General features: G+C 48.9%; 1 protein-coding gene across 4 annotated transcripts; it reads left to right on the forward strand.

The window, feature by feature from the left end:
* The first annotated feature begins 7,646 nt into the window (after nt 1–7,646).
* DSTYK (dual serine/threonine and tyrosine protein kinase) lies at nt 7,647–80,181 on the forward strand. 4 transcript variants are annotated; one of them, XM_032972447.2, is made up of 14 exons: nt 7,647–7,842; nt 29,957–30,121; nt 31,183–31,631; nt 35,566–36,271; nt 38,588–38,823; nt 40,180–40,263; nt 41,318–41,494; nt 42,158–42,287; nt 64,143–64,302; nt 65,880–66,012; nt 70,218–70,331; nt 71,092–71,230; nt 76,295–76,429; nt 77,149–80,181. In XM_032972447.2, exons 1-14 carry the CDS (start codon nt 7,674–7,676, stop codon nt 77,295–77,297), a joined length of 2,946 nt encoding a protein of 981 aa, XP_032828338.2. In that variant the 5' UTR covers nt 7,647–7,673; the 3' UTR covers nt 77,298–80,181. The 4 variants fall into 4 exon arrangements, with proteins under 4 accessions (XP_032828338.2, XP_032828339.2, XP_032828336.2 ...); XM_032972448.2 differs by having other exon boundaries at nt 71,092–71,206; XM_032972445.2 differs by lacking the exon at nt 77,149–80,181 and having other exon boundaries at nt 76,295–77,120.
* The last annotated feature ends 63,998 nt before the right edge of the window (nt 80,182–144,179 follow it).

Consider the following 144,179-nt stretch of genomic DNA (forward strand, 5'->3'; position numbering starts at 1 on the left):
CCAAATATACAGCAGCAGCAGGCGTCAGGGTCGGGATTGAGCCCACGACCTCCTGCACACCAGGCGAGGTAGTTAACATCTCCTAGCCACCGTGATGATGAGAGAGAGAGAGAGGCGCAGACTCCAAATATACAGCAGCAGGCGTCAGGGTCGGGATCTAACCCACGACCTCCTGTATAACGGGCGAGGTAGTTAACATCTCCTAGCCACCGTGATGATGATGAGAGAGAGAGACACGCAAACTCCAAATATACAGCAGTCGTCAGGGTCGGGATCTAACCCACGACCTCCTCTATACCGGGCGAGGTAGTTAACATCTCCTAGCCACCGTAATGATGATGAGAGAGAGAGACACACACACAAACTCCAAATATACAGAAGCAGCAGGTGTCAGGGTAGGGATCTAACCCACGACCTCCTGTTTACCGGGCGAGGTAGTTAACATCTCCCCACCCTGGCATCGCACAGCCATACACGACGCTGCCCCTGACGCGGTTATCTGCTGGCTTGACCACCTGAATGTGAATTTGGAGTTGATGCTCTGCATCTACATCAGCAGCAGCCGTATGAAAGACGAAGAAGTGGGTTGGTGATTGTGGTGACTGTGGAGCGGTAGTGTAGCGGTTAGCGCGCTGCGTTACGAACCCGGCAAACCGAGTTCGATTGCCGCCCATTGACCAACACCAGTCACGATTATCTGACCCGGCCATGGACCTCCCCTAGGTCGACTCAGCCTCAAATGAGCAGCCGGTGCGGTGTGTAAAAATAATCGCCACTGGGGAGACAAAGGCGGCCGGGCGTGGCGCTGGCGACCAAACGCCCCCCCCCCGTGTGCCGTGCCGGCCTTCATAGGTGCTCGCTAACAGCACTTGCTCCAACAGTCTGTTGCAGGCTATGCGGGGAGTCTTTGTCTTTGGTGGCGACCGTCTCCGTATTGGACGTCAAATAGCAGCCACTAGGTGGAGACGCTGATTCGGGTGTCGAGTTTGGAGTGCAGTGTCCCACAACCCAGGCTCACCACGCCTCTTGTTGCTTTGTTTGAGTGTTCAGGTCCACACGGCATGCAGACGTTTAGATTCGTTTGTGATTTGTTTGTGTTTCTCCCTTGTGATGGGACTTTGTAGGATGAACGCTGAGATTTATAAGGGGCACGGGGAGACCAGTAAGGTCTGAATTGGTCTGCGATAAGGTAGGGGGGCACTGATAAGGGGTTGACAGGTTTGTTAAAGTCTCCCATAGACTCCAATGTTAAAGTCTCCCATAGACTCCAATGTTAAAGTCTCCCAAAGACTCCAATGTTAAAGTTTCTCATAGACTTTCAATGTTAAAGTCTCCCATAGACTCCAATGTTAAAGTCTCCCATAGACTCCAATGTTAAAGTCTCCCATAGACTCCAATGTTGAAGTCTCCCAAAGACTGCGATGTTAAAGTCTCCCAATAAACTCCAATGTTAAAGTCTCCCATAGACTCCAATGTTAAAGTTTCTCATAGACTCCAACGTTAAAGTCTCCCATAGACTCCAATGTTAAAGTCTCCCATAGACTCCAATGTTTAAGTCTCCCATAGACTCTAATGTTGAAGTCTCCCATAGACTCCAATGTTAAAGTTTCTCATAGACTTCCAATGTTAAAGTCTCCCATAGACTCCAATGTTAAAGTCTCCCATAGACTCCAATATTGAAGTCTCCCATAGACTCCAATGTTAAAATTTCTCATAGACTTCCAATGTTAAAGTCTCCCATAGACTCCATGTTAAAGTCACCCATAGACTCCAATGTTAAAGTCTCCCATATACTCCAATGTTAAAGTCACCCATAGACTCCAATGTTAAAGTCTCCCATAGACTCCAATGTGAAAGTCTCCCATAGACTTCAATGTTATAGTCTCCCATAGACTACAATATGAAAGTCTCCCTTAGACTCTAATGTTAAAGTCTCCCATAGACTTCCAATGTTAAAGTCTCCCATAGACTCCAATATGAAAGTCTCCCTTAGACTCCAATGTTAAAGTCTCCCTTAGACTCCAATATGAAAGTCTCCCATAGACTTCCAATGTTAAAGTCTCCCATAGACATCAATGTTATAGTCTCCCATAGACCCAATGTTAAAGTCTCCCATAGACTCCAATATGAAAGTCTCCCATAGACTCCAATGTTAAAGTCTCCCATAGACTTCCAATGTTAAAGTCTCCCATAGACTCCAATGTGAAAGTCTCCCATAGACCAATATTTTATTTGTGCAATTTGCAGAAGCCAAACGTTACTGCTGCTCTAATTGAATGAAAATGAAACGTGGAACGGTTAATTAAATGATTTTCATTAAAAAACTTAAAAAATATAACCTAATTTTAAACAAGTGTTTGTGTTGTTTTACACCGTTGTTTGAAAACATATCTTAATATAGTGATTGCCAAGGGGGTGGTGGGGGGGGGGGTAACGTGGTAATGTCCCAAGGGGATAAGGCGAGGTGATTTAAAAATGTGTGAAATTGCATCGTGCACGTGAGAGTCATTTGGTAGAACAATCACGCGTGAATCTGCCGATATTAAATAACTTCGATAAAACATGTTTTAATCCATGTGGTAACCTAGAACTATGCATGTAAAAAGACGATTGGTTAAGGGCGCTTTATACATTTTAATTTGTATTTATAAAATCATTGATTGTAAGCAATGTTGGTTTCCAAGAGCAATCAGCGAGCATCATCGCATGCAGAGCGTCCTTTCAATATGTTTCATTATTCGCTCGCAGCTACTTAGCCAGTTACGGACACCTCACAAAATGTGCAATTGGTTAAAATATGTACGTTCATTATTCATACATTTATTTCTCAGAACCTTGTTGGGTCAGGCAAAGGGGGTACTCGGTTGAAACGAAATTCAACAAGGGGAGTAACAGAAGCCAAAATGAAGATCGAGAACCACTGATCTGGACAATATGGTTATTGACAGTGAACGTGGAACGTCGGACCAACAGCTGACCCCATGTTTCCTGGCCCTGCCATTGGCAGCGGGTGCAAAAGCACGCACACTTAATAAAACGATGACCGTTGTTCGGACGCCGCGTTTAAATAAAATTAAATCTCCAGTAGTAGTAGTCGTGGTGGTGGTGCGACTGTGGGCATCCAGAACAGACCGTACGCACGCATGATGACGCAATGCCCCGACCCGCAAATACAAAATGAAGACGTCACAGCGATGATATGACGACTCCGCTGGCTCCTGACGCGGGTTGTCCAGCTCGACCACGTGAATGTGAAATTGTAGTTGTCGCTCTGCATCTACATCAGCAGCCGTACTAAAGAAGAAGTATAAGAAGAAGAGTAAAATAAATAAATGCCCACTCAACACCTTCGTCAATAAACCACCGTGGCCTTAAACGGAAAAAAATGTTTGCGTCAAAGTTTATTTGGGGGGGGGGGGGTGGGAGAGATTTTCTGTTGCGGTGAGACCCACGTTTTTTCTAATTTCCGTGACACAATGTTCGCATGACGCCCGTCAAATATCCCGGTTGAGGCCAGCCTGCATGCATGCGTACGGTCAGAAAGAGTTTTAATTTGAAATCCACGTTGGGTCAGTTATGTTGAGTGAGGAAGTTACGTCGAGATGTTGGCCTGGGCGCAATGCGTTCGCCTCCTGTCGCAGGGGTTTCGCGGGTTACAATCCGGCAGGCGGCCCTGGTTAATAATGGGCTCCACGGTGACTAGGAGATGTTAACTCCCTCGCCTGGTATGCAGGAGGTCGTGGGTTGAATCCCAACCCTGACGCCTGCTGCTGTATATTTGCAGTTTGCGTGTCTCTATCTCTCATCATCATCACGGTGGCTAGGAGATGTTAACTCCTTCGACTGGCATACAGGATGTCGTGCGTTCGATCCCGACTCTGACTCCTGTATATTTGGAGTTTGCGTCTCTCTCTCTCTCTCTCTCCCCACGCGGCCGCGTGGATTTTTCTCTGGGTCCTCCAGTTTTTCCTCTTCACATTTAGAAACATGCCTTGAGAGTATTTGGCTGCTTCACAGTTCCACATAATAAGCATGCAAACAAACCTCCTCTGGTAATATAGGCATTGTCTTCGTTTGCATGTTTTTTCCCCACAAGTACGTGTGGTTAATGCAGACATAATGCCTTGCAAGCAAGGGCGGAGCCACACGGGGGGCTGGGGGGGGCTTAGCCCCCCCTGAAAATTTGGTAAAGTCGGTAATCGGGATAACCGGATATCCGGCTGCTGCAAAATGCTGCAGGCTGCCACCTTGTGTGCTGCCCTGCAGGCTGCCACCTTGTGCTGCCCTGCAGGCTGCCACCTCGTGCTGCCCTGCAGGCTGCTACCTTGTGGTCTGCCCTGCAGGCTACTACCTCGTGCTGCCTTGCAGGCTGCTACCTTGTGTACTGCCCTGCAGGCTGCTTGAGCGGCAGCCTTTCGAACTTATCGAACTAATTAGCCACATCAGCGGCTCCGACCTATCAATAAAGTCCGCGTTCAAACTCAATAAAATTTGTTTTATACATTTGTGGCGCACATTGGAAAACATTACATTGGATATCTCAGAATATTGAAGTCAGCCCCTCCAAAGTCAAAATCCTGGCTCTGCCCCTGCTTGCAAGAGGTATCTATTTGGTGTTTGAACATCTTAACGCCTCCTGTTTGATTTCCAGAAAGGGTAAAAACCTATTCTTGTTTTTCATACTTTGATACTGGCAAACTAAAATAATCTGCCATACATTGCTCACCCACTGGCAGACCTAATTCCCGCTTGCACGGGTCAGGTACCTCGTGCTACACAGGGACAGTGCCCTTCCAAATATTTGAGGTGAGATGTGTGATGTAAAGCGCTCTGAAAGAGACGGCCCAGATCAATTGGGTGATACAAAAATGTGCATGGTAGTCCAAAGCCAAAATGTCCCCCGTACAGCCTCAATAGACTGTTGGGGCAAGTGCTGTTAGCAAGCACCTATGAAGGCCGGCACAGCACATGAGGGGGTGGGTGGCCAGCACCACGCCCGGCCGCCTTTGTCTCCCCAACGGCGATGTTTACACACCGCACCAGGTACTCATTTGAGGCTGAGTTGACATAGGGGAGGCCCAGTACCAGTTCAGATAATCGTCACTGGCGTTGGCCATGAGCGGGAATCGAACCCGGGTCGCCGGGTTCATCACGCAGAGCGCTAACCGCTACACCACCGCTCCACACCATCACATAGCCACACAGACAGTCACACAGCCACGCATACAGCAACATGAACATATACATAGACACTCACACAGACAGTCACACAGCCACGCGTACAGCACCATGGACAGATTCATCTTCTTTGGTTCTTTCGGTAAAGTCACAACACAAGCGGCCTTCATCAGCTGATGAAGGCCGCTTGTGTTGTGGCCGAAACGTCGTGAGAATTTTATTGTGTTATTTTATTTGATCAATTTATTATTTTATTCTCATTCTACGTGACTTTACCGAAAGAATCAAAGATGAATCCTTGCAGTCACGAAAGCTTTAAATCGAAATGGACAGATTCTTAGACACTCACACAGTCACACAGCCACGCGTACAGCAACATGAACATATACATAGACACTCACACAGACACACAGCCACACGTACAGCAACATGGAAAGATTAATAAACAATCACACAGACAGTCACACAGCCACGCATACAGCAACATGAACATATACATAGACAATCACACAGTCACACAGCCATGCGTACAGCACCATGGACAGATTCATAGACAATCACACAGACAGTCACACAGCCACGCGTACAGCAACATGAACATATACATAGACACTCACACAGACAGTCACACAGCCAGTCACACAGCCACGCGTACAGCAACATGAACATATACATAGACACTCACACAGACACACAGCCACGCTTACAGCAACATGGACAGATTCATAAACAATCACACAGACAGTCACACAGCCACGCGTACAGCAACATGAACATATACATAGACACTCACACAGTCACACAGCCATGCGTACAGCACCATAAACATGCATAGACACTCACACAGCCACGCGTACAGCAACATGGACAGATTCATAGAATACTCTTGGGTTCTTTCGGTAAAGTCACGTAGGTGAAAAATATATATAAAAATGTATTAAATAAAAAATATTTAATAAAACTATAAATACATTTATTTCATTTTTTTTATTTTATATTGCTTTTTATTTTTTATTTTTCACCTACGTGACTTTACCGAAAGAACCAAAGAGTATGGATCCTTGCAGTCACGAAAACTTCAAATCTAGAAAGATACATAAACAATCACACAGACAGCCACAGCCAAATCGAGAGACACGTGGACAGCCAAAGACACGAACACAGCCACACAGGTGCACAACACACACGTGTGGGGCTTTGCGTCAACACCTGGCCCAGATGTCTGGTGACCCTCAATTAATTTACCCCTAACAATTTGTGTTCCTTTTGCATATTAATTTCTGTTTTAAATAAACTTTACTTTAAAAAAAGATTACGTTTTAGACCAGCGGTTTCTGAACCTTTAGTGCAGCCTGCACCCCTTTGGTCCTTAGAAGGGACATCTCGCACCCCCAGGGATTGCGTGCATCCCAGGTTGTAGAATCACTGGCTTAGAGAATTAAATGCGGGATGGGCGGTCACAGGACATCTGGACCATCATGTACAAAAAGCCTAAATAATTTAACCCAAGCCCACAAACCTCGCCCCCCCCCATCCCCCAGTTGACCCGCAGCCCCCCCCCCCCCCCCCACCAAGGTCATCTCGCCCCGCCAACTTCATCCCGTTGCGGTTTTCCAGGGCTCGCCAAGATGGGCCAAGCCCCAACATGCCAGGTCGAGCCTCACCCAGTGTGGCCCGAAGGTGAAAACAAATATATAGCAGACGGGACGGTTCGGGCAATGGCCCTTCTTTGGCGCATCAAGATAGGACACGTTGAAGTTGTTTTGTTTATTATCACGTGAATATTTAGCTATTATTCGCTATCTAGTAACGCATAAAACATCAAATAATTCAAACGTATGACTAAATTAACTCAATTGTATTCAGAGACACCATTGTCCAATCTCCCCCGCCCCTTTCCCCATTGTCCTATCCCCGATTGACCCCGCCTCTCTCCCCATTGCCCCACCCCTTTTCCCCATTGTGACAAGAGCTTTACAGCTCATCGGATTCCTCATGTAGTCAATTCTAATTCTGAGTCAAAGTGCTTGCGCCCCTCCCCCGATTGCCCCGCCCCCCTAATTGCCCCTCCCCCTTATTACTCCTCCCCCACCACCTCCCTCCATTTCCCCTCCCCCCTCATTGCCCCGCCCTCTACCCCATTCCTCACCTCCCCCCCATTTCCCCGCCCCTCCCCTATTGCCCCACCCCCCCTTATTGCCCCACCCCCCCTCATTGCCCCACCTCCCCACTCATTTATGACCCCGCCCCCTCCACCCATTGCCCCGCCCCCTCATTGCCTCACCTTCCCCCCAGTGCCACGCCCAATCATTACACCACCCCCTCCCACATTACCCCGCCCCCCTTCCACCCATTGCCCCGCCCCCTCATTGCCTCACCTTCCCCCCCCAGTGCCACGCCCAATCATTACCCCACCCCCTCCCACATTACCCCGCCCCCCTTCCACCCATTGCCCCACCCCCTCCACAGCTGCCCCCTCCCCTCCCCAGTTCATCATGGCGGACGCGTCGACTCGCTGGTTCGTCGCGTCGCCCGCGCTGCTCGCCAAGGAGCTGGCGCGCACGTTCCGCGCCTTCGGCCGCCTCAAGCAGCACTTCCAGAACAACCTCCAGGAGACGGAGGAGTACTTCGCCGAGCTGCAGGACTGCGGCCACTACGACGAAGGCGAGCGCCATTTGTTTGCCCATTTTATGCTTTGCTTCGAACGGCGGGATGGGGGGGGGCGGGGCCGGGTCGGCGCGGACCCGCCCCGCCTTGAGATTCCCCAGTGCGGATAGGCGCGCGATGACCGCGGCGGCGCACGCTATTGGCCGACCGCGGCGTCACGAGGGCTGCCGGGGCTAATGGCGCGCGCGCGTTCTGCGGGGGGGGTTGGGGGGGGGGGTCGCGCGCTTATGCGAGCTGGGAAATATGAACGGCACCTGCGATTGTAAACAAACTCCACGTTATATATTCTTAGCTCTTTCGGTAAAGTCACGTTGAAGAGAAATAATATTTTATCGAAGGGAAATAATATTTTATTGTTTCCCTTCAACGTGACTTTACCGAAAGAGCCAAGAACATGAATTACTGCAGTCACGAAAGCTTGAAATCAAAATTTAAACTCCACGTTAGTTTATTAACGTGGAGTCTCAGCAGCAGCGGCGGCGGTGGTGGTGGTAGTGATGTTCAGTCGGGCGTTTCGCGATCAGTGTCATCCGTAATATAGGTTGTTCAGTTCAGGTTTTGCCACGTAAACAGACTGTGACCCATTCGTTACGATGCACAGCGACGCACAACAACAACAATAACAACAACAACCACCAGCCGCGTGTTGGGAGAGCAAATTTACAATCTCGAGCACGAACGGTGGAGGAGGTGTGGAGGAGGGTGGAGGGTACGCTCTATCAGCTGCTGGATGACGACCTCGCCGTGCCATCCATGGCCCTCTCTGCTTTGCGCGATGTCACCCACGTGCTGTGTGTTTCCTGCGAGGGTCCTCGTTGCCCGCGTTACGATTCATCGATTGGGGGCGCTTGGTTCCGTCCGTGGGTTTCGCTTGGCGCGCGGTCGAATCGACATTTGTCGATGGGTGTGAAGAAGAAGAAGAATACGGCAAAGACGACTAGATGCGACTCCCATCCCCTTGTAAATTTTACGCAAAAAATTACGAAAGGAAACTAGTTACTAGGTAAGCACCCACCCCCACCCCCCACTGAGCTTATGTTGTAGCTATTTTTCAGAAGGCGGACCTGGATATCACAAATGATAGCTCAACGAAGTTGGCGGTTTATTATTATCATCATCATCATCACGTGAAAATGTATAGCAGCCAAATTACTCTGAACGCGTGATAATGTGGAGGGGGCGGGGGGTGGGGAATCGACGGACCCAGAGGAAAATCCACGCGACCACGACGAGAGAGAGACACGCAAACTCCAAATATACAGCAGCAGGCATCGTCAGGGTCGGGATGGATCCCACGACCTCCTGTGTACCAGGCGAGGTAGTTAACATCTCCTAGCCATCGTGATGAGAGATAGAGACACGCAAACTCCAAATATACAGCAGCAGGCATCGTCAGGGTCGGGATGGATCCCACGACCTCCTGTGTACCAGGCGAGGTAGTTAACATCTCCTAGCCACCGTGATATGGGAGAGACACGCAAACTCCAAATATACAGCAGGCGTCAGGGTCGGGATGGATCCCACGACCTCCTGTATACCAGGCGAGGTAGTTAACATCTCCTAGCCACCGTGATGAGAGATAGAGACACGCAAACTCCAAATATACAGCAGCAGGCATCGTCAGGGTCGGGATGGATCCCACGACCTCCTGTGTACCAGGCGAGGTAGTTAACATCTCCTAGCCATCGTGATGAGAGATAGAGACACTCAAACTCCAAATATACAGCAGCAGGCATCGTCAGGGTCGGGATGGATCCCACGACCTCCTGTAGACCAGGCGAGGTAGTTAACATCTCCTAGCCACCGTGATGATGATGAGAGAGAGACACGCAAACTCCAAATATACAGCAGCAGGCATCGTCAGGGTCGGGATGGATCCCACGACCTCCTGTAGACCAGGCGAGGTAGTTAACATCTCCTAGCCACCGTGATGATGATGAGAGAGAGACACGCAAACTCCAAATATATAGCAGCAGGCATCGTCAGGGTCGGGATGGATCCCACGACCTCCTGTAGACCAGGCGAGGTAGTTAACATCTCCTAGCCACCGTGATGATGATGAGAGAGAGACACGCAAACTCCAAATATACAGCAGCAGGCATCGTCAGGGTCGGGATGGATCCCACGACCTCCTGTGTACCAGGCGAGGTAGTTAACATCTCCTAGCCATCGTGATGAGAGATAGAGACACGCAAACTCCAAATATACAGCAGCAGTGGTCAGGGTCGGGATGGATCCCACGACCTCCTGTATACCAGGCGAGGTAGTTAACATCTCCTAGCCATCGTGATGATGATGAGAGAGAGACACGCAAACTCCAAATATACAGCAGCAGGCATCGTCAGGGTCGGGATGGATCCCACGACCTCCTGTGCACCAGGCGAGGTAGTTAACATCTCCTAGCCATCGTGATGAGAGATAGAGACACGCAAACTCCAAATATACAGCAGCAGTGGTCAGGGTCGGGATGGATCCCACGACCTCCTGTATACCAGGCGAGGTAGTTAACATCTCCTAGCCATCGTGATGATGATGAGAGAGAGACACGCAAACTCCAAATATACAGCAGCAGGCATCGTCAGGGTCGGGATGGATCCCACGACCTCCTGTGCACCAGGCGAGGTAGTTAACATCTCCTAGCCATCGTGATGAGAGATAGAGACACGCAAACTCCAAATATACAGCAGCAGGCATCGTCAGGGTCGGGATGGATCCCACGACCTCCTGTGTACCAGGCGAGGTAGTTAACATCTCCTAGCCACCGTGATGATGAGAGAGAGAGACACGCAAACTCCAAATATACAGCAACAGGCATCGTCAGGGTCGGGATGGATCCCACGACCTCCTGTGTACCAGGCGAGGTAGTTAACATCTCCTAGCCACCGTGATGATGAGAGAGAGACACGCAAACTCCAAATATACAGCAGGCATCGTCAGGGTCGGGATGGATCCCACGACCTCCTGTGTACCAGGCGAGGTAGTTAACATCTCCTAGCCACCGTGATATGAGAGAGACACGCAAACTCCAAATATACAGCAGGCGTCAGGGTCGGGATGGAACCCACGACCTCCTGTATACCAGGCGAGGTAGTTAACATCTCCTAGCCACCGTGATGAGAGATAGAGACACGCAAACTCCAAATATATAGCAGGCGTCAGGGTCGGGATGGAACCCACGACCTCCTGCATACCAGGCGAGGTAGTTAACATCTCTTAGCCACCGTGATGAGAGATAGACACGCAAACACCAAGTATACACCAGGCGTCAGGGTCGGGATGGAACCCACGACCTCCTGTACACCAGGCGAGGTAGTTAACATCTCGCCGCCGCGGCACCCCCATGCATGGTGTCATCATAACCAGCAGCCATTGTTGGCTGAGGGATCCTCCGTTCCCACGCCGTGCCAGTTGCGACGGTCGGTGAAGACTGGCGAGCGCTAGACGTGGGAGCATAGAGGTGGCGTGCAACAATTGTTTTTTGTTGTTGTTGCTGCTGCATTGCACTTGCATGGCTGCTCACGCACCACGTTAGCCTGCAACGCCACTGTGACAACCTGCTTGTAGCGCTACGCTGCGCTACGAACCCGGCCACCCGAGTTCGATTCCCCCATCTCGCGGCCAACACCGGTGGCGATTGTCTGAACCGGTCCTGGGCCTCCTCCCCTAGGTCGACTAGGCCTCAAATGAGTACCTGGTGCGGTGTGTAGTAAACATCGCCACTGGGGACACAAAGGCGCCCGGGCGTGGTGGTGGCCACCCATCCCCGTTCGCGTAGCGTTCGGGCCTTCATAGGTGCTCGCTAAAAGCACTTGCCCCAACAGCCTGTTAAGGCTACCCGGGGGATCTTTGTCTCCCGACGGAGCACCATGCAGGCTCAAAACTGCTTAGCTTGCGACACCATCTCGATGGGGTCGGGTGGCACTGTAGGTGATTTGGTCACCCGCAGTCAGTCAACCCCATGGCACCTGCTGAGTCTGACCTGTGACCTTCCCGCCGGCGGGCGTTGGACGCTTCAGCTGCCCTTAAAGTGCACATGGCCTGGCACAAGCGCCGTGGTGACGTCTCCGCCACTTAGTGGCGAATTGCGGTTGTTGTTTTGGTCATTTCTTGTATCGGGAAAACAGACACGATCCTTGTGGCTTGATTCATGTTGCTGTCATCGCTGTCATGCCATGGTTGGTTGAGGTGACACAAGTCTGTTGACAGAGGACTGACCCCCTCCGTTGATTCTGGTCATTGCCAAATCCGTCGTCAGTCTTGAGACTCGGCAAGATCACCGCCACTGTCGTGTTATTATTCACCGGCATGAGACTTCCCTGAAATATGTTCTCATCGTTTGTGGATTTCTTAGCACGGTGTTTAATATTTCACCAGGCTCGTGTGCCGTGTGTGTTTTGTGTTAATGATTTGCGTCCCAGGTCTCCTTTACAATCCCAGACTGTGAAAAGGGACTTTCACCCACTTAAACCGTTTTCTCCGGATTAAATGGCGCTCTGGAAAGTAATCCGCAGCCAGAACTTGTACTTGATGTTAATAAAGTTAGACGATTCTGGTCTCCCACGCAGACACATCTTGTAAGACGCACTCCCCAACTTTTTATTTACATTACAGGGGAAAAGAGTGCATGATGGTGCACAGAATCATGGCGCTTAATTGTACTGTACAATTATGTACCTGGGGTTGTGGCAGTGGTGCGGTGAGTGGTTAGCACGCAGTTCTGTAAACTTCAGAGTGGAAGTGGATGCTAACGGAACGAAGTTAACAATTATGAACAGAAGAATGAGGAGCTAAACTTCAGAGATGTGCCAAAGCAAAATAAAAGTAAATGTATTATCTATCTCGCGGGGAAATCTACAGAAGCATCACAGACTCAAGGTGAGAAGTGAGATAAAATAATTGACGAAAGGTCTTGCAATGGAACCGGGTTGTCATCGGGAAGAGGCAGTGTAAGACTGCTGAAGTTTACTTGGAAGTGGATTCAAAGAAGCGTATCTTAATATAATCGAAGGTAAACAACTTCCTAACAGGTGCCACAGTGTAATTTTCCAAGACATAATTTAAAATTTAACAATTATCATGATATCAGTTTCTCATAACTTTGTAATTGACTTAACATTTGTATTAGGTCTTAATTGATTGTTCACGCTTACAGTGGCTTTCAGACAGCATACATTATAAAAAATTTCGTCTCCCCCCTCCTCTTTTCAGAATATAGATGGACTAGTCCTAAATAAACTGCCAAATCGCTGCGCGTGGCGCTAACGTTTTTATAAATAAGTAAATGCGCCGTTTAAAAATAAATTTATGCAAACCAACACACCTGAAGACGACCGTTTGAGTTATGGTCGAAACGTCGTGAGAATTTTTTATTGTTTTATATATATATTATTATTTTGTTGTTTCCCTTCAACGTGACTTTACCGAAAAAACTAAGAATATGCTTTTAATTTGTTTACTTGCACAATTAACACACGTACACACACGCTATATATGCCCCCACAACATGCATTATACATACAATAACACCATAGCACCAAAAATACAGTAAAACCTTGGATTGCGAGCATAATTCGTTCCGGAAACGTGTTTGTAATCCAAAGCACTCGTATATCAAAGCACTCGTATATCAGTTGTGATCACGTGACGCTCGGTAGACAAAGCGTATACGTTACTACTCGTATTGCAAGACCTCGCTCGTTTATCAAATTAATAATTATTTAAAAAATGTGCTCGTCTTGCAAAACACTCGCAAACCAAGTTACTCGCAATCAAAGCTTATCCTGTATACGTATGCAGCTAAGCTAGCCACAGGTTTGTTGATATTTTCTTTTCCATTCATGTTAATTACCATAATGTAGCGGCTAACCGGACTGTTCTGATAGCACGACCACGGCTCTCCCCTCCGTATTAGTGTGGCTAGTGGAGCTCTCACTGGATTGCTATATCACAGCAGCCTTTATCACGAAGGAGAAAGTGAAAAAAACGGCAAAGTAGAAATGAACAATACCAATGCACCTGGCGGTGATGATCTTAATGGTGATGATGAGGAAATCGGTATCGAACAGACCAAGCAATTGGGAGAATTAGGACGAGAAAAGTTATAATAGTTTCGTGCAGTGAAATTGAAAAAGAAGGCACATTTCAAAGCGAGATCGGAAAAGTTAGCCTTCGTTAGACCCGTACAAAGGAAGCAGGGTAATTGCGTGTGGCGATCACAGGACAGCGAGTCTCATGAGTCACGCAGCGGAGATAATGTAAAAAATTATTGGCAAACGATGACATTTTTATTTTGTAATTTATAAGCCCCTTTGTCAGTCTACTGCTGGACAAATGCCTTGGCCATGCCACGTCGGTCATGGGGGAGGGGGGGGGGAAGGGGGTTTTTTTGACCAAACTGCAAGACATCGCTCGCCACTTGATGTTAGCCATCGCCGGGAAGTCATAGCACAGGAGGACGTTATATACCCAGGCGGCTCTTCACTGCTCTCTCACTCGAGTAGTCGGTGCTCCGAGGCCAAGTGAAATGAAAGGCACTTGGTGATTTGTTAATGGGATAACCTGGGTGGTCGATTTGGACTGTCGGGGCCAGGCCAGGTCTCTGCATACACCCCACCGGTGCAGCGGTCAGTTTGTCCTTACGACTAAACCTCGCCGGGTCTTCGGAGGCTAAACAGGTCGGCGCCCGGTTCATGCTCGCTTGGGTGGCCACCGGGGCATTGTCCGGTGTCGTCGGTGTGCGAGGCCGTGAGGTGTGGCCAAAAAGTTGGCGGGTGCCAAGGTTGTCACCCCTTTGTACGTAATTTACACTTCGTGGGTTTTCACTAGGTTCTCCCAGATTCCTCTCGCACGGAGCCAAACTCTTCAATGTCGAACTGGTTTTACTTTAAAATGTAGCAGAAACCTCCTGACTTAAGTTTCGAGGCACATGGAGGCGTTTCAGTTATAAAGCACCTTGGGTAAAGGCACTTTATAAATTACGAGCTTTACTACCCGGCTTCGCCCGAGACTTTAATTCTTGTCTTGGATTAATACACGGCCTACGCGGAGGGTTGGGGGGGAATGCGTGACGTCAGCAGGCACACTGCGTAATGCTGCCGAATGTAGGTGACATCACAGATGTGACGTCACCGCTCACTTGCCTTACAAAATATATCCATGATTGCGCCCCCCCCCAAAAAATATATATACAAAGTCTATTTTATAGTTCTTGCATTGTGTACAGTCTGGAAGCTACCTACATGCCAAATTTCAAGTTTGTTGCATGTCGGGAAGTATGCTAAACATTTCGAACAGACACACATATTCACAAATTTCCCTTTCATATATATAGATAAGATTTCCTCCCCTTGGGCAATGAATCATTTATTTATTTATTTACGGATCTGATGTGTACAGCGCCTTGAGTACATTGTAGCATGGCGCTTTATCAATATAACGTATTGTTATTATTAGTTGTGGAGGTCTGCCATTGGGTGATCTTAGGTCTCCGTTCAGTGGCAACAAACAAAGCCATCCGTGGCCATGCCGGTCACAATTATGTGGAGATGTGTCTTGAGCAGAGCCGTGTTATTTCTTCTCAGCTGTCTTTAGTTGAGTGTTGTTATTCCTGGATTTGGTCTCACTCCTGTGGCCTCCGTCTTCCTGGCTGTCCTCTCTCCCCACTCATTCCTAAACCCGGGCCATATTCTCCACGTCCACTCCAGAGGCCTTTAAACCCTTCACAACCCTGGTTCACCACTTCCAACCAAATCCTTCTTAGGCCAGCTTCTCGGTACTCTGTCCTGGTACTTTCACGTCCTTTGCGTTTCTTCTTCCAATGTAGTTTTCCTCTATTCTTATCGCGTGTCCCCCTGGCCAGCTGAGTGGACTTCCTTTCTGCTTTCCGACATGGGCACCACTAACCTCTAACCCTAACCAATAAGCTTCCCTGGCCACCTGAATAGATGTTTCTCTCTGCTTGTCTGTGGTGGCCACCATGAACCTCGAGCCGTAACCCTGATCGACATATCTTAGCCATCCTGAGTCAATTCTTTTACTCAGTTGTCTGAGATGGGTACTGACCCTCTGGTTCGTTCCTCATCTTCTCGGTGCGGTGGTCGTAAGCAATAAAATAAAGAAATCTACTTTGCATCGGTCACTTCCTCAATTCCACGATCCACACATCTGGGAGAGGCATTCAGAAAATGTGGTGACCATTAGGTCCTGGTGGCATGAGGTTGCTTCGCTTGGTGGTGAAGGCTCAGTGGTCATTGCACGTGTTTTCGGTATTTTCAAATTATATTTATCCATGGTCATGAGCCACCCACCGCTGGGTGTAGACCTCGCCGAACCCATCGGCGGCTGTGTTGCCCATGCCGATTTCGTCACTGTATTTCCGCAGTCGACATCCTCTTGTGTGCGCTCGTTCCCTTCGCCGCCACGCTGTCGTTATTTTCGACCACCGGCCACCATCGTTTCTCGTGACCACCTCCACTGACCATGCCGGTCGGTAGGAAGGGGAAGGGGGGGGAGGGGGAGGGGGGGCTTGAAGGCGGGCAGCATATACGCGGGAGCATAGGGGTACAGTTTAGCGCGTAGGATTTTCGCGACCAATATTATTCATAATAAGGTTTGTTTTGGTTTAGATCGCGTGAAGTATAAATGTGTCGTAACCCTCCACCACCCGACACAGCCAGTAAGGTTTGTCACGTAAACAATGCGCCAATGAGTTACAACTTCAGCCCACCGGTGTGTTGGAGAGTAAATCCACAACATTTACAATTTGAGTACGACATTTCGCTGGTAATTACATCTAGCACCATCGGGCGAATTGACAAAATGGCAAAAAAAAACCCACCTTTATTATGAGCATAGAAGTACAGTACAACAATGTTTTTCTGCACTGTCCTCTGCTGTTCGCCAACGCAGCCCCACACACAGTGCTTAGCCTATAAGACCTGTTCTGTATGGTGGTCACCCATCAGAAGCTCTGTCCAGGCTCAACCCTAATTAGCTTCTGAGATGCACAAGTGGAAAATTAAAAACTTTGCAGTAGTGTGCAACTGTGATCATCCACAACAGACCATAGAACATATAGTGACGCAATGCCCGATCCACAAATACTTAAACTATTTTAAATTTGACCAGGTAAGGCCCACTGAGCTACAGTGAGGGAAAAAAAGTATTTGATCCCCTGCTGATTTTGTACGTTTGCCCACTGACAAATAAATGATCAGTCTATAATTTTAATGGTAGGTTTATTTGAACAGTGAGAGACAGAATAACAACAAAAAAATTCAGAAAAACGCATGTCAAAAATGTTATAAATTTATTTGCATTTTAATGAGGGAAATAAGCATTTGACCCCCTCTCAATCAGAAAGATTTCTGGCTCATGTGTATTTTATACAGGTAACGAGCTGAGATTAGGAGCACACTCTTAAAGGGAGTGCTCCTAATCTCAGCTTGTTACCTGTATAAAAGACACCTGTCCACAGAAGCAATCAATCAGATTCCAAACTTTCCACCATGGCCAAGACCAAAGAACTCTCCAAGGATGTCAGGGACAAGATTGTAGACCTACACAAGGCTGGAAAGAGCTACACGACCATTGCCAAGCAGCTAAGGTGAGAAGGTGACAACAGTTGGTGCGATTATTCGCAAATGGAAGAAACACAAAAGAACTGTCAATCTCCCTTGGCCTGGGGCTCCATGCAAGACCTCACCTCGTGGAGTTGCAATGATCATGAGAACGGTGAGGAATCAGCCCAGAACTACACGGGAGGATCTTGCCAATGATCTCAACGCAGCTGGAACCATAGTCACCAAGAAAACAATTGGTAACACACTACGCCGTGAAGGACTGAAATCCTGCAGCACCCGCAAGGTCCCCCTGCTCAAGAAAGCACATATACATGCCCGTCTGAAGTTTGCCAATGAACATTGAATGATTCAGAGGACAACTGGTTGAAAGTGTTGTGGTCAGATGAGACCAAAATGGAGCTCTTTGGCATCAACTCAACTCGCCGTGTTTTGAGGAGGAGGAATGCTGCCTATGACCCCAAGAACACCATCCTCACCGTCAAACATGGAGGTGGAAACATTATGCTTTGGGGGAGTTTTTCTGCTAAGGGGACAGGACAACATTACTGCATCAAAGGGACGATGGACAGGGCCATGTACCGTCAAATCTTGGGTGAGAACCTCCTTCCCTCAGCCAGGGCATTGAAAATGGGTCATGGATGGGTATTCCAGCATGACAATGACCAAAAACACACGGCCAAGGCAACAAAGGAGTGGCTCAAGAAGAAGCACATTAAGGTCCTGGAGTGGCCTAGCCAGTCTCCAGACCTTAATCTCATAGAAAATCTGTGGAGGGAGCTGAAGGTTCGAGTTGCCAAACGTCAGCCTCGAAACCTTAATGATTTGGAGAATATCTGCAAAGAGGAGTGGGACAACATTCCTCCTGAGATGTGTGCAAACCTGGTGGCCAACTACAAGAAACGTCTGACCTCTGTGATTGCCAACAAGGGTTTTGCCACCAAGTACTAAGTCATGTTTTGCAGAGGGGTCAAATACATATTCTCTTATTAAAATGCAAATCAATTTATAACATTTTTGACGTGCGTTTTTCCGGATGTTTTTGTTGTTATTCTGTCTCTCACTGTTCAAATAAACCTACCATTAAAATGATAGACTGATCATATCTTTGTCAGTGGGGCAAACGTCCAAAATCAGCAGGGCATCAAATACTTATTTCCCTCACTGTATATAGCTTGTTTTCAGAAGCGCCCTGGCCACAAATGACAACTCAACAAAGTGGATTGTCACGTGGAAATTTGTCGCAGCCAAATACTCTAAAACACGTGATGTTGGTTCTAAATTTGAAGATCAAAACCTGAAGGACTCGGAGAAAAATCCACGCGGCCATGGGGAGAACATGCAAACGTACAAATACAGAGCAGGCGTCATGGTCGAGATCGAACCCAAGACCTCCTGTATACCAGGCGAGGTAGTTAACATCTCACCACTGTGGCACTCCAAACACTCTGCTGCTCCTGACGCGGTTGTCTCGTTTGACCTCCTTAACGTGAAATTGTAGTTGCTCTGCATCGACCTCGGCTGGACTAAAGAAGAAGCAGCTTCTGAGATTTGAAAACATTGGCCACTTTCTGGGCACTTTGGTCATAGGCCACATGGATGGTACGAATCCAATTTTATATCCGAACGTGATAAATGTTGATGATATTTTCGGAGAAGGTAAAGGTACGGCCCTGCAATTTCTTGCTCACTGCAGGTGGAAGGATCTCCACTAGAGGGAGCCCCAGAGGGCCCTTCTAGAATGTTGTTGGCACACTCTTGGACACTGGCAAGACGTGTTAATAACAAAGAGGCTGCAGTACATACACGCTGCCCCACAACGCGCATGCTGCCAATCAAAGCAACTGTATTACACCGATTCTAATACTGCCCGGTGGACAGATTCGTGAGGATTCAAGAAACTTTGCACCATTATTCAACCGGGACACGGAATCAAACCAGCAACCTCTTGAGTTGCAGGCCCGGTGTGACTGAACGCACGACACCGCGGCGGCAGCAACATTTAATCCGCGTTAAATTGGATTGCTTTTAATTGGGGGGGGGGGGGTGGTGAACAGGAGGTTTTTTCCGTAGTTGCCTGCCAGCGAGCGGCCGTTCTCACCCTGTTTCAGCGCTTGAAGTTGCCCGCACTCGTTGCACGATGCCGGAAACACGGGCGCTTGGAATCGCTCGGCGGCAAGGCCACTGGAAGGCGGCAAGACCAATCTAACATTGCCCGAGGACTCCTCCACTCTGGCAATGAAATACTTTAGTGGGTTTTTTTTAAATTTCGTTGTTATTTCATATTTATGGGAATGAGGGAGTGGAGCCGGGGCTGGGGCTATTGCAGAACTGAAATTGAAGTTGGATGCAAGCCTGAACAACACGAGTTTTAGTGACTCAAGCGGCGTGGGTGTGGCACCCAAGCCGACTAAAATTGTGAACCAGCCTGTCACTATGGCTAGGAGCTATATAAGCGAGAGTGGCACTGCTTGTTGGTCACGATGGGGGGGGGGGTCATGGTTTGCCAACGTTAATGCTGAAATATTTCTGGCAAACGAGAGAAGAAGAACACACAAGAGATTGAATTATAACGAGGCGTCCGCGCAGGAGGGCGTGGGTCATTTCACCCTCCGCTCTTCACCCGCGTCATGCTTGCAAATTGGATTTTCCTCGTCTCTCGAGCCTTCACCTGGCTTGTGAACGGAATGAACTTCAGGATTTTTTTGGTGAAGTTGCTTGAGGCTTCGCCGTTTGTTGGTGCATTCGGTATTTGCGGCGAATTCTTTAAGAATCCTAAATGCGCTCCCGTGCGACTCGCTAGGGCAACCTGCAGTGACCGACAGGTTTTTGAATGCAGTGGCTGTCAAGGCGTTTCTCATCGAATTGTCATTCAGTCACGGTTATAGTGTTATTGTTCACGTGCTTGCTTTCAGTTTGATCCACCTCATGGTAAGTGCGTCCTTCCTGCCACAGCAAGGTGAAGCTGTTATTTGTTATAACCTCGCCTTTAGTTTTTGTTGGTTAAAATAGCAATCGTTTAAAATTGTGACTTTGTAAAAAAAAAAAGACACTTGCCAGCGACGCAAATTTCCGTATCAATTGGTCAGGACCTTCCGTTTGATATACGCTTGATTTGTAGGGTGCCGCGGTGGTGAGATATCAACTTCCTTGCCTGGTATGCAGGAGGTCGTGGGCTCAATCCCGACCCTGATGCCTGTATATTTGGAGTTTGCGTGTTCTCCCCGTGGTCGCGTGGATATTTCTCCAGTTCCTCCGCTGTTTCCCTCCACTTTTTAGAATGAATGTGCGTGTAGAGTATTTGGCAGCTATAAATTTCCACGTGATGATGAGCCACTTTCGTTGAGCTGTCATTTGTGACCAGGTCATCTATTTAAAAGAGCTATACAGCTCAGTGGGGCCTCACCTGGTAAAATAAAACGGTTTAAAATATTAATTGTTTATATTTAGTCTGACAAAGCAGATGAAGAAATAGTTAAGATCGCTGGCGAAATATTTAGGTATTTCCCTGCAAGAGAAACTAAAAACTTTGAGCTGCCTTAACAAATAGTGAAGTGAACGTTATCGCATGTTGCAAGTGTTCTGAAGAGGCTGTGTGCTTTTAAGTCGGCCAGCCCTATGCATGGTGGTATGGCTCCAAATATTTATCTACGTTCTATTCACTGCTGGATGAAGGCCTCCCCCGTTCCATGTCAGGGAATGTATGTTTTTTTTTTGTTACACCATACTTCACCACGCTGGTCAGTGCGGGTTGGGGAAAAGGGATGATGCCCAGGGCCATATCAGATCTCCAAAGTTGTTCGTTGAGAGTGCAGTGCACTAACCTCTGTGCCCGCTACCCCCCCCCGCACCTCCTTCACGCTAATAAACATTAATTTTGCAGTGTTCATGCGAGCCAACGTGAGACAAATAGACTGCGGGCATTGATGGGTAGAGACAGAGGGGGGAAAGGAGAGCGGGTGCAGTGCGCGTGCTCGTTAGGTCTCCCAGAAGTGTTCTCAAGTTGGTCTCGTGACGATGAAATTCCGTCTTTAAGATCCCGCCGAAGCTTTATTACAGTGGTCCGCACAGGACGCATATTGTGCGCGCTGGTTTTAAGTGGCTTAAAGCGAGCGATGAATGCAGGGTGCATACGCCTTTCGGGCACGTACGCTCATGCTTGCATGCAAATGGTGTCAAATCTTGCGGGAAATCCTGGTCGGGGCATCGTCCGCAGCGGAGCTAAAACGTTTATGTGATTATTTTATATTTTTTTATCGCGGCTCTTGAGCACAAGGCCCAAAGTGCCCAAGCGGCCTGTTACACACAGCACCGCTTCTTGTAATGGATAACAGTCGGTGCGTTTCTTGGGTTGAGCAAGGTCTTTATGACCTTGGGAAAAGAGACGAAGGGAGGGAATTCCAAAGTCGGTCAATGCAAGGGAGAAACAGAAGGGGAAATGTTGTGACCTACAGTGCGTGAGTGAGTTGTTGTTGTTGTGACATGCAGTGTGGTGAGTGAGTGTGTTGTTGTAGCTTGCGGTGTGGTGAGTGAGTGTGTTGTTGTAGCTTGCGGTGTGGTGAGTGAGTGTGTTGTTGTAACTTGCGGTGTGGTGAGTTAGTGAGTGTTGTTGTTGTGACCTGCAGTGTGGTGAGTGAGTGTTGTTGTTGTGACCTGCAGTGTGGTGAGTTAGTGAGTGTTGTTGTGACCTGCGGTGTAGTGAGTGAGTGACTGTTTGCGTGACCTGTGGTGTGGTGAGTGAGTGAGTGTGTTGTTGTGACCTGCAGTGTGGTGAGTGAGTGTGTTGTTGTGACCTGCAGTGTGGTGAGTGAGTTACTATGTTGTGACCTGCGGTGTGGTGAGTGAGTGACTGTGTTGTTTTGACCTGCGGTGTGGTGAGTGAGTTGTTGTGACGTGCGGTGTGGTGCGTGAGTGACTGTGTTGTCGTTACCTGCGGTGTGGTGAGTGAGTGACTGTGTTGTTGTCACCTGCGGTGTGGTGAGTGAGTGACTGTGTTGTTGTGACCTGCGGTGTGGTGAGTGAGTTGTTGTGACGTGCGGTGTGGTGAGTGAGTGACTGTGTGGTTGTGACCTGCGGTGTGGTGAGTGAGTGACTGTGTTGTTGTGACGTGCGGTGTGGTGAGTGAGTGACTGTATTGTTGTGACCTGCGGTGTGGTGAGTGAGTGACTGTGTGGTTGTGACCTGCAGTGTGGTGAGTGAGTGACTGTGTTGTCGTCACCTGCAGTGTGGTGAGTGAGTGACTGTGTTGTCGTGACCTGCGCTATGGTGAGCGACTGTGTTATTGTGACCTGCTGTGTGGTGAGTGGTGTGTTGTTGTGACCTGCGGTGTGGTGAGTGACTGTGTTGTTGTGACCTGCAGTGTGGTGAGTTAGTGTGTTGTTGTGACCTGCAATGTGGTGAGTGAGTGACTGTGTTGTTGTGACCTGCGGTGTGGTGAGTGAGTGACTTTGTTGTCGTGACCTGTGGTGTGGTGAGTGAGTGGGTCTGATGTTGTGACCTGCGGTGTGGTGAGTGAGTGTGTTGATGTGATCTGCGGTGTGGTGAGTGGGTGAGCGTGTTGTTGTGTCCAGCGGTGTGGTGAGTAACTGTGTTGTTGTGAACTGCGGTGTGGTGAGTGAGTGACTGTTGTTGTGACCTACAATGTGGTGAGTGAGTGAGTGTTGTTGTCACCTGCGGTGTGGTGAGTGAGTGACTGTGTTGTCGTGACCTGCAGTGTGGTGAGTGAGTGACTGTGTTGTTGTCACCTGCGGTGTGGTGAGTGAGTGACTGTGTTGTTGTGACCTGCAGTGTGGTGAGTGAGTGACTGTGTTGTCGTGACCTGCAGTGTGGTGAGTGAGTGACTGTGTTGTTGTGACCTGCGCTGTGGTGAGCGACTGTGTTGTTTGACCTGCGGTGTGGTGATTGAGTGTGTTGTTGTGACCTGCAGTGTGGTGAGTGACTGTGTTGTTGTGACCTGCAGTGTGGTGAGTGACTGTGTTGTTGTGACCTGCGGTATGGTGAGTGACTGTGTTATTGTGACCTGCAGTGTGGTGAGTTAGTGTGTTGTTGTGACCTGCGATGTGGTGAGTGAGTGACTGTTGTTGTGGCCTGCGGTGTGGTGAGTGAGTGACTGTGTTGTCGTGACCTGTGGTGAGTGAGTGGGTCTGTTGTTGTAACCTGCAGTGTGGTGAGTGAGTGTGTTGTTGTGACCTGCGGTGTGGTGAGTGTGTTGTTGTGATCTGCGGTGTGGTGAGTGACTGTGTTGGTTTGACCTGCAGTGTGGTGAGTGAGTGTGTTGATGTGATCTACGGTGTGGTGAGTGGGCGAGTGTGTTGTTGTGTCCAGCGGTGTGGTGAGTAACTGTGTTGTTGTGACCTGCGGTGTGGTGAGTGAGTGACTGTGTTGTTGTGACCTGCGGTGTGGTGTGTGACTGTGTTGTCGTGACCTGCAGTGTGGTGAGTGTGTTGTTGTGACCTGCGGTGTGGTGAGTGACTGTGTTGTTGTGAACTGCGGTGTGGTGAGTGAGTGACTGTGTTGTGTGTGGCCTTCGGTGTGGTGAGTGAGTGAGTTAGTTTAATGCGGTGTGGACAAAACAAATCCTCAATCCGGGAGGAGGAATCAAGGAGCAACATTTTCGGGAACAGGAACCATGGCAGTAGCGATAGTAAAGTGAACAGTGAGCTAACTATACCACTGCTGGATAAATGACTCGCTGTGCTATCGAGGGTTGCTTGACCATACTTCACCGTGCTGGTCACTGCGTGTGGGTGAAAGGGGTGCCTGGGACCGTTTCATATGTCACTCCTGGGCCACTGGGTTTGTATCGCAGTGCACACACACCACGGTGCCTTTGTTTCAGCCCAAACTGAAAAGGTTGTACGGATCTATCGCTGAATGAGTATGTAGGGTATTTCATGAGATGCAGTTAGGAACTCGAGTTTTTGTTAATGGAAAAGTGAGTGCCTTGGTTTGCTAAATATATTTTACGAGCCTTTTGCCCATCCAAGAGAGGGTGTATTGTAGTAAATCTGAAACTTGCAAGCGAAAATCAGACCGCGACGTGATATATTCATTGCATGAATGCGTGTGCAATTTGTAAGGGCGCGGTGACACAGACCTATTTCATTTGAAGGTTATAATCCCTTGTTCATCGTGACGTCCTTTTTACTTTGATGTCTCAACAGCGTTACGGAGATCACGTGACGTGAGGGTTCTGCCTTTGTAGTGAGGGTTGTGAGTTGACGCCGAGGAGGGGAGAGGAGGCGCCTCGCCCCCCCATGTGGAGTGACGCTAGCCATTAATTATTATTAATGAGGGGGGTTGTCCATTTGGAGGACGTCACCTTGTAATGATTATTAATGAGGGGGGCTGTTTGATGTGGAGTGACGTCACCTCATGATTATTAATGAGGAGGGGTGGGGGTGTGCCCATTTGGAGGACGTCACCTGCTCATGAATATGAATGCGTGGGGCTGGTCGATGTGGAGTGACGTCACGAGCGTTAAGGACAGACATTCCTGGGCGATTATAGTAGGTATAAGGCAGTGGGGGGGGGGGGGGCGGGGGGGGTGTAGGAGGGGGCATGCAAAATTAATCTCATGGTACAATGTCGAGAGCGCCATTGGGACTTTGGTAACCCACGTTATCATCAGACCTCCTTTGCCAGTACCAAAATATAATAATAGGGGTTTTCCCCTTTTTTCTGGCAACAAAACTTAAACTTTTTTTACAAGGAATCATGTGTGCATTAACCACAATACTTGTGGTCAAAATGCAAACAAAAAACACACTGATAATGTATGCGTTGTCCTTGAATCTGATTGGTCCGCATCAGAGACGGCTTTCTTTTGAGCCTCGTCTCAATTGGTGCTAGACCAGAGGACACCAAAAGGCGTTATATTTATATTTGGTATCACCCAGGCTAGCTTCGTCCGGAGACACTTCGTGTCTTATCATCTGCATGCAGATATCTGCACAACGACTTTAACTATTCCCTTCGTTCGCTTGAATGGGCCAGCTTTCAACAAGAGCCTGCTTTCGCAAACGATTAACCTTGCGTGTTTTGTAAATAAATAAAAAAAATCTGGTGCACCGTTGAATTGGGGTTAAAAAAAAAATATATTCGATATTTTTGTAACATTTTAAAAACTGCTTCTAAAGCGGACTCGCGAGTAGGTGACAAAAACAAACTACAGCAGCCGCACGGTTGCAATGGTCAGCGACGTTGGGCCCGCCCCCGTCGCGATCACGGGAAGAGTGACGTTGCTTCTCGTGCGGCACCGACACAGGCGTGCTAATGAAACCCTACGCTCTTTGTTTGATTTGGATTTTTTTTTGCCGGAGTCCTGCGACCGACGATTTTGTGTGCAAGTGAAAATCGTGCGAGCGCCCGCAGTGGACTCGCCCCTTGTTCGGGTCTTTCCAAGGGTTTTTTTGCTCGCCCGGGTCAATAGTTGACCAGATTTACAACACTAACTTGTGAAAAAGTTGTAAAGCCCTTTGGACGGGGAAAAAATAAAAACGACTGCCTTATGAAGTCCTGTCCACGCACAGCATATTGTCACTTATCGTCACACATTCCTCACTTGTCCCGGGAATGTGTCGTCCTGGCAATGATGAGTTTGGCGATGCTCTGTAGACATCTTTGCAAGTGTTTTAATTAACAACAACAAAAAGTGAAAAATTAGTGTGCACTGTTGTGTAACGTTTTATGGTTAAGAACGTAAATAATCAGACTTTCTATCTTCTGGGCTTTTGCGTGGTTTGGCAGGAGTTAATTCAGAAGTTATTCCATGACTTCTGGCGACGTTTTGCGGCGTGGGGCGGACGGCACTACGACCGCGAGAGTTTCCACATGGACATTTCTGAATCTCCTGACACAATGATGCTGGTCGTCTGTCCGTCATGCTTGGGAATTACCAGACTCAATATCGAATAGAAATTATAATTTACAGCCCATTGGCAATTAACCACCGCAGGAGGGACTTTCCACACACTTGCAGGCGATGAAGGTTGTTTGGCTGTACGTCACCATACTGCTGTGCTTTTCAGAAGCGCTTCTGCGGCCGTCTGGAATGCTCTTCCTTCTGACATTAGTAAGCCACTGAAGCTATTCACTTTTAAATCTAGATTGAAAACTAATTTCTTTAGAATTGTCTCTTGTCTTTAGTTTGTTGTCCTCACCCCACACCTCCGATTAGCACAGTTGGCTACATACGGTGTGAAAGACGTTCAAAATACATACATGCTCATTGCAGGTTGGTGAATGGGGGGTCTGGGGGGGGGGTGGCTCAGAACCGTATCAGTTATTACTCACCACTGGTTGGGAATCAAACTCAGGTTTAATTGCGCTTGCCGCCCTCGCCAACGTTATCCAGGAGCGTTTTTGTTCAAACGGAAACATTCTGTGGCCCGGTCTCACTCGTTGTGGTCTCATTTAACAGAGTCAGGCTAAATGAATTCTGCTGTAAGGGGTAGTTGGCACGACCACTCGGTCTAAAAACCATGCAGCGTGAGCAAACAAATGAATTTGCGAGCTAACGGATTAATTTGATGGAAATGAAACGGGAAGAAATCTTGTGGATTCTCAATGCGAGTTTATCCGCAACAACAACAAAAAGATGTTTATCTCCCGTGAAAATGATCCCCGAGGCAAACGCTAGTTACCAGCAGGACCCCCTGACTTGTTTTCTAAATTGCCGTTCGCTCCGCTGGAATGCCTCGATTGCGGTTTGGCTTTTTTCACCGTGGCCTTAATCCAGGCGGAGCCAATCGGTTTTCTGCCTCGACGTTGGACCAGAAAACAACCAGAGAGGGCGAGCAGTTTTCCAGGCGATTGGCAGAAAACTTGCTCTTTGGTTCTTTCGGTAAAGTCGCGTGGTTAGAAATAAAATCAAACAAATCACGACGTTTCGATCGCAACACAAGCGGTCGTCATCAGGCAAATGGAGTCGGCCTCTAAAGGCAATCTGTTTATAAGGGTTTGTTTTTTTTCTGCGTCACAAACCTTGCTAATTGGCTGTGTCGGGTGTTGGCGGGTTTAACGACCACATTTATAGTCACGCGATCTAACCAAAGAATACAACTATTATGGACGCATGCCCATGAAAACAGATGCGCCTGTTTTCATGGGCAGGGTCTCAACTGCGCTCGGTTCAAGCGGACGAGAATTCCAGACCCCAGGAGCAGAAAGCCGTGGCGGGAGCGACAACCTCCCATGGCGAGTCGACCGGCAGGTCGCGCGGATTAGAGCAACGCTCATCCCTGCCAAACGTGGAAGAGTCGCAGCAGGGCGGCGGTGGGTGGCGTTGGCGGCGGGCCGGGCACGCCTGTGAATCCAGCAGCGTGGAGGCGAGGGTTGGTGGATCACGCAGATGTCGTGAAACCCCCTTCCCGTGGACGTCGGGGTGCCCATGTCCTAGCTCGCCAGGAGAAGGCGGTGCAAGCATGCTGCACGGGGTCGGGTGGTTCCCCCCGTACGCCCGTGTGGATCTTCTTCGGGTACTCTGGTTTACCTCCCGCGTACAAACCGTCATTAATTGGCTGAAAACATCTCCATACGTTGGGGACTGCAGAGCTGGGGTAACTGGTGGCGCCGACTCACCGCCCGGCTGCGTTCCCACTTCTCCCGTGGTTCCTCCCCGTGCCCCTTGAGTCGTGCTCTCTCTCTCTGAGGGTAGAGCGAACGCTGCGTGTGCGTTACAAGTTTCAATTATTATGCATAGTGGGCCCAAAATTGCGTTGAGATGGGCTCTCTTCAGCCCGCTCTAGTTGTGAGGCCCCTTTCCGCCACCTTTAGAACTGCTCTTTGTGTTTAGTTTGTTGTCCTTCCCCCCGCACCTCCGATTAGCACGCTTGGCTACGTACGGTGCGAAACACGTTCAACGTGCAATGCAGGTAGCTGCAGGGCTGCACGTGCACCATTTGTTGAAATTATACTGAGATGTGTGTTAATATGTGGATTGCCAATAGTATCTGAAAATCCTGTTCGGCCCTTAGTAAGGAAAAGCGTTTGGCTGGTGACATGGCTGAGTGGATAGCACGTTCTCCACTTATCATTATTACAGTCACCCTGTTATTGTTGTGGATCTGATAACCGTGATCGCCGTCAGCTTCACTCGCAACGGGACGTTAAAGAACCCCCTGATGCCATTCGCAACAGTTGGCCATTTGCACCTCCGATTAGCACGGTCGGCTACGTATGGCGCGAAAGAAGTTCTACATACACACATACGTACGTGTGCGTCAGTATCCAAATGGCACGGATTACACGTGCCAATCATAGCCCCCTACCGACTGGCAGACTAATTAAATGCCCTCGGTCACTCTCGCAAAGTGATATCAACCCTGGTCTCTTTGAGCTCTCGCCTTGGTTATCGAAACTGGAAGGTTTTCCCCGCCCCGTGGTTTGGGGCTATCGGACGGAGCGAGCCTCTGTCGTTCTGCTCTTTGTCTTTTTTTTGGTCGCGCATCATCCCCCGTTGCCTCGACCCCGCCGTCGACAAATTGGCGGTGCTCACAAAGCCACCTTGTGTACTCCCGCCGGTTTGCATGGCCGCCGAGAAAAAAAAAAATCCGACGATGAAGTTGTGCCATTCCGCAGAGTCGCGTTTTTCTCGGGAGCCTGGTTACAGTTTAAGAGGGTTTTTTGATAAAATGATTCGAATGTTGTATTCTCCGGATTATGACGCACTTGTTTTTCCCCGTATCTTAAGGCAAAAGAAGGTTGGGGGGGGAGGGGGGCATGCATCGTTGTCAACTAACAGCACTGACGATGTTACAGCAGACAGTAACTTTTTTTTTATATTTGCTAACGTAGGACACGCACACATCGGATCCATACATTCATATAGGGCTCATAGACTTACATCAGACCCATAGACTTACATAGGACCCATACCTTAACATAGAACCCAAAGACTTATGCAGGAGCCATACACTAACATAAGACGCATGGACTTACATAGAATTCATGCACAAACATTGGACCCATAGACTTACAAAGAACCTCATTGGAAGCATGAACGTCAACACAGAAATGGTCAGCCATCGTGATGATGATGTCGTTCATCCACTGCTGTGGCTGTGTGTGGTCACTGCAGTCCAGTGCATCACCTGGAGTTTGGCGATAATGACAATGATGATGTCAGTGGTGATAATCCTGCCTCGTCGTGGTCGTCTGTGTCTGTGTGTGTTGTCACCGTTGGCCAGTGCATCATCTACAGCTTGGAGATGATGATGATGATGACGACGACGACATTAATACATTCTCTTCACCGGTAGTCCTGGTGGTGCTGTGCGTCTTTTGTCACCGCAGGCCAATGCATCACCTAGAGCTTGGATATGACGACGACGGCTATCATGACGACGACGATGACGACGACGTTGATCCGGCGACCTCTCTCCGCCGCCGCTCGTGCTGGCGGGATGCGCGTGTTGTCCGCGTCGACCAGTGCGCCGTCTCGAGCTCGAGACGACGGCGACGACGACGACTACGCCGCCGACGACGTTAATCCATCTCGTGTCCGCGTGACTCCCTCCCCCTCCCCCCCGCAGACCAGCGAAGCTGCATCTCTTTCCCGGCGCACGAGCTCGCCTACCTCCACTCGGTGGCCGACTGCGCGCCGTGCCTCCTCATCGCCGGCACCAGCGACGGCGCCAAGCTGCGCGCGCTCGAGTGCATCCTCGGGGAGCGCGTGCTGCCCGACCTTCCCTCGGATGGTACGGCCCCGCTCTCGTCACTTGCGGTCAGACGACTAAAGGGGTTGACCTGACCGTAAACTCAATCTCCCTGTAAAAGGGAATGAATCCGCTTGTGCTGTGCTGCCACGTATTGGCAAGCCGAGAGATTAATTGTGAGCCGTTTGAAAGTATTTATAAACTGGAAGCTATTTGCAGTTGTTGCCAAGTAAGGCCCCACTGAGCTATGTAGGTCTTTTCAAAAGCGATCTGGCCACGAATGCTAGCCCAATTAAGTGGCTTGTCATCATCACGTGCAAATTTATTCGCAGCCAAATACTCTAAACACGTGATGTTGATTATAAATGTGGAGGGAAAAGCAGGAGGACCCGGAGAAAGATCCACGCGGCCATGGGGAGAGGGAACATGCAGACTCCAAATATACAGCAGCAGCAGGCGTCAGGGTCGGGATCGAACCCACGACCTCCTGTACACCAGGCGAGGTAGTCAACATCTCCTAGCCACCGTGATGATGATGAGAGAGAGAGACACGCAGACTCCAAATATACAGCAGCAGGCGTCAGGGTCGGGATCGAACCCACGACCTCCTGTAAACCAGGCGAGGGAGTTAACATCTCCTTGGCACCGCGGCTTTCTGATGATCATTCAACACCCTTTGTTTGGCATTTTTGCGATTTTTGTAATTTCTGCCTCACACCGCCGCCTGCCAGAAATTCCTCCACGAGGAGGGGCTCTAGGGGACCCTTCTGGGGGGTGGTGGGGGGGGGGGGTATTTGGCCTACTCTAGCCCCAGGGGTGCGATGAGTTACATCGGTTTTTGAAAATGTTTGAATGCACGCCCGTGCGTGAATATTTGGATGAGCTTTCTCATCGTGCGGACGACGCGTTTCAGCGCCTCTTCAAGCAGTCGGCCGCGTGCGACTGTAAGTAAACGTACGTGTATACGCACGAGCCCATTTGCCCAAGACCGGCATACTTCGAACGCCTCGGGAGAGACTGCATCGTGCGAAAGTGGATTCCGTTCGCAACGGCTCCCTCTCAACCGCACTCCGCTCTCTCTCCTCCCGGCCTCCCCGCTGTAGCGGACAATGCGAGCGGCGGAACGGCCGACGGCGTCGGGAACGGCAATGGCGGCGGCGGCAGCGGCGGCGGCAGCGCGGGAGCGGCGTGCCGGGCAACCCGGCTGCGGCACGGCACGGAGCGCCGCGCCAGCCTCGTCCTGCCGGGGCAGTTTGAGCTGCTGCATCCGCAGCAGGCCACGCCGCCGCCGCAGCAGCAGCCTCTGCAGCAGCAACCGCAGCAGCCTCAGCAGCAGCAGCAGCATCTGCAGCAGCAGCAGCTACAGCAGCAGCTGCAGCAGCAGCTGCAACAGCAGCTGCAGCAGCAGCAGCACGAAGACGACGACTGGGAGAGGACGCCCGCTGCTGTTGCTGCTAACGCCGCGTATCTGCGCATGCTCCAACCCGAGTGCCAAGACCCGGCGTTCCGGCAAGCTCAGCTGGAGCTCAGCCTGCCGCACCCGCTCCTCAAGGTGACCGCGCGGGGCGCTGCTGGCGGTCGCACAGAGGGGTTGACGATCAGTTGATCTCGAGGAGCCGTCCGTGTGACGCCACGGTGGCTAGGAGATGTTAACTACCTCGCCTGGTACACAGGAGGTCGTGGGTTCGATCCTGACCCTGACCACTGCTGCTGTATATTTGGAGTTTGCGTGTCTCTATCTCTCATCACGGTGGCTAGGAGATGTTAACTACCTCGCCTGGTACACAGGAGGTCGTGGGTTCGATCCTGACCCTGACGCCTGCTGCTGCTGTATATTTGGAGTTTGTGGTGTCTCTCTCCCTGTGCTCGCGTGGATTTTTCTCCGGGTCCCCCCGGTGTTTTCCCTCCGTATTTATAATCAGCATCACGCGTTTAGAGTATTTGGCAGCTAGAAATTTCCACGTGATGATGACAAGCCACTTCGTTTACCTCTCGTTAGTGATAGCCAGGTCACTACTGAAAAAACAGCTACGGAGCTCATTGGGCCTGACCTGGTGAAAGAAAAAGTAAAATCTTTTAGTTTGTTTTTGGTATGATGAATCGTAAGCACCCACCAGGGCGCTATAATTAACGGCGCGGAAGTTTTAACAACGCGGTGCCGGAACGTCGCGACGGCGCGCCACGACCGCCGGCACCACGGAGCCCAGCGCCCGCTCGCGTGCGGAATGTCGCACGGGCAGGGACACTTAATTAACACTGAGTCGACACGATCGGCAAGTAGAAAAAAAAAAGAAAACGCCCAATAAACATCCCATATACAATATAAGAAAATAACTATATATAAAGTACAACTTCGCATATCCGACCAGCTGGGGACTAAAGCACAGGCGGACGAGTGAAATGGTCGGATATTCGAACGTGCGTGGGAAATGACGGTCACGCAAAGGGGCCCACATCAATCGGTCGTCTTTCCCCACCACCCCCCCCATCCGACCAGCACGGTTGGTTACGTGCGGTGCGAAAGAAGCCCGGCGTACGTACACCGAGGCCTCCGGAAGCCCGTCGCGATCCCTCACGGCCGTACGATGTAGAAACCCGGCGGCGACCGCGTGCACGCCAGCGGATTTCGTCCCTCCGCGTCCGGCGGCGCACCTCCCGCTCGGGAGTGCCCCCCCCCCCCTCTCTCTTTTTCGGCTCGCGTTCCGTTGCCGAGGCTCTCGACCCTCGTCTCTGGCCTGCGCGCGTTCTCTCGTCCCCGGCGTGTCCTCCTCGCCGCCGTCTCTCGACGGAATTGCCGGGGCCGCTTGCCTACACGCCTTCCCGCCCCCCCAACCCACCCACCCGACGCACGCCCGTCAGTTTTCATCGCGCTCACGAGCGCGCAGAGAACCCGCGGGACTGTCTCAGTGTTATGAGCCGTGGTTCCTAAACCCAATGTGCCGTCGCCTTCACGCCCCTCGCGCATTGCCGCGTCGGCATTGTCGTGGGCCGCGGGCGTCCTGCTGGCACAGCCGCGGCGATGACGTCATCGCCGTGCGCGCGAGTAACGCGACGTGCGAGGCGGCGCGTTGTCGTTGTTGTTGTGGTGGTGTGCGTGAGTAACACAACGTGCGAGCCGACACGTTGTTGTTGTTGTGGTGGTGCATGCGAGTAACACAACGTGCGAGGCGACACGTTGTTGTTGTTGTTGTGGTGTGCGTGAGTAACACAACGTGCGAGGCAACACGTTGTTGTTGTTGTTGTGGTGTGCGTGAGTAACGCAACGTGCGAGGCGACACGTTGTTGTTGTTGTGGTGGTGCATGCGAGTAACACAACGTGCGAGGCGACACGTTGTTGTTGTTGTGGTGTGCGTGAGTAACAACGTGCGAGGCGACACGTTGTTGTGGTGCACGCGTGAGTAATGCAACGTGCGAGGCGACTTGTTGTTGTGTGCGTGAGTAACGCAACGTGCGAGATAGTGTGTTGTTGTTTTCGTGTAGGGGAGTAACACAACGTGCAAGGCGGCGCGTTTTTGTTTTCGTGTAGGCGAGTAACGCAACGCTCCCCGTGTTGCCAGGGAAAGTTCATACTGAGTTGCCCGCGGGCGCAAGGAATGCTGCGCGTGAGCTCCAATCATCTGCTTTGTTTTTTAACAACATGTGCGGTTACCATGGGAACTGGAAAGTGTTTAAGTACTGGGCCCCACGGCGGCGAGATGTTAACTACCTCGCCCTGGTATACAGGAGGTCGTGGGTTCAATCCCGACGCCTGTACACACTTGGAGTTTGCGTGTGTCTCTCCCCGTGGTCGCGTGGATTTTTCTCCGGGTCCGCGGGTTTTTTCACCCCACGTTTAGAATCGGCAACGTGCGTTTGGCGGCTATACATTTCTACATTTCCACGTGATGATAAGCCACTTAGTCGCGCTATCATTTGTCGCCGGGTCGCTCGTGAAAAAGAGCTACACAGCTCAGTGGGCCTTGCCTGGCTAAATAAAACTACAGTAAAACCTTGGATTGCGAGCATAATTCGTTCCGGAAACGTGTTTGTTATCCAAAGCACTCGTATATCAAAGCACTCGTATATCAGTTGTGATCACGTGACGCTCGGCAGTACAAAGCGTCTATTCGTACCACTCGTATTGCAAGACCCTCGCTCGTTTATCAAATGAATATTTATTTAAAATTTTTGCTCGTCTTGCAAAACACTCGCAGACCAAGTTACTCGCAATCCAAGGTTTTACTGTAGTTGGTTCCTAATAGCAAAGCATGGCCTGTTGTATGTACGTATGTTAAAGTTATTTTGCACCGTACGTAGCCAACCGTGTTAATCGAAGGTGCGTGTTGGTGTGTGTGTGTGCGTGCGTGTGTGCGTTTGCGAGTGGAGGGCGTAGGACAGTGGTTAGCGCAGTGGATTTACTACCCAGCACACCTGTTTTACCTGCTTCATTGGTTGTCTTGTCTACCTGTTTGGCTGTCCGCCTGTCTGTTTTACTTTGCCCATCTGTCTACCTGTTTACTTGCCTGCCTGACCATCGGGTCTACCTGTTTGACATTCTGACTACCTGTATGTCTACCTACCTGCCACTCTATCCTGTCTTGTCTGCCTGCCTGTTGGTCTACCTGTTTGCCGGTACATCCGCGTGGTATGCGGCAGTGCAGTGGTTGGCACGTTGCGCTACGAACCCACCGACTTGCGTTTGCTTTCCCGCTCAAGGCTAACGTCGGTGGAGAGTGGGATCTGATCTTCTTGTTGTTCTCGGCCTTTAATTGAGTACCCGGCACGGACTGTTAAACACCGATGGATACACACCACCCACAATTCGTACCGTGCCACCCTTAATAGGTGCTCCATGTGTCTGCGTGCCCCTGTGTCTATGCCTCTGTGTGTCTGTGCTTATGTCTGCCGATCTGCCCATGTGTCTGTGTGACCATGCGTCTGTGTGCCGGTCTGCCTGTGTGCGCGCCCGCCTGTGTACCTGTCTGCCCGAATGCCCTTGTGTGACCATGTGTCTGCGTGTCTGCGAGTGCGTGTGTGTGTGTCTTTGTCCGTGTGTGGAGCGATAGTGTATTTAGTGCGCTGCGCTATGAACCTGGCGACACGGGTTCGATTCCCGCTCACAGCCAACACCAGTGACGATTATCTGAACCGGTCCCGGGCCTCCTCTAGGTCGACTCAGCCTCAAATGAGTACCTGGTGCAGTGTGTAAACATTGCCACTAGGGAGACAAAGGCGGTCGGGCGTGGTGCTTGCCACCCACCCCCTTGTGTACCGTTTCCGGCCTTTATAGGTGCTCGCTAACAGCACTTGTCCCCTACAGTCTGTTAAGGCTATATGGGGGATCTTTATCTTTGTCTCTGTCCGTGTGTCTATTTGCCCCATATATATTTACGTACGTACGTACGCGCGTGCGTGTTTCGCGCCGTACGTAGCCACACGTGATAATCGGAGCCGGCCGTGCTGACCGTACAACCCGCGTGACCCCGTGTGCCCGCCCGCGCCACCAGGAGGTGAGCGTGGTGCTGGCGCCGTCGCGGCAGCTGCAGCCGCTCACCTCTGCGCTGGAGGAGCTGCGCAGCCACCTCCTCCCCGTCCTCCTCTACGCCGTCGCCTCCGAGCGGCTGTCCGAAGCCGACGCGCTCGAGCTGGCGCGCCTCAAGCAGAACTTCTCCGAGCCGGTCTTCTTCCTGCGGCTGCCCCCCGCGCCCCCCGCGCCCCCCGCGCCCGCCGCGCCCCCCTACGCCCGCCTCACCACCACCTACGCCAAACTGGAAAGGGACCTCCCGAGCGCCGGCAACAGCTGCGGCGGCACGGTGCTGCACCGGCAGCTCGTCGGGCTGGACTACCTGGGCGGCACGACGGCGGGCACGTCGGCGGGCCGCGCTCACAGCGCGCTGACGGACTGCGCCGACCGGCTGCCGCACTTCTCGCGGCTGGCGCTGCACGCGCGGCTCGTGGAGGCGACGGGCGTGCTGGGCGGGGTGCACGCCCGCGGCCTCGACCTCTTCATCAGCCACGCGTTCGACATGGCGCGCGACCTGCAGATCACGCCGCGCCGCCTGCAGTACACGCGCGCCAAGGAGGAGGAGCTGTACGCCTCGCTGCTCGAGATCGCCAACGAGAAGCAGGAGGAGATCCGCCAGATGATCGTGGACACGCTCGACAGCATGCGCAAGCAGCTGCTGGAGGAGGCGGCCACCACGGAGTTTGCCGGTTCGTCGGCGGGGAGTGGGCGGGGGGGGGTGGGTGGTGCGGTTGTGGCTGTGGGTTAGGGTCACGGTTGACGGATAGGATTTTAAGATTTGCGGTTCAGGGTCGTTACCGCGGGTTTGATGCGACAAATTTTTTGCCGGGTTTATTTTTTTTATCGCGGTTGTCAAACACAGGCCCCCAAAGGGCACAATCACGAGCGTGTAGAGGAGTTTTACACCTAGCAGTAGCAGAAGGAGGAGGAGGGCACTTTCGCGACCGATATCATCCATAAGAGAGAGGCTTTTGAGTTAGAGCGCGTAAATGTGTCGTTAAACCCGCCACCACCCGACACAGCCAATTAATAAAGTTTGTCACGTAAACAAAACGTGCCAATTAGTCACTAGTACAGCACACCGGTGTGTTGGAGGGTAAACCCACGACATTTACAATTCGTCACTAGTTCAGCACACCGGTGTGTCAGCGAGCAAACCCACTACAACATTTACCATTCGTGTGCTGTGACGTTTCGCGATCAATTACAACAACCAGCATCATCAGGTGGACAGCCGCAGATTTTTTGGCGAAATCCACCTCCTGTTTCGGTCTTAAACAGAGGTGGGGATGAATGTGATGTCGACACTTGCGAGCCAATCAGATGCGAAGACCGGAGGTGTGTCGGGGGGTGGGGGCGGTTAATGTCCAACAGGTCACAAATCTTCTCTGGGTGTATCTTTTCACGCACCGCTCCGCATTGGAATTCCCTCCCATCGTTTATTTTCCCACTTTCTCCTCGTAGCCCTGCTCACTTCAAAGAAACGTGTTTACACCTCTCGACGATTGGCACTTTTTCCGGATGACAAGAAGCTGCGGAAAAGTAAGACGTACCCAAAACTTGTGCCCAGTGTCGACGCAGTTGCACGGATCTGGTTACGCACCTCCGATTAGCACGGTTGGCTACGCACTGTGCGAAGGAAGTTCAACGCACGTACGTACAACCAGCCCCCTTTCCCCCCCAAACCACACGGCCACCTTCACAAGCCAACTTTTTCAACGACGTACATTTTTCACGTGTTGACCCCCGTAGCTGTACGACCCCCGATAAATCGCACGTGGTCAAAACCGACGCCCTCGGACATACCAACCCCAGATCTCAGCTGTGGCGGCTCTTACACGGCCATTATGAATCCTGACTACTCCCCCCACACCCCCCACCCTTTGTCTCTTGCCGTTAAACATACATTTATACATTCCCTTACATACACACACACATGCACATCGACCAAATTATAGTACGCACCCCACATTTTTGGTTTGAAATACAGAGGCAGTGGTGCGTCTTACAATCTGCAGAATAAAGTGATGTGTAGCAAGTTGATGTATCCTGAACTGGGCACAAATATTACAAACTTCTTGTGAGAGAAGTGGAGGCAGAAAGCATAGCGGTTGTGGCCTGCAGTGTGGTGGGTGGGTGAGTGGTGGGTGGGTGGGTGAGTGGTGGGTCGGTGAGTGGTGGGTGGGTGGGTGGTGGGTGGGTGGGTGAGTGGTGGGTCGGTGAGTGGTGGGTGGGTGGGTGAGTGGTGGGTCGGTGAGTGGTGGGTGGGTGGGTGGGTGATGGGTGGTGGATGGATGAGTGGTGGGTGGTTGGGTGAATGAGTGAGTGTGTTGTTATGTGGAGCGGTAGTGCAGTGGTTATCACATCGCGCAACAAATCCGGTGGCCCGAGTTCGATTCCCGCTCACGGCTAATACCAGTGACATTAATCTGAAATGGTCGTGGGCCTCCCCTAGGTCGACTCGGCCTCAAATGAGTACCTGGTCTGGTGTGTAAAAATATCATCACCGGGGAGACAAAGGCGGTGGGCAAGGCTGTACGGGGGGGAGGGGGGGGGCGTCTCTGCAGTGTGTTGGTTGTACACAGTATGGACGAGGCGAAGCGGTCAGTCTTGCAGACCGAGTTTTCAACAACGTGGGTATAAAATCAACGGGTGAAGTTCGCAGCAGAGGTAACCTTGGTAGTAGCAATCGACGAGTGGTAAGGAGGCAACCGACTGTGGGTGACTGATTGGAAGATAGGTAACGTGTATTTACGGCCATGCAGACTCGTGTTATCCACCAGAATGTTGTTGTTTGAATTCGAACTTAATTTGCTTCAAATTTCCAGCTCTTGAGAAATATAAAAACAGCGGCGCCGTCTCTGCACGGCCAGTGTAACGTACTGCCGTGGGCAAACACGCGTCGGGGAAACGTTACTCGCTGTTGTTTTTTCCCCACCGCCACGTTGGAGAAGAGAAAAACAACAACAACAACCGGGCACCGCCGCCGTTGTGTCTCGTCGCAGACGTTCCGGTGAGCAACGGGGAGCCGGGGAGCGGACGAGGCGTCCAGCGCTGCTCCAAGCACATCCAGGAGCTGGTGCTGAATCGTCTGAAGGAGGCGGTGGCCAGCAAGCTCATCGCCTCGGTGGACTACCTGCGCGAGAGCTTCGTGGGCACGCTCGCGCGCTGCCTCGACTCGCTCGAGAAGTCGGGCGGGGACGTCACCAGCAACAGCCTCACCAGCTCACACCTCAAGCAGGTGGGGGGTATGCACCGTCTGCCTATCTATCTGTCCATCCATCCGTATGTCCATCCATTTCTCTGCCTGCCTGTGTGTCCATCTGTCCGTCCGTCCATCTATCGGTCCGTCTGTCTGCTTGTCAATCTGTCTGCCTGTCTTTCTGTCTGTCTGCCGATTTGTCCGTATATCTGCCTGTTTTTCTGTCTGTCCATTCCGTCATGTGGAATTTTATGAACACACGTTTCTCAGTGTGGAGGGAAAGACTGGAGGACCCGGGTAAAAATCCACACGACCACGGGGAGAGCGTGCAAACTCCAAATTGACAGCAGGCGTCAGGGTCGGTATCTATCTCACGACCTCATGTATACTAGGCGAGGTAGTTAACATCGCGAGGCTCATGCAGGGCTCCCTGAGAGCACATATGAGGTCCACGTATGATGTCCACGTACGATGTTCACTATTCACGTTCACTATTGATGTTCACGTATGACATTCACGCATGACGTTCACGCATGACATCTAAGTATGACGTCCACGCATGACGTTCACGTATGATGCTCACGCGCGCAGCCTTGGCCTTGTTCCTGTTCTTGACCTCGCATAAAATCACGTGACGCTGTATAAAGGTACGCTGTGCATACTGTAGACGTCCAAACGTTTTATTTTTAAATCGGTAAGGTCGTCCACTGGACATTCCTGCAAATGTGATGTTCCATCTCAAGGGATTGTCCAGGTAAAATATAAAAAATAAAAATAAAAGCACACACAAGGTGGCAGGGTCACTCAGAGGTCACAGCTCTCGCTGTGCTGGCACTGATGCATTCCTGGTCAGGTTTCAGCTGCCTGTGATCAATCCCGGGTTCTCAAGCGTAGCGTTCATTGACCGTTTCTGTCCAGGTCACCAATGAAATTCATAGAGGCCCGTAGATGTACACGGAAAATCCGTGCACTCAAGAGCGGGAGACCTGTATAAATTCAGAGACCCATAGATTCACGGAGAATGAGTTGTGATTCAACTGGGCGCTGAAGCGTAGCAAGTCGATCGTCTCGGCCTGACCACCACTGCAAAACAAAACCCTCGCATTACGTTAGTTTCGGCCGAACTTCATCTCTGAGAATGAAAATACGAGGCTGACCGTCAAGCGACGAACCCTCGCTCGCTGCTGCCTGCGCGGTGCGAGTGGGAAGGCGCTGCCCTCTGCCCGCGCGTCACTTGAAGCGAGCTCTGCGTTATCCGCTTCCGCGGCCCTTTTTTATTTGATAACAAGGACTTGGCCCGATCGCTTGTGTGGGGGGGGCGGGGGGTTGGGGGGTGAGTTGCTCGCTCGCTCCGGCCTCACCGTGCCCCCCCACCCCCCACGCGTGTCCCGGCAGATCTTGAACGCGGCCTACCACGTGGAGGTCACCTTCCAGTCGGGTTCCTCCGTCGCCTACATCCTCTGGGAGCAGATTAAGCAGGTGGGCCAGGTCTAGTTTGTTGTGTTTCTTACGTCTGGTTCATGCAGTTTTGTCCACTCTATGAGCCCGTACGTAACATCATCGCCTCATTTGAATAATATTGCGATGGCAGCGTGGAGCAGCCCCAACAGAGGAGTGGCCCCACGAGCGAATCCCCCTTGTGCTCATGACCCCCGGGAGTCAGGGGTCACGAGGCTGGGTGCCGCCCCCTTGTGCTCATGACCCCTGGGGGTCAGGGGTCACGAGGCACAGGCTCGCCAGGCCGGACGGCAGCTCGTGACGGTGTGCAGTGGGGAGGGGGGGGGCAGACAGTGGCGCTTTGTGTGCCACCGTCCAATGTGACCCTTGTGGGGGGGTGGGGACATTCTTCATTCTGGCGCTGACCCTAGCAAATAAAGCGTTGCAGTTCTAATTTGTATGTTGCGCGTTGCGTCATCTTAAGGATAGCGATAAAAAAAAGTTATCTAGTTTTATTTGTTTAACTTTCCTATACTTTGCACTCCTATCATGTTTTTGGATTGTTTCCCCATTGTGAAAAAAGAGCTTCATGGCTCATCGGATTCCTCCTTTAGTATAAATAAATATTCTGATTTGTTTTTGAAAGAGCAGCACTCTGTACACCGGAACGTCTCGGGAGCGCTTTTACGCGCAATAAGCGGCTCACGTCACATCTTCATCTCGAACATTGGAAAGGGGCACCCCCAGTGGCAGCTGTCCCTGTGCAGCACAAGGTGACTCGGGCGCTTGACCTGAGTCTACCCGCAAGGGTCACTGGCGTGTGATCGCAAATGACTGATTTGCAGGTACATCTTTTTGAATTTGGCAAATTTACCGGAACACAAAAAGGTTTACGTTGACCCAAACGTACACTTTGTCGTATGACAGCAAAGGCGTGATCAGAATCGCGATAAAATTCGGGAGAAAATTTACAAAATACGGACAACGCTAGCAAACCGGCAAGAGGCTCCCTTGTTGGACTGGCTTTGCGGCCCTGCGAACTGTTCCAACGCCAACGTCGCGTCCCGTACGCGCCTGCGTCTGTGCGGAACCACAGCTGATCCACAGCCTCACGTGGACGACGCCGCCGGCGCTCACGGCCGAGTGGAAGCGCAAGGTGGCGCAGGACACCATGGACAGCCTCAGCGCCTCCAAGCTCGCCAAGAACATCTGCAGCCAGTTCCGCGTGCGGCTCAACCACTCGCACGAGGCCTTCGCGTCCTCGCTGCGCCAGGTGAGACGCCGCCGCCGCCGCCGCCGCCGCCGAAGTGGAACGGTCAAGTCTAGGGTCGACCGGTGCCGTTGCGGAATCGCGATCGGCCATGATTTAGCGCGTTTTGGTACTCGCTCCGATCTTTCAAGCGCAAGGCAGTCACGAAGGCGCTATGTTTCACAGACACAGGCTGCGTGGTAGTTTCGCAGCAGGTTGGCGGCGTTGCGGTGCCGTATTTTCCAATCGGGGAATTTAATCGAATTTGGCAAAATTTTAAGGGTGACGCCGGCGCACGCACGGTGGCCTACTCTTTCCGAATGACTTATGCGGTCTTCCGTGAAGCGGACTGCGCGTATACGTACGCTTTAATAACCGCGGTAGTAATAACCCAGGGCAACCTGCCTTGATTCAAACCGCGAAACCTTCTGCGACATGCCGGCAAATGCGCCACCACTGGACCGCGTCACCCGGGCCACAATAGAAGATCGCGTCGTACCGCTGGAGCGACCGAGCGACCGTCGATTATCTTCGAGTCGGCACACGGTCGTAGTTTTGACGGCGCCGGGGATTCTCCGGATCCGACGGCGACGACTGCGACGACGGCGACGACGGCGGCGGCGGCGGCGGCGGCGGCGGCGTGCGAGTTCCCGTTGTGACCCCCACCCCCGCTCGCCGCTCTCACAGCTGGAGGCGAAACATTCGGGCCGCCTGGAGCGCACGGAGGATATGTGGCTGAGGGTGAGGAAGGACCACGCTCCACGCCTGGCCAGACTGTCGCTCGAGAGCCGCTCGCTCAGAGACATCCTCCTGCACGGTACGCTGGCGCCCAATCATCCCCCGTGTTTTTGTGTCTTTTATTCTCCCCCCCCCCCCCTCCAGCCGTGCTTTTGGCGTCACGCCACGGGACGCTGGATACACGCAATAGAGGTTTTATTTGGGTTAGATCGCTTAAATGTCGTTACATCCGCCACCACCCGACACAGCCAATGAGTAAGGTTTGTCACGTGAACAACAAAACGTGCCAATTCGTTACTGGTTCAGCACACCGGCCGTGCGTTGGAGAGTAAACCCACTGCAGCATTTGCCGTTCGAGTACGAAGAGTACTTCGCAAATGTATCTCGCGCAACGGTGGGCTACCCGTTGTTTCTTTGTCAATACCGCCATCCACGCCACTCTTCTCTTACACCTTTAGCGTTAGAAATTCCCGACACGGGCTGCGAACTTGTGCGCAGAGCTGGCTTTGAGGAGTTCCCCAAGGGACCGGCCCTGCCACCAGACTTACCGCCCCCCCCTCTACCCATGATGTGCGTTTGTATGTTGAACTTCTTTCGCACCGTACGTAGCCAACCGTGCTAATTGGAGGTGTGGGGGAAGGACAACAAACTAAACACAAAAAAGAGTTCTAAAAACCGATAGGTGCAGCATTCCCTGCAGGCGCCTCAGTATAAATGAGAATGAGTCTAACCTAAAACCAACTCAACTTTTTCCTTTTACCACATAAGGAAGGCCCACTGAGCTACGTAGCTCTTCTTCGGAAGCGACCTGGCCACAAATTATCGCTCCGCAAAGTGGCTTATCAACGTCACGTGGAAATTTAAAGCAGCCAAATACGCTAAACCGCGTAGTGATGTTGATTCTAAATGTGGAGGGAACAACCGGAGGACCCGGAGAAAAATCCACGCGGCCACGGGGAGAGAGACACGCGCAAACTCCACATATACAGCAGGCGTCAGGGTTGTGATCGAACCCGTGACCTCCTGCATACCGGGTGAGGTAGTTAACAGTGGGCTTTACTTGGTAGATAACATAGTTTAGTTTCACGTCTTTGAGACATCCAGTTCTGAAATCGCACCAGCAGGTGGCGCCTGCCGTTCGCCACGCAGCTCAAGCCCGAACCTCCACCGGCGCTCGTAGCCCGTGGGGGGGGGTGGGATATCCGATCACAGTCTTCTGAGGACGCGTGCACACTCAGTACGCGCACACTCAGTGCGCGCACACTCAGTACGCGCACTCGAATCAGACCATCGGGGCCGACGCGCAATTCGGCCGCTCGTCAAACCCCATCGTTGAACGACGTTCCCGAGCGTTTGCGCATCGAGCGCAGTTTGCCCTTAAGTGTCCTCTCTCCGTTTCGCGTACCCCTCTCTGCTCCCGTCCCCTCTTCAGCCCCCCCCACCCACCCACCCACCCTCCGGACCGTTTGCCGAGCACTCGATGTGCGAATCGGAGCGCGGTCTTCACCGTGGCTTGGGCGAGCAGAAGAGCCGGGTGTCTACCCCGAGGGCCCTTGTCATCGTCGTCGTTGTTTGTGTCGTCGGTGTGCGTGCGCCACTTCTTGTTTTGACTGTGTTGTTTTTCGCGCTGCCGTCGTAACGAAGGGGGTCCCATCCCCGACGGATGCTCGCTCATCTTCAGTCTCCGTCGGCGGCGCGGGTCGGAGAGTGGCTTTAAAAAAATAAAAAATACCCCGGCCGACGCACTCATCGCCTTTGCTTTAAACGTGTAACGGCCGCTTCGTACAATATAGATTTTTTTTTTTTAAGATGGATCGGTGGTCCTTCACCGAGCGTGCAGGCGATCTGCCCGTCAGATTTTATACACGCGTGCTAATTGTGCGAGCGGTCATGCGGTGGTGAGTGCGCTTGCTCTACAAACCCCGTGACCCGAGTTCGATTCCTGGTCCACGGCTAATCTCGGCCAGAAGTCCAAGTGTCAATGTGTGGGAAATTTACACTAATTTAAATGAGCATTAGGGCATTTGGTTATAGCGAGGTACCAGAGTGCATACAACGCGATTGGGTATCAATTTAGCCGAGTACGTTATAGCGAAAGTACGTAAAACTAAAAAGCGCAAATTGGGTAATTACTGTATACGCAGTGACGCGTTGGTTGTATGTATGTACAGTGAGGGGAAAAAAGTATTTGATCCCCTGCTGATTTTGTACGTTTGCCCACTGACAAAGAAATGATCAGTCTATATTTTTAATGGTAGGTTTATTTGTACAGTGAGAAAAACGCATGTCAAAAATGTTATAAATTAATTTGCATTTTAATGAGGGAAATAAGTATTTGACCCCTCTGCAAAACATGACTTAGTACTTGGTGGCAAAACTCTTGTTGGTAATCACAGAGGTCAGACGTTTCTTGTAGTTGGCCACCAGGTTTGCACACATCTCAGGATGGATTTTGTCCCACTCCTCTTTGTTCTCCAAGTCATTAAGGTTTCGAGGCTGACGTTTGGGAACTCGAACCTTCAGCTCCCTCCACAGATTTTCTATGGGATTAAGGTCTGGAGACTGGCAAGGCTACTCCAGGACCTTAATGTGCTTCTTTTTGAGCCACTCTTTTGTTGCCTTGGCCGTGTGTTTTGGGTCATTGTCATGCTGGAATACCCATCCACGACCCATTTTCAATGTCCTGGCTAAGAGAAGAAGGTTCTCACCCAAGATTTGACGGTACATGGCCCCGTCCATCGTCCCTTTGATGCGGTGAAGTTGTCCTGTCCCCTTAGCAGAAAAACACCCCCAAAGCATAATGTTTCCACCTCCATGTTTGACGGTGGGGATGGTGTTCTTGGGGTCATAGGCAGCATTCCTCCTCCTCCAAACACGGCGAGTTGAGTTGATGTCAAATAGCTCCATTTTGGTCTCATCTGACCACAACACTTTCACCCAGTTGTCCTCTGAATCATTCAGATGTTCATTGGCAAACTTCAGACAAGCATGTCTATGTGCTTTCTTGAGCAGGGGGACCTTGCGGGCGCTGCAGGATTTCAGTCCTTCACAGCGTAGTGTGTTACCAATTGTTTTCTTGGTGACTATGGTCCCAGCTGCCTTGAGATCATTGACAAGATCCTCCCGTGTAGTTCTGGGCTGATTCCTCACCGTTCTCATGATCATTGCAAGTCCACGAGGTGAGATCTTGCATGGAGCCCCAGGCTGAGGGAGATTGACAGTTCTTTTGTGTTTCTTCCATTTGCGAATAATCACACCAACTGTTGTCACCTTCTCACCAAGCTGATTGGCATTCAGCCTTGTGTAGGTCTACAATCTTGTCCCTGACATCCTTGGAGAGCTCTTTGGTCTTGGCCATGGTGGAGAGTTTGGAATCTGATTGATTGATTGCTTCTGTGGACAGGTGTCTTTTATACAGGTAACAAGCTGAGATTAGGAGCACTCCCTTTAAGAGGGTGCTCCTAATCTCAGCTCGTTACCTGTATAAAAGACACCTGGGAGCCAGAAATCTTTCTGATTGAGAGGGGGTCAAATACTTCTTTCCCTCATTAAAATGCAAATCAATTTATAACATTTTTGACATGTGTTTTTCTGGATTTTCTTGGTGTTATTCTGTCTCTCACTGTTCATATAAACCTACCATTAAAATTATAGACTGATCATTTCTTTGTCAGTGGGCAAACGTACAAAATCAGCAGGGGATCAAATACTTTATTCCCTCACTGTATGTTGCACTTTTACACCGTACTTAGCCAACCGTGATAATCAGAGGTGCGGAGGAAGGGCAACAAACTAATCCCAAAAAGCAGTTCTAAAGAAATGAGTTTTCAGTATAGTTTTAAAAGTGCATAGCTCCAGAGGCTTGCTAATATCGGGAGGAAGAGCGTTCCAGACGGCCGTAGAAGCACGCATCTGAAAGCGAGCGATCCAGTGAGCCGTTGGTGTGGCTGCCACCGCTTGAACCAGTCTCGTCCCTGCCATAGGATTATGGAATTTCAACAAATGGCTCCGGGTTTGGGAAGGTTACGGAGGCCTAGGAGTGGTTCAGATAGCTCCCACCACTGAGGTTAGCCGTGGCTGGGAATTGAACTCGGGTCTGCCACCTTCACAGCTTAGCGGCATTTCGGTGACCACTGCCCCCCCCCCCCCACCTCGGACGGTATATATAAATACAAATGTTATTTTAATTGTGTTGTTTCTGCAATCTTCGTCTTGTATAAATCCCATTTCACATTTTGCTCCGGGAGCACTTAATACAAGGGCAGCAAGTAAATCGCACACCTCCCACAAGTCTCCACCATCCACTGATTTACTCAGGGGGCTTTTCCGTCTTAATAAGGGAGCGTCTGCTGTCGTGAGGTCAAGGTTCCATGGGATACCATCAATTCACCGCATCTGGCAGACGTCATGGCCACCCTTTGGTTTGCGCTCAATGTTTCGCGTTCAGATTGTGTACGGAGGCCCGCGCGTGGGGCGGCTGCGTGGTCTGCCGGTTTGGCGCGCCGTGTGCTATGAAGCCGACCCACCCGAGTCTTTCTCTCCTTCCTGGCTACAGCGAACGTCGGCGGCGGGTGACGTCTGTTCTGGCCCTAGGCCCCTCCGCCCTGCACTAGCCTGCGCTGACCGGCGTGGTGAAGTATGCTTCAAGCAAAACCCCGTAACGGACGTGGTGTACGGAGGCCGTCATCCGACATGGTGGATAGACAAAGGGCCGTGTGTTATTGTTATTATTATTATTTGTACGATTAGTACGTATACGACTATGCGGACGTGAGCGGTCGCTGCACATCAAGTAACAGGGGGCCGACCAAGGCACCTTTTTGGGTTCTTGAGCCTGAGGCTCACAGAGGCAGACATAAGGAACCTATTACTCATCGGATTTTGACATCCCATATTCCCAATCGCCAATATCCATGCACATTTTAACATGAGTGATGAAGCGAGAAAAGGCTACAAATGAGAGGGGGCCAGTGGCTTCATCTAGTTCATGCTAGATCGATGCTAGATTCTCTTCGAGGCACGTGTGATGTACGTTGAACTTCTTTCGCACCGTACGTAGCCAACCGTGCTGATCGGAGGTGCGGGGGAAGGACAACAAACTACGTTGAACTGAACACAAAAATCCAGTTCTAAAAAAAAAAAAAATGTTTTTCAATCTAGCTGATTTTAAAGTGCATAGCTGCAGTGGGCTTCCTAATATCGGAAGGAAGAGCGTTCCAGACGGCCACAGAAGCGTGCGTCTGAAAGCGCCGCGCGATGCGGTGACCACCGTCTTTGTTCGATGGTTAGCCAAAAGCCGCTGCTGCTGGCGAGTCGCAGTGAGTCTAATGACGAGGCTGGTTGTTGTAATAACTGGCGAAACGTCACGGTACTGGAATTGTAAATGTCGTAGGTTTACTCTCCAACACACTACCGGTGTGCCGTACTAGTAACGGATTGGCACGTTCTGTTTACGTGACAAACCTTACTGATTGGCTGCCGGGTGGTGGCGGGTTTAACGACACATTCACGCGATCTAACCCAACAAAAAAAATCTGTATTGTGGATCTCACGTGTTATTGCGTGCTGTGCCTTACCCAGGTATTATTATTGTAACGCGATTTTTCCCAAGACGCGTTTTTTTTTTCTTTCAGGAACGCAACTCCTCCAGCATAACAGGAGAAACAGGCTGTCCCTCGTTGGGGGGGGGGGGTGGGGGGCAGATACAAATTACAACCAGCAAATACAGATGTGGCTGCATTTGGGCAAACAATTGTTTTTGGGAATACAGAACGGCGTGGCAACGGTTGCCATCAACAATTGCCGCGAAATTGCCCCGAATGCGTCAGCAGCCTTCGAGGCCAAACATTAATCCTCGCAACTCAGAAATGCCGTGCGTTAATAACAGGAGAGCCACGGGAACCCACACGGGTAATGTAGCGATAACAGCGTGTCACGCGTTAGCAATGCCGCTGTAATGAAACCGACAGAGTTACATTTCAGTAGCAGATACTAGTTACGTGAACTGTACTAAGCTCCACTTGGTCGTTAAATGGGATAATTTGACTTCCTTAATTTTTTGGATTTTCTCTCTCTGTGTGAAGTCTCTCCCCCCCCCCACCTCTCCCCTCCCGTAAGGGTATGTCACTAATTACGGCACAGTGATGAAAGAGTGATATTCAAACTTAACAGCTTGGGTGGGGTGGGTTTGGAGGGGGAGGGGGGTGGGTTGGGGAGGGTCAATTTGACCGTGCAATTTAATGATTTCGCTCGGCATCGATAAAATCGTGAGCTTGTCCCGGCCTCGCTGATCAACGGCGGCCTCTCGCGGGCTTCCGATGCCCGGCGGGGGTACGCGCGCTATAAAGAGTCGGGGATGAGTTGGCCGTGTGGCTCGTTAGCCGTCGTAATGGACATTTGCCGGGGCTTCATGCGGCCGGCCGGGCGGTCCTTGGGAGGAAATGTAACGGACGCTGCCCCCTCCGCCTTGTAAATGGGAGCAGAGCCTTTTGTTTTGGCCAATTTTCTTGCCACTTTCTGCTCCCTGTCCTCCCAGCCTCCCCCCCCCCCCCCCCCCCCACTAACGCCTGCCTCCATCGGGAACATAGCGCCTGCCGGGAGCTGACAATTGCAAATGTCACCAGGGGTGGGTCAGAGAGCGTTCAGGGGGCCGGGGGGGGGGCGGTAACGGTCAGCGTAGTTGTTGCCGCATTATACCGCGCACTGCGTGCGCTTGGCGTGGCTGTTGGTCGCCTTGCGCCAGACAAACGGGCACGCAGATCAACGGTTGAATGAACGGTACGCGCGGATGGGTAGGTAGGGGGAATGGATAGACAGACGAGACGGGCAGGCAGGTAGGGTGGCATTCAGGCCTGCAGGCAGACTGACAGACCGATTGATGGACAGACAGACTGATTAGATGGCTTAATCGATAGACAGATCAATGAGCTTTGAAACAGATGGTTATATAGGCGAATTAATAGTAATAACAACGGCTGCCTCTGTAGCGCCGTAACATGGCAAGCCGTTCGTTATAAGGGCGCCCTCCACGCTTCTTTTGCGCGCATTTCATCCCTCGTTCAACCCCCGTTCGTCTCGCTCGTTCGTCTGCCGCGTATTGAGATTCCGTGCGTTCTTCGGATTCTTTCACAGTTCCATTCGAGGATCGGTTCCCTCTCCCGTGCTTGCATTGTGTAGACGGTGGCCGCACCTGCAGTTGGCTGCTGGGCCCCAAAGTGAGAGCGTACAACGTAGGCGGATCGAACGATTCGCTCCAAATTTCCGCTCTCATGATGATGACACTAATTTACGTGAGTAAAGTGGAACATTTCAACCATAGATTCCACCAATGCATGCCGCCGTGTATGGAGAGCCAGGAGATGAACAGGACCTGCTGGGTAAACCGCCAGAACTAGTGGGGGGTGAAGGCCAATTTACCCACTCACCCACTCACCCACCAACTCACCCACTCACCCACCAACTCACCCACCAACTCACCCAGTCACTCACCCAGTCACTCACCCACTAACCCATCAACTCACCCAGTCACTCATCCACTCATCCACCAACTTACCCAGTCACTCATCCACTCACCCACTCACTCACCTGCTCACTCAACCACGAACTCACCCAGTCACTCAGCCACTCACCCACTCAATCGCCCAACAACTCACCCAGTCACTCACCAGCCACCCACCCTGCTTGTGAGCGAGCGGGTGAGTGAGTGGGTATGTGTATGCGGGGGGGGGGTAGAGGACAATTTAAAGAGGTGAGTTTTTAAGACGCACTTAAAACAAACACTCGGACGACTCTTGATTGTCTTATTTGCAAGGGTCAAAGCGTTCGATAGTCTGGGAACTGCACGGTATGTTCAATACACATAGTTTGTCATCCTTCCGATTAGCACAGTTGGCTACGTACGGTGCAGAAGAAGTTCAACGTACACACGTACATAACAAGATATCGACGGTTCTCTTCCATCTCCCGGCGTGCCAAGTTAAACAATGGGCACATTTATTCAATTCCCCACCCACAGCCTCTGCACACCCAGCAGTGTAAACGGTTAACACCACAGCGAGCCGGTCGGCAGGTCGCGTGTGGCGGGGTAAAGTGTGGGAAAACTCTCCTTCCAAGACGTGCTGGCCAGCGTGGGGGACTAAGCCAAATGCCCTCCTCGAGTGAGAGGCTATCCAGAGCTCCCTCTAGTGGTTGCGAACGAGAAGTTGCAGGGCTGCACCTTTACCTGTGTAACTCTACACAGGAGACTCGTGATCTCCCAAAAGGAGTTTGATTTTTAAGACCGTTTTGTAATCACAGGGCGCATTGAAACTCTGACTTAGTACTATCGGGACCCTGTGTAGCCCGGCCACCTTTAAACATCACGCATTATTTTATGGCTTTATCGTGTATATATGTCTTTTTTTATACAATCTGCAATTGCAGATTGTGTAAAAATCCAAGTTTGACAAGACGGAACACGTGGATGAGAAACAATATACGCCAAATAGAGATATAGATATTGGCCGTTAAGAAAAAGCGAGCGGGCTTGGGAGGGTCGCTTAGAAGTAAAATGGTGGGCGATGGAGGGAGTTATCCCCGGGAGGTCACCCTCCGTGGAGATGGAGCGTGGAAAGCGACACTCGCCTGCAGCCGCTCAATGGATTGCACCATCGTGGGACCGCGTGTGGGAGAGGCATTTATCCAGCAGTGAATAGATTATGGCTGGTGATGATGATGATGTTGTGGTGTGAAAGTACCCCCCCCCCCCCCCCCCGGAGTCGGTGAACTTTTACAAGCCCGGTCATGAACACACACACAGCTTTCGGATTATAGGACGCACCATCAAATTTTGTTTAAAAACACAGGGGTTCAAAGCATTTCTTATTATCTGGAGAACGTTGTATCTGGTGTGCTTCGTGTCCCAGGACTCTTCTGGAAATTGCGATTTCCCCCCCCCCCCCGTATGGAAAGAGAGACCTCCCAGTTAAATAAGATTGAACTGAATTGCCGCGAAGTCGCGATCCAAATTTACTGCGAGTTAGGACACGGAATCCAGCGGAGGGGCAGCTCCACTGGGCGCCTCTCTCTCTCCCCCTCCGCCCGCCTCGGCACGTCGAGGTTTTTTTGCTTTTCATTTTGTTTTGTGGCGAGGAAGGTGCCACAAGTATCGCCCTAAAATGAAAGGGATAAAAATGGAAAAATGTTGACTTGTATTCCCGGAGAGGAGGAAATGAAAACAGATTTGCGGAGGGACGCACGCCGTCGGTTTGGCTCGCCGCGTCGCGAGATTGCGATCGCGGCCGTCCGCGTGGGGGGGGGGGGTGGGTGGAGCGACCGTATTGTCGTTACCATGGTCACCCGCGATGCGGCGATACGACGATGCATCGTGCGATACGGGATCCGCGGTGGAAGTTTTAAACGTTCTGAATAAATAGATTATTATTGGCGCGAAGACGAATATCGTAACGACGTCAGTCGAAGCGATTAACACGGCGGTCGTGGGCGGTGGTGGTGGTGTTGGTGGAGGCGGAGGCTGAGAGGCGACGGATAACGATGCAGGACGGGCGACGATGCTGCCGGCGACGTTAAGGCGACGCAGGTAGCGGCGTTAATAATAAAGTGACAATGTATTTGAAAAATGACGTTAAAGGTGGAGACGTACATCAGGGTGTTGCTGTATCGCCACATCACAACGACTTGGTGATACGTTGATTCATGGTCCACTCGTTCACTCCAATCGCTTGCTTTGCTGGTGGTCACTTCTCCCCCTTATCACTCTTCCGTCACTGGTGTTAGCATTCGTGCTGCTCCCATGAACTCCACTCACTGATGCTGAGAACTCGGTCTCCTAGACTCACTGGTTCGTCTCGTCCACGCTCTGTTCAGCCAGCACACTGCAGGTCACGACGACACACTCCTTCGCCCATCCACCCGCTCGCCAACCCCGCGCCGTGCCGCCTGCCTGCGTGACGCCCACCTCCGATTAGCACGATTGGCTACGTACGGTGCGAAAGAAGTTCAACGTACACGCACGTGTGCGGCACATGGCGTGACCTCATTCACACGATCGCCCAACCCCCGCTGGTCAAACCTCTTCCCTTTCCGCTTCTTCCCTCACAACGCTCATCTTTGGAGTTTACTCGCCTCATCTCATTTCCGAAGCTCTTACAATAACCTCGCTCGGCTCGAGAAACGCGTTAATCCCAAATCGATTCCGACTTCAAGAGTTCCGTTTGTTGCTGGCCGCTTTGTCGTGTTTTTTCGGGCGCTTGGGTTCGGCAACTAATGTTTGCGCACCTCCGATCAGCACGGTTGGTTTACGTACGGTGCGAAGGAAGTTCAACATACACACATACGCTCACCCACCCACTCACTCACCCACCCGCGGTTGGCTACGTACGGTGCGAAAGAAGTTCGGCGTACGTACACGCACCTAAAAGAGAGGATGACGCAGCGGGTCACCGTGGTTGCCAGCGCCGGGGTGGCGGGGGCTCCGCGCGCGTGCCGAAGCGAAGGTCGCTCCGTTTCAGCCGCGATTGACGGCGAGGGGCGAGCGTGCGCAGGGCGCAGCAGGGAGGCTCCCGCCGGAAGGCGTGGTCGGCGCCGCCAACCGGCGCTGCCGCTCATCGTGCCCCGTTGACGTGAGTCGCCGTGGCAGCAGACGCACGCGCGCACACGCGTGTGTGTGGTCGGCGGGGAGCGCTACGAACCCGGCGGCCTGCGTTCGATTCCCGCTCACGGGCCAGCACCGGTGACGGTTATCTGAACCGGTCATGGGCCTCCTCCCATTGGTCGACTCAGCCTCAAATGAGTACCCGGTGCAGCGTTGTAAACATCGCCACTGGGGAGACAAAGGCGGTCGGGCGTGGTGCTGGCCACCCACCCCCTCGTGTACCGTGCCGGCCTTCATAAGTGCTCGCTGACTGCACTAACAGCCCTGAAAGTCTGTTTATATCGGCGTACGGGCACACGAGCAGATATACGTGTATGTGCAGGCAGGCCGAAAGGTCGACAGGTAGACGCAGGCAGACTGTTGAGACAGACAGGCAGACACACATGTATACACAGGTAGGCAGTCGCACAGGCAGACAGGCAGGCAGGCAGGCTGCTGGATGAATGAATGTCTCCCCAAGCCGCCACCATCTGTCACGGTCTTGCGATGCGGCAATCCATCTCACTCCTGCACGTGAGCCGATTGGATCGCTCCATCTCTCCGATAGACATTCTCTCGGGCGTGTGTCCCCCCCCTCCTTCGGCTGCGACTCTGGCGTTAGCCTCGAACACCGGCCATCCTTCTGGCAACGTTTCCTGCCCTCCCAAGCCCCACCGATTTATCCTTAAGCCGCGATGGTGTCTCCAACTTGGGTTCCGCCCTCCCATCCACGTCTTCCCCTTTTCTCTCGGCGTAACTCGCGAGCGTTACACCTCCGTTTAGCACGGTTGGCTACGCACGGTGCGAAATAATTTTCACGTACATGCATACATCTCTCCGTGCTTATTTGAGCAAATATTTCAGCTCGGGTTCCAACCTCTTTTGTTGGGTGTCCGTGTATCGGACCCATACACACGTCACAGCCGGTCACGTCCGCCGATTAAAACTTTTTCGTCTTTAGGCGCAATTAATAATGGATGAAGATCAGAGCTCATTAATTCCATGTGTCCCCACTCAATTCCCAACGCCGCTTAATCACAGTTCTCCATATATATATTCCCAGGCGCTTGGATAAACCCTAATTCCTCAAACTCCTGTAAATGAGGCCGGGGATGCGTCCCCATCTGCAAACAAGATCTGCTCTGTTTGCTCGTTGCACATTCACACGCGAATTACAAATGAGGTTTAGGAGCGACGAGAAGCCGCCTCCCCGACCCTCTCATCCCCGATACCGACCACACCACTGAGAGTTTTGTCCTGCCTTGACCCACAGGCGCTGAGTCGCGCGAACAGTCAAACGAGGCGGTCGGTCGGCGTGGCCTCGTCCAACGTACGGGGGTTTGAACCCGCGCCTCCTGTTTGTGCTTGTCGCGGTCGGGTAGCGAACGCTTGAAGTTCGTCGGCTGGGAGAGCGGCCTTCGGGGCGCACACATCGCCGCCTAACGTGAATTATTAAAGCGCCGCAATAACTCCTGGAGGGGGGGGGGGGGTGGTGGGGGGCATAATTGCTTGCTCCTGTCCAAAATTGCAAAGCGTGAGTATAAAGCGAATGCAGTGAGAAGTCGGTCCAGGAGACTCCAAAATATATGAAGGCAATGAAAGCGTATTTTTTCTTTATCCGAGTTGAGTGGCTGTCATGTTTCTTTCTTTTTTGTCAAGAATTGTCAGCCACAGTTGATGTCTTCAAAGAAGCATTCAACATTCAAAGCAGCTCTATTTAATGCTTTGCTTCACGCACACACACGGACGGACGAACGGACGAATGAGTGATAACATTTCAGCAGGACGTGCCGCAAAGCAAAAAAACATTTATTCCAAGATGAAATCTGCACATTCACGGACGCAAAAACGCACGCGCGCAAACGCGCACGCACGAACACGGGCTCACGAACACACGCTCAAACACACACGCTCAAACACACTCGCTCAAGCACACCCGCTCCAACACACCCGCACAAACACACGCGGTCAAGCACACTCAGTCAAATACACCCGTACAAACACACCCGCACAAACACACCCGCTCAAACACACCCGCTCGAACACGCCCGCACAAACACACCCGCACAAACACACGCGGTCAAGCACACTCAGCCAAATACACCCGTACAAACACACGCGCTCAAACACACGCGCACAAACATGCGGTCAAGCACACGCGGTCAAACACACCCGCACACACACACCCGCACAAAAACAGGCGCACAAACACAACCGCACAAACAAATGCAAACACGTGCAACAGGGGCCACTAACTTGAGCCATGGGCAAGGCGGGGGTGGGGGGTGGAGAGGTGTTGGGGGGACAGGGGGTGGGGGAGACTGGGGGGGACAGGACAGCTCTTTGTGCCCAGGGCGCCGTGACCCCCCCCCCCCCAAGTCATGATCCGACCAAACAGACCACCCCTTCGTCGCGAGACAAATCCTACCACCACCACCGTCGCAACTCTGCCATCTGCCCTGCCACCTTGTTCCGTCGGCATTTGATTGCAGAGCAGGCGTGTGTGTTGCCGCGTATGGAGAGGTGTGCCGCACCTTCGCCTCGCCTCGTTTGTGCCGTCCGGTGCGCCCGTTTTAGCTCTCGGGATAGCGCGCCATATCTGCAGCGGCACGGCGCTTAATCTCGAGTGTGCTTTGCATCGCCCACGGTGAATTTCTGTCTCTCTCTCGATCTCCTACTCCTCTCCCTTGTCTCTCTCTCTCACACACACACACAAGTGCGGTTGGCCAGAATTCACCAAAAGGCTGTTTGACGCCGCTGCAAGCCTTCCCGCATTCGCCCCGTGAATTATGAATTACAAACGTCCAATTTGCGATTATTTCCCCTTGCTCCGTGACGCGTCTCCGTGTGTTGTACCTGGAGGGGATGGCTCTTAACTCGGCGGGGGGGGGGGGGGGTGGTGGTGGCGGGCGGGCGGGCGGCCTGCGTCTGCGTCCGATTGTGCAGTTACAAGCGTAACTTAGACCCTCGCCACCGAACAGCACGTCGCGAAATTCCCCCGTAAGCTTCCGAGAATTGATTCCAGAATTCCGGAGATTGCTGATTCACCCGTGACGATACACATCAGGCATGCAGGATTGGGGAGGTATGGATACCCCGACAGATATTGGAGTGGGCTTTGCGACCAATATTAAGGGGAGACCTCAGATTGTATGGCGGGATACTTTCAGGGCACGAGTGAAAATTATCTGAAACGGTCTTGGGCCTCCCATAGGTCGACTCGGCCTCAAATGAGCTCCTGGTGAGCTGTGTAAATATCGCAATTCGGGAGACAAAGGCGGCCGGGCGTGGTGCTGGCCGCACACCTCCTCGTGCGCTGTGTCCAGCCTTCGTTGGTGTTAGCTAACAGCATTTGACCTCACAGTCTGTTACAGGCAATACGGGGGTGGGGGGTCTTCGTCTTTGCTGTGCAGTAGCTGTGGCGGTATCTGGCTGGCGGAAATTGGACCACATTGGCAATTAGGCATGATGGTGGTGGTGGCATGGAACAGCTTCAGTCATGACGATCTTGATCTTGTCCCTTGGAAAACATCTCCTACGACAAGCGAGACACTCGGAAGGTTTGAGTGTGATTGCTCATGATGATGCTTTTAACTCATTTCGCTGTTGCCTTATTCTCCAGATTATAAGGCACTCTCGAAAGTTTGACGCACCCCATTCCCATGCCCGGTGACGGTGAATTTATACAAATCTGTTGGAGACGCACCTCCAACTTTTTCATGAAAATGCATGGGGGCGGCGGAGGGTGGGGGGAATGCGTGATCGTCCAGAGAATACGGTGGTTTGTATCTGCAGCCGAGTATTTTGTTGTGGTTATGTGTTGCTTGTTTTACACGTGCTTGTTTTACACGTGACTTGCACCGTGACCCGCTCACCGTGGTGGTCCCTTCGGAGCTCCCTGTAAAAAGTCGCTTGCGTTCGTATTGAAAATCGTGGCTCAGAGCCGGCTGTCTGCCGAGAGCCGGCTCAATGGCTCTGAACACGGTCCCCAAGCCATGTTCAGCATTTCCATGAATCTGAGCCCGAAGCTGAGCCAGGCCGAGCCTTTGAGCCCGCTCCCTGTGCCTATGAAGGCAAGTGAATCGCTCAAGCCTGAGCCGAGCCCCGCTGTCTTGTACGAGCCTGCGGGTCCCTTTGTGAGCCTGCGGGTCTCCAATGTAAATCGGTGAGAAAATATTCGCTCCAGGAGTCTGAGCTGAGCCGCTGCTAAAAATATGAGCCCTGTGTTAATTATATAATAATACTACGACTAATTACGATTTACCTATTCATCCAAGAGAGACACACTTAGTGTTTTTTCGTAGGTGTTTTGCAGTGGGTTTTTTTTGTCCAGCCAACTAATGAGTACTTACATAAGTGGAAGGAAACCGGAGCACTCGGAAAAAAAAACACACACACACGCGCCCGAGGGGGCAACGCTCGATCCCCCGTACAGATGGAAAAAACAGATGGCGATTAGTCCACACTGCGCTGTACTGGCCTTTTCCTGGGGAGCCAGGGGTATGGCTTGCTCCTCGACCTCGACGCCCACGGGAAAGTGGATTGTCACAACAACATCTATGTGTGTGTGTGTGCGTCAATCCACCAACTCTCGCTGCTGCTGCCGCCGCCGCCGCCAATGCCGCCGCCTAGCTCAACGCGTTGTCCCAATGCATTCCCACCTGGCTGGCCAATAAATAGGAACGATCGATCAAGCTGCCCTTGTTCCACCACAGCTGCCAAATTTGCGGTCTGTGAATTGGGCTCCGAAGCGGCGTCTCTGTGCTTGCGAGTATTGAATTACGCAAAGCTCCGGCCGACTTAGAATTTTGTGTTTTTTTTGGGAGGGTTTTCATTTTTCCAGATAATTCTTGCTGCCCCGGGCAGAGCTGTTAACTCCCTCGCCTGGTATGCGGGAGGTCGTGGGTTTGATCCCGACCCTGATGCCTGCTGTATTCTCTCTCCACATGGTCACGTGGCTTTTTCTCTGAGTCCTCCTGTTACTCCCTGCACGTTTAGAATAAACATCACGTGTTTAGTGCATTTGGCTACTGCTATATATTTTCAAATGATGATAAGCCACTTGGTTGAGCTATCATTTATGATAGTCAGGTCTCTTCGGAAAAAGAGCTATGTAGCTCAATGGGCCTTACCTGGTAAAATAAAACATACTTTAGTTTAAGTGTGTGTGATGGAGGTGCCGGGGGGGGGGGCTATTACTCCTCCGTATGTGCCTTCTGGCACATGCCCGTCCAGCCCCGGTGTAAACCCCCCAATAATTTTAGCCCAGCCGAGACGTCACAACGGTGTGAGTGGTAAGGCAATTACTTTTTTAAATAGACAGACCCATTAATACTCGCATCTATTTTCACAGCTGAATGGTGTTGTTCCTCTTCATTGTGTATAAGGCTGCATGAATGGCGGTGCATTAGTCTACGTCCAGAGTAAGTGGGATGTGCAGTGGATGGCTTCGATGCTTCCGTGTAATTTTTGGAGTTCCCAGTGACTCGCACGGCTTGCGCAGAGACCCACAGACTCGGTTCACTACTATGTGGTCTCACCAAGTGACTTACAGGTTCATGTAGAGTCCCATGGACTCGGGCAGAGGCCCACAGACTCACTGCTGTGTGGTCGACGGTCCGGTCGGTGTCTCTGCGATTGCACGCCACGCTCTCCGTGAACTTCCGCGTGTGAAGGTCACAGTGGGTGGATCTGCCGTGATTGGCACAGTTGGATTTGAACGTGGCTCATTATGCTTTCGAGGTGTACATTAAATCCCGTCGCTTCTCGAGTGCGCGATCGGCTAAATGAAAAGCTCTCGTTTGGCCGTTGGGTTTGTTTTTGTTTACTTTCGTTGTCCGGCGAAGGCCCCGGCGCGGGATTTAATCTCGCGCGCGCTCGGGGTAGGCGCTCCCTACACCGTGGGGCGGCGACGCGACGTGACTTTCGGTAATTGACGCAATTAGCGGGCGGCGGCGTGGCCTCGCCGTGGTCGTAGATTTTGCCGTGGTCGGTTTTCACGTCGGTGCCGTTGAGACGCTCCACCGGGGCTGAGAGAGGGGGGGGGGGGGGAGGTATATAACGCCACCGCCGCAGCTCCTTTCCTCGGTGTGGTGCTAACGACCGCGGTGATGACGGCTCCCGCCACGGGTGTATTGCAAACACACGATTAGGAGTATCGATACGCGCTGCGAAGCTAACTCACGGGACACTCCCTGCGGTACGTGTGTATGAATGTTGAACTTAAGCCAACCGTGCTAATCTGAGGTGATGGGGTGGGGGGGGGGAACGACAACAAACTAAACGACAAAAAGCAGTTCTAAAGAAATTAGTTTGTCAATTTAGACGATGATTTCAAAGTGTCGCAGCTCCCAGTGGCTTCCGAACATCGGAAAGAAGAGCGTTCCAGACGGCCGCGGAAGCGCACCTGAAAGCGAGCGATGCGGTTGCAGGGTTTTTCCACTTAATCGACGAATGATACCGCAAGTCGTTTGGTTGTGAACACCGATTGGTTTTTGGGACTTGTAAAATTGGGTGATGGAACCAGGCAATTTCTTAATTATTTTACTGCCCGGAATCAAACCGGTGCAGCGCGATTGATTCTCGTAGCCGAAAAATAGATTCTCATTGTCATGGGCAACGTGGATCCACAAGCTGAAACGTGTGTGTGTGTGTGCAAAACGTGTGTGTGTGTGTGTGCAAAACGTGTGTGTGTGTGTGTGCAAAACGTGTGTGTGTGTGTGCAAAACGTGTGTGTGTGTGTGCAAAACGTGTGTGTGTGTGTGAAAAACGTGTGTGTGTGTAAAACGTGTGTGCAAAACGTGTGTGTGTGTGCAAAACGTGTGTGTTTGTGTGCAAATCGTGCGTGTGTGTGTGTGCAAAACGTGCGTGTTTGTGTGTGCAAAACGTGTGTGTGTGTGTGTGTGCAAAACGTGTGTGTGTGTGTGCAAAACGTGTGTGTGTGTGTGTGTGCAAAACGTGTGTGTGTGCAAAACGTGTGTGTGTGTGTGCAAAACGTGTGTGTGCAAAACGTGTGTGTGTGTGTGTGTAAAACGTGTGTGTGTTTGTGCGCAAAACGTGTGTGTGTGTGCAAAACGTGTGTGTGTGCAAAACGTGTGTGTGTGTGTGCAAAAGATGCAACGGAGAGATTTGCACGCCTCGAATTGGATTGGGCCAGAGACGAGACACCGCGCGAGCGGAGCGATGAGTTCCGCTCGTGCTCGCTCAGGTGCTGCCCGCAGGATCGCGGGAGCTGGCGACGACGTCTTCATCCAGCAGTGTGGATGACTCACGGTTGACGATGACGACATTTGATGATTTGTCCTTTGGGCACGTGGACACTGCGATGCCGGCAAAGCGCGGCGTGTTGACGCGCGGTTGCCTGGCGCGTGAGCATTGCCGTAGGACCGGAGGAGCGAGGTTTTGGTGTAATGACAGATGACGGCAGTGCGGGGTGCTTTGCCCCCCCCCCCTCCCTCATCGCTCTGTAGGGATGCGAATCGCAGATGTCATTTGCCCTGGGACGCGGATCGTTCTGGAGCAAGGGGATCGCATCCCGTAATGGCCGAGCAGCTGAGCTCCCTGCTCGCCCCCCTCCCCCCCCCCCGATCGTTAGAGGGGAGATGCAACCCGGACATTAAACGGCTCTGCATCCGATCGTAGCAGTCAGTTGCACGCGACTGAGCTTGCTTATTGTAGTAATAACAACTGCTGATTTAGCGTCTTTCATCGTACAATCTCGTGGCGCTTTACATCGGTGACAGTGGGTGGGGGTTGGGTCAGAGGTGGCGAAGGTAAAATAGGAATTGGCAATCTCAAGGTGAAATGTTTTTAAGGTGGAAGGTCTTGAAGGTCCCAACCGAAGCACATGGCAAGCCTCACCTGTAGAGTCAGTGACAGTGTTTGAAGGCGCTCTCTTGCACTACCACAGAGCGGTAGTCACACCTCGTGGCAAGCCTCACCTGTAGAGTCAGTGACAGTGTTTGAAGGCGCTCTCCTGCACTACCACAGAGCGGTAGTCACACCTCGTGGCAAGCCTCACCTGTAGAGTCAGTGACAGTGTTTGAAGGCGCTCTCTTGCACTACCACAGAGTGGTAGTCACACCTCGTGGCAAGCCTCACCTGTAGAGTCAGTGACAGTGTTTGAAGGCGCTCTCTTGCACTACCACAGAGCGGTAGTCACACCTCGTGGCAAGCCTCACCTGTAGAGTCAGTGACAGTGTTTGAAGGCGCTCTCTTGCACTACCACAGAGTGGTAGTCACACCTCGTGGCAAGCCTCACCTGTAGAGTCAGTGACAGTGTTTGAAGGCGCTCTCTTGCACTACCACAGAGCGGTAGTCACACCTCGTGGCAAGCCTCACCTGTAGAGTCAGTGACAGTGTTTGAAGGCGCTCTCTTGCACTACCACAGAGTGGTAGTCACACCTCGTGGCAAGCCTCACCTGTAGAGTCAGTGCCACTGTTTGAAGGCTCTCTCTTGCACTACCACAGTGCGGTAGTCACACCTCGTGGCAAGCCTCACCTGTAGAGTCAGTGACAGTGTTTGAAGGCGCTCTCTTGCACTACCACAGAGCGGTAGTCACACCTCGTGGCAAGCCTCACCTGTAGAGTCAGTGACAGTGTTTGAAGGCGCTCTCTTGCACTACCACAGAGCGGTAGTCACACCTCGTGGCAAGCCTCACCTGTAGAGTCAGTGACAGTGTTTGAAGGCGCTCTCTTGCACTACCACAGAGCGGTAGTCACACCTCGTGGCAAGCCTCACCTGTAGAGTCAGTGACAGTGTTTGAAGGCGCTCTCTTGCACTACCACAGAGCGGTAGTCACACCTCGTGGCAAGCCTCACCTGTAGAGTCAGTGACAGTGTTTGAAGGCGCTCTCTTGCACTAACACAGAGCAGCATCACCTTCGATTAGCACGGTTAGCCACATATCACGCGAAAGAAGTTCGGCATGCAATACATACATGATGCAGTACGTGACCAACGGTCCGGTGGACAGGGCGCGTCGTTTAAAACCAGATCATTCGTACATTTGGTGTTCGCACTGTCGCTATTATGGCGCGAGGGTATCGCGGCGAATGCGCTCTGTTTTGCGGCCGCAGTCTGCGTCCGCGTCGCAGCAGAAAGGCGACGAAATCAATTCTTGCGGCTTTTCCATTTCTAAAACTCGGCAAATGTGGACCGCGACGCCCGGCGCAAGCGGCCCCAGTCGCCTTCAAATACCGTCAGAATCCGCCGTGAAGCGGGACGGCACGTAGCATTTCACGGCAAAACTCAACCTCCGTATTAACTAGGGCGGCCGCGGGGGATTGAACCGCGAACCCCCCCCAACCTCTGCTGCCACCCGGCCCGCATCACCGCCCCCATCGATTCGGTGCGCTCGCTCGCACGGGCATCCGGCCCGTCTGACCCGTCCGAGCGTCCGTCTGCCGGCTCGGACGAACGTCCGCGTGCACCCCCTGGGCTTAATTTGCGTCGGCGCAGTCTCCACCGCGATCGGTCTTGGTGGGAGTGAGGGTGGGGGGGGATGAGGGGTCAGGCCTGCCAGAGGGGGTCGGCTCGCCAGGACCGCGCGGCCAGAGGAGCTGTCACCCCGGGACGATGACCGAGCGCCGCCACCGCCGTCGTCGTTTATTTTCATGAGTAACGGTTGTTGCACGTGTGTGTTGTTGTTGTTGTCACCCTGGGGACCGGTGGGGGTTGACGATCGATGTTCGGTCGCCGCTTTGATGGCAAAAGTTCCCGGTTTTGATCTTCCACAACGCTCCGTGGTCCACCATAAACCGCGTCCGCGCAAACCGCGGCAGATGCGGTTACCTGGAGCCCAAACGGAAAATGAAAACTCTCCAGTTGGCTCTCGTGAGCGATTTCACCGCCGTGGCGGGCGAAATGCAAATTCGCCGTTGCCGCCGCCTTGAAGCCACGGGAAGTTTTGCCGGGCGCTGGGTGGGCAAAGCGAGTGCTGGTTTTCCCGCAACGGAATGGCCACACTTTCGGCTCTTGGGAGCTCCGTGTGGTCTTGCACGAGGCTGACAAGCGGCATCCGTGCAATGGGCGTGGAGGGGGAGTCGTGCGTCACCCACCGCTTTGCGAGCAGGGCACCCTTTGGGGCGCCACGGTGGCTAGGAGATGTTGACTACCTCGCCTGGTATGCAGGAGGGCGTGGGTTCGATGCAAATCCTGACGCCTGCTGTCTATTTGGAGTTTGCGTGTCTCTCTCCCCGTGCTCGCGTGAAGTTTTCTCTGGGTCCACCGGCTTTTCCCTCCACATTTAGAATCTACATCGCGCGTTTAGAGCACCTGGCTGCTATACATTTTCACATGATGATAAGCCACTCTGTTGAGCTATCATTTGTGGCCTGGTCGCTTCTGAAAAGAGCCATATAGCTCAGTGGAAGGGGCCTTACCTGGTAAAGATAAAAATAGTTTAAAAATACAAATTGGATACCTGATTACTGCAGGGGGGGGGGCTGCTTGGGGGGGGGCTGCTAGGGGGGTGGAATTTGAGCAAAAACTTTGGGGAGAGGAGCGTTTTGACAACACAGGGGAATTTACCTGGTTGTATCAAATAATCCGGAAGACATTTGGCAGACTTATTTTGCAACCCCGGTAAGGATGAAGACAGCCCAACGCCGTTCCCCCAGCTGTCCGGATCGCGAAGCGAGGGGCGGACGAGCGAGCGAGCCGCGAGAGCCGCAAAGTACCGAGGGGACTGGGGGACATTTTGTGGCGACGGTGGTGACCTCCGCACGCTGGAGATGAGTTGCCTGCAGACCCGTGTCAATTGGCTCGCCCTCGGGCATGGCGCGGTTACGCCGTGACTATAGCGTAGCATTAGTCGCCTTAACGTGTCTTGTGTGTGTGTGTGCCTGTGCGTGCGCATCTGCGGACACGCTTTTATCAGCGTATCGGCATAGCTGGGTATCTAAATGCATTTGTATCCACATTACCTGATTTTGCACGCCCGTCTGCCTGTTTGTGGTGCTGTTCGTATGGGGAGCGGCAGTGTCGTGGTTAGTGCCGCTGCGCTACGAACCCGGTCACCCGAGTTCGATTCCCGCTCACGGCCAACACCAGTGATGATTGTCTGAACCGGTCCTGGGCCTCCCTAGGGTCGACTCGGCACCTACGAAGGCCGTGCCGGCCTTCGTAGGGCCTTCGTAGGTGCTAACGGCACTCGCCCCAACGGTCTGTTCATGTGCGTGTACGTACCGTGTGCCATGCCGGACCTTGATAGGTGCTCGCGTGACGGCACTCGCCCCAAAGGTCCGTTGAGGCTATTCACGGGAACTTTTGTCTTCGTGTGCCGCGTGGCGCTCGCGCGCGTAGGCATGCCGCGGCTAGGCCCCGAGCTGGGCCGCGGGCAGTACGGCGTGGTGTACGCCTGCCACGAGCCATGGGGCGGCCACGCGCACTGCGCCCTCAAGTCGGTCATCCCGCCCGACGACAAGCACTGGAACGACCTGGCGCTCGAGTTCCACTACACGCGGTGAGATTCGCCAGCCCGGCGCCCCTTGGCCGACCGCTCTGTCCGCCCGCTCGCTCGCTCGCCGTTCCGCTCGTCCGCTTGCCGGCTTGCTCGCCCGGCCACTCGTCTGCTCGTCCGCCTACCCTCCGGCTCGTGTCCTCGCTCGTCCACTGGCCCACCAATCCTAGCTCATTCTCCTCTGCGCCCCCCATAGTCTAGGGTTTGTCTTCCCCCAGCCATCTGTTCTGTCGACTCCCTGTTCCTTTTCAGGTCCAGGCTCAAGATCTTTATCGCCCCTTCTGCCTGTGACCGACTGACTCTACCTGTCTCTGACCAACGTGCCCACCGTTGCGCCACAAGTGTCTTGAGATGATCTCCCATCAGCCGCACCTCTGATTATATAGCACGGTTGGCTACGTCACGTATGCACGTACGTGACGGTACCAATTAACCGCTGTACACACATCCGCGTCGCCACCGTTATTCCACCGATTGATCAAAACATTTCCGCGGTAGGTGTACGACTCCTGCGACTCCCCGCAGGAGTCGTACACCTACCGCGGAAATGTTTTGATGAAATGCCCCGCTCGATCCCTCGAACGCGTGGCATTTGATTAACATCCCCGGTTGCGTGCTTGACGTGCTTCTCAAGAACGCCGCATCAATCTCATCCCGCCGTCAGCGATCGATCGTCCGCGCGTCACGCCTCGCTCCCATGTGGGCAAGCCGCAACGCGGGCCCACTTGACCAGTACCCGCCCTTGACCGTCGTTATGGCAACATTGCGGTAATTCTGCGCCGTACCTAATGTGCATTCAATGGTCGAGCGGTCTGATTGATATGTGCCCGCGTCTGAGTATGCATGTGCGTGCGTGTACATCCTTTCAGGGATGAGGATTTGTATTTATAGGTCCTTTAAACTTTAAACTCGGAGCCTCTTACGTCACATCCCATCTCGGTGTCCGTGGCCCAAGGGTGACGCATTCGCCGCCTGTTAAGGTGTTCACCATTTTAATCCAGGCGGGTCGCCCTGGTTAATGCTGCGCGGGTGTGTCGACCATGAATACTCGCACGTCTGCTTCACAGTGAACTTTCATGGTCCTCTGACGTCATTCGAAATGAGTAGGCCATTGTGAGGCCTGGCCACGCCACCCCCCCCCTTCGTGTGCCGTGTCGACCCTGATAGGCTACTCGCGGGATCTTTATCTTATGCGTTCCTGTGTGTGTGCAATGACGCCCGTTTGTATGTGTGCGTGTGCATGCTAGCGTGTGCATAATGCCGCTTGTGTGTGTGATACCACACGCGTGTGTGCGTGCGCTACAACTCTGCCAACAGTGTTGGCACAGGTGGTGCATCTGCCAGTCATCTCAGTCAGTCAACACCGATTGCACCTGGGTCTGTCCCGTGACCTCCTGCAAGCAGTGAGCCTCCCACATTGCACGCGACGGCCTCAAAGTGCAGCTAGCCTGGCACAGGCGCTGCGAGGACGTGACTCGTTGGCGAATGTCGGCTGTTGTCGTTGTTTTCTGCGTGTGTGTGTGTGATTCTGCGTGTGTGTGCGTGTGTGTGTGATTCTGCGTGTGCGTACCCTCACCCAGCTCGATGCCGCGGCACGACCGGCTCGTGTCTCTGCACGGCTCCGTAATTGACTACACGTACGGGGGCGGCTCCAACATGGCCGTGCTCCTCATCATGGATCGGCTGCTCCGCGATCTCTACACCGCCATCAAGGTGCGTGCGCATGTGGCTCTTGTTCACGCGAGCGACCATACGTGCGTGCGTTCTCGTGCGTCCATGTGTGCGTCGGTGAGTGCACCCACGCGCGCGCGTGCGTGCGTGCGTGCGTGCATTCGTGCCTGTGTGCGTCAGACAGATCTTTGTCTCTGTAAACGTGGCCGTGCGTGCGTGTGCGTGTGTGTGCGTGCGTGGCCGATGCAGCGCTCGCCCCTAGCGAGCGATCGCGCACATCCCGCGCCCGCGGGCGGTCTGCGATGGACTTCCATTTCTGGCCGTCGTCCGTTGGGGATTCGTGACACCGTGCGTCGGCAAATCCCCAACTGCGGGCAACGCTGCCGGGAGTTCATTTGCGACCATTATTTCCTTCGTGTCGTTTCCCCGTTGTGTTTTTGTTTCGTCATACCTGCTGCTTTATCGGCACCAGTTTATGGAACGACGAAGGGTCCAGTCGCCACCCTCGCTGAAGGAGATATCGCGGAACTACTTCTGAGATCCATTCAAGCGACCTCTTGCCCGCTCTCGGGGGCAGCACTTTCCCACGTGCCCCCACTACAAAGGTGCCCCGTCGCGTTACATTCAAAGCAACGTTTTATTATTAATATTACTCGACGAGCTGCAAGTTTAGCCGAATTTAGTAAAACAAAACAACGCGCGCCCGCCCGCCCGCCAAATCCGCAAGAGGCATCCTTCACGTGTCCTTTGCATGTGTTTAATAATAAGAGGGGGGGGGGCGGCTTTGAAGGGATTTGTTTGTGGCCGATAAACAAAAAAACCCGTAATAGCCCAGAGAGAGAGAGAGAGAGACGCTGGGGGATGGGGTGAGCGTCGGTTCTGACCCTTGCAGGCGCAAATGGAGCCTTATCTTTTCTGCACTCAAGCCTAAATAAATAAATAAACGCGCCAAGGGGCTGAAAGATTCCGCGTGAGGCCTCTTAATTATGGCCACTCCACGCCCCTTGTGTTTATTAAAAAAAACTGCACTTGGGTTTGTTTTTTTTCTTTCCTCCACCGCCGCCACCGTGCATTTTAACCCATGAGGAGGAAATTACGACGGTCCGATTCCGTTGGGCCGCGTCAGCTCTGCATCCGCGAGTTGTTAGCCACCTGGCCAGGTATACACGAGGTCGTGGGTTCGATCCTGACCCTGACACCTGCTTTATATTTGGAGTTTGCGCGTGTGTTCTCTCCCTGCGGTCGTGTGGATTTTTCTCCGGGTCCCCCGGTTTTTTCCCTCCGCATTTTGAAATGTGCATGAAGAATATTTGGCTGCTATAAATTTCCGCACGATAAGCCACTTCGCTGAGCTATCATTCGTGGCCAGGTCGCTTCTGAAAAATAGCTACATAGCTCAGTGGGCCTTACCTGGTAAAATAAAAACAGTTTAGTTTTAGTTGACCCCGGAGATGGGTCGACTTCGCCCCGACTACGAGCGAGCGATTGCCACCTCTATGCGTCCGTCCGTCTGTCTCTCTGACTCTCCCATTGGACCATTCCATCCATCCTTCCGTTCATCCGTCCATTCGTCCGTCTGTCCAACTGTTTGTCCATCTGTTCAGCCACAATTCGCTCGTCCGTCTGTCCATCTGCCCGACCGTCCATGCTTCTTCTGACCGTCTGTCCATCTGCCCGACCGTCCATACTTCTTCTGACAGTCTGTCCATCAGTCCGCCCGACTCTCGGACCGTCCGTCCATCTGTCTTTTCGCTCCAGCGTTGAGGTGCAGAGCCCCGCTGCTACCGTTCCACCGCCGTTGTCCAGGCAGCAGTCACTGCAGGGTGAATATCAGGGCTGGAACGGATCTCTCGCAGAACGGCGCAACTTCTCCCTTATTCTTAGCTCTTTCGGTAAAGTCACGTTGGAGGGAAACAATAAAATAATAATATATATAACAATAAAAATTCTCACGACGTTTCGACCATAACACAACCGGTCAAAATAAAAATTCGTGAATTTTTATTGTTTTATATATATTTTATTATTTTATTGTTTCCCTTCAACGTGACTTTACCAAAAGAGCTAAGAATATGAGTTACTGCAGTCACGAAAGCTTTAAATCAAAATGTAACTTCTCCCTTGCTCGCGAAACGTCGAACTGCAGTTGCGTATATCTTAAAACCACTTCCAATATCCTTCCATGCAGTAGGGGACGGAACTTTCCCACCCACCCCTGCCACCGTGAATAACATTAATCGTCCCGACAGTCAGATCCGCACTTAATTTACCGCAATTACCGAATTCGACGTGCCCGTTCGTGCGGTCACCCGTGAGCCGGCTGAGAGAGAACTTCTGCTTCGCTTCGCCCGAGAACTCGTGTTTGATCACCCGGGGCGGGCTGAAGCCCAGATTCTCGCGACCTAGCCGGTTACCGGCTCGGCATTTCCACCGCGACCCTGGGGCCAGGTCCCCCCCCCACGCAGCCGTCCGGGCCGCCTCGCCGCGATCGCAAACAAAAAAATCCCCGAGGGCAGGAAAGGGGTTAGTGTGCACGCGGCTCGGCTCGGCCATTGCAAGCCCCGCATCCTTCAGTCCGTACTTCTGTCCGTCCGTCCTTGTCTCTGTGTGTCCGTCCTCACGGCAATCGCCGAACAAAGGCGTTTTGTCTGCTTCACCGGTGTGGTGGAGAGAAAAGGCCCCCCCCCCCGCCCCCCACTAAAATGAGAGAGAGTGAGGAGAGAGTGCCGCACGCCCCTTTGAAGAGAGTATTGAAGTTGCTGCTAAGTGCCACCCGCCCCGACCCACCCGTTTCTCCGCCAGCGGCATTAACGCGCCCCGCCACGCTTTTGTGACGGAACAATGAGCGAGCCGAATCTTAGGCCGCGGAAACCGACGCGCGGGCGTAACGGTCCCGGCGCTGCTTCTTCTCCGTCGTCGTAGCAGCAGCAGTAGCAGCAGTAGCAGCAGCAGTAGCAGCAGTAGCAGCAGTAGCAGCCCGCAGCCCGCGTCCGTATTAGTATTGTCGTTCAGGTTGTCTTATTTATTTATACGCGCACGCGCGCGCGTGTATCGAAACACAAGCACGCACTCGAAGCTGTGAGCATTTGTGTTTTTCCTTTATTGACCAGCGGGCGCCAAGAGCTGCTCAAAGTGTGGATACAATCAGCAGTCGGCGGTTTTAATCAGTGCGTGGGGGTTTTGTTTGATCGGAACACTCGGGGCCCGACGACATATTCAAATGAAAGTCTTATTTAAAACCCGCGTGGCGTTCTCGTGTTTGAGAGTGAGCATTTGCAAACGGAGCAGAGAAGTGCGTGCGTATTGTGTGCGAGCGTGTATTGGGGAGCGGTGGCACAGTGGTCGGCGCACTGCGATGCGAAGCCGGCCGGCCGGTGTTCGATTCACGCTCGCTGACTAACGAGAGCGAATATCTCAACTTGTCCTGGGCCCCCCTGTAGGGCGACGCAGCCTTGACTGAGTACCTGGTGTGGTGTGCAATCGTCAGCACTGGGGATACAAAGGTGGCCATGCGTGGCCCTAGCCACCTACCCGTGCCGGCCTTCATAGGTGCCCGTGAACAGCACTTTCGTCAACAGTCTGTTAGAGGCTACATATATGCATGGTCTAGTCCAGGGGTCACCAAACTACGGCCCGCGGGCCGGATCCGGCCCGCGACGTCAGTCCATCAGGCCTGCCGTCAGAGCCTACGCTCTGACGTTACCATGGTTTCCATGGCAACACACACAAACACGCATCTTTCCCGCCCCCAAGTATTGAACAGAATGATTAAGCGGCCCGCGCTCGTCATTCTATCAGTTATGCGGCCCGCTGTGAAAAAAGTTTGGTGACCCCTGGTCTCGTCTATATCTGCATAGTGTATATACGGTGTGTGTATGTGGCCTAGAGGGGGCGGGAGTGTAGTGGTTGGCGCCTAGCGCTACGAACCCAGCGACTCAAGTTCGATTCCCGCTCACGGGCAACACCAGTGACGATTTGACGGTCCTGGGCCTCCCCTAGGTCGACTCAGCCTCAAACGAATACCTGGTGCGACGACGTAGGCGTCGTCGCTTGCGAAACGAAGGCTGCCGGGCGTGGTGCTGACCACCCACCCCCTTCGTGTGCCGCCGTGCCCGTCATTCATAGGTGCTGCTCGCTGACAGCACCCCAAGTGCTCGCTTGTACTTGTACGTGAGATGCTCCTTGACCGCTCATGCCTGCGCCAGTCTGTGAAGGCTATGCACGGGGTGGGATCTTTTGTCTTTCAGGGGGGGCTGGTTTTAGCGGCTCGGCTCCGGGTGGCGCTGGACGTGGTGGAGGGGATCCGATTCCTGCACAGCCAGGGCCTTGTCCACCGAGACATCAAGCTGAAGAACGTGCTGGTACGTCCGCCCCCTAGCCTGGCAGGATCGCTGCGGTGACGTCACCGCCACCCGGTGGCGGATAGCGGTTGTTGGTGCTGTGTGTGTTGGTGTAGCGGTTAGCGCGCCGAGCTACGAACCCGGCGGCCCGAGTTGGATTCCCGCTCACGGCCGACGATTATCTGAACTGGTCCCGGGCCTCCCCTAAGTCGACCCACCCTCAAATGGGTACCTGGTGGTGCGATGCGTAGTAAACATGGCCACGAGGGAGACAAAGGCGGTCGGGCGTGGTGCTGACCACCCACCCCCTCGTGTGCCGTTCCGGCCTTTGTAAATGCTCGCTAACTGCACTTGCCCCAACAGTCAGTTCAAGGCTGTATGCGGTAATCTTTGTTTTTGCGCGTGTGTGCGTGTGTGCGTGTGCGGCTGTGCATGCCCCATGTGCGTGTGTGTGCGTGCGTGCCCTGTGTGTGTGTGCGCGTGTGTGCGTGCGTGCCCTGTGTGCGTGTGCGCGTGTGTGCGTGCGTGCACCGTGTGCGTGTGCGCGTGTGTGCGTGCATGCATGCCCCGTGTGCGCGTGTGTGCGTGCGTGCCCTGTGTGCGTGTGCGGCTGTGCATGCCCCGTGTACGTGTGTGTGCGTACGTGCCCCGTGTGCGCGTGTGCGCGTGTGCGCGTGTGCGTGTGTGTGCGCGCGTGCGCGTGTGCGTGTGTGTGTGTGCGTGCGTGCACCGTGTGCGTGTGTGTGTGTGCGCGTGTGCGCGTGCGCGTCGCTCTGTTTAGCTGGACAAGTCAAACCGCGCGAAGATCACCGACCTGGGATTCTGCAAACCCGAGGCAATGATGTCGGGCAGCATCGTGGGGACGCCCATCCACATGGCTCCGGAGCTCTTCTCTGGTGAGTTCGAGGGCAAACTAACAAGTAAGAAAAACCTTGCACTCGCATGGATACGTGTAACGCTTCCCAGCGCCCGGTCACCCTACCCTCGTGTCTAATTTGCGATAATCAGAATGTTTTATTTATACTGCGGGAGGAATCCGACGATCACTCCTTTTTCACGGGTGTCCAGCAGGGGCACGGGGTCAGAACGTTACAGCAACAAGCAAGGCGGAGAGACGATAGTCGCGGTCGCGCTAGCGCCAGGCTCGCAGCAGGAAGCGGCGCTTCCGCAGTGCCAGCGACGTGACCTCGGTGGGGGCTCCGATCACGGCCGTTGCCGGACCGGGCCGGGACGTCGACGCTTCTCTGCGGAGTGCTGGGTTTTTTTTTATTTTTTCTTATTTTATCCCTACCAAGTTCTGGTCTCGCTGGGATCAAGTTGGTTACTTTTCTTCGGGGTAAACGAGTTCCGAATAGTAACGCAACTTTATGACTGCACTTTCATTAATTTTAGGGCATCTTTGCGAGAGTTGCCGGGCCCCCCCCCCCCCCCCAATTGTGGATGGGAGCAACGGGCCAATGCCTAAACACTTTAAACTGTAGATCAGCACCGCCTTTCAACGGAAATTACGATTTGGAATTCGAGAGCCTCCAAATGCGGCCGCCGTCTCAAGATGCCGTGCGCCAAATATTGGGGGCATGTGCAGCGCACGCCGGTTGTTTTGAATGACCATATTTGTTGCCGCGTGTAATAAATATGAAGCAGTTGACCGTTTTACAAGAATGACCCACGGAGGATCTTGGTGACAAGGGAGCCACCGCCGGGGCTGTGCAATTTTAAATCCAGATTGACGAACTAATTTCTTTAGAACTGCTTTTTGTGTTTGAGTTTTTTTGTCGTTCCCCCACCCCCGGCACGTGCGATTAGCGCGGTCGGCTACGTGCGGTGCGAAAGAAGTACAACATGTACAAAAAAACATAAAGTTACAGCACGTAAGTCGTAATACTGCGGACACTGAGTCACGAGCAAGTGAACAAAACAATGAAGCCTTGCTCTTTTCAAGTAACACTGGCAGTTCATGCACTTCAACACTGAAGATCCAAGTCTCACCGAGTCCGTGAACTACTTATACAGGGATAGAGTACATATCAAATGAAAAAAAAACTATAAACTGCTTTTTAATTTTACCAGGTAAGGTCCCCACTGAGCTACGCAGCTTTTTTTCATAAGCGACCTGGTTATCAAAAATTGATAGCTCAACGAAGTGGCTCATCGTCACGCGGACATTTAAAGCAGCCTAATGCTCCAAACGTGTGATGTTGATTCTAAGTGTGTAGGGAAAAACCGGGGGACTCGGAGCAAAATCCACACGACCACGGGGAGAGAGGAATTAAAAACTCCAAATATACAGGCATCTTCAGGGTTGGGATCGAGCCCACGACCTCCTGCATACAAGGCGAGGCAATTAACATCTGGCCACCGCGGCACCCACAAATATAGGACCAAAAGACCCGCGCGGGGTTCGCTCGCCACGTGTGAAAGAAAAGGGAGATCTTAAATCGAGGTAGAAACTTTTTGCAAATATCGGGTGAAGGGAGGCATTTAAAAACCGAATCCACGAACCGAGAGCCCGTTCCGTTCGTGAGGGAGCGGAATGTTGCTCCGTCGGTGTTGTGCCATACAACAAAAAAACAAAAGCAGTTTGGCCCCGGAGTAGCGCAGCTACCATGCTTGACTTGCAGCTACCACGATTGACTTGCATTCAGCGTCGCGTCTTTCTATCACCCCGACCGGGCTCCTAACGTGCGCCGCTAGAATTATTTAGTTTTTTTTTAAACGGCGGTTGAAGCCTCGCCCTCCTCGCCCCTCTCTCTTTGCTCCTTGCAACTCGAGAAAAAAATTACTTGAATTTTAAGTCGCCCTGCTCGTACGAAGTGGCATGTTTCTGCCACGAGTTTTACTTTGATTTGAACTTTTTGTTGTTGTTGTTGTTGTTCTGCTCGCTAGCCCCAAATCCGCGCGCGGGGCTCTGATTTTAAAACGCGAGCCACTTGAACGTCGCCTCGCCGGTCTGGGTGAAAGGTCGGGGGCGGCAGAACGAGCGTCGCCATGGGGTTTCTCGCTCGCAGCGGTCGCGCGCCCCCCTCCCCTCACGCTACGACATTACAATGATCTCAACCGGTCCTGGGCCTCCCCTAGGTCGAATCGGCCTCGAACGAGTACCTGGTGCGGTGTGTTAACGTCGCCACTGGGGAGACAAAGGCAGCCGGGCGCGGTGCTGGCCACCCACCCCCTCGTGTGCCGTGCCGGCCTTCATAGGTGCTGCTCGCTAACAGCACTTGCCCCAGCAGTGTGTTGCGGGTTGTACGGGGGAATCTTTGTTTTTAATCCGTGATGATATTTCCAAAAGTTAAATCGCCCAGCCAAGATGAATACCTATTGAGCGACAAGCGAAATCGAAAGTTTGTCTCGCACGCCTCCACACTCGCTGCTAAAGTTACGTCCGGGTCGCCGGATCTTGTCGGGCCTGTCGTGGGGGCCCATGTCGGAGGTTAAAAACAAGACCCTCGGGGAGGGGGAGGGGGGGAGGGAGGAGGCCAGGGTGGCTCGGGAGTCTGAGACACAGAGCTGGCAACCCGAGTTGCAGGGCAACCTGAGTTGGGGTAGTAATAGGGGTTGGGGTAGTGATAGGGGCTGGGGTAATGATAGGGGTTGGGGTAGTGATAGGGGTTGGGGTAGTGATAGGGGCTGGGGTAGTGATAGGGGCTGGGGTAGTGATAGGGACTGGGGTAGTGATAGGGGTTGGGGTAGTGATAGGGGCTGGGGTAGTGATAGGGGCTGGGGTAGTGATAGGGGGCTGGGGTAGTGATAGGGACAGGGGTAGTGATAGGGGCTGGGGTAGTGATAGGGGCTGGGGTAGTGATAGGGGTTGGGGTAGTGATAGGGGCTGGGGTAGTGATAGGGGCTGGGGTAGTGATAGGGGCTGGGGTAGTGATAGGGGTTGGGGTAGTGATAGGGGTTGTGATAGCAGAAAAACACCCCCAAAGCACAATGTTTCCACCTCCATGTTTGACGGTGGGGATGGTGTTCTTGGGGTCATAGGCAGCATTCCTCCTCCTCCAAACACGTCGAGTTGAGTTGATGCCAAAGAGCTCCATTTTGGTCTCATCTGACCACAACACTTTCATCCAGTTGTCCTCTGAATCATTCAGATGTTCATTGGCAAACTTCAGACGGGCATGTATATGTGCTTTCTTGAGCAGGGGGACCTTGCAGGCGCTCAGGATTTCAGTCCTTCACGGCATAGTGTGTTACCAATTGTTTTCTTGGTGACTATGGTCCCAGCTGCCTTGAGAACATTGACAAGATCCTCTCTTGTAGTTCTGGGCTGATTCCTCACCGTTCTCATGATCATTGCAACTCCACGAGGTGAGATCTTGCATGGAGCCCCAGACCGAGGGAGATTGACAGTTTTTTTGTGTTTCTTCCATTTGCGAATAATCGCACCATCTGTTGTCACCTTCTCACCACGCTGCTTGGCAATGGTCTTGTAGCCCATTCCAGCCTTGTGTAGGTCTACAATCTTGTCCCTGACATCCTTGGAGAGCTCTTTGGTCTTTTCCATGGTGAAGAGTTTGGAATCTGATTGATTAATTTCTGGCTCCCAGATGTCTTTTATACAGGTAACAAGCTGAGATTAGGACCACTCCCTTTAAGAGTGTGCTCCTAATCTCAGCTCGTTACCTGTATAAAAGACACCTGGAAGCCAGAGATCTTTCTGATTGAGAGGGGGTCAAATACTTATTTCCCTCATTAAAATGCAAATCAATTTATAACATTTTTGACATGCGTTTTTCCGGATTTTTGTTCTTGTTATTCTGTCTCTCACTGTTCAAATAAACCTACCATTAAACTTATAGACTGATCATCTCTTTGTCAGTGGGCAAACGTACAAAATCAGCAGGGGATCAAATACTTTTTTCCCCTCACTGTAAGGGTGGATGGGTGTTCAGGCAGGGAACGGGCAGCAGGTGAGTGAAGATGAACCTCTTTCGCACTGTACGGAGCCGACCGCGCTAATCAAAGGTGCTCGGGTGCGACGCTTGCGCGCCGATGCCTGCCGCTCGCGCACGGCAGGAAAGCAGCCCTCCCCCACCGTACGTGATTCACGAGCGAGTCCCCGAGTAAACATTTCGTGGGAGCAGGAGGAGAAGGAGAAACATTAAATTCCGAGCTTTTCGTGCCGGTGATACAGCATCGCACAGCGAGCGGGCGTGAGCCTTCCCGTAGCGCTCTTTAAATGATAATAATAATAATCGCGCGTTTGTGATCGCTCCTCGTTTTCGCCGTCGCTACAAACGCGTTTATCCTTCCGCTGCCACCATTACGTCTAATTGTCATTTTTCACGGGACCCGCGTGTGGGGTGACCTTACCGATACCTCCCTCCCCGTGTTCGCTCGCTCGATCGCGGGAAGCCATGGAGAGGCGAGATGGATTTATCCTGCGTAGTCGCTGATTCATACATTCAGTGGGGGGGGGGTGGGGGGTGGCCGTGATTGCTCTCTCCCCTCGAGTGCCCATCTCTCCCCCGTATCCCCCCGCTAAGTGAACGAGCGGCCTTTGTCCGTCGGTGACGAACGGCGGGAACGAACGCAACGGACCGCAATCAAGCTCGCAGAATACCCGCGCCGCTCTCTCGACAGCGCCCTCGTTAGAAGAGAGGGGCCCGCCGCTCGGGCAGCTCTCAAATGATGGCTTTGAATGGGTATCGATGATCAAAAAACAAACTTCCTACGTACGTCACTTGGGGCAAGTGCTGTTGGCGAGCACCTATGGAGGCACACACACCAATAACAAACACACACACACACCCAACAGACACACCCTGTGCTTTCAGAAGCATCTGCTCCTCCTCCCCCCCCCACCACCCATCCCCCACACCCCCCACCCCTCATCTCATCCTCCCCCCCCCCCTTCCTCCTCCCTCCTCCTGCTTATCCTCTCTGCGCCACCTTTTGATGGTACCCCCCTCCGTCGTCTCTTGTCTCCTCCTCCCCCCCCCCCACCCCGGCCTTGCGTCTGCGTTGTGGCCGCGGCGGCGCAGGCAAGTACGACAACTCAGTGGACGTGTACGCGTTTGGCATCCTCTTCTGGTACGTGTGCGCCGGCGCCGTGCGGTTGCCCGAGGCCTTCGAGCGGTGCGCCACCAAGGATCAGCTGTGGACCAACGTGCGGAGGGGTGAGGCAGCGCGCGCGCGACCCACACGGCGGCGGCCGCTCCGGAGTGCTCTTCCTTACGACGTCGGGAAGCCGCCGCACCTCCCATTAGCACGCTCGGCTACACACGGTGCTGAGGAAAGGTTTCGACGAACGTGCACGCCACGCATCATCGACGACGAGCCGCTGGCTCGCCACTGAGCCCGCATGCCGCGCGCGGTTATGCGGGCGCGCACACGCGGCGGCGGCGGCGGCGGCACCGCGGCACCGCGGCGCTCGCGCCAGGCTGGGTTCACTTCGAGGCCGTTAAGTGACGTGCGGGAGGCTCTCGACGCTGGCGGCATTGCACGGAACAGATGCGGGCGTGGTTAATGTACGCGTCGCGCGCGTGCGTCGCGCGGGGAGCGGCAGTGCATCGGTCAGCGCGGTGCCCTACGGACCTGGACACCCCGGGTTCGATTCCCCGCCCACGGTCACCACCGGTGACGATTATCTGAACCGGTGCTGGGCCCTCCCCTACTTTGACTCGGCCTCAAACGAGTACCCGGTGCGGTGTGTGTAAACACATCGCCACTCGGGAGACGGACGACGAGGCCGGGCACGGTGCCGGACACTCACCCCCTCGTGCGCCACAGTGCCCGGCCTTCATAGCCGCTACTCGCTAGCAGCACTTTGCTCCTACAGTCTGTGGGTGGGGGGGGGGGGGGGTGGAATCATCGTTGTCTTTGGTGCGGCGTGCAGGCACGCGGCCCGAGCGGCTGCCGCTGTTCGACGAGGAGTGCTGGCAGCTGATGGAGGCGTGCTGGGACGGAGACCCCGCCCGCCGCCCCCTCCTTGGCATCGTGCAGCCGCGCCTCCTCAGCATCATGCATCGCCTGTGCGGGTCGTAGCGTCGCCACAACCTGGTCGCCACCCTCGCCCCCTAAGCCCCCCCTCCCTCCCTCCCTCCCCCCCCTCCCTCCCTCCTTCTCCCCGCCCCCGCCGCGCCGCCCTTCCTGCCGGCGGCCTCCTCTGCTCTCCCACCCTCGCTTTGCGCGGCCGCATGTGACCGACCGTCCGTCCGTCCGCCGGACGTGTGCCCCGCCGGGTTTTTAACGCGGCGAGGACCGGCGGCCGTTGTCAACGAGATGAGGGAGCCGGAGCCCGGAAATCGGCCGAGGGGCCGGTGCCACAGCAGGCGGTGGTTGGCGGAGAGAGGAGGAAGTAGGAGCCGGTTAGCACCGCCGTTAAGCCGGATCGGGATCGAGCCGCTGAGCCGGGTTTCCGCCGCACCCCCTTGCCGCTGGATCGGGCCCTTAGGCCACATGGGGGCGTCCGTCCGATTGAAGCCATCTGTCAATGTGGGACAGTGCGCCCAGGTCAAGTTTGTTCTGTTCGGATGGGACAATCCGCCGGGATCAGCTTCCCTTATCCGGATGAGGCCTGACCATCCAGATTGGCCGAACTGGATCAGCCGCAAGTGGAGATATAGAAACTCTCTGGACAATACAACTTGGATCGGCTATTCTCTCCAGCTGCACCATCCAGGTGTCACCATTCTTGTGGATTAAATCTTTCCATCCAGGTTGGATTCATCTGAATCTCGCCAGTTTATCTGCATCTCGCCAATCATGTGGATCTTGCCAATAAATCATCACCATCCATCCAGATAGGGACTATTTCACGCGAATGGAGTGCCTCAGTCCAACTCAACCCGTCTAGGCGGGTCAGAACCGTCGAGCCGGATTGAGCCCCCACCAGTAGCTGGCTCTGCGCTCGGCGGCTGACGATCGCCTGCCATGAGATCAGGGGGAACGCGGCACGCGCGTGGGACCGTGGGAGCGGAGCGGGCGGCTGGCACGAGAGGGGAGAGGAAGCTGGGCCGACTGCACTGGCGCGCACGCTCCCTACGACGCTCGGACGCGGCTCCCGTCGGATTTTTCCCGATCGTCGCCGGGCCGAGTCGCCCGGCCTCCGCCGTTTGCGCGAACGGCGAAGAAGAGAGGGCAAGCAAAAAAAAAAATGAACGGAGCCAGGCCCGTGGGATGAACGAGGCCGCGGCCCACCGACCCGGAACGCGGAATAACTCGCCAGGCTTGCGCCCGCGACGCCGGCCTCTCTGGAGACGACACAAACCAGGGAGCAGGGGAATTCCGACTGTGTCTGAGGGTCGTGGAGGAGTAGTAGGAGGAGGAGGAACAAGGCATGGATAGCGTCGCTACGGACCCAGGCTGCGATCGTTAGTTTGAGCCTCCAGAGCTCGGGGTCACGTTGACGCATTCTGTGTGTGTGTGCGCGTGCGTGGTGCTTTTTAATTGGCCCACGGCAGAACGTACCCGCGAAGGTAAATAAAACATTTGCACGCGGAACTTTTGACGCGCGGCTCGGCTCGAGCGAGGAACGTCAAGCGACTTCGCCCTCTGGCGCTCCCACGGAGGAGGATTGCTGACTCCGGTTCCCTCCAGCGCCGGCGGGGAGGCACCAGCACCCCCACCACTGGGGGAATGACGGGGAAGGGGGGCCGGTCGGTGGGGTCGGACTAACCACGTGAAGTTCTACGTTTTCTTGCGGGGGGGGGGGGGGAGGAGAGCCCCTTTGAACTGCGCGAGTCGCACACGTGTGTATTTTGTCACGACACGTTCAGAGCGGCCTCGCGGTGACTTCTTCCGGAAGAGAGTTTCCGTCGCGCGTTTGCCGGAGAGACGCGAGGTTATGGTTTACGTCGGATGTCACCCCCCCCCCCCACCCCACCCACCTACCGGTGAACTCCGAACCTGCCCTTCCGAAAGCGAAACCGGAAAATCGCCAAGAAATAAGATGAAGGTTTTACTTATTTATTTTTGCTTTACTCGTCAGCTCGCCAAGATTGCGGTTCCACCTCCTCCACACGGCCACGCGGCTTCTTGGGCCTCGGTGGAGGGAGGTGGTGGCGATCGCCGGCAAGACCGTACGACCACAAATCTGAAAAATCATAATTCACCCTGCCGCCCGCTTCAGGTTATTCACGCTGTAAAGTTTAGCGGGAAACAATTTACGATGAAAAATAAGAATTCGTTTTACCCTTTCTCGCAATAAAACACGTGTTAAGATGTTCAAACACCAAATAGATAACTTTTGCAGGGAATCAAGTCCACATTAATCACACACGGTACTTGTGGTGAACATGCAACGTGCAAACAAACATGCTATGATAATGTATGCATTGCCAGTGAAACTGATTGGCCTACACGCCAGAGACAGCCTGCTTCATGGCCCCAGTCCCACCAGTGTCAGACCAGAGAGCGCCAAAAGGGTTACCACCTATTCTCATTTTTCATCCTTTGATTCTGGCCAAACAAAGGCCCAATGATATGTTTTTCCAGTGTTCGCGCTGCCTAGCGCCACGAATCCTGGAACGGATTCTGACCCGTGTTGTCCTCCCCCCCCCCTCCCTCCTCCCGCTGGAATGGATTATGATGGCCTTGGGCCTTGCCTTCACCGCCGGGCTTAAGGCCACGAACCCCGAAGCGAACGGAACGCTCCGGGCTGCCCCCAGCTGCCTGCGTCGCGCTCCGGCTCCACCGCCCAGCCGGTTCCGGGCGACGAGTTTCCCCCGTTTGGTTGTCTTCGTTTTATCGTTACTCTTTGCTGGATCGGCCCGTGTGTAGATGTCAAAATACCGTGACGCTAAAACGTTTCAGCAATTCCTAATAACTGCAATAATAGGTAGTATTTTTTTTTTACTTTACTATTGAGAAAAGCAGCTGTGTTTACAACAAATATATAAAGACTACCTTCTAAGCGTCCTGTACAATGTCCTCGCGTCGGTATTATTTTCTGCGCCCTGGAATATTGCCCGTGTCTTTTGTAAAGGTGCACATACATTAATTTAAAATGCCCTCGGCCGAGCCCGCGACATTGGCGTTTGTTGGCGGCGCTGCGGGGGGTGACTCCGGGCGCTCGCGCGTCGCAGCCGGGCCCGACGGCAATTGTGAAGAGAGATGCGCGGACAAACTCTCGGCTCGCGGGGAAGCGCTTGGCGCCGCTGGTTACATGTGTTACGATTGCCGCGTTGTTATTGCGAGCGCGTCCCTCCGGGTGAGCGACGATGCTCCGCCTCGCTGGGAATTGATACTTTGCGTGCGCCCACGTGTCCCCGGGATGCAGCGATGTGACCCAGCCGTGCGCCCGCGAGCCCACGGGGGCCCCGTGTAAGACGCGGTATTGGCAAGATCGCGAATGGTCGGTTCGCGGCCTCGAGTTCGGGCCAGAGATTGCTTGGTCACAGGGGAGGTCACGATTCTTGAGGTCGCGATGAGTGAGGTCGAGATTGTTGAGGTCGCGAAGAAACGAGAGAAGAAAAACCGCATGTTTTTTTTTTTTAGCGATGAGCACAGCCGTCGGTCACACTGAGCGAGGCGGAATGGGACCACACCTGGCACGTGCTGTAATCTCGTACTCATCACGCTGCGTAGTAAGTGTCGTCGTTTTTGCCCACCTGCCTCTGGCTGGGTCGAGGAGACCCCAGATAAGCGAAACCAGCGGGGCGTTTTTTTTTTCTCTTTCTGTGTTTGGGCCACGGATGTAGGATTTTGATGAAAGCTGTCGATGCGAGTGGATCCTTTGCACGAGCTTCAAGGCTTTCGGCATTACCCTGAGCTCTCCAAAATTAAGGGGAAGGGGTGGGGGGTCGCAATTGGGAGACATGAATAAGTCAATTGACGAGGCTCCGGTAGAATGAGTTTGCACAAGAGACGTTGTGGGACAACTCCGCAATCGATGCGTCTAGCAATCTCAGTCCCAACCCGTTTAATTTACATTCTTATACACTTAACCGCCCCCATCCCACCACCCCCCCCCCCCCCCCCGTGTCGAGCGATGGGAGTTTATACATTTGCGTGACGTTACGCCGACAGAAGGACACGTGTCGAAGGGCGCCTGACGCCGCCAGTTAAGGGGTCGAGAAGAAAGTTTCTGTGGGCTCGCCGCAGGACGCGCGGTCGTCACGAGGAGGAGGAGAGGGTGAGACGACAGGGAGCGGCGGCTCAGTTGAGCGAGGCAACGCGGTCCCAGAGGGAGATGGAGCGCTGGGCATGTTGATGATAATGGGTGCCGTGGTGGCGAGGTGTTAACTACCTCGCCTGGTATACAGGAGGTCTCGTGGTTTCGACCCTCTTACGCCTGCCGTGTATTTTTGCGGCGTCTCTCTCGCCGTGGTCACGCGGAGTTTTCTCCGGGCCGTCGTCGGCATCTTGTTAACGCGCACGCCCCGAGCCGACAGCCCCCGCGACGCCTCTCGCCTGCTGACAGCGAGCAATTGGCTGAGTTCATCGTCGTCTAGGTTTGCGCGGTCCCGTGGTTGGTGGTGGTAGCGGTTGGTGTTGGTGGTGTTGGTGCTGGTTAGTGTTGGTGGGTGGTGGTGTTGGTGGTGGTGGTTTGTGTTGATGCTGGTTAGTGTTGGGGGTGGGTGTTGGTTGGTGCTGGTGGTAGTGGTTGGTGGTGCTGCTGGTTAGTGCTGGGGGGTGGTGGTGGTGTTGGGGGTGGTGGTGGTGGTGTTGGTGGTGGTTTTGGTGGGTGGCGACTTCGTGGTCAGACCGAAACGGATTCTTGACCGCCTCCGTCCAAGACCGCCCGCGGCTCGGAGCGAAGAGCCAAATGTCTGTCGCCGTGCAATACAACAATTTCGTTTTGATGAGCACTTGATTAAAAATGCCTCCGCCTCCAGGGTGCTCTCTTGCTGCGATCAAATAACCCTGAACAAAAAGCCGTGGCGGTGGCGGTGGCGGCGGTGGTGTCGGTGTAGGGTTGTCTGCTCGTTTGGTTTCTTTTAAACGCCCCTCCTTTTCACCCCGTCGAGGCGAGGTTAGAGCGGTGACTGCAATTTTGTCGCTCGAGATTTATCGCTCGCCTGTACATTTTTTTTTGAAAGGAGAAAACGGTCGCCTTGGGTGCGTGCGTCTTACAATCCGCTGGGTGTGCGCGCGCGTGCGCGCGTGCGTGCGTGCGTGCGTGCGCGGGGAGCGGTAGTGCAGTGCGGTTTAGCTCGTGAACCGGCGAGCCGAGTTCGATTCCTCGTTCACGGACAAGGCCGGTGACGATTGTTTGAACCGGTCCTGGGCCTCCCCGAGGTCGACTCGGCCTCAAACGAGCACCCCCGGCGCTGGGCGTGGTGCTGGTCACCCTCGCCCCGTCGTGTGCTGCAGTGTCGGCCTTCGTCAGTGCTGCTCGCTTACAGCGCTTGCCCCAAAGGAAAGTCTGTTCAGGCTATACGGGCAGGGGCGGGTGGGTGGGTGGGTGGTGGGAGCAAGCTCCTCGTGTGTGTGCGAGGCCAGCTCTGTATCACGCTGTCGTAGTGGGGCAACGCGTTTGGAGGGGGTGCGTCTTCCACTCCGGAGCGTCGCCCCTTACTCGCCATCTGTTGCTCCACGAGGATCCACGTGGTGCTGATGATGATGATAACAATGCGGAAACGTGCAGCGGTAGACTCCCCCCCCCCGTTGGTTATAAAGCATTAAATAATAGATTGTTAACAAATTCCTCTCTTCGTAGATAGCCTGGCACCTTGCCCCCCTCCTCCTCCTATCCCTCTGGCACGTGGGGGTTGGTAGCGGGGGGGTGTGGCGGCGGCCGGTGCAGTTGCACAGCCTGCGCACTCGACGGCTGAGAGGCTTGAGGAACAACGGAGTTGGTGCCCCCAGGCAGCTGTGGGGCATCACGGGCGGGCGGGCGGGAGGGTCACCAAAGCGAGACGAACGCAACGCGCGCACACACACGGCTCGGTGTTCTAGCGAGTACGCTTCGTCTTGTGTGGGGAGCGGTGGTGTAGCGGTTAGCGCTACGAAAACCCAGCAAAGCCGCTCACGGGCTAACACCGGTGACGGATATCTAAAACCGGTCCTGGGATCTCCCCTAGGTCGACTCAGCCGCAAGTAAGCACCCGGTGTGGTGTGTAAACATCGTCACCGGGGAGACAAAGGCGGCCGGGCGCGGTGCTGGCCACCGACCCCCTCGTGTGCCGTGCCGGCCTTCACAGGTGCTCGCTAACAGCGCTTGCCCCCTGCGGTCTGTTACAGGCTACACGGGGGGGATCTTTGTCTTAATTTGTGTAAATTAAAAGTCGTGTAAGAGAAGCGAGGACACCGACTGCGAGGAAGAGGATGGGGGGTGGAGTAGCGGTCTCCGGCCCTGACGGCACGCAGAGAGAGAGAGAGAGAGGCGCGATACGTCAAACAAATCAAATTGAACTCCCCTTCCCGCTTCGTCATGTTTACATTGCGGCGATCAGACGTCTCTCCAGCGACTCGTGTGTGTGTGTGTGCGCCTGAAAGTCTGCTTGGTGTGTGTGTGTGTCAATGTGTGTGTGTGCGTATCTGTGTGTGAAGGGGGAGCGCTACGAACCCCGTCGAGCTGAGTTCTATTCCCGCTCACGATTATCTGAACCGGTCCTGGGCCTCCCCTAGGTCAATTCCGCCTGAAATGAGCACCTGGTGCTAACAGCACTTGTTCTGAAAGTCTGTTCAAGGTGTACGGGGGGTGGGGGGGGGGGTCTTTGTCTGCGAGCCCAGTGTACGCGTCAGTGTTGTACCATGATAACAAACAAACGAGAAAACATTTTAAAAAGTTGTCACCTTTTAATTTGTTTTAAATGTGTCCCCTCCTTTAAGCGCTAAGTTGTAACGCACGCGAGATGGCGAGAAGCGATGGTTATATGCGGGGCGGTGGAGTTGTTGTGCACGGTGTGCACGCGTGTTGGTCGTATATATATTTTTTAACGAAAAAAAATAAAGTGAATATTTATGTTGTCTCCGCGGTCGGCATTTGTTATTCTGCTGGGTGGATGTGGCTTGGTCGTGGTTATTGTTTTGGTTGCCTTGTCGAGTTTCAGTCGACGTCGCTAGCATAGGGAAGTCTTCGCCCCATCCCACCATCATTGACACGCTGCACCTACCTCTGTCCCCTCGCTAAGATCTGTGGTGGGGGGGGTGGGGATGCAGAACTTCTCAGCATTGACAGCTCGAGGCACCTTGGGGCTATGGGTGACCGAGATTTGTCCCCGTGTAGCCTTCCGGGGCTATGGAACGCTCTTCCACGTGATATCAAGAATCTCTCTCTCGAGTCTGTGGACATTTAAAATAATGCGCCTTAAAACATGTATACCCTTCTGCTTATTAAACCTTTAGTTCATTTAGTAAATTGATTCTTGAAATGTAAGTATAATATATATTTTAGGCCGAGTGTCCCGTACAACGCTTTATCCTTAATGAAAAGCCGCTGTGTGCATGGAATTGTTATTGTGTGTGGGCCCGAAGCGTCACGGGCTGGAGGGGAACGATGGCTCGACCAGTCACCGCATCGCGACGCTTTCATACGCGCTGCTTCTGCGGCCGTCTGGAACGTTCTTCCCTCCGATGTTGATGAAGCCACTGGGAGCTATGGCACTTTGAAATCATCATCTGGATTGACAAACTAATTGCCTTAGGACTGTTTTTTGTGTGGTTGTCCTTCCCCCACGCACCTCCGATTGGCACGGTTGGCTACGTACGGCGCGAAAGAAGTTCAATGTACACGTGAACATAGACTCACACAGTCACTCGCCCAGTCACAGTCACTCATCCACACACCCAATCTTCCGATTAGCACGGTTGGCTACGTACGGTGCGAAAGAAGTTCAACGTACGAAGACAAAGATCTCCCGTATATTTTTCGATTTAAAGCTTTCGTGACTGCAAGGGTTCATCTTCTTTGGTTCTTTCGGTAAAGTCACGTAGAATGAGAATAAAATAATAAAATAACACAATAAAATTCTCACGACGTTTCGGCCACAACGCAAGCGGCCATCATCAACATCACCACCGTCAACATCACCACCATTAACATCACCACCACCATCAACATTACCATCACCACCGTCAACGTTAACATCCCACACTCTTCATCATACCGGTACCTCTTCAACATCTTCATCACCACCACCGTCAACATCATCAACATCACCATCACCGCCGTCAACGTTCCAGACGGACGCCGCAGAAGCCACGCGTCTTTGTGTCCGACGGCTCGGGCCAAAAGCCACTGCGAGGACGAGCGGAGTTCACGTGATGATGGTTTTGTTTTTTTGTTCACGTTCCTTGACGAGGCTCTGGCATGAAGCCCTCTCCGCCACTGGAGCGGAGACCACACACCTCCGGTCACGGGAATGTGGAATGTTCACCACGGGCGCAGGGCTGCGTCCACGGGAGGCGAGAGCACCAATGCCTCGGCGCTCACCCGAGCGGCGCCGTGGGACTTGTGACTCGATCCGAGACACGGTGGAGTCCTCGGTAGACAACGTCACAAAACGATCATTCATGAGCCGCAGGTTGCCAACCCCTGCTCATGGTAAACTGGACTCCCATGGTGATCTGGACCCTCATGGTACATTGAATTTCCACGGTAAACTGGACCCCCATGGTGAACTGAACGCCGATGATAAACTGGAATTCCATTGTAAACTGGAATTCCACGGTAAACTGGACCCCCATGGTGAACTGGACCCCCACGGTAAACTGAACCGTGCGAATGGCCTAAATTAGATCTTCGTGGAAATCGCGGGGTTTGGTGAGCAGCGTGGACGAACCGGCGTGCCCCCCCCCCCACAACCTCCCCCCACAACCTCCCTGGCGTTGAGCTCGCGGTATTCCGAGGACACGCGGCCTCCGTGATGTTCCGCCCGCCGCCCTTCGTTGCGAGCGATCGTTTCTTTTTTCATGTTCTGCGACCAGGTAGGTCACCGTGTCCCCCACCCCCGCTCCGTCCAAAGTCTGCCCCTTAAAGCAAACAAAAAAACAAACGACAAAGTTGTTGCTGTTGTTGTTGTTGCTGCTGCTGCCTTGACTCAAACGTGACCGCTCCCCCTGGTCGCAGCGGACGCGTCGTCTCGAGCTGTCGTCGGGGCGGATGGCGCTTTTTGAACCGTGGGGCGCTTGAGAATGTCGCCGTCGCATTTCCGAGCCGAGCCGAGGTCCAGGGGTCCGCAACCAACATTTGCGAGAAGAGCGTTGCGTTTGTTTTTTTTACTTTCTCTGTCCCGCGATCTCAAGTCGGTAATAACAACAACAAAAAAACGCGAGACGGTGGGGGTCCTTAATAGATGACGTCACGAAGCAGCAGTCCTTACAGAGTCCAATGTTGCCGACCCCTGCCCATAGTAAACTGGACTCCCATGGTGAACTTCGACTCTCATGGTGAACTGAACTCCCATGGTGAACTGGACTCTCATGGTGAACTTGAACTTCCATGGTAAACTGGACTTCCATGGTAAACTGGACTTCCATGGTAAACTTGAACTCCCATGGTAAACTTGAACTCCCATGGTAAACTGGACTTCCATGGTAAACTGGACTTCCATGGTGAACTGGACTCTCATGGTGAACTGGACTCTCATGGTGAACTTGAACTCCCATGGTAAACTGGACTTCCATGGTAAACTTGAACTCCCATGGTAAACTGGACTTCCATGGTAAACTGGACTTCCATGGTAAACTTGAACTCCCATGGTAAACTGAACTCCCATGGTAAACTGGACTTCCATGGTAAACTTGAACTCCCATGGTAAACTGGACTTCCATGGTAAACTTGAACTCCCATGGTAAACTTGAACTCTCATGGTAAACTGAACTCCCATGGTAAACTTGAACTCCCATGGTAAACTTGAACTCTCATGGTAAACTGAACTCCCATGGTAAACTTGAACTCCCATGGTAAACTTGAACTCCCATGGCAAACTTGAACTCCCATGGTAAACTGGACTTCCATGGTAAACTGAACTCCCATCGTAAACTGGAATTCCATGGTAAACTTGAACTCCCATGATAAACTTGAACTCCCATGGTAAACTGGACTTCCATGGTAAACTGGACTCTCATGGTAAACTGGACTTCCATGGTAAACTGGACTTCCATGGTAAACTTGAACTCCCATGGTAAAATGAACTCCCATGGTAAACTGGACTTCCATGGTAAACTTGAACTCCCATGTTAAACTGAACTCCCATGGTAAACTTGAACTCCCATGGTAAACTGGACTTCCATGGTAAAACTTGAACTCCCATGGTAAACTTGAACTTCCATGGTAAACTGGACTTCCATGGTAAACTTCAACTCCCATGGTAAACAGGACTTCCATGGTAAACTTGAACTTCCATGGTAAACTGGACTTCTATGGTAAACTTGAACTCCCATGGTAAACTTGAACTCCCATGGTAAACTGGACTTCCATGGTAAAACTTGAACTCCCATGGTAAACGTGAACTCCCATGGTAAACTTGAACTCCCATGGTAAACTGGACTTCCATGGTAAACTGGACTCTCATGGTGAACTGAACTCCCATGGTAAACTGGACTTCCAATGGTAAACTGGACTTCCATGGTAAACTTGAACTCCCATGGTAAACTGAACTCCCATGGTAAACTGGACTTCCATGGTAAACTTGAACTCCCATGGTAAACTTGAACTCCCATGGTAAACTGGACTTCCATGGTAAACTTGAACTCCCATGGTAAACTGAACTCCCATGGTAAACTTGAACTCCCATGGTAAACTGGACTTCCATGGTAAAACTTGAACTCCCATGGTAAACTTGAACTCCCATGGTAAACTGGACTTCCATGGTAAACTGGACTTCCATGGTAAACTGAACTCCCATGGTAAACTGGACTTCCATGGTAAACTTGAACTCCCATGGTAAACTGAACTCCCATGGTAAACTTGAACTCCCATGGTAAACTGGACTTCCATGGTAAAACTTGAACTCCCATGGTAAACTGGACTTCCATGGTAAACTGGACTTCCATGGTAAACTGAACTCCCATGGTAAACTGGACTTCCATGGTAAACTTGAACTCCCATGGTAAACTGGACTTCCATGGTAAACTTGAACTCCCATGGTAAACTGGACTTCCATGGTAAACTTGAACTCCCATGGTAAACTGGACTTCTATGGTAAACTTGTACTCCCATGGTAAACTTGAACTCCCATGGTAAACTTGAACTCCCATGGTAAACTGGACTTCCATGGTAAACTGAACTCCCATCGTAAACTGGAATTCCATGGTAAACTTGAACTCCCATGATAAACTTGAACTCCCATGGTAAACTGGACTTCCATGGTAAACTGGACTCTCATGGTGAACTGAACTCCCATGGTAAACTGGACTTCCATGGTAAACTGGACTTCCATGGTAAACTTGAACTCCCATGGTAAACTGAACTCCCATGGTAAACTGGACTTCCATGGTAAACTTGACATCCCATGGTAAACTGAACTCCCATGGTAAACTGAACTCCCATGGTAAACTTGAACTCCCATGGTAAACTTGAACTCCCATGGTAAACTGGACTTCCATGGTAAACTTGAACTCCCATGGTAAACTGAACTCCCATGGTAAACTTGAACTCCCATGGTAAACTGGACTTCCATGGTAAAACTTGAACTCCCATGGTAAACTGAACTCCCATGGTAAACTGGACTTCCATGGTAAACTTGAACTCCCATGGTAAACTTGAACTCCCATGGTAAACTGGACTTCCATGGTAAACTTGAACTCCCATGTTAAACTGAACTCCCATGGTAAACTTGAACTCCCATGGTAAACTGGACTTCCATGGTAAAACTTGAACTCCCATGGTAAACTTGAACTTCCATGGTAAACTGGACTTCCATGGTAAACTTGAACTCCCATGGTAAACAGGACTTCCATGGTAAACTTGAACTTCCATGGTAAACTTGACTTCTATGGTAAACTTGAACTCCCATGGTAAACTTGAACTCCCATGGTAAACTGGACTTCCATGGTAAAACTTGAACTCCCATGGTAAACTTGAACTCCCATGGTAAACTTGAACTCCCATGGTAAACTGGACTTCCATGGTAAACTGGACTCTCATGGTGAACTGAACTCCCATGGTAAACTGGACTTCCAATGGTAAACTGGACTTCCATGGTAAACTTGAACTCCCATGGTAAACTGAACTCCCATGGTAAACTTGAACTCCCATGGTAAACTTGAACTCCCATGGTAAACTGGACTTCCATGGTAAACTTGAACTCCCATGGTAAACTGAACTCCCATGGTAAACTTGAACTCCCATGGTAAACTGGACTTCCATGGTAAAACTTGAACTCCCATGGTAAACTTGAACTCCCATGGTAAACTGGACTTCCATGGTAAACTGGACTTCCATGGTAAACTGAACTCCCATGGTAAACTGGACTTCCATGGTAAACTTGAACTCCCATGGTAAACTGAACTCCCATGGTAAACTTGAACTCCCATGGTAAACTGGACTTCCATGGTAAAACTTGAACTCCCATGGTAAACTTGAACTCCCATGGTAAACTGGACTTTCATGGTAAACTGGACTTCCATGGTAAACTGAACTCCCATGGTAAACTGGACTTCCATGGTAAACTTGAACTCCCATGGTAAACTGGACTTCCATGGTAAACTTGAACTCCCATGGTAAACTGGACTTCCATGGTAAACTTGAACTCCCATGGTAAACTGGACTTCTATGGTAAACTTGTACTCCCATGGTAAACTTGAACTCCCATGGTAAACTTGAACTCCCATGGTAAACTGGACTTCCATGGTAAACTGAACTCCCATCGTAAACTGGAATTCCATGGTAAACTTGAACTCCCATGATAAACTTGAACTCCCATGGTAAACTGGACTTCCATGGTAAACTGGACTCTCATGGTGAACTGAACTCCCATGGTAAACTGGACTTCCATGGTAAACTGGACTTCCATGGTAAACTTGAACTCCCATGGTAAACTGAACTCCCATGGTAAACTGGACTTCCATGGTAAACTTGAAATCCCATGGTAAACTGAACTCCCATGGTAAACTTGAACTCCCATGGTAAACTGGACTTCCATGGTAAACTTGAACTCCCATGGTAAACTGAACTCCCATGGTAAACTTGAACTCCCATGGTAAACTGGACTTCCATGGTAAAACTTGAACTCCCATGGTAAACTTGAACTTCCATGGTAAACTGGACTTCCATGGTAAACTTGAACTCCCATGGTAAACTGGACTTCTATGGTAAACTTGAACTTCCATGGTAAACTTGAACTCCCATGGTAAACTGGACTTCCATGGTAAAACTTGAACTCCCATGGTAAACTTGAACTCCCATGGTAAACTTGAACTCCCATGGTAAACTGGACTTCCATGGTAAACTGGACTCTCATGGTGAACTGAACTCCCATGGTAAACTGGACTTCGAATGGTAAACTGGACTTCCATGGTAAACTTGAACTCCCATGGTAAACTGAACTCCCATGGTAAACTGGACTTCCATGGTAAACTTGAACTCCCATGGTAAACTTGAACTCCCATGGTAAACTGGACTTCCATGGTAAACTTGAACTCCCATGGTAAACTGAACTCCCATAGTAAACTTGAACTCCCATGGTAAACTGGACTTCCATGGTAAAACTTGAACTCCCATGGTAAACATGAACTCCCATGGTAAACTGGACTTCCATGGTAAGCTGGACTTCCATGGTAAACTGAACTCCCATGGTAAACTGGACTTGCATGGTAAACTTGAACTCCCATGGTAAACTGGACTTCCATGGTAAACTTGAACTCCCATGGTAAACTTGAACTCCCATGGTAAACTGGACTTCCATGGTAAACTGAACTCCCATCGTAAACTGGAATTCCATGGTAAACTTGAACTCCCATGGTAAACTTGAACTCCCATGGTAAACTGGACTCTCATGGTGAACTGAACTCCCATGGTAAACTGGACTTCCATGGTAAACTGGACTTCCATGGTAAACTTGAACTCCCATGGTAAACTGAACTCCCATGGTAAACTGGACTTCCATGGTAAACTTGAACTCCCATGGTAAACTTGAACTCCCATAGTAAACTGGACTTCCATGGTAAACTTGAACTCCCATGGTAAACTGAACTCCCATGGTAAACTTGAACTCCCATGGTAAACTTGAACTCCCATGGTAAACTGAACTCCCATGGTAAACTGGACTTCCATGGTAAACTTGAACTCCCATGGTAAACTTGAACTCCCATGGTAAACTGGACTTCCATGGTAAACTTGAACTCCCATGGTAAACTGAACTCCCATGGTAAACTTGAACTCCCATGGTAAACTGGACTTCCATGGTAAAACTTGAACTCCCATGGTAAACTGGACTTCCATGGTAAATTGGACTTCCATGGTAAACTGAACTCCCATGGTAAACTGGACTTCCATGGTAAACTTGAACTCCCATGGTAAACTGGACTTCCATGGTAAACTTGAACTCCCATGGTAAACTGGACTTCTATGGTAAACTTGTACTCCCATGGTAAACTTGAACTCCCATGGTAAACTTGAACTCCCATGGTAAAGTGGACTTCCATGGTAAACTGAACTCCCATCGTAAACTGGAATTCCATGGTAAACTTGAACTCCCATGATAAACTTGAACTCCCATGGTAAACTGGACTTCCATGGTAAACTGGACTCTCATGGTAAACTGGACTTCCATGGTAAACTGGACTTCCATGGTAAACTTGAACTCCCATGGTAAACTGAACTCCCATGGTAAACTGGACTTCCATGGTAAACTTGAACTCCCATGGTAAACTTGAACTCCCATAGTAAACTGGACTTCCATGGTAAAATTGAACTCCCATGGTAAACTGAACTCCCATGGTAAACTTGAACTCCCATGGTAAACTGGACTTCCATGGTAAAACTTGAACTCCCATGGTAAACTGGACTTCCATGGTAAACTTGAACTCCCATGGTAAACTTGAACTCCCATGCTAAACTGGACTTCCATGGTAAACTTGAACTCCCATGGTAAACTGGACTTCCATGGTAAACTTGAACTCCCATCGTAAACTTGAACTCCCATGGTAAACTGGACTTCCATGGTAAAACTTGAACTCCCATGGTAAACTTGAACTCCCATGGTAAACTGGACTTCCATGGTAAACTTGAACTCCCATGGTAAACTTGAACTCCCTTGGTTAACTGGACTTCCATGGTAAACTGGACTTCCATGGTAAACTTGAACTCCCATGGTAAACTGGACTTCCATGGTAAACTGGACTTCCATGGTAAACTTGAACTCCCATGGTAAGCTTGAACTCCCATGGTAAACTGGACTTCCATGGTAAACTTGAACTCCCATGGTAAACTGGACTTCCATGGTAAACTTGAACTCCCATGGTAAATTTGAACTCCCATGGTAAACTGGACTTCCATGGTAAAACTTGAACTCCCATGGTAAACGTGAACTCCCATTGTAAACTTGAACTCCCATGGTAAACTGGACTTCCATGGTAAACTGGACTCTCATGGTGAACTGAACTCCCATGGTAAACTGGACTTCCAATGGTAAACTGGACTTCCATGGTAAACTTGAACTCCCATGGTAAACTGAACTCCCATGGTAAACTGGACTTCTATGGTAAACTTGTACTCCCATGGTAAACTTGAACTCCCATGGTAAACTTGAACTCCCATGGTAAACTGGACTTCCATGGTAAACTGAACTCCCATCGTAAACTGGAATTCCATGGTAAACTTGAACTCCCATGATAAACTTGAACTCCCATGGTAAACTGGACTTCCATGGTAAACTGGACTCTCATGGTGAACTGAACTCCCATGGTAAACTGGACTTCCATGGTAAACTGGACTTCCATGGTAAACTTGAACTCCCATGGTAAACTGAACTCCCATGGTAAACTGGACTTCCATGGTAAACTTGAAATCCCATGGTAAACTGAACTCCCATGGTAAACTGAACTCCCATGGTAAACTTGAACTCCCATGGTAAACTTGAACTCCCATGGTAAACTGGACTTCCATGGTAAACTTGAACTCCCATGGTAAACTGAACTCCCATGGTAAACTTGAACTCCCATGGTAAACTGGACTTCCATGGTAAAACTTGAACTCCCATGGTAAACTGAACTCCCATGGTAAACTGGACTTCCATGGTAAACTTGAACTCCCATGGTAAACTTGAACTCCCATGGTAAACTTGAACTCCCATGTTAAACTGAACTCCCATGGTAAACTTGAACTCCCATGGTAAACTGGACTTCCATGGTAAAACTTGAACTCCCATGGTAAACTTGAACTTCCATGGTAAACTGGACTTCCATGGTAAACTTGAACTCCCATGGTAAACAGGACTTCCATGGTAAACTTGAACTTCCATGGTAAACTTGACTTCTATGGTAAACTTGAACTCCCATGGTAAACTTGAACTCCCATGGTAAACTGGACTTCCATGGTAAAACTTGAACTCCCATGGTAAACTTGAACTCCCATGGTAAACTTGAACTCCCATGGTAAACTGGACTTCCATGGTAAACTGGACTCTCATGGTGAACTGAACTCCCATGGTAAACTGGACTTCCAATGGTAAACTGGACTTCCATGGTAAACTTGAACTCCCATGGTAAACTGAACTCCCATGGTAAACTTGAACTCCCATGGTAAACTTGAACTCCCATGGTAAACTGGACTTCCATGGTAAACTTGAACTCCCATGGTAAACTGAACTCCCATGGTAAACTTGAACTCCCATGGTAAACTGGACTTCCATGGTAAAACTTGAACTCCCATGGTAAACTTGAACTCCCATGGTAAACTGCACTTCCATGGTAAACTGGACTTCCATGGTAAACTGAACTCCCATGGTAAACTGGACTTCCATGGTAAACTTGAACTCCCATGGTAAACTGAACTCCCATGGTAAACTTGAACTCCCATGGTAAACTGGACTTCCATGGTAAAACTTGAACTCCCATGGTAAACTTGAACTCCCATGGTAAACTGGACTTTCATGGTAAACTGGACTTCCATGGTAAACTGAACTCCCATGGTAAACTGGACTTCCATGGTAAACTTGAACTCCCATGGTAAACTGGACTTCCATGGTAAACTTGAACTCCCATGGTAAACTGGACTTCCATGGTAAACTTGAACTCCCATGGTAAACTGGACTTCTATGGTAAACTTGTACTCCCATGGTAAACTTGAACTCCCATGGTAAACTTGAACTCCCATGGTAAACTGGACTTCCATGGTAAACTGAACTCCCATCGTAAACTGGAATTCCATGGTAAACTTGAACTCCCATGATAAACTTGAACTCCCATGGTAAACTGGACTTCCATGGTAAACTGGACTCTCATGGTGAACTGAACTCCCATGGTAAACTGGACTTCCATGGTAAACTGGACTTCCATGGTAAACTTGAACTCCCATGGTAAACTGAACTCCCATGGTAAACTGGACTTCCATGGTAAACTTGAAATCCCATGGTAAACTGAACTCCCATGGTAAACTTGAACTCCCATGGTAAACTGGACTTCCATGGTAAACTTGAACTCCCATGGTAAACTGAACTCCCATGGTAAACTTGAACTCCCATGGTAAACTGGACTTCCATGGTAAAACTTGAACTCCCATGGTAAACTTGAACTTCCATGGTAAACTGGACTTCCATGGTAAACTTGAACTCCCATGGTAAACTGGACTTCTATGGTAAACTTGAACTCCCATGGTAAACTTGAACTCCCATGGTAAACTGGACTTCCATGGTAAAACTTGAACTCCCATGGTAAACTTGAACTCCCATGGTAAACTTGAACTCCCATGGTAAACTGGACTTCCATGGTAAACTGGACTCTCATGGTGAACTGAACTCCCATGGTAAACTGGACTTCGAATGGTAAACTGGACTTCCATGGTAAACTTGAACTCCCATGGTAAACTGAACTCCCATGGTAAACTGGACTTCCATGGTAAACTTGAACTCCCATGGTAAACTTGAACTCCCATGGTAAACTGGACTTCCATGGTAAACTTGAACTCCCATGGTAAACTGAACTCCCATAGTAAACTTGAACTACCATGGTAAACTGGACTTCCATGGTAAAACTTGAACTCCCATGGTAAACCTGAACTCCCATGGTAAACTGGACTTCCATGGTAAGCTGGACTTCCATGGTAAACTGAACTCCCATGGTAAACTGGACTTGCATGGTAAACTTGAACTCCCATGGTAAACTGGACTTCCATGGTAAACTTGAACTCCCATGGTAAACTGGACTTCTATGGTAAATTGTACTCCCATGGTAAACTTGAACTCCCATGGTAAACTTGAACTCCCATGGTAAACTGGACTTCCATGGTAAACTGAACTCCCATCGTAAACTGGAATTCCATGGTAAACTTGAACTCCCATGGTAAACTGGACTTCCATGGTAAACTGGACTCTCATGGTGAACTGAACTCCCATGGTAAACTGGACTTCCATGGTAAACTTGAACTCCCATGGTAAACTGAACTCCCATGGTAAACTTGAACTCCCATGGTAAACTGGACTTCCATGGTAAAACTTGAACTCCCATGGTAAACTTGAACTTCCATGGTAAACTGGACTTCCATGGTAAACTTGAACTCCCATGGTAAACTGGACTTCTATGGTAAACTTGAACTCCCATGGTAAACTTGAACTCCCATGGTAAACTGGACTTCCATGGTAAAACTTGAACTCCCATGGTAAACTTGAACTCCCATGGTAAACTTGAACTCCCATGGTAAACTGGACTTCCATGGTAAACTGGACTCTCATGGTGAACTGAACTCCCATGGTAAACTGGACTTCGAATGGTAAACTGGACTTCCATGGTAAACTTGAACTCCCATGGTAAACTGAACTCCCATGGTAAACTGGACTTCCATGGTAAACTTGAACTCCCATGGTAAACTTGAACTCCCATGGTAAACTGGACTTCCATGGTAAACTTGAACTCCCATGGTAAACTGAACTCCCATAGTAAACTGGACTTCCATGGTAAAACTTGAACTCCCATGGTAAACCTGAACTCCCATGGTAAACTGGACTTCCATGGTAAGCTGGACTTCCATGGTAAACTGAACTCCCATGGTAAACTGGACTTGCATGGTAAACTTGAACTCCCATGGTAAACTGGACTTCCATGGTAAACTTGAACTCCCATGGTAAACTGGACTTCTATGGTAAATTGTACTCCCATGGTAAACTTGAACTCCCATGGTAAACTTGAACTCCCATGGTAAACTGGACTTCCATGGTAAACTGAACTCCCATCGTAAACTGGAATTCCATGGTAAACTTGAACTCCCATGGTAAACTGGACTTCCATGGTAAACTGGACTCTCATGGTGAACTGAACTCCCATGGTAAACTGGACTTCCATGGTAAACTGGACTTCCATGGTAAACTTGAACTCCCATGGTAAACTGAACTCCCATGGTAAACTGGACTTCCATGGTAAACTTGAACTCCCATGGTAAACTTGAACTCCCATAGTAAACTGGACTTCCATGGTAAACTTGAACTCCCATGGTAAACTTGAACTCCCATGGTAAACTTGAACTCCCATGGTAAACTGGACTTCCATGGTAAACTTGAACTCCCATGGTAAACTTGAACTCCCATGGTAAACTGGACTTCCATGGTAAACTTGAACTCCCATGGTAAACTGAACTCCCATGGTAAACTTGAACTCCCATGGTAAACTGGACTTCCATGGTAAAACTTGAACTCCCATGGTAAACTGGACTTCCATGGTAAATTGGACTTCCATGGTAAACTGAACTCCCATGGTAAACTGGACTTCCATGGTAAACTTGAACTCCCATGGTAAACTGGACTTCCATGGTAAACTTGAACTCCCATGGTAAACTGGACTTCTATGGTAAACTTGTACTCCCATGGTAAACTTGAACTCCCATGGTAAACTTGAACTCCCATGGTAAAGTGGACTTTCCTTGGTAAACTGAACTCCCATCGTAAACTGGAATTCCATGGTAAACTTGAACTCCCATGATAAACTTGAACTCCCATGGTAAACTGGACTTCCATGGAAGCGTATTATTAAATAATACACATTACATTTTGATTTAAAGAATTACTAATCTACAACTCATTACTAATCATAACCAATGACTGATTACTAATCGATTATATAATTACATTACCCCCCCCCCCCTCCGCCTCTAATCACTGCACCTGATGAGTTAAGTGATGACGTCACTCTTCTGCTCTATATAAAACCGGGAGCAAGCGAGGGCTTTACCATTCTGGCGAATTGCCCGATGATGCTGGAAGTATTTACCAGCGAAACGTCGTACTCAAACTGTAAATGTGGATTAACTCTTCAACACACCGGTGGGCTGAAGTAGTGAATTATTTGTCTTTTGTCAACGTGACACTTTTCTTTGCTGATTGGCCGTGTCGGGTGGTGGAGGGTTACGACACATTTATAAATAAACGCGATCTAACCCAAAAACCTTTATTATGAATAAACTGGACTTCCATGGTAAACTTGAACTCCCATGGTAAACTGGACTTCCATGGTAAACTTGAACTCCCATCGTAAACTTGAACTCCCATGGTAAACTGGACTTCCATGGTAAAACTTGAACTCCCATGGTAAACTTGAACTCCCATGGTAAACTGGACTTCCATGGTAAACTTGAACTCCCATGGTAAACTTGAACTCCCTTGGTTAACTGGACTTCCATGGTAAACTGGACTTCCATGGTAAACTTGAACTCCCATGGTAAACTGGACTTCCATGGTAAACTGGACTTCCATGGTAAACTTGAACTCCCATGGTAAACTTGAACTCCCATGGTAAACTGGACTTCCATGGTAAACTTGAACTCCCATGGTAAACTGGACTTCCATGGTAAACTTGAACTCCCATGGTAAACTGAACTCCCATGGTAAACTTGAACTCCCATGGTAAACTGGACTTCCATGGTAAAACTTGAACTCCCATGGTAAACTTGAACTCCCATGGTAAACTGAACTCCCATGGTAAACTGGACTTCCATGGTAAACTTGAACTCCCATGGTAAACTTGAACTCCCATAGTAAACTGGACTTCCATGGTAAACTTGAACTCCCATGGTAAACTTGAACTCCCATGGTAAACTTGAACTCCCATGGTAAACTGGACTTCCATGGTAAACTTGAACTCCCATGGTAAACTGAACTCCCATGGTAAACTTGAACTCCCATGGTAAACTGGACTTCCATGGTAAAACTTGAACTCCCATGGTAAACTGGACTTCCATGGTAAATTGGACTTCCATGGTAAACTGAACTCCCATGGTAAACTGGACTTCCATGGTAAACTTGAACTCCCATGGTAAACTGGACTTCCATGGTAAACTTGAACTCCCATGGTAAACTGGACTTCTATGGTAAACTTGTACTCCCATGGTAAACTTGAACTCCCATGGTAAACTGAACTCCCATGGTAAACTGGACTTCCATGGTAAACTTGAACTCCCATGGTAAACTTGAACTCCCATAGTAAACTGGACTTCCATGGTAAACTTGAACTCCCATGGTAAACTTGAACTCCCATGGTAAACTTGAACTCCCATGGTAAACTGAACTCCCATGGTAAACTGGACTTCCATGGTAAACTTGAACTCCCATGGTAAACTTGAACTCCCATGGTAAACTGGACTTCCATGGTAAACTTGAACTCCCATGGTAAACTGAACTCCCATGGTAAACTTGAACTCCCATGGTAAACTGGACTTCCATGGTAAAACTTGAACTCCCATGGTAAACTGGACTTCCATGGTAAATTGGACTTCCATGGTAAACTGAACTCCCATGGTAAACTGGACTTCCATGGTAAACTTGAACTCCCATGGTAAACTGGACTTCCATGGTAAACTTGAACTCCCATCGTAAACTGGAATTCCATGGTAAACTTGAACTCCCATGATAAACTTGAACTCCCATGGTAAACTGGACTTCCATGGTAAACTGGACTCTCATGGTGAACTGAACTCCCATGGTAAACTGGACTTCCATGGTAAACTGGACTTCCATGGTAAACTTGAACTCCCATGGTAAACTGGACTTCCATGGTAAACTGGACTCTCATGGTAAACTGGACTTCCATGGTAAACTGGACTTCCATGGTAAACTTGAACTCCCATGGTAAACTGAACTCCCATAGTAAACTGGACTTCCATGGTAAACTTGAACTCCCATGGTAAACTGAACTCCCATGGTAAACTTGAACTCCCATGGTAAACTGGACTTCCATGGTAAAACTTGAACTCCCATGGTAAACTGAACTCCCATGGTAAACTGGACTTCCATGGTAAACTTGAACTCCCATGGTAAACTTGAACTCCCATGGTAAACTGGACTTCCATGGTAAACTTGAACTCCCATGGTAAACTGGACTTCCATGGTAAACTTGAACTCCCATCGTAAACTTGAACTCCCATGGTAAACTGGACTTCCATGGTAAAACTTGAACTCCCATGGTAAACTTGAACTCCCATGGTAAACTAGACTTCCATGGTAAACTTGAACTCCCATGGTAAACTTGAACTCCCTTGGTTAACTGGACTTCCATGGTAAACTGGACTTCCATGGTAAACTTGAACTCCCATGGTAAACTGGACTTCCATGGTAAACTGGACTTCCATGGTAAACTTGAACTCCCATGGTAAACTTGAACTCCCATGGTAAACTGGACTTCCATGGTAAACTTGAACTCCCATGGTAAACTGGACTTCCATGGTAAACTTGAACTCCCATGGTAAACTTGAACTCCCATGGTAAACTTGAACTCCCATGGTAAACTGGACTTCCATGGTAAAACGTGAACTCCCATGGTAAACTTGAACTCCCATGGTAAACTGGACTTCCATGGTAAACTTGAACTCCCATGGTAAAACTTGAACTCCCATAGTAAACTTGAACTCCCATGGTAAACTGGACTTCCATGGTAAACTGGACTTCCATGGTAAACTTGAACTCCCATGGTAAACTGGACTTCCATGGTAAACTTGAACTCCCATGGTAAACTGGACTTCTATCGGAAACTTGAACTCCCATGGTAAAATTGAACTCCCATGGTAAACTTGAACTCCCATGGTAAACTGGACTTCCATGGTAAAACTTGAACTCCCATGGTAAACTTGAACTCCCATGGTAAACTGGACTTCCATGATAAACTTGAACTCCCATGGTAAACTGAACTCCCAAGGTAAACTTGAACTCCCATGGTAAACTGGACGTCCATGGTAAAACTTGAACTCCCATGGTAAACTGGACTTCCATGGTAAACTGGACTTCCATGGTAAACTTGAACTCCCATGGTAAACTTGAACTCCCATGGTAAACTGGACTTCCATGGTAAACTTGAACTCCCATGGTAAACTGGACTTCCATGGTAAACTTGAACTCCCATGGTAAACTGGACTTCCATGGTAAACTTGAACTCCCATGGTAAACTTGAACTCCCATGGTAAACTGGACTTCCATGGTAAAACTTGAACTCCCATGGTAAACTTGAACTCCCATGGTAAACTGGACTTCCATGGTAAACTTGAACTCCCATGGTAAACTTGAACTCCCATGGTAAACTGGACTTCCATGGTAAACTGGACTTCTATGGTAAACTTGAACTCCCATGGTAAACTTGAACTCCCATGGTAAACTGAACTCCCATGGTAAACTGGACTCCCATGGTAAACTTGAACTCCCATAATAAACTTGAACTCCCATGGTAAACTGGACTTCCATGGTAAACTGGACTTCCATGGTAAACTTGAACTCCCATGGTAAACTTGAACTCCCATGGTAAACTGGACTTCCATGGTAAACTTGAACTCCCATGGTAAACTGAACTCCCATGGTAAACTTGAACTCCCATGGTAAACTGGACTTCCATGGTAAAACTTGAACTCCCATGGTAAACTGGACTTCCATGGTAAATTGGACTTCCATGGTAAACTGAACTCCCATGGTAAACTGGACTTCCATGGTAAACTTGAACTCCCATGGTAAACTGGACTTCCATGGTAAACTTGAACTCCCATGGTAAACTGGACTTCTATGGTAAACTTGTACTCCCATGGTAAACTTGAACTCCCATGGTAAACTTGAACTCCCATGGTAAAGTGGACTTCCATGGTAAACTGAACTCCCATCGTAAACTGGAATTCCATGGTAAACTTGAACTCCCATGATAAACTTGAACTCCCATGGTAAACTGGACTTCCATGGTAAACTGGACTCTCATGGTGAACTGAACTCCCATGGTAAACTGGACTTCCATGGTAAACTGGACTTCCATGGTAAACTTGAACTCCCATGGTAAACTGAACTCCCATGGTAAACTGGACTTCCATGGTAAACTTGAACTCCCATGGTAAACTTGAACTCCCATAGTAAACTGGACTTCCATGGTAAACTTGAACTCCCATGGTAAACTGAACTCCCATGGTAAACTTGAACTCCCATGGTAAACTGGAATTCCATGGTAAAACTTGAACTCCCATAGTAAACTGGACTTCCATGGTAAACTGGACTTCCATGGTAAACTTGAACTCCCATGGTAAACTTGAACTCCCATGCTAAACTGGACTTCCATGGTAAACTTGAACTCCCATGGTAAACTGGACTTCCATGGTAAACTTGAACTCCCATCGTAAACTTGAACTCCCATGGAAAACTGGACTTCCATGGTAAAACTTGAACTCCCATGGTAAGCTTGAACTCCCATGGTAAACTGGACTTCCATGGTAAACTTGAACTCCCATGGTAAACTTGAACTCCCTTGGTTAACTGGACTTCCATGGTAAACTGGACTTCCATGGTAAACTTGAACTCCCATGGTAAACTGAACTTCCATGGTAAACTGGACTTCCATGGTAAACTTGAACTCCCATGGTAAACTTGAACTCCCATGGTAAACTGGAATTCCATGGTAAACTTGAACTCCCATGGTAAACTGGACTTCCATGGTAAACTTGAACTCCCATGGTAAACTTGAACTCCCATGGTAAACTGGACTTCCATGGTAAAACTTGAACTCCCATGGTAAACTTGAACTCCCATGGTAAACTGGACTTCCATGGTAAACTTGAACTCCCATGGTAAAACTTGAACTCCCATGGTAAACTTGAACTCCCATGGTAAACTGGACTTCCATGGTAAACTGGACTTCCATGGTAAACTTGAACTCCCATGGTAAACTGGACTTCCATGGTTAACTTGAACTCCCATCCTAAACTGGACTTCTATCGGAAACTTGAACTCCCATGGTAAACTTGAACTCCCATGGTAAACTTGAACTCCCATGGTAAACTGGACTTCCATGGTAAACTTGAACTCCCATGGTAAACTGAACTCCCATGGTAGACTTGAACTCCCATGGTAAACTGGACGTCCATGGTAAAACTTGAACTCCCATGGTAAACTTGAACTCCCATGGTAAACTGGACTTCCATGGTAAACTGGACTTCCATGGTAAACTTGAACTCCCATGGTAAACTTGAACTCCCATGGTAAACTGGACTTCCATGGTAAACTTGAACTCCCATGGTAAACTGGACTTCCATGGTAAACTTGAACTCCCATGGTAAACTGGACTTCCATGGTAAACTTGAACTCCCATGGTAAACTTGAACTCCCATGGTAAACTGAACTCCCATGGTAAAACTTGAACTCCCATGCTAAACTTGAACTCCCATGGTAAACCTGAACTCCCATGGTAAACTGGACTTCCATGGTAAGCTGGACTTCCATGGTAAACTGGACTTGCATGGTAAACTTGAACTCCCATGGTAAACTGGACTTCCATGGTAAATTTGAACTCCCATGGTAAACTGGACTTCTATGGTAAATTGTACTCCCATGGTAAACTTGAACTCCCATGGTAAACTTGAACTCCCATGGTAAACTGGACTTCCATGGTAAACTGAACTCCCATCGTAAACTGGAATTCCATGGTAAACTTGAACTCCCATGGTAAACTGGACTTCCATGGTAAACTGGACTCTCATGGTGAACTGAACTCCCATGGTAAACTGGACTTCCATGGTAAACTGGACTTCCATGGTAAACTGGACTTCCATGGTAAACTTGAACTCCCATGGTAAACTTGAACTCCCATGGTAAACTTGAACTCCCATGGTAAACTGAACTCCCATGGTAAACTGGACTTCCATGGTAAACTTGAACTCCCATGGTAAACTTGAACTCCCATGGTAAACTGGACTTCCATGGTAAACTTTAACTCCCATGGTAAACTGAACTCCCATGGTAAACTTGAACTCCCATGGTAAACTGGACTTCCATGGTAAAACTTGAACTCCCATGGTAAACTGGACTTCCATGGTAAATTGGACTTCCATGGTAAACTGAACTCCCATGGTAAACTGGACTTCCATGGTAAACTTGAACTCCCATAGTAAACTGGACTTCCATGGTAAACTTGAACTCCCATGGTAAACTGGACTTCTATGGTAAACTTGTACTCCCATGGTAAACTTGAACTCCCATGGTAAACTTGAACTCCCATGGTAAAGTGGACTTCCATGGTAAACTGAACTCCCATCGTAAACTGGAATTCCATGGTAAACTTGAACTCCCATGATAAACTTGAACTCCCATGGTAAACTGGACTTCCATGGTAAACTGGACTCTCATGGTAAACTGGACTTCCATGGTAAACTGGACTTCCATGGTAAACTTGAACTCCCATGGTAAACTGAACTCCCATGGTAAACTGGACTTCCATGGTAAACTTGAACTCCCATGGTAAACTTGAACTCCCATAGTAAACTGGACTTCCATGGTAAACTTGAACTCCCATGGTAAACTGAACTCCCATGGTAAACTTGAACTCCCATGGTAAACTGGACTTCCATGGTAAAACTTGAACTCCCATGGTAAACTGGACTTCCATTGTAAACTTGAACTCCCATGGTAAACTTGAACTCCCATGCTAAACTGGACTTCCATGGTAAACTTGAACTCCCATGGTAAACTGGACTTCCATGGTAAACTTGAACTCCCATCGTAAACTTGAACTCCCATGGTAAACTGGACTTCCATGGTAAAACTTGAACTCCCATGGTAAACTTGAACTCCCATGGCAAACTGGACTTCCATGATAAACTTGAACTCCCATGGTAAACTTGAACTCCCTTGGTTAACTGGACTTCCATGGTAAACTGGACTTCCATGGTAAACTTGAACTCCCATGGTAAACTGGACTTCCATGGTAAACTGGACTTCCATGGTAAACTTGAACTCCCATGGTAAACTTGAACTCCCATGGTAAACTGGACTTCCATGGTAAACTTGAACTCCCATGGTAAACTGGACTTCCATGGTAAACTTGAACTCCCATGGTAAACTTGAACTCCCATGGTAAACTTGAACTCCCATGGTAAACTGAACTCCCATGGTAAACTGGACTTCCATGGTAAACTTGAACTCCCATGGTAAACTTGAACTCCCATAGTAAACTGGACTTCCATGGTAAACTTGAACTCCCATGGTAAACTGAACTCCCATGGTAAACTTGAACTCCCATGGTAAACTTGAACTCCCATGGTAAACTGAACTCCCATGGTAAACTGGACTTCCATGGTAAACTTGAACTCCCATGGTAAACTTGAACTCCCGTGGTAAACTGGACTTCCATGGTAAACTTGAACTCCCATGGTAAACTGAACTCCCATGGTAAACTTGAACTCCCATGGTAAACTGGACTTCCATGGTAAAACTTGACCTCCCATGGTAAACTGGACTTCCATGGTAAATTGGACTTCCATGGTAAACTGAACTCCCATGGTAAACTGGACTTCCATGGTAAACTTGAACTCCCATGGTAAACTGGACTTCCATGGTAAACTTGAACTCCCATGGTAAACTGGACTTCTATGGTAAACTTGTACTCCCATGGTAAACTTGAACTCCCATGGTAAACTTGAACTCCCATGGTAAAGTGGACTTCCATGGTAAACTGAACTCCCATCGTAAACTGGAATTCCATGGTAAACTTGAACTCCCATGATAAACTTGAACTCCCATGGTAAACTGGACTTCCATGGTAAACTGGACTCTCATGGTAAACTGGACTTCCATGGTAAACTGGACTTCCATGGTAAACTTGAACTCCCATGGTAAACTGAACTCCCATGGTAAACTGGACTTCCATGGTAAACTTGAACTCCCATGGTAAACTTGAACTCCCATAGTAAACTGGACTTCCATGGTAAACTTGAACTCCCATGGTAAACTGAACTCCCATGGTAAACTTGAACTCCCATTTTAAACTGGACTTCCATGGTAAAACTTGAACTCCCATGGTAAACTGGACTTCCATGGTAAACTTGAACTCCCATGGTAAACTTGAACTCCCATGCTAAACTGGACTTCCATGGTAAACTTGATCTCCCATGGTAAACTGGACTTCCATGGTAAACTTGAACTCCCATCGTAAACTTGAACTCCCATGGTAAACTGGACTTCCATGGTAAAACTTGAACTCCCATGGTAAACTTGAACTCCCATGGTAAACTGGACTTCCATGGTAAACTTGAACTCCCATGGTAAACTTGAACTCCCTTGGTTAACTGGACTTCCATGGTAAACTGGACTTCCATGGTAAACTTGAACTCCCATGGTAAACTGGACTTCCATGGTAAACTGGACTTCCATGGTAAACTTGAACTCCCATGGTAAACTTGAACTCCCATGGTAAACTGGACTTCCATGGTAAACTTGAACTCCCATGGTAAACTGGACTTCCATGGTAAACTTGAACTCCCATGGTAAACTTGAACTCCCATGGTAAACTTGAACTCCCATGGTAAACTGGACTTCCATGGTAAAACGTGAACTCCCATGGTAAACTTGAACTCCCATGGTAAACTGGACTTCCATGGTAAACTTGAACTCCCATGGTAAAACTTGAACTCCCATAGTAAACTTGAACTCCCATGGTAAACTGGACTTCCATGGTAAACTGGACTTCCATGGTAAACTTGAACTCCCATGGTAAACTGGACTTACATGGTAAACTTGAACTCCCATGGTAAACTGGACTTCTATCGGAAACTTGAACTCCCATGGTAAACTTGAACTCCCATGGTAAACTGGACTTCCATGGTAAACTTTAACTCCCATGGTAAACTGAACTCCCATGGTAAACTTGAACTCCCATGGTAAACTGGACTTCCATGGTAAAACTTGAACTCCCATGGTAAACTGGACTTCCATGGTAAATTGGACTTCCATGGTAAACTGAACTCCCATGGTAAACTGGACTTCCATGGTAAACTTGAACTCCCATAGTAAACTGGACTTCCATGGTAAACTTGAACTCCCATGGTAAACTGGACTTCTATGGTAAACTTGTACTCCCATGGTAAACTTGAACTCCCATGGTAAACTTGAACTCCCATGGTAAAGTGGACTTCCATGGTAAACTGAACTCCCATCGTAAACTGGAATTCCATGGTAAACTTGAACTCCCATGATAAACTTGAACTCCCATGGTAAACTGGACTTCCATGGTAAACTGGACTCTCATGGTAAACTGGACTTCCATGGTAAACTGGACTTCCATGGTAAACTTGAACTCCCATGGTAAACTGAACTCCCATGGTAAACTGGACTTCCATGGTAAACTTGAACTCCCATGGTAAACTTGAACTCCCATAGTAAACTGGACTTCCATGGTAAACTTGAACTCCCATGGTAAACTGAACTCCCATGGTAAACTTGAACTCCCATGGTAAACTGGACTTCCATGGTAAAACTTGAACTCCCATGGTAAACTGGACTTCCATTGTAAACTTGAACTCCCATGGTAAACTTGAACTCCCATGCTAAACTGGACTTCCATGGTAAACTTGAACTCCCATGGTAAACTGGACTTCCATGGTAAACTTGAACTCCCATCGTAAACTTGAACTCCCATGGTAAACTGGACTTCCATGGTAAAACTTGAACTCCCATGGTAAACTTGAACTCCCATGGCAAACTGGACTTCCATGATAAACTTGAACTCCCATGGTAAACTTGAACTCCCTTGGTTAACTGGACTTCCATGGTAAACTGGACTTCCATGGTAAACTTGAACTCCCATGGTAAACTGGACTTCCATGGTAAACTGGACTTCCATGGTAAACTTGAACTCCCATGGTAAACTTGAACTCCCATGGTAAACTGGACTTCCATGGTAAACTTGAACTCCCATGGTAAACTGGACTTCCATGGTAAACTTGAACTCCCATGGTAAACTTGAACTCCCATGGTAAACTTGAACTCCCATGGTAAACTGAACTCCCATGGTAAACTGGACTTCCATGGTAAACTTGAACTCCCATGGTAAACTTGAACTCCCATAGTAAACTGGACTTCCATGGTAAACTTGAACTCCCATGGTAAACTGAACTCCCATGGTAAACTTGAACTCCCATGGTAAACTTGAACTCCCATGGTAAACTGAACTCCCATGGTAAACTGGACTTCCATGGTAAACTTGAACTCCCATGGTAAACTTGAACTCCCGTGGTAAACTGGACTTCCATGGTAAACTTGAACTCCCATGGTAAACTGAACTCCCATGGTAAACTTGAACTCCCATGGTAAACTGGACTTCCATGGTAAAACTTGACCTCCCATGGTAAACTGGACTTCCATGGTAAATTGGACTTCCATGGTAAACTGAACTCCCATGGTAAACTGGACTTCCATGGTAAACTTGAACTCCCATGGTAAACTGGACTTCCATGGTAAACTTGAACTCCCATGGTAAACTGGACTTCTATGGTAAACTTGTACTCCCATGGTAAACTTGAACTCCCATGGTAAACTTGAACTCCCATGGTAAAGTGGACTTCCATGGTAAACTGAACTCCCATCGTAAACTGGAATTCCATGGTAAACTTGAACTCCCATGATAAACTTGAACTCCCATGGTAAACTGGACTTCCATGGTAAACTGGACTCTCATGGTAAACTGGACTTCCATGGTAAACTGGACTTCCATGGTAAACTTGAACTCCCATGGTAAACTGAACTCCCATGGTAAACTGGACTTCCATGGTAAACTTGAACTCCCATGGTAAACTTGAACTCCCATAGTAAACTGGACTTCCATGGTAAACTTGAACTCCCATGGTAAACTGAACTCCCATGGTAAACTTGAACTCCCATTTTAAACTGGACTTCCATGGTAAAACTTGAACTCCCATGGTAAACTGGACTTCCATGGTAAACTTGAACTCCCATGGTAAACTTGAACTCCCATGCTAAACTGGACTTCCATGGTAAACTTGATCTCCCATGGTAAACTGGACTTCCATGGTAAACTTGAACTCCCATCGTAAACTTGAACTCCCATGGTAAACTGGACTTCCATGGTAAAACTTGAACTCCCATGGTAAACTTGAACTCCCATGGTAAACTGGACTTCCATGGTAAACTTGAACTCCCATGGTAAACTTGAACTCCCTTGGTTAACTGGACTTCCATGGTAAACTGGACTTCCATGGTAAACTTGAACTCCCATGGTAAACTGGACTTCCATGGTAAACTGGACTTCCATGGTAAACTTGAACTCCCATGGTAAACTTGAACTCCCATGGTAAACTGGACTTCCATGGTAAACTTGAACTCCCATGGTAAACTGGACTTCCATGGTAAACTTGAACTCCCATGGTAAACTTGAACTCCCATGGTAAACTTGAACTCCCATGGTAAACTGGACTTCCATGGTAAAACGTGAACTCCCATGGTAAACTTGAACTCCCATGGTAAACTGGACTTCCATGGTAAACTTGAACTCCCATGGTAAAACTTGAACTCCCATAGTAAACTTGAACTCCCATGGTAAACTGGACTTCCATGGTAAACTGGACTTCCATGGTAAACTTGAACTCCCATGGTAAACTGGACTTACATGGTAAACTTGAACTCCCATGGTAAACTGGACTTCTATCGGAAACTTGAACTCCCATGGTAAACTTGAACTCCCATGGTAAACTTGAACTCCCATGGTAAACTGGACTTCCATGGTAAAACTTGAACTCCCATGGTAAACTTGAACTCCCATGGTAAACTGGACTTCCATGATAAACTTGAACTCCCATGGTAAACTGAACTACCATGGTAAACTTGAACTCCCATGGTAAACTGGACGTCCATGGTAAAACTTGAACTCCCATGGTAAACTGGACTTCCATGGTAAACTTGAACTCCCATGGTAAACTTGAACTCCCATGGTAAACTGGACTTCCATGGTAAACTTGAACTCCCATGGTAAACTGGACTTCCATGGAAAACTTGAACTCCCATGGTAAACTGGACTTCCATGGTAAACTTGAACTCCCATGGTAAACTTGAACTCCCATGGTAAACTGGACTTCCATGGTAAAACTTGAACTCCCATGGTAAACTTGAACTCCCATGGTAAACTGGACTTCCATGGTAAACTTGAACTCCCATGGTAAACTTGAACTCCCATGGTAAACTGGACTTCCATGGTAAACTGGACTTCTATGGTAAACTTGAACTCCCATGGTAAACTTGAAATCCCATGGTAAACTGAACTCCCATGGTAAACTGGACTCCCATGGTAAACTTGAACTCCCATAATAAACTTGAACTCCCATGGTAAACTGGACTTCCATGGTAAACTGGACTTCCATGGTAAACTTGAACTCCCATGGTAAACTTGAACTCCCATGGTAAACTGGACTTCCATGGTAAACTTGAACTCCCATGGTAAACTGAACTCCCATGGTAAACTTGAACTCCCATGGTAAACTGGACTTGCATGGTAAAACTTGAACTCCCATGGTAAACTGGACTTCCATGGTAAATTGGACTTCCATGGTAAACTGAACTCCCATGGTAAACTGGACTTCCATGGTAAACTTGAACTCCCATGGTAAACTGGACTTCCATGGTAAACTTGAACTCCCATGGTAAACTGGACTTCTATGGTAAACTGAACTCCCATCGTAAACTGGAATTCCATGGTAAACTTGAACTCCCATGGTAAACTTGAACTCCCATGGTAAACTGGACTTGCATGGTAAAACTTGAACTCCCATGGTAAACTGGACTTCCATGGTAAATTGGACTTCCATGGTAAACTGAACTCCCATGGTAAACTGGACTTCCATGGTAAACTTGAACTCCCATGGTAAACTGGACTTCCATGGTAAACTTGAACTCCCATGGTAAACTGGACTTCTATGGTAAACTGAACTCCCATCGTAAACTGGAATTCCATGGTAAACTTGAACTCCCATGATAAACTTGAACTCCCATGGTAAACTGGACTTCCATGGTAAACTGGACTCTCATGGTGAACTGAACTCCCATGGTAAACTGGACTTCCATGGTAAACTGGACTTCCATGGTAAACTTGAACTCCCATGGTAAACTGAACTCCCATGGTAAACTGGACTTCCATGGTAAACTTGAACTCCCATGGTAAACTTGAACTCCCATAGTAAACTGGACTTCCATGGTAAACTTGAACTCCCATGGTAAACTGAACTCCCATGGTAAACTTGAACTCCCATGGTAAACTGGAATTCCATGGTAAAACTTGAACTCCCATAGTAAACTGGACTTCCATGGTAAACTGGACTTCCATGGTAAACTTGAACTCCCATGGTAAACTTGAACTCCCATGCTAAACTGGACTTCCATGGTAAACTTGAACTCACATGGTAAACTGGACTTCCATGGTAAACTTGAACTCCCATCGTAAACGTGAACTCCCATGGTAAACTGGACTTCCATGGTAAACTGGACTTCCATGGTAAAACTTGAACTCCCATGGTAAACTTGAACTCCCATGGTAAACTGGACTTCCATGGTTAACTTGAACTCCCATGGTAAAACTTGAACTCCCATGGTAAACTTGAACTCCCATGGTAAACTGGACTTCCATGGTAAACTGGACTTCCATGGTAAACTTGAACTCCCATGGTAAACTGGACTTCCATGGTAAACTTGAACTCCCATCGTAAACTGGACTTCTATCAGAAACTTGAACTCCCATGGTAAACTTGAACTCCCATGGTAAACTGAACTCCCATGGTAAACTTGAACTCCCATGGTAAACTGGAATTCCATGGTAAAACTTGAACTCCCATAGTAAACTGGACTTCCATGGTAAACTGGACTTCCATGGTAAACTTGAACTCCCCTGGTAAACTTGAACTCCCATGCTAAACTGGACTTCCATGGTAAACTTGAACTCCCATGGTAAACTGGACTTCCATGGTAAACTTGAACTCCCATCGTAAACTTGAACTCCCATGGTAAACTGGACTTCCATGGTAAAACTTGAACTCCCATGGTAAACTTGAACTCCCATGGTAAACTGGACTTCCATGGTAAACTTGAACTCCCATGGTAAACTTGAACTCCCTTGGTTAACTGGACTTCCATGGTAAACTGGACTTCCATGGTAAACTTGAACTCCCATGGTAAACTGAACTTCCATGGTAAACTGGACTTCCATGGTAAACTTGAACTCCCATGGTAAACTTGAACTCCCATGGTAAACTGGACTTCCATGGTAAACTTGAACTCCCATGGTAAACTGGACTTCCATGGTAAACTTGAACTCCCATGGTAAACTTGAACTCCCATGGTAAACTTGAACTCCCATGGTAAACTGGACTTCCATGGTAAAACTTGAACTCCCATGGTAAACTTGAACTCCCATGGTAAACTGGACTTCCATGGTAAACTTGAACTCCCATGGTAAAACTTGAACTCCCATGGTAAACTTGAACTCCCATGGTAAACTGGACTTCCATGGTAAACTGGACTTCCATGGTAAACTTGAACTCCCATGGTAAACTGGACTTCCATGGTAAACTTGAACTCCCATCGTAAACTGGACTTCTATCAGAAACTTGAACTCCCATGGTAAACTTGAACTCCCATGGTAAACTTGAACTCCCATGGTAAACTGGACTTCCATGGTAAACTTGAACTCCCATGGTAAACTGAACTCCCATGGTAAACTTGAACTCCCATGGTAAACTGGACGTCCATGGTAAAACTTGAACTCCCATGGTAAACTTGAACTCCCATGGTAAACTGGACTTCCATGGTAAACTGGACTTCCATGGTAAACTTGAACTCCCATGGTAAACTTGAACTCCCATGGTAAACTGGACTTCCATGGTAAACTTGAACTCCCATGGTAAACTGGACTTCCATGGTAAACTTGAACTCCCATGGTAAACTGGACTTCCATGGTAAACTTGAACTCCCATGGTAAACTTGAACTCCCATGGTAAACTGAACTCCCATGGTAAAACTTGAACTCCCATGCTAAACTTGAACTCCCATGGTAAACTTGAACTCCCATGGTAAACTGGATTTCCATGGTAAAACTTGAACTCCCATGGTAAACTGGACTTCCATGGTAAACTGGACTTCCATGGTAAACTTGAACTCCCATGGTAAACTGGACTTCCATGGTAAACTTGAACTCCCATGGTAAACTGGACTTCTATGGTAAACTTGTACTCCCATGGTAAACTTGAACTCCCATGGTAAACTTGAACTCCCATGGTAAAGTGGACTTCCATGGTAAACTGAACTCCCATCGTAAACTGGAATTCCATGGTAAACTTGAACTCCCATGATAAACTTGAACTCCCATGGTAAACTGGACTTCCATGGTAAACTGGACTCTCATGGTGAACTGAACTCCCATGGTAAACTGGACTTCCATGGTAAACTGGACTTCCATGGTAAACTTGAACTCCCATGGTAAACTGAACTCCCATGGTAAACTGGACTTCCATGGTAAACTTGAACTCCCATGGTAAACTTGAACTCCCATAGTAAACTGGACTTCCATGGTAAACTTGAACTCCCATGGTAAACTGAACTCCCATGGTAAACTTGAACTCCCATGGTAAACTGGAATTCCATGGTAAAACTTGAACTCCCATGGTACACTGGACTTCCATGGTAAACTGGACTTCCATGGTAAACTTGAACTCCCATGGTAAACTTGAACTCCCATGCTAAACTGGACTCCCATGGTAAAACTTGAACTCCCATGCTAAACTTGAACTCCCATGGTAAACTTGAACTCCCATGGTAAACTGGATTTCCATGGTAAAACTTGAACTCCCATGGTAAACTGGACTTCCATGGTAAACTGGACTTCCATGGTAAACTTGAACTCCCATGGTAAACTGGACTTCCATGGTAAACTTGAACTCCCATGGTAAACTGGACTTCTATGGTAAACTTGTACTCCCATGGTAAACTTGAACTCCCATGGTAAACTTGAACTCCCATGGTAAAGTGGACTTCCATGGTAAACTGAACTCCCATCGTAAACTGGAATTCCATGGTAAACTTGAACTCCCATGATAAACTTGAACTCCCATGGTAAACTGGACTTCCATGGTAAACTGGACTCTCATGGTGAACTGAACTCCCATGGTAAACTGGACTTCCATGGTAAACTGGACTTCCATGGTAAACTTGAACTCCCATGGTAAACTGAACTCCCATGGTAAACTGGACTTCCATGGTAAACTTGAACTCCCATGGTAAACTTGAACTCCCATAGTAAACTGGACTTCCATGGTAAACTTGAACTCCCATGGTAAACTGAACTCCCATGGTAAACTTGAACTCCCATGGTAAACTGGAATTCCATGGTAAAACTTGAACTCCCATGGTACACTGGACTTCCATGGTAAACTGGACTTCCATGGTAAACTTGAACTCCCATGGTAAACTTGAACTCCCATGGTAAACTTGAACTCCCTTGGTTAACTGGACTTCCATGGTAAACTGGACTTCCATGGTAAACTTGAACTCCCATGGTAAACTGAACTTCCATGGTAAACTGGACTTCCATGGTAAACTTGAACTCCCATGGTAAACTTGAACTCCCATGGTAAACTGGACTTCCATGGTAAACTTGAACTCCCATGGTAAACTGGACTTCCATGGTAAACTTGAACTCCCATGGTAAACTTGAACTCCCATGGTAAACTGGACTTCCATGGTAAACTTGAACTCCCATGGTAAACTTGAACTCCCTTGGTTAACTGGACTTCCATGGTAAACTGGACTTCCATGGTAAACTTGAACTCCCATGGTAAACTGAACTTCCATGGTAAACTTGAACTCCCATGGTAAAGTGGACTTCCATGGTAAACTGAACTCCCATCGTAAACTGGAATTCCATGGTAAACTTGAACTCCCATGATAAACTTGAACTCCCATGGTAAACTGGACTTCCATGGTAAACTGGACTCTCATGGTGAACTGAACTCCCATGGTAAACTGGACTTCCATGGTAAACTGGACTTCCATGGTAAACTTGAACTCCCATGGTAAACTGAACTCCCATGGTAAACTGGACTTCCATGGTAAACTTGAACTCCCATGGTAAACTTGAACTCCCATAGTAAACTGGACTTCCATGGTAAACTTGAACTCCCATGGTAAACTGAACTCCCATGGTAAACTTGAACTCCCATGGTAAACTGGAATTCCATGGTAAAACTTGAACTCCCATGGTACACTGGACTTCCATGGTAAACTGGACTTCCATGGTAAACTTGAACTCCCATGGTAAACTTGAACTCCCATGCTAAACTGGACTCCCATGGTAAAACTTGAACTCCCATGCTAAACTTGAACTCCCATGGTAAACTTGAACTCCCATGGTAAACTGGATTTCCATGGTAAAACTTGAACTCCCATGGTAAACTGGACTTCCATGGTAAACTGGACTTCCATGGTAAACTTGAACTCCCATGGTAAACTGGACTTCCATGGTAAACTTGAACTCCCATGGTAAACTGGACTTCTATGGTAAACTTGTACTCCCATGGTAAACTTGAACTCCCATGGTAAACTTGAACTCCCATGGTAAAGTGGACTTCCATGGTAAACTGAACTCCCATCGTAAACTGGAATTCCATGGTAAACTTGAACTCCCATGATAAACTTGAACTCCCATGGTAAACTGGACTTCCATGGTAAACTGGACTCTCATGGTGAACTGAACTCCCATGGTAAACTGGACTTCCATGGTAAACTGGACTTCCATGGTAAACTTGAACTCCCATGGTAAACTGAACTCCCATGGTAAACTGGACTTCCATGGTAAACTTGAACTCCCATGGTAAACTTGAACTCCCATAGTAAACTGGACTTCCATGGTAAACTTGAACTCCCATGGTAAACTGAACTCCCATGGTAAACTTGAACTCCCATGGTAAACTGGAATTCCATGGTAAAACTTGAACTCCCATGGTACACTGGACTTCCATGGTAAACTGGACTTCCATGGTAAACTTGAACTCCCATGGTAAACTTGAACTCCCATGGTAAACTTGAACTCCCTTGGTTAACTGGACTTCCATGGTAAACTGGACTTCCATGGTAAACTTGAACTCCCATGGTAAACTGAACTTCCATGGTAAACTGGACTTCCATGGTAAACTTGAACTCCCATGGTAAACTTGAACTCCCATGGTAAACTGGACTTCCATGGTAAACTTGAACTCCCATGGTAAACTGGACTTCCATGGTAAACTTGAACTCCCATGGTAAACTTGAACTCCCATGGTAAACTGGACTTCCATGGTAAACTTGAACTCCCATGGTAAACTTGAACTCCCTTGGTTAACTGGACTTCCATGGTAAACTGGACTTCCATGGTAAACTTGAACTCCCATGGTAAACTGAACTTCCATGGTAAACTTGAACTCCCATGGTAAAGTGGACTTCCATGGTAAACTGAACTCCCATCGTAAACTGGAATTCCATGGTAAACTTGAACTCCCATGATAAACTTGAACTCCCATGGTAAACTGGACTTCCATGGTAAACTGGACTCTCATGGTGAACTGAACTCCCATGGTAAACTGGACTTCCATGGTAAACTGGACTTCCATGGTAAACTTGAACTCCCATGGTAAACTGAACTCGCATGGTAAACTGGACTTCCATGGTAAACTTGAACTCCCATGGTAAACTTGAACTCCCATAGTAAACTGGACTTCCATGGTAAACTTGAACTCCCATGGTAAACTGAACTCCCATGGTAAACTTGAACTCCCATGGTAAACTGGAATTCCATGGTAAAACTTGAACTCCCATGGTACACTGGACTTCCATGGTAAACTGGACTTCCATGGTAAACTTGAACTCCCATGGTAAACTTGAACTCCCATGCTAAACTGGACTCCCATGGTAAAACTTGAACTCCCATGCTAAACTTGAACTCCCATGGTAAACTTGAACTCCCATGGTAAACTGGATTTCCATGGTAAAACTTGAACTCCCATGGTAAACTGGACTTCCATGGTAAACTGGACTTCCATGGTAAACTTGAACTCCCATGGTAAACTGGACTTCCATGGTAAACTTGAACTCCCATGGTAAACTGGACTTCTATGGTAAACTTGTACTCCCATGGTAAACTTGAACTCCCATGGTAAACTTGAACTCCCATGGTAAAGTGGACTTCCATGGTAAACTGAACTCCCATCGTAAACTGGAATTCCATGGTAAACTTGAACTCCCATGATAAACTTGAACTCCCATGGTAAACTGGACTTCCATGGTAAACTGGACTCTCATGGTGAACTGAACTCCCATGGTAAACTGGACTTCCATGGTAAACTGGACTTCCATGGTAAACTTGAACTCCCATGGTAAACTGAACTCCCATGGTAAACTGGACTTCCATGGTAAACTTGAACTCCCATGGTAAACTTGAACTCCCATGGTAAACTTGAACTCCCATGGTAAACTGGACTTCCATGGTAAAACGTGAACTCCCATGGTAAACTTGAACTCCCATGGTAAACTGGACTTCCATGGTAAACTTGAACTCCCATGGTAAAACTTGAACTCCCATAGTAAACTTGAACTCCCATGGTAAACTGGACTTCCATGGTAAACTGGACTTCCATGGTAAACTTGAACTCCCATGGTAAACTGGACTTACATGGTAAACTTGAACTCCCATGGTAAACTGGACTTCTATCGGAAACTTGAACTCCCATGGTAAACTTGAACTCCCATGGTAAACTTGAACTCCCATGGTAAACTGGACTTCCATGGTAAAACTTGAACTCCCATGGTAAACTTGAACTCCCATGGTAAACTGGACTTCCATGGTAAACTTGAACTCCCATGGTAAACTGAACTACCATGGTAAACTTGAACTCCCATGGTAAACTGGACGTCCATGGTAAAACTTGAACTCCCATGGTAAACTGGACTTCCATGGTAAACTTGAACTCCCATGGTAAACTTGAACTCCCATGGTAAACTGGACTTCCATGGTAAACTTGAACTCCCATGGTAAACTGGACTTCCATGGAAAACTTGAACTCCCATGGTAAACTGGACTTCCATGGTAAACTTGAACTCCCATGGTAAACTTGAACTCCCATGGTAAACTGGACTTCCATGGTAAAACTTGAACTCCCATGGTAAACTTGAACTCCCATGGTAAACTGGAATTCCATGGTAAACTTGAACTCCCATGGTAAACTTGAACTCCCATGGTAAACTGGACTTCCATGGTAAACTGGACTTCTATGGTAAACTTGAACTCCCATGGTAAACTTGAAATCCCATGGTAAACTGAACTCCCATGGTAAACTGGACTCCCATGGTAAACTTGAACTCCCATAATAAACTTGAACTCCCATGGTAAACTGGACTTCCATGGTAAACTGGACTTCCATGGTAAACTTGAACTCCCATGGTAAACTTGAACTCCCATGGTAAACTGGACTTCCATGGTAAACTTGAACTCCCATGGTAAACTGAACTCCCATGGTAAACTTGAACTCCCATGGTAAACTGGACTTGCATGGTAAAACTTGAACTCCCATGGTAAACTGGACTTCCATGGTAAATTGGACTTCCATGGTAAACTGAACTCCCATGGTAAACTGGACTTCCATGGTAAACTTGAACTCCCATGGTAAACTGGACTTCCATGGTAAACTTGAACTCCCATGGTAAACTGGACTTCTATGGTAAACTGAACTCCCATCGTAAACTGGAATTCCATGGTAAACTTGAACTCCCATGGTAAACTTGAACTCCCATGGTAAACTGGACTTGCATGGTAAAACTTGAACTCCCATGGTAAACTGGACTTCCATGGTAAATTGGACTTCCATGGTAAACTGAACTCCCATGGTAAACTGGACTTCCATGGTAAACTTGAACTCCCATGGTAAACTGGACTTCCATGGTAAACTTGAACTCCCATGGTAAACTGGACTTCTATGGTAAACTGAACTCCCATCGTAAACTGGAATTCCATGGTAAACTTGAACTCCCATGATAAACTTGAACTCCCATGGTAAACTGGACTTCCATGGTAAACTGGACTCTCATGGTGAACTGAACTCCCATGGTAAACTGGACTTCCATGGTAAACTGGACTTCCATGGTAAACTTGAACTCCCATGGTAAACTGAACTCCCATGGTAAACTGGACTTCCATGGTAAACTTGAACTCCCATTGTAAACTTGAACTCCCATGGTAAACTGGACTTCCATGGTAAACTTGAACTCCCATGGTAAACTGAACTCCCATGGTAAACTTGAACTCCCATGGTAAACTGGAATTCCATGGTAAAACTTGAACTCCCATAGTAAACTGGACTTCCATGGTAAACTGGACTTCCATGGTAAACTTGAACTCCCATGGTAAACTTGAACTCCCATGCTAAACTGGACTTCCATGGTAAACTTGAACTCACATGGTAAACTGGACTTCCATGGTAAACTTGAACTCCCATCGTAAACTTGAACTCCCATGGTAAACTGGACTTCCATGGTAAACTGGACTTCCATGGTAAAACTTGAACTCCCATGGTAAACTTGAACTCCCATGGTAAACTGGACTTCCATGGTTAACTTGAACTCCCATGGTAAAACTTGAACTCCCATGGTAAACTTGAACTCCCATGGTAAACTGGACTTCCATGGTAAACTGGACTTCCATGGTAAACTTGAACTCCCATGGTAAACTGGACTTCCATGGTAAACTTGAACTCCCATCGTAAACTGGACTTCTATCAGAAACTTGAACTCCCATGGTAAACTTGAACTCCCATGGTAAACTGAACTCCCATGGTAAACTTGAACTCCCATGGTAAACTGGAATTCCATGGTAAAACTTGAACTCCCATAGTAAACTGGACTTCCATGGTAAACTGGACTTCCATGGTAAACTTGAACTCCCCTGGTAAACTTGAACTCCCATGCTAAACTGGACTTCCATGGTAAACTTGAACTCCCATGGTAAACTGGACTTCCATGGTAAACTTGAACTCCCATCGTAAACTTGAACTCCCATGGTAAACTGGACTTCCATGGTAAAACTTGAACTCCCATGGTAAACTTGAACTCCCATGGTAAACTGGACTTCCATGGTAAACTTGAACTCCCATGGTAAACTTGAACTCCCTTGGTTAACTGGACTTCCATGGTAAACTGGACTTCCATGGTAAACTTGAACTCCCATGGTAAACTGAACTTCCATGGTAAACTGGACTTCCATGGTAAACTTGAACTCCCATGGTAAACTTGAACTCCCATGGTAAACTGGACTTCCATGGTAAACTTGAACTCCCATGGTAAACTGGACTTCCATGGTAAACTTGAACTCCCATGGTAAACTTGAACTCCCATGGTAAACTTGAACTCCCATGGTAAACTGGACTTCCATGGTAAAACTTGAACTCCCATGGTAAACTTGAACTCCCATGGTAAACTGGACTTCCATGGTAAACTTGAACTCCCATGGTAAAACTTGAACTCCCATGGTAAACTTGAACTCCCATGGTAAACTGGACTTCCATGGTAAACTGGACTTCCATGGTAAACTTGAACTCCCATGGTAAACTGGACTTCCATGGTAAACTTGAACTCCCATCGTAAACTGGACTTCTATCAGAAACTTGAACTCCCATGGTAAACTTGAACTCCCATGGTAAACTTGAACTCCCATGGTAAACTGGACTTCCATGGTAAACTTGAACTCCCATGGTAAACTGAACTCCCATGGTAAACTTGAACTCCCATGGTAAACTGGACGTCCATGGTAAAACTTGAACTCCCATGGTAAACTTGAACTCCCATGGTAAACTGGACTTCCATGGTAAACTGGACTTCCATGGTAAACTTGAACTCCCATGGTAAACTTGAACTCCCATGGTAAACTGGACTTCCATGGTAAACTTGAACTCCCATGGTAAACTGGACTTCCATGGTAAACTTGAACTCCCATGGTAAACTGGACTTCCATGGTAAACTTGAACTCCCATGGTAAACTTGAACTCCCATGGTAAACTGAACTCCCATGGTAAAACTTGAACTCCCATGCTAAACTTGAACTCCCATGGTAAACTTGAACTCCCATGGTAAACTGGATTTCCATGGTAAAACTTGAACTCCCATGGTAAACTGGACTTCCATGGTAAACTGGACTTCCATGGTAAACTTGAACTCCCATGGTAAACTGGACTTCCATGGTAAACTTGAACTCCCATGGTAAACTGGACTTCTATGGTAAACTTGTACTCCCATGGTAAACTTGAACTCCCATGGTAAACTTGAACTCCCATGGTAAAGTGGACTTCCATGGTAAACTGAACTCCCATCGTAAACTGGAATTCCATGGTAAACTTGAACTCCCATGATAAACTTGAACTCCCATGGTAAACTGGACTTCCATGGTAAACTGGACTCTCATGGTGAACTGAACTCCCATGGTAAACTGGACTTCCATGGTAAACTGGACTTCCATGGTAAACTTGAACTCCCATGGTAAACTGAACTCCCATGGTAAACTGGACTTCCATGGTAAACTTGAACTCCCATGGTAAACTTGAACTCCCATAGTAAACTGGACTTCCATGGTAAACTTGAACTCCCATGGTAAACTGAACTCCCATGGTAAACTTGAACTCCCATGGTAAACTGGAATTCCATGGTAAAACTTGAACTCCCATGGTACACTGGACTTCCATGGTAAACTGGACTTCCATGGTAAACTTGAACTCCCATGGTAAACTTGAACTCCCATGCTAAACTGGACTCCCATGGTAAAACTTGAACTCCCATGCTAAACTTGAACTCCCATGGTAAACTTGAACTCCCATGGTAAACTGGATTTCCATGGTAAAACTTGAACTCCCATGGTAAACTGGACTTCCATGGTAAACTGGACTTCCATGGTAAACTTGAACTCCCATGGTAAACTGGACTTCCATGGTAAACTTGAACTCCCATGGTAAACTGGACTTCTATGGTAAACTTGTACTCCCATGGTAAACTTGAACTCCCATGGTAAACTTGAACTCCCATGGTAAAGTGGACTTCCATGGTAAACTGAACTCCCATCGTAAACTGGAATTCCATGGTAAACTTGAACTCCCATGATAAACTTGAACTCCCATGGTAAACTGGACTTCCATGGTAAACTGGACTCTCATGGTGAACTGAACTCCCATGGTAAACTGGACTTCCATGGTAAACTGGACTTCCATGGTAAACTTGAACTCCCATGGTAAACTGAACTCCCATGGTAAACTGGACTTCCATGGTAAACTTGAACTCCCATGGTAAACTTGAACTCCCATAGTAAACTGGACTTCCATGGTAAACTTGAACTCCCATGGTAAACTGAACTCCCATGGTAAACTTGAACTCCCATGGTAAACTGGAATTCCATGGTAAAACTTGAACTCCCATGGTACACTGGACTTCCATGGTAAACTGGACTTCCATGGTAAACTTGAACTCCCATGGTAAACTTGAACTCCCATGGTAAACTTGAACTCCCTTGGTTAACTGGACTTCCATGGTAAACTGGACTTCCATGGTAAACTTGAACTCCCATGGTAAACTGAACTTCCATGGTAAACTGGACTTCCATGGTAAACTTGAACTCCCATGGTAAACTTGAACTCCCATGGTAAACTGGACTTCCATGGTAAACTTGAACTCCCATGGTAAACTGGACTTCCATGGTAAACTTGAACTCCCATGGTAAACTTGAACTCCCATGGTAAACTGGACTTCCATGGTAAACTTGAACTCCCATGGTAAACTTGAACTCCCTTGGTTAACTGGACTTCCATGGTAAACTGGACTTCCATGGTAAACTTGAACTCCCATGGTAAACTGAACTTCCATGGTAAACTTGAACTCCCATGGTAAAGTGGACTTCCATGGTAAACTGAACTCCCATCGTAAACTGGAATTCCATGGTAAACTTGAACTCCCATGATAAACTTGAACTCCCATGGTAAACTGGACTTCCATGGTAAACTGGACTCTCATGGTGAACTGAACTCCCATGGTAAACTGGACTTCCATGGTAAACTGGACTTCCATGGTAAACTTGAACTCCCATGGTAAACTGAACTCCCATGGTAAACTGGACTTCCATGGTAAACTTGAACTCCCATGGTAAACTTGAACTCCCATAGTAAACTGGACTTCCATGGTAAACTTGAACTCCCATGGTAAACTGAACTCCCATGGTAAACTTGAACTCCCATGGTAAACTGGAATTCCATGGTAAAACTTGAACTCCCATGGTACACTGGACTTCCATGGTAAACTGGACTTCCATGGTAAACTTGAACTCCCATGGTAAACTTGAACTCCCATGCTAAACTGGACTCCCATGGTAAAACTTGAACTCCCATGCTAAACTTGAACTCCCATGGTAAACTTGAACTCCCATGGTAAACTGGATTTCCATGGTAAAACTTGAACTCCCATGGTAAACTGGACTTCCATGGTAAACTGGACTTCCATGGTAAACTTGAACTCCCATGGTAAACTGGACTTCCATGGTAAACTTGAACTCCCATGGTAAACTGGACTTCTATGGTAAACTTGTACTCCCATGGTAAACTTGAACTCCCATGGTAAACTTGAACTCCCATGGTAAAGTGGACTTCCATGGTAAACTGAACTCCCATCGTAAACTGGAATTCCATGGTAAACTTGAACTCCCATGATAAACTTGAACTCCCATGGTAAACTGGACTTCCATGGTAAACTGGACTCTCATGGTGAACTGAACTCCCATGGTAAACTGGACTTCCATGGTAAACTGGACTTCCATGGTAAACTTGAACTCCCATGGTAAACTGAACTCCCATGGTAAACTGGACTTCCATGGTAAACTTGAACTCCCATGGTAAACTTGAACTCCCATAGTAAACTGGACTTCCATGGTAAACTTGAACTCCCATGGTAAACTGAACTCCCATGGTAAACTTGAACTCCCATGGTAAACTGGAATTCCATGGTAAAACTTGAACTCCCATGGTACACTGGACTTCCATGGTAAACTGGACTTCCATGGTAAACTTGAACTCCCATGGTAAACTTGAACTCCCATGGTAAACTTGAACTCCCTTGGTTAACTGGACTTCCATGGTAAACTGGACTTCCATGGTAAACTTGAACTCCCATGGTAAACTGAACTTCCATGGTAAACTGGACTTCCATGGTAAACTTGAACTCCCATGGTAAACTTGAACTCCCATGGTAAACTGGACTTCCATGGTAAACTTGAACTCCCATGGTAAACTGGACTTCCATGGTAAACTTGAACTCCCATGGTAAACTTGAACTCCCATGGTAAACTGGACTTCCATGGTAAACTTGAACTCCCATGGTAAACTTGAACTCCCTTGGTTAACTGGACTTCCATGGTAAACTGGACTTCCATGGTAAACTTGAACTCCCATGGTAAACTGAACTTCCATGGTAAACTTGAACTCCCATGGTAAAGTGGACTTCCATGGTAAACTGAACTCCCATCGTAAACTGGAATTCCATGGTAAACTTGAACTCCCATGATAAACTTGAACTCCCATGGTAAACTGGACTTCCATGGTAAACTGGACTCTCATGGTGAACTGAACTCCCATGGTAAACTGGACTTCCATGGTAAACTGGACTTCCATGGTAAACTTGAACTCCCATGGTAAACTGAACTCGCATGGTAAACTGGACTTCCATGGTAAACTTGAACTCCCATGGTAAACTTGAACTCCCATAGTAAACTGGACTTCCATGGTAAACTTGAACTCCCATGGTAAACTGAACTCCCATGGTAAACTTGAACTCCCATGGTAAACTGGAATTCCATGGTAAAACTTGAACTCCCATGGTACACTGGACTTCCATGGTAAACTGGACTTCCATGGTAAACTTGAACTCCCATGGTAAACTTGAACTCCCATGCTAAACTGGACTCCCATGGTAAAACTTGAACTCCCATGCTAAACTTGAACTCCCATGGTAAACTTGAACTCCCATGGTAAACTGGATTTCCATGGTAAAACTTGAACTCCCATGGTAAACTGGACTTCCATGGTAAACTGGACTTCCATGGTAAACTTGAACTCCCATGGTAAACTGGACTTCCATGGTAAACTTGAACTCCCATGGTAAACTGGACTTCTATGGTAAACTTGTACTCCCATGGTAAACTTGAACTCCCATGGTAAACTTGAACTCCCATGGTAAAGTGGACTTCCATGGTAAACTGAACTCCCATCGTAAACTGGAATTCCATGGTAAACTTGAACTCCCATGATAAACTTGAACTCCCATGGTAAACTGGACTTCCATGGTAAACTGGACTCTCATGGTGAACTGAACTCCCATGGTAAACTGGACTTCCATGGTAAACTGGACTTCCATGGTAAACTTGAACTCCCATGGTAAACTGAACTCCCATGGTAAACTGGACTTCCATGGTAAACTTGAACTCCCATGGTAAACTTGAACTCCCATAGTAAACTGGACTTCCATGGTAAACTTGAACTCCCATGGTAAACTGAACTCCCATGGTAAACTTGAACTCCCATGGTAAACTGGAATTCCATGGTAAAACTTGAACTCCCATGGTACACTGGACTTCCATGGTAAACTGGACTTCCATGGTAAACTTGAACTCCCATGGTAAACTTGAACTCCCATGGTAAACTTGAACTCCCTTGGTTAACTGGACTTCCATGGTAAACTGGACTTCCATGGTAAACTTGAACTCCCATGGTAAACTGAACTTCCATGGTAAACTGGACTTCCATGGTAAACTTGAACTCCCATGGTAAACTTGAACTCCCATGGTAAACTGGACTTCCATGGTAAACTTGAACTCCCATGGTAAACTGGACTTCCATGGTAAACTTGAACTCCCATGGTAAACTTGAACTCCCATGGTAAACTGGACTTCCATGGTAAACTTGAACTCCCATGGTAAACTTGAACTCCCTTGGTTAACTGGACTTCCATGGTAAACTGGACTTCCATGGTAAACTTGAACTCCCATGGTAAACTGAACTTCCATGGTAAACTGGACTTCCATGGTAAACTTGAACTCCCATGGTAAACTTGAACTCCCATGGTAAACTGGACTTCCATGGTAAACTTGAACTCCCATGGTAAACTGGACTTCCATGGTAAACTTGAACTCCCATGGTAAACTTGAACTCCCATGGTAAACTTGAACTCCCATGGTAAACTGGACTTCCATGGTAAAACTTGAACTCCCATGGTAAACTTGAACTCCCATAGTAAACTGGACTTCCATGGTAAACTTGAACTCCCATGGTAAAACTTGAACTCCCATGGTAAACTTGAACTCCCATGGTAAACTGGACTTCCATGGTAAACTGGACTTCCATGGTAAACTTGAACTCCCATGGTAAACTGGACTTCCATGGTAAACTTGAACTCCCATCGTAAACTGGACTTCTATCGGAAACTTGAACTCCCATGGTAAACTTGAACTCCCATGGTAAACTTGAACTCCCATGGTAAACTGGACTTCCATGGTAAAACTTGAACTCCCATGGTAAACTTGAACTCCCATGGTAAACTGGACTTCCATGGTAAACTTGAACTCCCATGGTAAACTGAACTCCCATGGTAAACTTGAACTCCCATGGTAAACTGGACGTCCATGGTAAAACTTGAACTCCCATGGTAAACTTGAACTCCCATGGTAAACTGGACTTCCATGGTAAACTGGACTTCCATGGTAAACTTGAACTCCCATGGTAAACTTGAACTCCCATGGTAAACTGGACTTCCATGGTAAACTTGAACTCCCATGGTAAACTGGACTTCCATGGTAAACTTGAACTCCCATGGTAAACTGGACTTCCATGGTAAACTTGAACTCCCATGGTAAACTTGAACTCCCATGGTAAACTGAACTCCCATGGTAAAACTTGAACTCCCATGGTAAAACTTGAACTCCCATGGTAAACTTGAACTCCCATGGTAAACTGGACTTCCATGGTAAACTGGACTTCCATGGTAAACTGAACTACCATGGTAAACTGGACTTCCATGGTAAACTTGAACTCCCATGGTAAACTTGAACTCCCATGGTAAACTGGACTTCCATGATAAAACTTGAACTCCCATGGTAAACTTGAACTCCCATGGTAAACTGGACTTCCATGGTAAACTGGACTTCCATGGTAAACTTGAACTCCCATGGTAAACTTGAACTCCAATGGTAAACTGGACTTTCATGGTAAACTGGACTTCCATGGTAAACTTGAACTCCCATGGTAAACTTGAACTCCCATGGTAAACTTGAACTCCCATGGTAAACTTGAACTCCCATGGTAAACTGGACTTCCATGGTAAAACTTGAACTCCCATGGTAAACTTGAACTCCCATGGTAAACTGGACTTCCATGGTAAACTTGAACTCCCATGGTAAAACTTGAACTCCCATGGTAAACTTGAACTCCCATGGTAAACTGGACTTCCATGGTAAACTGGACTTCCATGGTAAACTTGAACTCCCATGGTAAACTGGACTTCCATGGTAAACTTGAACTCCCATCGTAAACTGGACTTCTATCGGAAACTTGAACTCCCATGGTAAACTTGAACTCCCATGGTAAACTTGAACTCCCATGGTAAACTGGACTTCCATGGTAAAACTTGAACTCCCATGGTAAACTTGAACTCCCATGGTAAACTGGACTTCCATGGTAAACTTGAACTCCCATGGTAAACTGAACTCCCATGGTAAACTTGAACTCCCATGGTAAACTGGACGTCCATGGTAAAACTTGAACTCCCATGGTAAACTGGACTTCCATGGTAAACTGGACTTCCATGGTAAACTTGAACTCCCATGGTAAACTTGAACTCCCATGGTAAACTGGACTTCCATGGTAAACTTGAACTCCCATGGTAAACTGGACTTCCATGGTAAACTTGAACTCCCATGGTAAACTGGACTTCCATGGTAAACTTGAACTCCCATGGTAAACTTGAACTCCCATGGTAAACTGAACTCCCATGGTAAAACTTGAACTCCCATGCTAAACTTGAACTCCCATGGTAAACTTGAACTCCCATGGTAAACTGGACTTCCATGGTAAAACTTGAACTCCCATGGTAAACTGGACTTCCATGGTAAACTGGACTTCCATGGTAAACTTGAACTCCCATGGTAAACTTGAACTCCCATGGTAAACTGGACTTCCATGGTAAACTTGAACTCCCATGGTAAACTTGAACTCCCATGGTAAACTGGACTTCCATGGTAAAACTTGAACTCCCATGGTAAACTTGAACTCCCATGGTAAACTGGACTTCCATGTTAAACTTGAACTCCCATGGTAAACTTGAACTCCCATGGTAAACTGGACTTCCATGGTAAACTTGAACTCCCATGGTAAACTGGACTTCCATGGTAAAACTTGAACTCCCATGGTAAACTTGAACTCCCATGGTAAACTGGACATCCATGGTAAACTTGAACTCCCATGGTAAAACTTGAACTCCCATGGTAAACTTGAACTCCCATGGTAAACTTGAACTCCCATGGTAAACTGGACTTCCATGGTAAACTTGAACTCCCATGGTAAACTGGACTTCCATGGTAAACTTGAACTCCCATGGTAAACTGGACTTCCATGGTAAACTTGAACTCCCATGGTAAACTTGAACTCCCATGGTAAACTGAACTCCCATGGTAAAACTTGAACTCCCATGCTAAACTTGAACTCCCATGGTAAACTTGAACTCCCATGGTAAACTGGACTTCCATGGTAAAACTTGAACTCCCATGGTAAACTGGACTTCCATGGTAAACTGGACTTCCATGGTAAACTTGAACTCCCATGGTAAACTTGAACTCCCATGGTAAACTGGACTTCCATGGTAAACTTGAACTCCCATGGTAAACTTGAACTCCCATGGTAAACTGGACTTCCATGGTAAAACTTGAACTCCCATGGTAAACTTGAACTCCCATGGTAAACTGGACTTCCATGTTAAACTTGAACTCCCATGGTAAACTTGAACTCCCATGGTTAACTGGACTTCCATGGTAAACTGGACTTCCATGATAAACTTGAACTCCCATGGTAAACTGGACTTCCATGGTAAACTGGACTTCCATGGTAAACTTGAACTCCCATGGTAAACTTGAACTCCCATGGTAAACTGAACTCCCATGGTAAACTGGACTTCCATGGTAAACTTGAACTCCCATGGTAAACTGGACTTCCATGGTAAACTTGAACTTCCATGGTAAACTTGAACTCCCATGGTAAACTTGAACTCCCATGGTAAACTGGACTTCCATGGTAAAACTTGAACTCCCATGGTAAACTTGAACTCCCATGGTAAACTGGACATCCATGGTAAACTTGAACTCCCATGGTAAAACTTGAACTCCCATGGTAAACTTGAACTCCCATGGTAAACTGGACTTCCATGGTAAACTGGACTTCCATGGTAAACTGAACTACCATGGTAAACTGGACTTCCATGGTAAACTTGAACTCCCATGGTAAACTTGAACTCCCATGGTAAACTGGACTTCCATGATAAAACTTGAACTCCCATGGTAAACTTGAACTCCCATGGTAAACTGGACTTCCATGGTAAACTGGACTTCCATGGTAAACTTGAACTCCCATGGTAAACTTGAACTCCAATGGTAAACTGGACTTTCATGGTAAACTGGACTTCCATGGTAAACTTGAACTCCCATGGTAAACTTGAACTCCCATGGTAAACTGGACTTCCATGGTAAACTTGAACTCCCATGGTAAACTTGAACTCCCATGGTAAACTGGACTTCCATGGTAAAACTTGAACTCCCATGGTAAACTTGAACTCAAATGGTAAACTGGACTTCCATGGTAAACTTGAACTCCCATGGTAAACTTGAACTCCCATGGTTAACTGGACTTCCATGGTAAACTGGACTTCCATGGTAAACTTGAACTCCCATGGTAAACTTGAACTCCCATGGTAAACTGGACTTCCATGGTAAACTTGAACTCCCATGGTAAACTGGACTTCCATGGTAAACTTGAACTCCCATGGTAAACTTGAACTCCCATGGTAAACTTGAACTCCCATGGTAAACTGGACTTCCATGGTAAAACTTGAACTCCCATGGTAAACTTGAACTCCCATGGTAAACTGGACTTCCATGGTAAAACTTGAACTCCCATGGTAAACTGGACTTCCATGGTAAACTGGACTTCCATGGTAAACTGAACTCCCATGGTAAACTGGACTTCCATGGTAAACTTGAACTCCCATGGTAAACTGGACTTCCATGGTAAACTTGAACTCCCATGGTAAACTGGACTTCTATGGGAAACTTCAACTCCCATGGTAAACTTGAACTCCCATGGTAAACTTGAACTCCCATGGTAAACTGGACTTCCATGGTAAAACTTGAACTCCCATGGTAAACTTGAACTCCCATGGTAAACTGGACTTCCATGGTAAACTTGAACTCCCATGGTAAACTGAACTCCCATGGTAAACTTGAACTCCCATGGTAAACTGGACGGCCATGGTAAAACTTGAACTCCCATGGTAAACTTGAACTCCCATGGTAAACTGGACTTCCACGGTAAACTGGACTTCCATGGTAAACTTGAACTCCCATGGTAAACTTGAACTCCCATGGTAAACTGGACTTCCATGGTAAACTTGAACTCCCATGGTAAACTGGACTTCCATGGTAAACTTGAACTCCCATGGTAAACTTGAACTCCCATGGTAAACTGGACTTCCATGGTAAAACTTGAACTCCCATGGTAAACTTGAACTCCCATGGTAAACTGGACTTCCATGGTAAACTTGAACTCCCATGGTAAACTTGAACTCCCATGGTAAACTGGACTTCCATGGTAAAACTTGAACTCCCATGGTAAACTTTAACTCCCATGGTAAACTGGACTTCCATGGTAAACTGAACTCCCATGGTAAACTGGACTTCCATGGTAAACTTAAACTCCCATGGTAAACTGGACTTCCATGGTAAACTTGAACTCCCATGGTAAACTGGACTTCCATGGTAAACTGGACTTCCATGGTAAACTTGAACTCCCATGGTAAACTTGAACTCCCATGGTAAACTGGACTTCCATGGTAAACTTGAACTCCCATGGTAAACTGGACTTCCATGGTAAACTTGAACTCCCATGGTAAACTGGACTTCCATGGTAAACTTGAACTCCCATGGTAAACTTGAACTCCCATGGTAAACTGAACTCCCATGGTAAAACTTGAACTCCCATGCTAAACTTGAACTCCCATGGTAAACTTGAACTCCCATGGTAAACTGGACTTCCATGGTAAAACGTGAACTCCCATGGTAAACTGGACTTCCATGGTAAACTGGACTTCCATGGTAAACTTGAACTCCCATGGTAAACTTGAATTCCCATGGTAAACTGGACTTCCATGGTAAACTTGAACTCCCATGGTAAACTTGAACTCCCATGGTAAACTGGACTTCCATTTTAAAACTTGAACTCCCATGGTAAACTTGAACTCCCATGGTAAACTGGACTTCCATGTTAAACTTGAACTCCCATGGTAAACTTGAACTCCCATGGTTAACTGGACTTCCATGGTAAACTGGACTTCCATGATAAACTTGAACTCCCATGGTAAACTGGACTTCCATGGTAAACTGGACTTCCATGGTAAACTTGAACTCCCATGGTAAACTTGAACTCCCATGGTAAACTGAACTCCCATGGTAAACTGGACTTCCATGGTAAACTTGAACTCCCATGGTAAACTGGACTTCCATGGTAAACTTGAACTCCCATGGTAAACTTGAACTCCCATGGTAAACTTGAACTCCCATGGTAAACTGGACTTCCATGGTAAAACTTGAACTCCCATGGTAAACTTGAACTCCCATGGTAAACTGGACTTCCATGGTAAACTGGACTTCCATGGTAAACTTGAACTCCCATGGTAAACTTGAACTCCCATGGTAAACTGGACTTCCATGGTAAACTTGAACTCCCATGGTAAACTGGACTTCCATGGTAAACTTGAACTTCCATGGTAAACTTGAACTCCCATGGTAAACTGGACTTCCATGGTAAAACTTGAACTCCCATGGTAAACTTGAACTCCCATGGTAAACTGGACTTCCATGGTAAACTTGAACTCCCATGGTAAACTTGAACTCCCATGGTAAACTGGACTTCCATGGTAAAACTTGAACTCCCATGGTAAATTTGAACTCCCATGGTAAACTGGACTTCCATGGTAAACTGAACTCCCATGGTAAACTGGACTTCCATGGTAAACTTAAACTCCCATGGTAAACTGGACTTCCATGGTAAACTTGAACTCCCATGGTAAACTGGACTTCCATGGTAAACTTGAACTCCCATGGTAAACTTGAACTCCCATGGTAAACTGGACTTCCATGGTAAACTTGAACTCCCATGGTAAACTGGACTTCCATGGTAAACTTGAACTCCCATGGTAAACTGGACTTCCATGGTAAACTTGAACTCCCATGGTAAACTTGAACTCCCATGGTAAACTGAACTCCCATGGTAAAACTTGAACTCCCATGCTAAACTTGAACTCCCATGGTAAACTTGAAATCCCATGGTAAACTGGACTTCCATGGTAAAACTTGAACTCCCATGGTAAACTGGACTTCCATGGTAAACTGGACTTCCATGGTAAACTTGAACTCCCATGGTAAACTTGAATTCCCATGGTAAACTGGACTTCCATGGTAAACTTGAACTCCCATGGTAAACTTGAACTCCCATGGTAAACTGGACTTCCATGGTAAAACTTGAACTCCCATGGTAAACTTGAACTCCCATGGTAAACTGGACTTCCATGTTAAACTTGAACTCCCATGGTAAACTTGAACTCCCATGGTTAACTGGACTTCCATGGTAAACTGGACTTCCATGATAAACTTGAACTCCCATGGTAAACTGGACTTCCATGGTAAACTGGACTTCCATGGTAAACTTGAACTCCCATGGTAAACTTGAACTCCCATGGTAAACTGAACGCCCATGGTAAACTGGACTTCCATGGTAAACTTGAACTCCCATGGTAAACTGGACTTCCATGGTAAACTTGAACTCCCATGGTAAACTTGAACTCCCATGGTAAACTTGAACTCCCATGGTAAACTGGACTTCCATGGTAAAACTTGAACTCCCATGGTAAACTTGAACTCCCATGGTAAACTGGACATCCATGGTAAACTTGAACTCCCATGGTAAAACTTGAACTCCCATGGTAAACTGGACTTCCATGGTAAACTGGACTTCCATGGTAAACTGAACTACCATGGTAAACTGGACTTCCATGGTAAACTTGAACTCCCATGGTAAACTTGAACTCCCATGGTAAACTGGACTTCCATGATAAAACTTGAACTCCCATGGTAAACTTGAACTCCCATGGTAAACTGGACTTCCATGGTAAACTGGACTTCCATGGTAAACTTGAACTCCCATGGTAAACTTGAACTCCAATGGTAAACTGGACTTTCATGGTAAACTTGAACTCCCATGGTAAACTTGAACTCCCATGGTAAACTTGAACTCCCATGGTAAACTTGAACTCCCATGGTAAACTGGACTTCCATGGTAAAACTTGAACTCCCATGGTAAACTTGAACTCCCATGGTAAACTGAACTTCCATGGTAAACTTGAACTCCCATGGTAAAACTTGAACTCCCATGGTAAACTTGAACTCCCATGGTAAACTGGACTTCCATGGTAAACTGGACTTCCATGGTAAACTTGAACTCCCATGGTAAACTGGACTTCCATGGTAAACTTGAACTCCCATCGTAAACTGGACTTCTATCGGAAACTTGAACTCCCATGGTAAACTTGAACTCCCATGGTAAACTTGAACTCCCATGGTAAACTGGACTTCCATGGTAAACTTGAACTCCCATGGTAAACTTGAACTCCCATGGTAAACTGGACTTCCATGGTAAAACTTGAACTCCCATGGTAAACTTGAACTCAAATGGTAAACTGGACTTCCATGGTAAACTTGAACTCCCATGGTAAACTTGAACTCCCATGGTTAACTGGACTTCCATGGTAAACTGGACTTCCATGGTAAACTTGAACTCCCATGGTAAACTTGAACTCCCATGGTAAACTGGACTTCCATGGTAAACTTGAACTCCCATGGTAAACTGGACTTCCATGGTAAACTTGAACTCCCATGGTAAACTTGAACTCCCATGGTAAACTGGACTTCCATGGTAAAACTTGAACTCCCATGGTAAACTTGAACTCCCATGGTAAACTGGACTTCCATGGTAAAACTTGAACTCCCATGGTAAACTGGACTTCCATGGTAAACTGGACTTCCATGGTAAACTGAACTCCCATGGTAAACTGGACTTCCATGGTAAACTTGAACTCCCATGGTAAACTGGACTTCCATGGTAAACTTGAACTCCCATGGTAAACTGGACTTCTATGGGAAACTTCAACTCCCATGGTAAACTTGAACTCCCATGGTAAACTTGAACTCCCATGGTAAACTGGACTTCCATGGTAAAACTTGAACTCCCATGGTAAACTTGAACTCCCATGGTAAACTGGACTTCCATGGTAAACTTGAACTCCCATGGTAAACTGAACTCCCATGGTAAACTTGAACTCCCATGGTAAACTGGACGGCCATGGTAAAACTTGAACTCCCATGGTAAACTTGAACTCCCATGGTAAACTGGACTTCCATGGTAAACTGGACTTCCATGGTAAACTTGAACTCCCATGGTAAACTTGAACTCCCATGGTAAACTGGACTTCCATGGTAAACTTGAACTCCCATGGTAAACTGGACATCCATGGTAAACTTGAACTCCCATGGTAAACTTGAACTCCCATGGTAAACTGGACTTCCATGGTAAAACTTGAACTCCCATGGTAAACTTGAACTCCCATGGTAAACTGGACTTCCATGGTAAACTTGAACTCCCATGGTAAACTTGAACTCCCATGGTAAACTGGACTTCCATGGTAAAACTTGAACTCCCATGGTAAACTTGAACTCCCATGGTAAACTGGACTTCCATGGTAAACTGAACTCCCATGGTAAACTGGACTTCCATGGTAAACTTGAACTCCCATGGTAAACTGGACTTCCATGGTAAAACTTGAACTCCCATGGTAAACTTGAACTCAAATGGTAAACTGGACTCTCATGGTGAACTGAACTCCCATGGTAAACTGGACTTCCATGGTAAACTGGACTTCCATGGTAAACTTGAACTCCCATGGTAAACTGAACTCCCATGGTAAACTGGACTTCCATGGTAAACTTGAACTCCCATGGTAAACTTGAACTCCCATAGTAAACTGGACTTCCATGGTAAACTTGAACTCCCATGGTAAACTGAACTCCCATGGTAAACTTGAACTCCCATGGTAAACTGGAATTCCATGGTAAAACTTGAACTCCCATGGTACACTGGACTTCCATGGTAAACTGGACTTCCATGGTAAACTTGAACTCCCATGGTAAACTTGAACTCCCATGCTAAACTGGACTCCCATGGTAAAACTTGAACTCCCATGCTAAACTTGAACTCCCATGGTAAACTTGAACTCCCATGGTAAACTGGATTTCCATGGTAAAACTTGAACTCCCATGGTAAACTGGACTTCCATGGTAAACTGGACTTCCATGGTAAACTTGAACTCCCATGGTAAACTGGACTTCCATGGTAAACTTGAACTCCCATGGTAAACTGGACTTCTATGGTAAACTTGTACTCCCATGGTAAACTTGAACTCCCATGGTAAACTTGAACTCCCATGGTAAAGTGGACTTCCATGGTAAACTGAACTCCCATCGTAAACTGGAATTCCATGGTAAACTTGAACTCCCATGATAAACTTGAACTCCCATGGTAAACTGGACTTCCATGGTAAACTGGACTCTCATGGTGAACTGAACTCCCATGGTAAACTGGACTTCCATGGTAAACTGGACTTCCATGGTAAACTTGAACTCCCATGGTAAACTGAACTCCCATGGTAAACTGGACTTCCATGGTAAACTTGAACTCCCATGGTAAACTTGAACTCCCATAGTAAACTGGACTTCCATGGTAAACTTGAACTCCCATGGTAAACTTGAACTCCCATGGTAAACTTGAACTCCCTTGGTTAACTGGACTTCCATGGTAAACTGGACTTCCATGGTAAACTTGAACTCCCATGGTAAACTGAACTTCCATGGTAAACTGGACTTCCATGGTAAACTTGAACTCCCATGGTAAACTTGAACTCCCATGGTAAACTGGACTTCCATGGTAAACTTGAACTCCCATGGTAAACTGGACTTCCATGGTAAACTTGAACTCCCATGGTAAACTTGAACTCCCATGGTAAACTGGACTTCCATGGTAAACTTGAACTCCCATGGTAAACTTGAACTCCCTTGGTTAACTGGACTTCCATGGTAAACTGGACTTCCATGGTAAACTTGAACTCCCATGGTAAACTGAACTTCCATGGTAAACTTGAACTCCCATGGTAAAGTGGACTTCCATGGTAAACTGAACTCCCATCGTAAACTGGAATTCCATGGTAAACTTGAACTCCCATGATAAACTTGAACTCCCATGGTAAACTGGACTTCCATGGTAAACTGGACTCTCATGGTGAACTGAACTCCCATGGTAAACTGGACTTCCATGGTAAACTGGACTTCCATGGTAAACTTGAACTCCCATGGTAAACTGAACTCGCATGGTAAACTGGACTTCCATGGTAAACTTGAACTCCCATGGTAAACTTGAACTCCCATAGTAAACTGGACTTCCATGGTAAACTTGAACTCCCATGGTAAACTGAACTCCCATGGTAAACTTGAACTCCCATGGTAAACTGGAATTCCATGGTAAAACTTGAACTCCCATGGTACACTGGACTTCCATGGTAAACTGGACTTCCATGGTAAACTTGAACTCCCATGGTAAACTTGAACTCCCATGCTAAACTGGACTCCCATGGTAAAACTTGAACTCCCATGCTAAACTTGAACTCCCATGGTAAACTTGAACTCCCATGGTAAACTGGATTTCCATGGTAAAACTTGAACTCCCATGGTAAACTGGACTTCCATGGTAAACTGGACTTCCATGGTAAACTTGAACTCCCATGGTAAACTGGACTTCCATGGTAAACTTGAACTCCCATGGTAAACTGGACTTCTATGGTAAACTTGTACTCCCATGGTAAACTTGAACTCCCATGGTAAACTTGAACTCCCATGGTAAAGTGGACTTCCATGGTAAACTGAACTCCCATCGTAAACTGGAATTCCATGGTAAACTTGAACTCCCATGATAAACTTGAACTCCCATGGTAAACTGGACTTCCATGGTAAACTGGACTCTCATGGTGAACTGAACTCCCATGGTAAACTGGACTTCCATGGTAAACTGGACTTCCATGGTAAACTTGAACTCCCATGGTAAACTGAACTCCCATGGTAAACTGGACTTCCATGGTAAACTTGAACTCCCATGGTAAACTTGAACTCCCATAGTAAACTGGACTTCCATGGTAAACTTGAACTCCCATGGTAAACTGAACTCCCATGGTAAACTTGAACTCCCATGGTAAACTGGAATTCCATGGTAAAACTTGAACTCCCATGGTACACTGGACTTCCATGGTAAACTGGACTTCCATGGTAAACTTGAACTCCCATGGTAAACTTGAACTCCCATGGTAAACTTGAACTCCCTTGGTTAACTGGACTTCCATGGTAAACTGGACTTCCATGGTAAACTTGAACTCCCATGGTAAACTGAACTTCCATGGTAAACTGGACTTCCATGGTAAACTTGAACTCCCATGGTAAACTTGAACTCCCATGGTAAACTGGACTTCCATGGTAAACTTGAACTCCCATGGTAAACTGGACTTCCATGGTAAACTTGAACTCCCATGGTAAACTTGAACTCCCATGGTAAACTGGACTTCCATGGTAAACTTGAACTCCCATGGTAAACTTGAACTCCCTTGGTTAACTGGACTTCCATGGTAAACTGGACTTCCATGGTAAACTTGAACTCCCATGGTAAACTGAACTTCCATGGTAAACTGGACTTCCATGGTAAACTTGAACTCCCATGGTAAACTTGAACTCCCATGGTAAACTGGACTTCCATGGTAAACTTGAACTCCCATGGTAAACTGGACTTCCATGGTAAACTTGAACTCCCATGGTAAACTTGAACTCCCATGGTAAACTTGAACTCCCATGGTAAACTGGACTTCCATGGTAAAACTTGAACTCCCATGGTAAACTTGAACTCCCATAGTAAACTGGACTTCCATGGTAAACTTGAACTCCCATGGTAAAACTTGAACTCCCATGGTAAACTTGAACTCCCATGGTAAACTGGACTTCCATGGTAAACTGGACTTCCATGGTAAACTTGAACTCCCATGGTAAACTGGACTTCCATGGTAAACTTGAACTCCCATCGTAAACTGGACTTCTATCGGAAACTTGAACTCCCATGGTAAACTTGAACTCCCATGGTAAACTTGAACTCCCATGGTAAACTGGACTTCCATGGTAAAACTTGAACTCCCATGGTAAACTTGAACTCCCATGGTAAACTGGACTTCCATGGTAAACTTGAACTCCCATGGTAAACTGAACTCCCATGGTAAACTTGAACTCCCATGGTAAACTGGACGTCCATGGTAAAACTTGAACTCCCATGGTAAACTTGAACTCCCATGGTAAACTGGACTTCCATGGTAAACTGGACTTCCATGGTAAACTTGAACTCCCATGGTAAACTTGAACTCCCATGGTAAACTGGACTTCCATGGTAAACTTGAACTCCCATGGTAAACTGGACTTCCATGGTAAACTTGAACTCCCATGGTAAACTGGACTTCCATGGTAAACTTGAACTCCCATGGTAAACTTGAACTCCCATGGTAAACTGAACTCCCATGGTAAAACTTGAACTCCCATGGTAAAACTTGAACTCCCATGGTAAACTTGAACTCCCATGGTAAACTGGACTTCCATGGTAAACTGGACTTCCATGGTAAACTGAACTACCATGGTAAACTGGACTTCCATGGTAAACTTGAACTCCCATGGTAAACTTGAACTCCCATGGTAAACTGGACTTCCATGATAAAACTTGAACTCCCATGGTAAACTTGAACTCCCATGGTAAACTGGACTTCCATGGTAAACTGGACTTCCATGGTAAACTTGAACTCCCATGGTAAACTTGAACTCCAATGGTAAACTGGACTTTCATGGTAAACTGGACTTCCATGGTAAACTTGAACTCCCATGGTAAACTTGAACTCCCATGGTAAACTTGAACTCCCATGGTAAACTTGAACTCCCATGGTAAACTGGACTTCCATGGTAAAACTTGAACTCCCATGGTAAACTTGAACTCCCATGGTAAACTGGACTTCCATGGTAAACTTGAACTCCCATGGTAAAACTTGAACTCCCATGGTAAACTTGAACTCCCATGGTAAACTGGACTTCCATGGTAAACTGGACTTCCATGGTAAACTTGAACTCCCATGGTAAACTGGACTTCCATGGTAAACTTGAACTCCCATCGTAAACTGGACTTCTATCGGAAACTTGAACTCCCATGGTAAACTTGAACTCCCATGGTAAACTTGAACTCCCATGGTAAACTGGACTTCCATGGTAAAACTTGAACTCCCATGGTAAACTTGAACTCCCATGGTAAACTGGACTTCCATGGTAAACTTGAACTCCCATGGTAAACTGAACTCCCATGGTAAACTTGAACTCCCATGGTAAACTGGACGTCCATGGTAAAACTTGAACTCCCATGGTAAACTGGACTTCCATGGTAAACTGGACTTCCATGGTAAACTTGAACTCCCATGGTAAACTTGAACTCCCATGGTAAACTGGACTTCCATGGTAAACTTGAACTCCCATGGTAAACTGGACTTCCATGGTAAACTTGAACTCCCATGGTAAACTGGACTTCCATGGTAAACTTGAACTCCCATGGTAAACTTGAACTCCCATGGTAAACTGAACTCCCATGGTAAAACTTGAACTCCCATGCTAAACTTGAACTCCCATGGTAAACTTGAACTCCCATGGTAAACTGGACTTCCATGGTAAAACTTGAACTCCCATGGTAAACTGGACTTCCATGGTAAACTGGACTTCCATGGTAAACTTGAACTCCCATGGTAAACTTGAACTCCCATGGTAAACTGGACTTCCATGGTAAACTTGAACTCCCATGGTAAACTTGAACTCCCATGGTAAACTGGACTTCCATGGTAAAACTTGAACTCCCATGGTAAACTTGAACTCCCATGGTAAACTGGACTTCCATGTTAAACTTGAACTCCCATGGTAAACTTGAACTCCCATGGTTAACTGGACTTCCATGGTAAACTGGACTTCCATGATAAACTTGAACTCCCATGGTAAACTGGACTTCCATGGTAAACTGGACTTCCATGGTAAACATGAACTCCCATGGTAAACTTGAACTCCCATGGTAAACTGAACTCCCATGGTAAACTGGACTTCCATGGTAAACTTGAACTCCCATGGTAAACTGGACTTCCATGGTAAACTTGAACTTCCATGGTAAACTTGAACTCCCATGGTAAACTTGAACTCCCATGGTAAACTGGACTTCCATGGTAAAACTTGAACTCCCATGGTAAACTTGAACTCCCATGGTAAACTGGACATCCATGGTAAACTTGAACTCCCATGGTAAAACTTGAACTCCCATGGTAAACTTGAACTCCCATGGTAAACTTGAACTCCCATGGTAAACTGGACTTCCATGGTAAACTTGAACTCCCATGGTAAACTGGACTTCCATGGTAAACTTGAACTCCCATGGTAAACTGGACTTCCATGGTAAACTTGAACTCCCATGGTAAACTTGAACTCCCATGGTAAACTGAACTCCCATGGTAAAACTTGAACTCCCATGCTAAACTTGAACTCCCATGGTAAACTTGAACTCCCATGGTAAACTGGACTTCCATGGTAAAACTTGAACTCCCATGGTAAACTGGACTTCCATGGTAAACTGGACTTCCATGGTAAACTTGAACTCCCATGGTAAACTTGAACTCCCATGGTAAACTGGACTTCCATGGTAAACTTGAACTCCCATGGTAAACTTGAACTCCCATGGTAAACTGGACTTCCATGGTAAAACTTGAACTCCCATGGTAAACTTGAACTCCCATGGTAAACTGGACTTCCATGTTAAACTTGAACTCCCATGGTAAACTTGAACTCCCATGGTTAACTGGACTTCCATGGTAAACTGGACTTCCATGATAAACTTGAACTCCCATGGTAAACTGGACTTCCATGGTAAACTGGACTTCCATGGTAAACTTGAACTCCCATGGTAAACTTGAACTCCCATGGTAAACTGAACTCCCATGGTAAACTGGACTTCCATGGTAAACTTGAACTCCCATGGTAAACTGGACTTCCATGGTAAACTTGAACTTCCATGGCAAACTTGAACTCCCATGGTAAACTTGAACTCCCATGGTAAACTGGACTTCCATGGTAAAACTTGAACTCCCATGGTAAACTTGAACTCCCATGGTAAACTGGACATCCATGGTAAACTTGAACTCCCATGGTAAAACTTGAACTCCCATGGTAAACTTGAACTCCCATGGTAAACTGGACTTCCATGGTAAACTGGACTTCCATGGTAAACTGAACTACCATGGTAAACTTGAACTCCCATGGTAAACTGGACTTCCATGATAAAACTTGAACTCCCATGGTAAACTTGAACTCCCATGGTAAACTGGACTTCCATGGTAAAACTTGAACTCCCATGGTAAACTTGAACTCCCATGGTAAACTGGACTTCCATGGTAAACTGGACTTCCATGGTAAACTTGAACTCCCATGGTAAACTTGAACTCCCATGGTAAACTGGACTTCCATGATAAAACTTGAACTCCCATGGTAAACTTGAACTCCCATGGTAAACTGGACTTCCATGGTAAACTGGACTTCCATGGTAAACTTGAACTCCCATGGTAAACTTGAACTCCAATGGTAAACTGGACTTTCATGGTAAACTGGACTTCCATGGTAAACTTGAACTCCCATGGTAAACTTGAACTCCCATGGTAAACTGGACTTCCATGGTAAACTTGAACTCCCATGGTAAACTTGAACTCCCATGGTAAACTGGACTTCCATGGTAAAACTTGAACTCCCATGGTAAACTTGAACTCAAATGGTAAACTGGACTTCCATGGTAAACTTGAACTCCCATGGTAAACTTGAACTCCCATGGTTAACTGGACTTCCATGGTAAACTGGACTTCCATGGTAAACTTGAACTCCCATGGTAAACTTGAACTCCCATGGTAAACTGGACTTCCATGGTAAACTTGAACTCCCATGGTAAACTGGACTTCCATGGTAAACTTGAACTCCCATGGTAAACTTGAACTCCCATGGTAAACTTGAACTCCCATGGTAAACTGGACTTCCATGGTAAAACTTGAACTCCCATGGTAAACTTGAACTCCCATGGTAAACTGGACTTCCATGGTAAAACTTGAACTCCCATGGTAAACTGGACTTCCATGGTAAACTGGACTTCCATGGTAAACTGAACTCCCATGGTAAACTGGACTTCCATGGTAAACTTGAACTCCCATGGTAAACTGGACTTCCATGGTAAACTTGAACTCCCATGGTAAACTGGACTTCTATGGGAAACTTCAACTCCCATGGTAAACTTGAACTCCCATGGTAAACTTGAACTCCCATGGTAAACTGAACTTCCATGGTAAAACTTGAACTCCCATGGTAAACTTGAACTCCCATGGTAAACTGGACTTCCATGGTAAACTTGAACTCCCATGGTAAACTGAACTCCCATGGTAAACTTGAACTCCCATGGTAAACTGGACGGCCATGGTAAAACTTGAACTCCCATGGTAAACTTGAACTCCCATGGTAAACTGGACTTCCACGGTAAACTGGACTTCCATGGTAAACTTGAACTCCCATGGTAAACTTGAACTCCCATGGTAAACTGGACTTCCATGGTAAACTTGAACTCCCATGGTAAACTGGACTTCCATGGTAAACTTGAACTCCCATGGTAAACTTGAACTCCCATGGTAAACTGGACTTCCATGGTAAAACTTGAACTCCCATGGTAAACTTGAACTCCCATGGTAAACTGGACTTCCATGGTAAACTTGAACTCCCATGGTAAACTTGAACTCCCATGGTAAACTGGACTTCCATGGTAAAACTTGAACTCCCATGGTAAACTTTAACTCCCATGGTAAACTGGACTTCCATGGTAAACTGAACTCCCATGGTAAACTGGACTTCCATGGTAAACTTAAACTCCCATGGTAAACTGGACTTCCATGGTAAACTTGAACTCCCATGGTAAACTGGACTTCCATGGTAAACTGGACTTCCATGGTAAACTTGAACTCCCATGGTAAACTTGAACTCCCATGGTAAACTGGACTTCCATGGTAAACTTGAACTCCCATGGTAAACTGGACTTCCATGGTAAACTTGAACTCCCATGGTAAACTGGACTTCCATGGTAAACTTGAACTCCCATGGTAAACTTGAACTCCCATGGTAAACTGAACTCCCATGGTAAAACTTGAACTCCCATGCTAAACTTGAACTCCCATGGTAAACTTGAACTCCCATGGTAAACTGGACTTCCATGGTAAAACGTGAACTCCCATGGTAAACTGGACTTCCATGGTAAACTGGACTTCCATGGTAAACTTGAACTCCCATGGTAAACTTGAATTCCCATGGTAAACTGGACTTCCATGGTAAACTTGAACTCCCATGGTAAACTTGAACTCCCATGGTAAACTGGACTTCCATTTTAAAACTTGAACTCCCATGGTAAACTTGAACTCCCATGGTAAACTGGACTTCCATGTTAAACTTGAACTCCCATGGTAAACTTGAACTCCCATGGTTAACTGGACTTCCATGGTAAACTGGACTTCCATGATAAACTTGAACTCCCATGGTAAACTGGACTTCCATGGTAAACTGGACTTCCATGGTAAACTTGAACTCCCATGGTAAACTTGAACTCCCATGGTAAACTGAACTCCCATGGTAAACTGGACTTCCATGGTAAACTTGAACTCCCATGGTAAACTGGACTTCCATGGTAAACTTGAACTCCCATGGTAAACTTGAACTCCCATGGTAAACTTGAACTCCCATGGTAAACTGGACTTCCATGGTAAAACTTGAACTCCCATGGTAAACTTGAACTCCCATGGTAAACTGGACTTCCATGGTAAACTGGACTTCCATGGTAAACTTGAACTCCCATGGTAAACTTGAACTCCCATGGTAAACTGGACTTCCATGGTAAACTTGAACTCCCATGGTAAACTGGACTTCCATGGTAAACTTGAACTTCCATGGTAAACTTGAACTCCCATGGTAAACTGGACTTCC

The sequence above is a fragment of the Petromyzon marinus genome, chromosome 48 (assembly GCF_048934315.1).
Source record: "Petromyzon marinus isolate PM22_M1 ecotype Great Lakes invasive population chromosome 48, UKy_Petmar_22M1.pri1.0, whole genome shotgun sequence".
NCBI lineage: Eukaryota > Metazoa > Chordata > Hyperoartia > Petromyzontiformes > Petromyzontidae > Petromyzon > Petromyzon marinus.

Coding starts and splice junctions, on each gene's coding strand:
- DSTYK (XM_032972445.2), top strand. CDS start 7,674: ATGGCGGACGCGTCGACTCGCTGGTTCGTCGCGTCGCCCGCGCTGCTC. Junction 7,843..29,956: donor CTGCGGCCACTACGACGAAG/GCGAGCGCCATT, acceptor TCCCCCCCGCAG/ACCAGCGAAGCTGCATCTCT. Junction 38,824..40,179: donor CCAGCTCACACCTCAAGCAG/GTGGGGGGTATG, acceptor GTGTCCCGGCAG/ATCTTGAACGCGGCCTACCA.